The 133,725-nt window shown below is 44.2% G+C and overlaps 1 protein-coding gene across 5 annotated transcripts; it reads left to right on the top strand.

Annotated features, from left to right (window-relative positions):
* Nucleotides 1–39,339: 39,339 nt before the first annotated feature.
* LOC117361011 (ligand of Numb protein X 2-like) lies at nt 39,340–131,267 on the top strand. 5 transcript variants are annotated; one of them, XM_033945771.1, is made up of 11 exons: nt 39,343–39,507; nt 62,801–62,877; nt 92,676–93,145; nt 109,773–109,999; nt 111,371–111,570; nt 112,904–113,290; nt 114,316–114,504; nt 116,123–116,297; nt 119,436–119,661; nt 120,917–121,075; nt 127,887–131,267. In XM_033945771.1, exons 3-11 carry the CDS (start codon nt 92,757–92,759, stop codon nt 128,020–128,022), a joined length of 2,088 nt encoding a protein of 695 aa, XP_033801662.1. In that variant the 5' UTR covers nt 39,343–39,507; nt 62,801–62,877; nt 92,676–92,756; the 3' UTR covers nt 128,023–131,267. The 5 variants fall into 5 exon arrangements, with proteins under 5 accessions (XP_033801664.1, XP_033801662.1, XP_033801660.1 ...); XM_033945769.1 differs by lacking the exon at nt 62,801–62,877; XM_033945772.1 differs by lacking the exon at nt 62,801–62,877 and having other exon boundaries at nt 39,344–39,507; nt 111,374–111,570.
* The last annotated feature ends 2,458 nt before the right edge of the window (nt 131,268–133,725 follow it).

Below are 133,725 nucleotides of genomic sequence, written 5' to 3'. Positions count from 1 at the left end.
CTTGACTCACATAAGAACATAAGAGCTGCCACACTGGGACAGACTGAAGGTCCATCAAGCCTAGTATTAACATTCCAGAGCTGAGCTTGTGATGTCATAATGCCTCATTCCACCAATGCCTAAGAGCCAACCTCAGCAGTGATGTCATAATGGCTTGATTGTCCTATACTTGGCTCATATAAGAATATATTGGGACAGATTGAAGATCCATCAAGCTCAGTATCCTGTTTCCAAAAGTGGCCAACCAAGGTCCCAAGTACTCAGATAGTTTAAGTAGTGCATAGTTTGGTTCCAGTCTCTTCCCAAACAGGATTCCTTTGAATTACTCAAGAGAGGAGAAAAAAATGTGTTTCTATGTGCACGAGATTTTATCTCCCTTGGGCCAAATGTTTTCTGCATTTTTCCTGTAAATTTTAGCTACAACTAATAATGTAAAATTTGCGAGCATAATTCATTCCAGAAGCTTGCTCGTAATCGAAAGCACTCGCATATCCAAACAAATTTTCCCATAGGAAATAATGGAAACTCAGACGATTCGTTCCACAACCCAAAAACTTTAATACGAAATACAGTACTGTATGTACTTGTAGTGCAAGACGTCGCTCATTTTGAACAGTCATTACACTTTGGGTGAATTGGGCATGATGCTTTTATTACGTTCAGTTGCGCTCAGCGTGAGATGTGCCTATGGTGTGCGCGCTTGAACTGCGGGTGCTTGTATTACATTCAGCCGCGCTCAGTGAAGCGATGCGCGTATATTATGCGTACTTGACGTGATGCACGTATACGCGCTCATACTGCAAGACAATGCTCGTTTATCGAGTTAAAATTTAATAAAATGTTTTTGATCATCTCGCAAAACACTCGCAAACCATGTTCCTCGCTGTCTGTTGGACTGTACTTTCCACATTCTCTGAGCTCCTCAAAGTTAATGTTCTTTGTAGATTCTAAGATGTTTGACTTCATTGATATGATATGCATCAGGGTGATCTGGTTTGAAGCATGGGTGGGTCCTCTCTTATTAAAGATTTTTTTTTAACTTTATACTGCTTCTGAGATGATGGGGCACCTTAGAAGGTTATCTTTAATAACAGTGGACTTTTGTTGTCGGGTTTATTGCTATAATAATTAGTTGTTGTCTTGAAGTTTTTTGACTGTTTTCTGATATAAATTCATACTTGTAAACTAAACTAAACTAAACTAAATCTTGGGTTTATATACCGCACCATCTCCACGAATGCGGAGCTCGGCACGGTTTACAGGAAGAAAGATGAGAGAGGAACTACAGTGGAGAGATTAAAGAGTTAGGTGTAAAGGGGGAAGGTGAGAGGCCTAAGAGGGGGGGGAAGTGTTACAGTTTTGAGAATAGCCAGGTTTTTAGGTGTTTGCGGAAGAGTTGGAGGGAGCTTGAGGTTCGGAGAGGGGAGGGGAGGTTATTCCAGATCTCAGTGATTCTAAAGGGGAGGGATGACCCAAGTTTGCCTACATGGGAAATACCTTTTATGGAAGGGAAGGATAGTTTAAAAATTTGGGAGGATCTGGAGGAAGTAGGGGTTGGGGAGTTCCAGGATAGAGGGATAACGGCAGGAAGGATGCCATGTAGGATCTTGTAGGTCAGACACGCACATTTGAAGTGGATCCTGGGGATTACTGGGAGCCAATGGAGCTTAGACAGGAGTGGTGAGACGTGATCAAATTTGCTTTTCGCGAAAACAAGCTTAGCTGCGGCGTTCTGAATCCGCTGAAGTCTGTGGAGGCTTTTCTTGGTTAGGCTGAGGTAGATAGAATTGCAATAATCCAATCTGGAGAGGATGATGGATTGTACTAGGACTGCGAAGTGTTTTTGGTGAAAATAGGGTCTGACTTTCCTTAGCATGTGAAGGCTGAAGAAGCATTTCTTCACCAGGGATTGGAGATGTTCGTTGAAGTGTACAAGTGTAAAGAACATAAAAATAGCCTTACTGGGTCAGAACAATGGTCCATCAAGCCCAGTAGCCTGTTGTCACGGCGGCCAATCCAGATCACTATTACCTGGCCAAAACCCAAGGAGTAGCAACATTCCATGCTACCGATCCAGGGCAAGCAGTGGCTTCCCCCATGTCTTTCTCAATAACAGACTATGGACTTTTCCTCCAGGAACTTGTCTAAACCTTTCTTAAAACCAGCTACGCTATTTGCTCTTACCACAACCTCTGGCAATGCGATCCAGAGCTTAACTATTCTCTGAGTGAAAATTATTTCCTCCTATTGATTTTAAAAGTATTTCCCTGTAACTAATAATTTTTTAAAAAGCTTCCTTGGGAGGGACTTTCACCACTTGCTTTGCTTTAGCTTCTGCCTTTAGAGACCACTAGAGGGAGCTCCCTGTCCACCAGGTGTCGACCTGCTACAGAGGGATGTTATCAGTTCGTTTTCCTTGGTCATTTACAAGAATTGATTTTTAGCAATCATCATGGTGGCACATTACAAATTACAAAACAGAGGGAGGGCTGATTGTTAAACAGCTGCTCTTTCCCAAATCAGCCTCCCATGGGAAGTGATCCCAGGGTACCATTCCAGTCATCCTTCATCACAGCAGCTGCGTTAGCAGAAACAGTTTCAGATGCAAGTTTCAGCCCTGAACGATACTGACGTTCAGAATATTCAAAAAAATCAACCTGCTTCCACTCCCATCATTATTAACATAAGTTCATCAAGCACTCTGCTGTGCCGATCTGTTGTCAATCCCAGCGCAGGCCTCATACCATCATGCGCCTAGCGGCCATCTGGCGACTTTGGTTACCTCTTTGGCACTTAGACACTTTTAAAACAGGTCGAGTTCAACATCTAAGTTCTGTCCAGTATATCCTGCAAGAAGTTTGATGATTTTGCCGCAAGACAGCCCAGTCTAACCCACTTCAAAGCCCGCCCCTTACACGCCACATTTTTGTGCGATCGGAGGCAAAAGGTAAATGTTGTTAAGAACATAACAATTGCCGCTGCGGAGTCAGACCAGTGGTCCATCGTGCCCAGCAGTCCGCTCCTGCGGCAGCCCTTACGTCAAAGACCAGTGCCCTAACTAAGTCTAGGCTTACCTGCGTATGTTCTGGTTCCCCAAGAATCAGCCCTATCGGCAGTTTTATTCAATTTATATCTTCTCCCATTATGTAAATTGTGGCAGAATCTTGAAGTGTAATGTAATGTAATGTAATGTAATTTATTTCTTATATACCGCTACATCCGTTAGGTTCTAAGCGGTTTACAGAAAATATACATTAAGATTAGAAATAAGAAAGGTACTTGAAAAATTCCCTTACTGTCCCGAAGGCTCACAATCTAACTAAAGTACCTGGAGGGTAATAGAGAAGTGAAAAGTAGAGTTAGAGGAAAAATAAAAATAAAATAAACATTTTAACAAGACAGCATTGATCTAAATACTTTGGAAGGTAGAAGAGAGGAGAGAAAGGAATAGAAGCAGAAGGGGGAGCCATTGAACAGTAGAATTCTGGAGAAATTTAAATGATAGAAATAGAACAAAACAAAGACAAAAGGCAAAACAATAGATAAGATTAAAGATAAATCATAAGCTGGAAAGAAAAATAAAATAAAACTATATATAGTAGATGACGGCAGATAAAGACCCAAATGGTCCATCCAGTCTGCCCAACCTGATTCGATCTAAATTTTTTTTTTTTCTTAGCTATTTCTGGGCAAGAATCCAAAGCTCTGCCCAGTACTGTTCTTAGGTTCCATCTGCTGAAGTCTCCGTCAAAGCTCACTCCAGCCCATCTACACCCTCTCAGCCATTGAAGCCCTCCCCAGCCCATCCTCAACCAAACGGCCATAGACGGACACAGACCGTGCAAGTCTGCCCAGTACTGGCCTTAGTTCAATATTTAATATTATTTTCTGATTCTAGATCCTCTGTGTTCATCCCACGCGTTTTTGAACTCCGTCTCTAGGGGGTTAAAAATGGAAATGGGATACACATGTCTCTAGGGGGGTAAATTCAAGGGGGTGGGGTCGTTAGAGTGGGCAGACTTGATGGGCTATGGCCCTTTTCTGTCGTCATCTTCTATGTTTCTATGTTTCCTCTCCACCACCTCTCTCGGAAGCACATTCCAGGCATCCACCACCCTCTCCGTAAAGTAGAATTTCCTAACATTGCCTTTGAATCTACCACCCCTCAACCTCAAATTATGTCCTCTGGTTTTTACCATTTTCCTTTCTCAGGAAAAGATTTTGTTCTACGTTAATACCTTTCAAATACTTGAAAGTCTGAATCATATATATAGACTGTATGCAGACGATATACCAATTTTTCCCCCCAATTGAGAGTTGTTTAGTGCAATGCATCGCATGGTTGAGTGAGATCATGGCTAAGATTAAGGAATGGACGGTTGCTAATGATAAACAGAGGAAAGAGAAAAGTAATTAATCTAACTAAAAATTCTGCCACAGCCGTTCCAGCCTCTGTTAACATACTGGAAGGAATAAACCAGGGGAAACAAAACCACAAAATCAAATGCGCAATGAGTGGAATTGCCCTAAAAAGACTGGCAAATACAAGCTATTGCGAAAATGTCCTTTTTTTCATCCAATAACTCAGTGACTTGACATGTACATGTTTTGGCCAAACAGGCCTGCTTCAGGAGTCGGTACCTTTAGCTGCTTCTGGTTCTAGGAACTGGTCTGGTTTCCTCTCCAGCTTGGATTGGTTCAGTGACTGCCTCGACTGGACATCATCATGAAATTTTCAACTGAAATTAGATACTTGGGTGTTATTATCGATCCACAATTGCCTTTCAAGGGGCATTTACAAGCGATGATAAAGAAGATCTATTTCAGACTGTGGCTGTTAAGCAATCTCCGATCATATCTTTCTGGGAATGACTATAAGCAGGTTCTTCAGGCAGTCGTGCTACTTTTTAAACGTAATTCATTTTCCATCACGTTGTCCCCAAACAGCTCAGAACAGGTTACAGGTTAAACCAGAGGTCTCCAACTCCAACCCTTTGCAGGGCCACATTTTGGATTTGTAGGTACTTGGAGGGCCTCAGAAAAAATAGTTAATGTCTTATTAAAGAAATTACAATTTTGTATGAGGTCAAACTCTTTACAGTTTATAAATCTTTCCTTTTGGCTAAGTCTTAATAATAATATTGTCATTTATAGCTAAAGAGACATATGATCAAGAAACGGTTTTATTTTACTTTTGTGATTATGATAAACAGACCGAGGGCCTCAAAATAGACCTGGTGGGCCGCGAGTTTGAGAACACTGACCTTTGGTCTGTCCCACTATGGCAGCTCTTATGTTCTTATGTGAGCCAAGTATAGAAATAATCAACCTTTGTGACATCACTGCTGAGGTTGGCTCTTAGGCATTGGTGGAATGAGACATTATGACATCACAATCTCAGCTCCGGAATGTTGCTACTCTTTGGGTTTCTGCCAGGTACTTGGGACCTGGGTTGGTTACTGTTGGAAACAGGAGACTGGGCTTGATGGACCTTTGGCAATGGTCTAAAACTCAAACCCTCTGCAGGGCCACATTTTGGATTTGTCGGTACTTGAAAGGTCTCAGAAAAAATAGTTAATGTCTTATTTAAAAGAAATGACAATTTGGCATGAGGTAAAACGCTTTACAATTTATAAATCTTTCCTTTTGGCTAAATCTTAATAATAATATTGTAATTTATAGTTAAAGAGACATATGATCAAGAAACTGTTTTATTTTACTTTTGTGATTATGATAAACATGTACAAGTCTTTAATCAATGAACATAAATATGAACAAAAATCAGTTTGTATTCAACATATGGATAACAACTGGAAATGGCGGTTTTGTGAGCAACTAAGCGAGCTTCCTGACATAATTGCGTCGGGAAGGGGCATCCGTGCATGTGCGGCTGCTGTCTGGGGAGCGGGGCAAGACAGAGGCGGAACTAGGGTGTCCTGGGGGCGTGGCCATGGGTCCGGATTTTTCCCCAAAGGAAAATCTGGTAACCCTACCCGTGCCTATTTTTGCCGCGGCCGCGATTCTTGAAACGGTGCTGTTGTGCGACTGGCATGCAATCGGTGCCACTTTTATAGGCGGCCACCTCGAATGGCGCTGTTTTGAAAATCTGGCTCTTGGGGACCAGTTCTATAAAGTGCGCCTGAAACAATTGGTGCAAACTAGTGCTATGCAATGCGTGATTCTATAAATTTAGGCGTAATTTATAGAATTGTGCTTAGGCATTGCAAGATATGTGGTAGACAGTGCTCAAACGGAAAGGTCCAGAAGGCATTGAACCTGCTGAGTGGTCTTAGGGTTACCAGATTTTACATGAGTAAAATCTGGACACGCGGCCCCGCCCCTCAGCCCTGCCCCGCCCCGCCCTGTTCTGCCCTAGTCACGCCCCGTTCCGCTCCAGCCCCGCCCCCGAACCTCCTCTTCTCAAGCTCAGAGCCGCGTTTGGAGGGCCCCCGAGAATGCTCAGGTGTGACGTGGTGATGTCCAGATGCAGCCCCGAGATCAAAGCTTTGCAAAACTCGGACATAGTGCCGGGTTTTGAAAAGTCTGGACAGTCCTCTGAAAAGAGGACGTGTCCGGGTAAATCCGGACGTTTAGTAAACCCTAAGTGGTCTTATCCAGTCATGGAAAAGATTTTGGGTGCAGGGGAGAGAATGCTAACTTTAGTGGCTCTTTACCCTTAAAAATGCCCATGGGAGTCGGTAGCAGATCAACAGAGAAGAAAGGGGGCTACTCCTCCCTTTCTCCAGAAGCACAAAGATCTTCCAGCTGTGATCACAAAAGAGTAGCACCAAAGCCTTCCTTCCCCGCCCCTTACTCTGTATCTCAGCAGGGCCCAGGCTTCTCTTTCCTGCAGAGGGTGGCCTGTTTGCCTTTAGCTTGTGTCTGCCCTGCGGGGTGCCTTCTATCCACTGTGACCCGCCTCTCCACAGCTGCTCTAGGCAGAACCCAACTGGATTGGCACAATGGGAGACTGCAATTCTGATTTTTACGTAATCAGCTTTCCAGACCCATGCTCAAGGAATGACTTCAAATTCTGGCCCAGGTCTCTACTCCAAACAGGGCTTATGAATAATTAGTGTGACCATATGGCTCCAGAAAAAAGGGGACGGATTGAGACATCCGGGTTTTACTTCCATTGAACGCAACCAAGATGTCTCAATCTGTTCTCCTTACTTCCATTGCTTTCAATGGAAGTAAAACCCGGATGTCTCAATCCGTCCCCTTTTTTTCTGGAGCCATATGGTCACACTACTTATGATCCTCAGGGCATGATACAAAAAAGCCCTGTGTTTAGAACAGGGTTCTATGTTTCAGTACACGAGGTTCCCTTCTAATCTTTTGCTCCTAATACAGTAAGCCAATGGCATGCAAATTCAGGAAGTGGCCCCACAGCCCACCTACAGCTTTGGGGAGGCTGGGGATTCTTGCAGCATAGGGAGGGGGGCCCAGGGCACTTGCCCTGGTTGCCCTCCCCCTAATGGTGGCCCTGCTGCAGCATTAAAAAGTGCGTTCTGACAGGAAAAAAAAAAAAAAAAAAAACAACTAGCAGTGCACACCACCCTGGTAATCTCCAGAACATTGCTGCATCAGAAGTAAAATGTCTCCCTTCCTGTCAGGGTTTGAGCAAAGATTGGCTCACATACTGACAGGAAGAGAGACATTGAAAGAAAAGCTGGTAGGCCAAAATCCTACCCCCGCCCACAAAATTCCCAGACCCCCCAAAGACTGTGAGCCTCTGATGCAACTAGGCCATCCCCCTCAGATCAATTATATTTACCTGGTCTGGGAAGGTATAGCATTACCCAGCATCCTCCTCGACCAGTTACCATCATGTGAAATATAGAGCCTGACTAGGGTTACCATATGGCTCCAGAAGAAAAGAGGACGGATTGAGATATCTGGATTTTACTTCCAGACAGAGACATAATCTACCTGTTTACATTAGGACGGATATCAGTTACTTAAGGCTTCGTACATATTTGAAAACTTTTTTATATGACCTTGTTGTAATATTCATGTTGTGATGATATATTGATTGCTTTTGTAATTTCCCACAGATTTTACAGCCTCTTTGAATTTTACAGCAGGTCGTCTTGAACCTTTTTGGTATAGCGTGATTAATAAATTGTGGATTAGATTAGATTTATTTATTTAATTCAGTTTTCTATCCCGTTCTCAGCTCAGAATGGGTTACAGGTTAACAGACATAAGATACAGTTAATGGGTTACAATTTGCCATAAGGTTTTTAAATGCAAATTTTTATCCCAACGTGACACGTACTAGGGATCTAATGCCAATATACATGGAGGTCACCAGCTATCTTGCCATGTATAACTCCAAATGCAAAGAACTAAACTTTGATATATAGACACTGGGGATATCTCAGAACGCTACTCTGAAAGATATCAGCATAGCAGCACTCCTCACTGAGTTCACCCTGTGTATTCCATTCTGCGGCCGTTAGAACGGCCGCAGAATGGAATGGTGTAAGCCAACAGTTGCAGCACTAGCCCCGTCCTGAAGAAGAAGACGAAACGCGTTGGTGGGGAACAGTGCGGCCACACAGTTGATATATATAAGATAAGTGCATTATCCATTTGTGAATTTTTGAAAATGGAATGCTTTAATAATAAGATGAAGTTTTTATAAGCAAAAAAGATGAAGAAATATTTATAAAATTAATATGTTTAAAGAAAATTTTCATGACAAGTTACGAGTTGAACTATAAAATATAAAAATAAAAAAATAAAAAAATATTTGGTTTGATATACACAGGGTGAACTCAGTGAGGAGTGCTGCTCCGCTGATATCTTTCAGAGTAGCGTTCTGAGATATCCCCAGTGTCTATATATCAAAGTTTAGTTCTTTGCATTTGGAGTTATACATGGCAAGATAACTGGTTTGCTTTGGACTGTTATTTAATACTTGCCACAAAACCATTGATTTCTACTTAATATACATGGAGGGGCATAATCAAAAGATATATCTAAGTCCGATTTGGACACAGGGTGTTAGTCGCCCAAAGTCAGCAGCGGCAAAATGTACATTCTCAAAAAGTATGTCCAAAATTTATTAATTTTTTTGAAAATCGTCTATCTGTACATCCAGACATTTGATCTTCCAGACCGCCACTATGTCTATTTTTATACACATTCTCGACCAAAAATTTGTCCAAATCCTAAATGCCCAGAACAAGACCTTTGGACGTGGGAGGGGCCAGCTTTGTGATGGACTGGCCACCCAGACATGGCAACAGAGCAGTTGGGCACCTTACAGGGCACTACTGTGAATTTCACAAAAAGGGTGCCACATAAACATCCCACCAGAACTCCAAAACCCACTATACCCACCTGTCTACAACCCCAGTAGCCTTCATGTCTGTAGGTGACACCTATATGGCAATAGAGTAGGGTGTTTTGTGGGGGCTCACATTTTTCACCATGAATGTAGTGGTTAGAGTGGTTTATGGGCCTGAGTCCTCCTCTCTATGGTTCACTAGCCCACCCCCAGACTACTTAAGCCACCTCTGTGCAGCTCTACTAGGCTTTCCTATGCCAGGTACTGATGTTCCAGAGGCAGGAATATACGTTTGTATTCTGAACTTTGTGGGGGTGCAACGGGGTCAGTGAACATGGGGTGGAGTATGTGTGGGATCTTTACTTTGTCCCTACAGTGGTTATCTGATCACTTTGGAGATACCTTTTGGGCACTTACACCTGTCTTTATATCGTCTAACTCAGTGGTTCCCAACTCTGTCCTGGAGGACCACCTGGCCAATTGGATTTTCAGGCTAGCCCTAATGAATATGCATGGAGCAGATTTGCATGCCTATCACTTCCATTCTATGCAAATCTCTCTCATGCATATTCATTAGGGTTAGCCTGAAAACCCGATTGGCCTGTTGGTCCTCCAGGACAGGGTTGGGAACCACTGGTCTAACTCACAACATTTAAGTTTCGTCTAGGCCAGGGGTAGGCAATTCCGGTCCTCGAGAGCCGGAGCCAGGTCAGGTTTTCAGGATCTCCACCATGAATAGGTACGAGATGGATTTGCATGCACTGCCTCCTTGAGATGCAAATCTATCTCATGCATATTTATTGTGGAGATCCTGAAAACCTGACCTGGCTCCGGCTCTCGAGGACCGGAATTGCCTACCCCTGGTCTAGGCAGTCACATCAAACATTTGATTATTGATGCAGGATGACTAAGTTTAGGTTGGAGAGGAGAACCCTTTATGAAGACCGCGCCTGGGGCAGACCACCCCCCTTTACTACACCAGTGCACTAGGCTACTCCTCACCTGGCTCCGGCATTAATCTAATCCCCTTCCCGAAATGCATTTGTTCCACTCTACACTAGACTAGCACTAGAGTGAGAGTCAGATGTAGCTGCCTCCTTTTCCTGCAGTCTTTGGTGGGCAGCCTTAGTTTTGCCTGCAGGGTTCTCCCTTTTTCCCATGTAACTCCTTTACTTCAAAATGCGCATTGGCTTCCGGTCTCCCATCGTATTTTATACAAATTATCTTTACTTACATTTAAATTTCTATTATTTATAAAGCATTGCTACCTTATAATTCTCCCAAATTTCTGAGATCAAACGTCCAACTCTTGTTGGTCATCCCCTCTCTTAAAATTATCAATACTCGTAGGCAATTTATTTTTACTGTTACGGCGCCTCAGACTTGGAATTCACTCCCGCTATACTTAAGAGAGGAGAAGAATTTGGAAAAATTTAAGAGCCAACTTAAGAGCTTTCTTTTTAAAGATGCGTTCAATACTTAATTGAAATGTTAATTTGCTCTTTCGTTAATTGCTCTTTTGTTTACTTTTATCTTACCTATTTATTTGTCTTTCCACTCCTGTTGTGTTTAACCTTTAATTGTTGACTCTTTCCTTTCCAAGATTGTACTTCTATCCTACCTTCCCTATTGTATTCATGTCTTAACTTAATTAGTTTTTTTTTGTAACTTATCCCCTTGTTAATTATGTAGGTCTATTTTATGTATATTTTAGATAATGTATTTTACCAATTTGTACATCGCTTAGAATTTGGAATAGGCGATTAATCAAATAATAAATAAACTTGAAACTACCTGTTGGCAGCCATGTCCGGCATAATCAAGAAAAGTCACTTTTGTGTTTCAGCAGCTCGTATTAGGGAGGATGCTACAAGCATTCCTGGGAAATTTTGATGGAATGTTTGTACAGCAGGCATAAATTTCTTTCGGGGGTCAATTTAGAGATCTTTCCAGAAGGGGGCGGGGAAGTGAGTTTGGGCTTTATTGTAAGGGGGCTTGGTACACGGCGGAATGGCCCCAAACATGGGTAGCTGTGGGACATCCGAAATGAACGGTCCAATTTTCTAATTGGAGTTGACTACATTGGTCATGACATGGATAATTTGGCCAGGCATGTTATGCAATAGGAGTACTGTTTTTAGTGCCCTAGTAGTTAGAGCTACAGCCTCAGCACCCACGCTGCTCCTTGTGACCCTGGGCATGTTAATTAATTCCCCTATTGCTCCAGATACATTAGATAGATTGTGATCTCCCCTGGGAGAACAGTATAGAACATTGAATGAATAAATAGTGTGAAAAGTTTCAGCCTCTGATAACCAGAGCTGGTATTGTGACATCATAATGCCTCCTTCCACCAATAAGAGCCAGCCTTATCAGTGATGTCACAATGGCTGGATTGCCCTATACCTGGCTCACTTTTACTACACTTTGATTTCTAGAGTGGCGCAGTGGTTAGAGCTACAGCCTCAGCCCCTTGAGGTTGTGAGTTCAAACCCCACACTGCTCCTTCTGACCCTGGGTAAGTCACCTAATCCTCCATAGGGAAAATGCTAGAGTACCTGGTTTGTAACCCATTCTGAGCTCCTTTGGGAGGATAGGCTAAAAAAATTGAATAACTAAATAATAAGGCAGGGCACGGAAGGTGTCAATAGACAGTTTGCCAAACATTTGAGGGTTTTGGTGCTGTTGCAGAAATTTGTAGTACTGGTATATTGGTTGAAGCTGAACATTATAGCTAAAGCCAGGTACATCCACAGATGCAGTAATTGGATAGCTGATTGTCTTTTTAGTGGTCAGTTTTCCAGAGTCTGGCAGCTAGGGCGGAAGAGAATGGCGTCATGGTTCCTGGGATCTTTTGGAACTTGAGCATCCTGAAACCTGGATCTTGCTGTGGGGATTACTTGCTTCAGCCATATGGGCTACTTACAAAAGCAGTTTGGAAAAAGTGACTTCCTTCTTACAATGAAGGGTTTGGAGATCTGGAAGGATCACAGATGAGATGATTGCAGATTATATAAATGCTGCCAAGAATGCCAAATATTCCAAAGGAGTGGTAGCAGGAAATATTAGGGATCTTGTTTTGGTTTTTGCTTGAAGCAGCTTCTCCTGGGGCTGTTATTCTGACTAGGTGAGCAGGACGAAGGAGCTTCTCGTGCCAAATGCAGCTTGCAGGCCTTGTTTGAAATCTCTGAAGTAGATAGGCTGTAGCTATGCTTTTTTTTCAGGCTTTTCATAACACCCACCCTTACTAGAACTGTATATATAGGTGCCAGCTCTGTGGGTGCTTCAGCATCCCCAATATTGAGCAAGCTTCTTTGCTGTGACCAGGAAGCCTTCACTTGTGTTGAGTAGCAGTAGAGCACCCACTAAAAACCAAAGATAGCTGGTAGAAACCCAATAATGGCTGATAATGCATCCGAGACTTAAAGGTTCTAGATTTCAATCATAGAGACTCGACTCATGCGTAATGTAAATGCGCATGAGTCGAGTCTCTTTAATTTGAAAGGAAACTCTGCAATGTGAGGGAGCCTAGGATGAAGTTAAGAGGTGATACTTTTTTACGGAAAGGGTGGTAGATGCGTGGAATAGTCTCCCAGTAGAGGTGGTGGAGACAGAGACTGTGTCTGAAGTCAAGAGGGCCTGGGATAGGCATGTTACAATGTTTCTTTAACCATAAAGCTCTCTGACCTCACAATGCAGGTGCACAGAGCCTTAGCCTATAGGAAGAGGAGATGCAAATGTTAAGAGCCTTAGCCAATAGGGAGAGGAGGAGATGGATGCTGTGGATGGGCCATTTGGCCTTTATCTGCCATCATGTTACAATGTTTCTATAATCATAAAGCTCTCTGACCTCACAATGCAGGTGCACAGAGCCTTAGCCTATAGGAAGAGGAGATGCAAATGTTAAGAACCTTAGCCAATAGGGAGAGGAGGAGATAATGGTTACTGCGGATGGGCAGACTAAATGGGCCATTTGGCCTTCATCTGCCATCATGTTACAATGTTTCTTTAACCATAAAATTCTATGACATCACAATGCAGGTGTAAAGAGCCTTAGCCTATAGGAAGAGGGGATGCAAATGTTAAGAGTCTTAGCCAATAGGGAGAGGAAGAGATAATGGTTAATGCGGATGGGCAGACTGGATGGGCCATTTGGCCTTTATCTGCCGTCATGTTTCTATGAAATCTGGAACTTTTAAGTCTCGGATGCATTTCCTTGAACTATTAAATTCCGAGGAGGTTTCTGAGATTCTTTTTCTTCTCTTATATGAATATATTGTGGTTATTTAGGTTTGAACACATCCTAGGCACCAGAGGTTAATTTCTAGTTACCATGGTGACCTGGTGCCTGGGATTTGTTGAGCACCGATCTACAAATTGTTGACCTTAGATTTTGCATATCCAAATGGACTACGGGACAACTGACCTCTTGACTTTACTCCTTCAGAACAGAATTCTGAGGGTGGCATGTGGGCTGAGAAAGGGAAAGGGGTTTACCCCGAACATGAAACACATTTCCAGCTGACCCTCCCCTTCATACAAATCACAAAAGCTTGGCTGGCTTTTCTAATTCCTCTGTAGTAATTCACACATCCCTGTTACTAGATCCCACATAAAAGAGCCCTGGCTCTTCCTGAGTGAATCTGCGGTGGTGAAAGAAGAGAAATGCCGCTTGAGGAGGTGGGACCCATCCCCAGTGCCTCCCCTTCACTTCAAAGGCTCCTGGCCTGCCAGAGCTGGGTCCAGATTCTTGACAGCCAGCAGGGCAGCTCTTACCAAAGTGACTGGTGCAAAGAACAACAACAAAAAAAAGTAAGGGAGGGAACTTCCAGCAAATGTAGGAAGAGATATAAAATTGACTCTCCTGGCCTGGCACTTGTGCCAGCTCCACAGATCTCCCCTTCTGACTTTGAAGATTAAGATGACTACTTAGAGGCCTGCAAAAGGACGTGTCACACAGGCAAAGCAATACAAGAGCAATGATAGCATCTCTGGACCACATCAAAAAAACAGACAGGCTCTGTTTGATGTTCGCTTCTCTTTCTTGAATTGGGGAGCCTGTAAATGAGGCCTTGGAGCAACTTGGGCTTGTTTTTCCAGGTTTGGGAGTAGGGGGGTATAACTGGAGGGGATGAAGACAGGAGCCATGGCCGCAAGTATTGGTCCTCTGAGGAAAGCACCTGTCGCTCCTGCCCTCTGAAGATCAAAGGAGGGCTATCACGCAGCCCTTCTGAGAATGGCCCAGGGGGGTGTTGGCAGCTTCCTGTCCAAGCCTGTTTTACACAGATGGGAGGAGGTAGGGAATTGTTCCTCCTCCATGTATTCTCTGCGGTCAGCCAAAAATTCAGTTAGTCAGTTTTCCATTAACCAAAAAGATTCTGTTCAGCTATAACATAACCAGCTGTGACACCCTGACCCATCCCTCCATCCCCCCTCCCCCTCACATAAGAACATAAGCATTGCCATCCTGTTTCCAATTGTGGCCAATCCACGACACAAGTACCTGGCCAGATCCCAAAAGAGTAAGATAGATTTTATGCTGCTTATCCTAGAAATAAGCATTGGATTTTCTCAATTCTATCTTACTAATGCCTTACGGCAGGGGTGTCCAACCTTTTGGCTTCCCCGGGCCACATTGGCCCAAAAATTTTTTCTGGGGCCGCACAAACGCTGCAGCAAGAGAAAGGAGGAAGCTGGCAAGACAGTAAACACCCGGGGGCAGTAGAGGAAAACACTACATCGCCCTTGACCGGGGACACACAAAATACTTCACGGGGCTGCATGCAGCCCTTGGGCCGCAGCTTGAACACCCCTGCCTTATGGGTTTTTCTTTCAGAAAAGTAGCCAAACCTTTTTAAAACCCTGCTAAGGTAACTGCTTTCACCACATTCTTCCAGCGTTCCACTGAGTGAAGAACTATTTTCTCCAGTTTGTTTCAAATTTACTACTTAGCTTCATCTAATGCCCCTTAGTCCTAGTATTTTTGGAAAGGGTAAACAAGCAATTCACGTCTACCCATGCCACTCCACTCAGTATTTTATAGACCCCTGCTATATTCATATCTCTCCTCAGCCCTCTCTTCTCTGAACGGAAGAGCCCTAGCCATTTTAGCCTTTCCTCATAGGGAAGTCATCCCATCCCCTAATCATTTTTGTCACCTTCTTGGTACCTTTTCTAATTACACTATATCTTTCTTGAAATGTGACAAGAATTGCATACAGTATTCAAGGAGCAATACAAAGGCATTATAATATTTTCATGTTAGTTTCCATTCCTTTCCTAACAATTACTAGGAATCCATTTGCTTTCTTAGCTGTTACTGCACACTGAGCAGGTTTCAAGATATTACCATGTTTCTCCAAAAATAAGACCTATCTCGAAAATAAGCCCTAGCATGATTTTTAAAGATGCTCCTAATATAAGCCCTACCCCAAATATAAGCCCTAGTTAAGATCTAACCCCGAAGTCCCCTGACAGTCTCTGACTCCATCCCTGATATTAGTGCTGCCTAATTCGCCCCCCCAAAAATTAGACTTGTCATTTCAGCGACCCCCCCGGTGAGACCTGATATACCTCCGCTCTGAGGCCCCCTGAAGCAGCAGCAGCAGCAGCGGTAGCGCTCTGAACAGGCTGTTTCGCATCTTTCCCTGCCAGGGCCTTTCCTCTGCCGTTTCACTGATGATATCATTAGTGATGTGGCAGACAGAAGGCCCTAGCGGGGAAGGCCGCAAAGCAGCCCATTCAGAGCATTGCTGCCGCATCTGTTTTTGGAGGCCTCGGAGGTATGTCAGTCTCACGGTGGGAGGGTCAGTGGGGTTCTGCTGCACAGGGGGATGGGAGGGAGGGATAGAAAGATGCTGCACAAGGGGATAGGTGAGAGGAGAAGAAAGATTCTGAACATGGGGAGGGGGGGGAGAATTGGGGTAGAGAAGGGAAAGAGGATTGTTGTACATGGAAAAAAATAACATCCTCCAAAAATAAGACCGGGTCTTATATTAATTTTTGCTCCAAAAAACCGCATTAGGGCTTATTTTCGGGGAAACACGATATCAACAATGACACCTAGATCCTTTTCCTGGTCCAAATGTGGACCTTGTATCATGTTACTATAGTTCAGGCTCCTCTTTCCCCCCAGGTACCTCCTACTCTCGCTGCACCACTGCCCACATGCATCACTTCACACTTGCCCACATTAAACATCACTGCCATTTGATGCCCAGGCTTCCAGTCTCATAAGGTCCTCTTGCGACTTCAGCAAATTGAATTATCTCACTAGTTATTCCTGTCTTTAGATCATTTAAAAATATATTAAAAAGCAGCGGTTCTAGAACAGATCCCACTATCTACACAAACCAAAAACCCCTTCAAAAAAAGTTGCTATTCTCTCTCTCTGGAAAGACTGCCAACAATTTAACTAGTCTTTAATTGTTAAACTCCATGATTTGCTGGGAAGGAGGAAACAGCCTCAGACTCTGGCCTGTCCCGCAGTCACTTTCACTTTCACTTTCACATTTACCCTACTCTCTCTTTTCTATCTTTTAACCAGTTCTTAAACCACAATGGGACCTTACCTCCTCTTCCATGACTTTCTAATTTCCTTAGGAGCCTTTCATGAGGCATTTTGTCAAAAGACTTTTGAAAATCCAGATACGCAATATCAGCCGGCTCACCTTTATTTGCATGTATCTGTTTCAAAGAAGTCTGGGGCCTAGCTCCTTCCTACCTGCAAACACACTTCACTCTACACAACCCCACACGGACAACCAGAAACAAAAACATCTTTGCATACCCAAAGATCACAGGCTGCAAATACAAATCCTTCCTAGACAGAACCTTCATGTTCCAAACAAACAGACAGCAATCCTGGCTGGGAAACCACATAAATAAAGCCAGACAGACCTACAACACATTCCGAAAATCAATTAAAACCGCTCTATTTGACAAATTCCTTGCCTAATCAAATGACCTCTCCCCATTTAACCCCAATGTATTATGTAACATCTTTCTCCTCTCATGTATTCTTTCCCCAGGTTCTCCAATTTATTACGTAACTTCTTTCTTCATGCATTCTGTAATTCGCTGACTGTCCAGCCTTCTTTCTATGTGAACCGTCTAGAAGTCATTTTGACTATGGCGGTATAGAAAAATAAAATTATTATTATTATTATTTATCCACATGTTTATTCACCTCTTCAAAGAAATGTACCGGTAGTCGATTGGTGAGGCAAGATTTCCCTTGACTAAATCCATGTTGGCTCTGTCTCATTAATCCATGTTCATGCATTTGTTCTGTCATCTTGTTCTTTATAACAGTCTCTACCATTTTGCCTGGCAGCAATATCAGGTTCACAGGTCTATTATTTCCTAGATCACCTCTGGAACCCTTTTTTAAAAAGTTAATGTTACATTGGCCACCTTCCAGTTTATCTCATATGGCTGAATGCTGCCTGGGAGTGGGATTGGATAAGTGCCACTCTTTCTCATGGCTGCTGCAATGGGGTCACCAATCAAATAGGGGTTTAAACCCTAAGTGCAAAAATCTCCCTTTCTGCTGGGTGCAAAAATCTCCCTTTCTGCTGGGTGCACAGGCTGTGGTGGAAAAGTTCCCCATCCCCCCACCCCTGGGCGGACCAGGGTGCACAGTGCCATGCTGTTGGCAGTTCTAACCACCCGTGGACATTCCACCTTGCTATAAAGAGTCAGATTTGGCACGTTCAGAATGATTTTGGTCTCTGATTCCGAAGAACAGGAGCATAATACTGGGGAAACTCAAAGGTTCACTCAGATTCAGATAACTCTACAGTATTGTCATGACAATTTTACATGTGTAGCCAATGTAATATAATAATAATAAAGTGGAAAAAACAACAACCCAGGAGATAATTTTCAAATGGTGAGAATAGTAAAATAAAGTTATGAGTGCTGACTGAAAAGTAATCAGACTAGCTCTGTTTTTCTTTCCAAGAAAGTAGATGTTGTCCTGGTTCTTGTGAAGCTCATACATCGACATTTCTGAACCTGCAGTTGGACTGTTGTAGTCTAGAGAATGACACGGTGACAAAATTCATCACTGTTCCCGTCCCTGTAGATAACCGTGGGAAACCATCCCTCTGTGTCATTCTTTAAGGAGAGAGGGAAGAATCAGAGTATAAGTGGGCCCAGCCACTGACCCTCAAGACTTGCGTTGAAGAATGCTGGTGTAGAAGGACTGAGGTTGAGATAGACACTAAAGAATGACAGTCTCTGGTATCCAGAGCTGAGATTGTGATGTCATAATGCCTCATTCCACCATTGCCTAAGAGCCAACCTCATCAGTGATGCCACAATGGCTTCATTATTCTATACTTGGCTCACAAAAGAATCAGAGCATGAATGAGCCCAGCCATTGACCCTCAAGCCTTGCATTGAAGATTGCTGGTGTAGAAGGACTGAGGTTGAGATAGACTCTAAAGAATGACACGGGATGGTTTCCAGCCACTGATCTCAAGCCTTATGTTGAAGAATGCTGGTATAGAAGGACTGAGGTTGAGATAGACTCTAAAGAATGACACGGGATGGTTTCCAGCCACTGATCTCAAGCCTTGCATTGAAGAATGCTGGTATAGAAGGACTGAGGTTGAGATAGACACTAAAGAATGACAAGGGATGGTTTCCTGTGGTTATCCGTGGGGACAGGAACAGTGATGAATTTTGTTAGCTTGTCATTCTATATTGTAGTCTTCATTGTTGGGTCACAGCGAGAGGAAGAACTTCGTATGTTTCATCAGATGAGGAAGATGTGTTTGTGAGAGTGCGCCAGAGGTGAGTGATTGAATTTTGTATTACATTTGGAAAGAGCGGTAATGAAACTCTTGAAATATTACGGCAAGCATAAAGTGGTGGAACAGTTAGCCCTGCTGCAGAGGGTAACACCAAAGTGATGTTGTGAAACAATCTACTGCACCTCTTTGAATTGTTTTTGAAACACTGCATAACATGGATTGAATGTGAAGGACACTACAACGGAAAAGAAAAATGTTCAGAAGTCATCTGATTCTGAATAAAAAATACGGTCTCATTACTTTTCAGTCAGCCCTCGTATGCTATAGAGAAGTCAATAACGAAAATATTTTCCAGGTTTCGGTCCTGGTTTCTATTGTGTCTGATACACATTTCTTGTGGCAGGATCCAACATATTTTGCTGCTAGAGCTCTCTTTCTTCTCTTTCCTCGAGGAGTCTACCTCATTTTTCCTGCCCATTCTTTTCTAGGAAGGATCTGATTTTCTCTTTGTGTTGGAAAATGGGTATCTCTGATGTCTTTCTCCCCCTTTTACAAAACCGCTAAAGCGTTTTTTTTTTTTTTAGCACAGGCCGGCGTGCCGAATGCTTTGTGCTGCTCCCAATGCTTGGAGGAACTCTATGAGTGTCAGGAACAATGCAGAGCATTCGCCACGCTGGCCTGCGCTCAAAAACACTTGCGGTTTTGTAAAAGGGGTAAGGGGGAGATTTTTTTTTTTTTTACAGGACAATAGGAAATGCATTTCTGTTTCTCCAGTACTGTATGGAGTGACGATGTTCCTAAAAGGACTTTATTTGAAAGTGTCAAAGTTCCAAAGGTCCACTGAAATCATCCACATAAAATAATTCCATCCATATAAAAATAAATCATCCACATAAGAGCCTTAAAGGACCTAGTCCGCTAGGGATACAGGACCCAAGACGTTCCGCGTTTCGACAAAAAGTCTTCTTCAGGGGTCCCTGGGGGTCCTATAAAGGTGAGTACGTGAAGAAGACTTTTTGTCGAAACGCAGACCGTGTTGGGTCCTGTATCCCTAGCGGATTAGGTCCTTTAAGGCTCTTATGTGGATGGAATTATTTTATGTGGATGATTTCAGTGGACCTTTGGAACTTTGACATTTTCAAATAAAGTCCATTTAGGAACATCATCACTCCACAGAGTTTTTTTTTTGTTTTCTCTGGATTTTCTTCTTTGTGGATATTTTGGGGTCATTTCCTTTTGTTTTTTTTCTCCAGTACTGTATTACATGCAAAGTCTGGCTTCTGGGGGGTTTCCAGTTTAGTTTCTGTCTTCCTCCATTTCTAATCTGTGATCACTTATTCTATAGCTGATGAGAGTCTCTATAGATTTTGTGTGTAGACTGTGAAGAGTGCACTTGCACAGTCGTACACACTCACTGTGATTACAGAACAGATACGGCACACCCAGCCCCACCCCAGAAAGGTATTGCATGGACAATGATGGCAGATACAGGCCATAGGGCCCATCCAGTCTGCCCTCATTCACTATGCAAGCCTCATCCACCTTCTCTCTCTCCACTGCCCCTGGAGTGTGAATCCATCCGGTCGGGAGCCTGTGAAAGGTGTTAGCTTGTGTCATTTGTGCATTTGATCCCCTTTTGTTTGTTTCTTAAGTGTAGATGAAGAGCGGCAGGTGAAAGGTCATTTCAGACAGTAGGAAGAGGTCTGAATGGAAGAGTGATAGGCTGGGTGGAGAAGATCGATGTGCAAACCCTTCCTTCCATTGTTACTCTCCCTGCCTGAATTCTTTTTTCATGGTTGTTCTATTTCCCTTCCTTTCACGTCCTATATAATAAAGATTTGTCAATTGCGATCTAGGGTCGGAAAAGGGGCATGACCCCCACCGAAGTTTAATATGGTTATAACAATCTCTTCCACTTCCTCACCCCTGCTGGAAGTCAGCTCCGTTTTATTTGCCCTAGCTGCTTTTCCATTCAGTACCGCATTGCCAAGTAAAAGACCTTTGTTGAGCTGTTGGGCCTGTCTTCTGCTACCAGTGATTCCCAGAGCTGCGGATTAGAGAATGACCCGGGGACAGACTTTTCTCTGTCCCCTCCCCGTGAGTTTTGTCGCTGTCCCTTTCCTTGCCCCATTCCTGTAAACTCTGCTTTAACCACACAAGGCTCGAACACTTATGATGTTAAAGTGTTTGAGACTTGTGCAGGTCAGGACGGAGCTTAGGCATTGGTGGAATGAGGCATTATGACATCACAATCTGAGCTCTAGAATGTTGCTACTTAGGATTTTAAAGTGTCTGAGGCTTTTGCAGATGAGGACGGAGCTTAGGCATTGGTGGAATGAGGCATTATGACATCACAATCTGAGCTCTAGAATGTTGCTACTTAGGATTTGAAAGTGTTTGAGGCTTGTGCAGATGAGGACGGAGCTTAGGCATTGGTGGAATGAGGCATTATGACATCACGATCTGAGCTCTAGAATGTTGCTACTTAGGATTTTAAAGTGTCTGAGGTTTGTGCAGATGAGGACGGAGCTTAGGCATTGGTGGAATGAGGCATTATGACATCACAATCTCAGCTCTAGAATGTTGCTACTTAGGATTTTAGAGTGTTTGAGGCTTGTGCAGATGAGGACGAAGCTTGCAGTAATGGGGCAGGGGCAGGGGCAGGGACAGGATAAGAACTTGCTGGGACGGGATGGGAAAATGAGTTCCCGCGGGGATGGGGAAAAATTTGTCCCTGTGTCATTCTCTACTGCAGATCCCATATAGGCAGTGTTCACAGCAGATCGAGGGTTTCCTTGGGAGCCAGAGTCCAGGATATGGCCCACTGTACCAGCCACTTCTGGTTGACTGAGGGATGTTTCCCCACATGAGCTAGAAAATAAATAAGAACAAAAGAAGAAAAAATATAAGCTGATATATTTTTATTGAATTTAATACATTTCTGATTTGCTTTCAACAGTTCAAAATCCCAGTTCCTCAGGTAAGAACAGAATGAGCAAAGGAAGAGAATATTAGAATATCTAAGGAAATCCTAAAAGCATTCCTGAAGCACCAGATGGTAACCTGAAGGGGAGAAAGGTCGAGGGAAGGATGGGTGATCAGAAGGTGATGGGATAGGCTTTAACAAAGACCTGGGTTTCCTTTCTTGTCAGTTTGTGATGGCAAATAGTAGCCATGTGAGAAGTTAGAACTGCTGTCACTGTGGTAGCAGCCTCCCCCCTCCCCCCCAAGGTTTGTTCTGTCTCGGACAGTTACCTATGTTGCAGAATTCTTTAGTATTTATATACCACTTATATCCTATGTGGTTTACATTCAGGTACTCAAGCATTTCCCTATCAGCCCTGGTTGGCTCATAGTCTCTCGACTGTTTCTGGGACTTACCCAGGGTCACAAGGAGCAGTGGGGGTTTGAACCCACAACCTCAGAGTGCTGAGGCTGTAGCTTTAACCACTGCGCCACTCTAGGAATTATAATATAATAAAAGTGAGCCACATATAGGACAATCCAGCCATTGTGACATCACTAATGAGGTTGGCTCTTATTGGTGGAATGAGGCTTTATGACATCACAATACCAGCTCTGGTTATCAGAGGCTGGAGCTTTTCACACTATTTATTTGATCCAGTTTTCTAAACTGTTCTCCCAGGAGAGCTCAGAACAGTTTACATGAATCTATTCAGCTACCAAGCATTTTTCCCTCTCTGTCTCTATCTAATGTATCTGGGGCATAGGGGGATTAAATGACTTGCCCAGAGTCACAAGGAACAGTGTGGGTTTGAACCCACAACCTCTAACCACTGCACAACACAGCAGTCTATGGTAACCAGGTACTAGAAGGAAGCATGGCTTGTGTCCTCTGGCTTACGGCTGTCATAGCAAAGAATGAGTTGAGCTAGCAAACGCTGCACTGCTAGACAATGCAGGAATACAGCACTGACAGGTGACGAGCACACGCTCATCAGATCCCCATGCAGGGATTCCAGTGAAGCATACTGTCAGGAAAGGGACTTGGAGAAGAAGTGAACAAGGGGAGTGGGGGATTATCTTACTAATAAGGTGCCCTTTTCCACTGATTGACAAAAGAAATGGACTCTATTAGGTAAGGGAAAAAAAATTTGAAACTCAAACAGAAAAAAGACCAGAAAGGGACCAGATGATGTCCCGAAGTGTGTTTTAATTGTAGCATGGCGGCTTTTACATCTGAAGAGCAGCAAAAGGCCAGGGTTTGATATCCAAATGAAAGCATCAGGCTGAAGGGGAAAAGGGACTATTGTTTGTCTGCTCTTTTCCTGAATGATGGATAGGCCTTTGTCAGGATGATGTTCTGGGAGCCCCCTCGGCTGATAAACTGCCCTTTGATCTCTGTCAGGAACTGTGTCGAGTTTACAAAGTGGCACAATTAAAGGCATTAAATCCACAGAAACACTGGTAAGAAAACAACCCAGATCTGTCGCATTGAATCAACTCTCAGCTTGAAGAACAAGCCTGTGCTCTGATATGCTCCTGACCTCTTGCTGGTGGCCACAGAGTCCTAGACAACAGAAGCGGTGACCCAATAGAGAGTGGTCTGGGCTATCAAAAGCCTTCTGAGTGATCACTGTTTTCACTTTCTCAACCTGTGTAAGTCCTAAAAACAAAGAGCCCAAATGGACTCAGCACCATTGCTGACCAAATAAGATCGTTTTTGGTTTTTATATATATATACAGTAAGTGATACACATAATTACAACATAGCTTGTATGCATGAAAGTTATATTAACTAGAAAGTGGGGTTAAGGTTAGGCCAAAACGTTATAAAGTCACTCTCTGTACAACTTCGACGCATAAGTTAGGGCTGCTTTTTATGCAGGCCTAAGTTTTGCATAGATGGTTTGATGCAATCACCACAGAGTTAAATGCTAGAGCTAGTCTCAACTGTATGCATTACGTGGTCCAGCAGAATATGAGGCCTAGAATTTGTTGAAAAATATATTAAAGCCGGGGCTGATGCCTAGGTTGTCCAAGAGCCTTGCAAAGCTTCAGCCTTGCTCCCTTCCCTCCCCATTAACTTTCAGACCCCCCTTGCACTCCCTATCCCCAAGGTTTTGATCATTAAACTCAACTATTTGGATCACCACAATGCCTAACCTCGTAGAACAGCCCTTTGAAAGCACATAACTGGATGTCAGACTTCAACAGATCAAACATTATTGTATTACAAAAGCCAGAACTTAGCTGCCCAGTGCTGACCCTCCCTACAGGTAAAAGTTTAAGCTTATGGATCTTTGAGTTTGAGGAGCTGTCAGGCCTTATTGCTTTGCTTTGACTGCAGCTGTTCATTGTTGCCCCCCCCCCCTCCAAGAAGTATGACATCCAAGGCGACCATCTCGTCTAATAAATGTGTAACCAAGCACACCAGTCTCCCAATTGAAAAAGCAGGTATGGGACAAACCGAATCTTACAAGCAACTAAAAATGTGGAGGAAAGCAAAAGCCTTATGATAAGGATTTATAGATAAACACCTCATTGGCATTAAAAAAAAACCCCTTCTCTCCATACTGTATATCAGTGGTTCCCAACCCTGTCCTGGAGGACCACCAGGCCAATCGGGTTTTCAGGCTAGCCCTAATAAATATGCACCTCCTCATCCAAAGCTGCTCAAAGATTAGCATAAAGTATTTAGTTTTTGAGCATAAGAAAGGTATAAGATTTTTGGGAGGTGAAATCATCCTTTTTAGCTATGTGCAACTAGTGAAGATCTCAAATTTGTCTGTAGGGGGCAGCATTGTCTGGGACAAAGCTGTACTTGGTGCTTGCATGACATGGTCTGTACTAAAGCAGAAAAGCCTGATCCTGTTATTAATCATGGATATAATTCCACAAGATGTGCTCAGGGCTTTACAAGTACATATAAGAGACAGTCCCTGTCCCAAGAAGCCTATGCACAGACATAAGACACATTATAGAAATTTTGGTTACTCTATAGTTATAATCAAGAAAGTTGTGATCAGGCAGAACCAATCATTTTTTTTAATAGGAGGAATTTGAAAACAGCTAATTCAGGAACATGTCACAAACACTTGATGGAAAATACAGTCAGAAGGGGCTGTGGGAGGGGGAGGTATATAAGAATGAAGATTGTGAGGGTGTGTGAGAAGCAGCCTTACTAGGGTTACTAGACATCTGAGAAAACCCGACATGTCCTCTTTTTAGAGGACTGTCCAGGTGCCCAGACGGACTTTCCAATACCCGGCAGTTTGTCCAGGTTTTGGAAAGCCCCAACTAGGGTAACCAGACGTCTGGGAAAACCTGGACATGTCCCGGCTCCCGGACGGACTTTTCAAAACCTGGCATTTGTCCAGGTTTTGGAAAGTCCCAATAAATTCTGGCTGCATATGGAGGGCCTCTGAGCATGCGCGGATGATGTAACACACATTCGCGCATGCTCCAGGCCGGAGCTTGTCGGGGAAAACGAGAGGAGGATGTTCGTGGGAGCGTGACTGGGGAAGGGCTGGAGGTTGAACTGGGAGGGGCTGGGGCAGAGCTGAACACAGAACTGGGCGGCACCAGGGCAGAACAGGGTGGGGGCATGTGTCCGGGGTTTTGCGGCCCAAAATATGGTAACCCTAAGCCTTACCCCTGAACTGCACCTTGAAATTACTTTGAGAAAGAAAGAGTGCTTTCTCATCCAACCCCACATGCTCCCATCCATAAACTTCCCCAGAGATGGATTTACTAATAAGAAGGTGGAAGATTTGCCACTAGAAGCTGTCCTGGGGTAAGAATGGGGGCTGCTCTTTCTATTTGTAGGGCACAGGCTATCAGGTCATGGGCCCAATGCAATGAAGGTAAGTTGACTTAGAGGCTCATGTGGCCATGTCACTGGTTGAAATGCAGCTAACTTCAGTGATGTAGTAACAACAAGCTTCCCTGATGCAGCCAATGTTAGCGAAACATAGCGTTATGTTGGAGGCTGTTTGGCACTTTGTGGGTGGCTACATGCACTAAAGATATTGACGAAAAAAGCTTATAAAGTAAATCTAAAATTTATATTACAAATTTTTAAAGTTTGCATTAAAATTATTTGAATGTTAAGAGGACCAATGACAAACTGGTAAAACTGGTAATGGTCTGAAGTTATCATTACCCCTCTGACGGTCCTCTTTTGAAAATTATATATATATATATTGGGACATATATATATATATATATATGTCCCAATAACTTTTGATTACTGGAGGAGCTGGACACAACTTTGGAGGGGGATCCTCCCATGTCTGGTAGCAATCCACATGCCTAAGGACAGTATGACTACTACTATTTATTATTTCTATAGCGGTTCCTGCTTGTAAAAGCTTATGCTGTAATTATGACAGACACACAGGATAAAAAGGGTGAATCTATATATACTGCTCAGGCAGGGAGTTACAAGGGGATCATTGAGGCGAATAGGGCAGAGGACCATAGAGGGAATGACAACAGATGTGGGTTATGACTTAAATGCAGCTTCAAAAAAGTGACCTTTCAGCCTGAATTTAAATACCACTAGAGATGAAGCTCAACGTACCTAGTCAGGCAGGTTGTTCCAAGCATACTTTGCAGCAAGGTTGTAGGGATGGAGTTGGCAGTTGGCAGTTGGCAGTAGAGGAGAAAGGTACAGGCAAGAGAGATTTACCCGACAAACTTAGTTCCCGGGGCATATAGGGAGAGATAAGAGAGGAGAGATACTAAAGAGCTGGAGTGAATATACTTGCAGTTCAATAACAGGAGAAAATGGAGAGGGAGCCAGTGAAGCGACATGAGGAGAGGGATAACATGAGCTTAGCGACAATGGTGGAATACGAGGCAACCAGCAGAATTCAGAACAGATTGAAGGGGAGAGAGATGGCTTAGTGGAAGGCCTGCGAGAAGCAAGTTGAAGTAATCCAGGCGAAAGGTGATGAGAGCATGGATGAGGATCTTACTAAGAAAGGCTAGATTTTAGCAACGTTGTAGAGAAAGAAATGACAAGTTTTGGCGATCTGTTGGATTTGCAAGGAGAAAGAAAGAGATAAGTCAAAGAAGACCCTGAGGCTGCGAGCCAATGAGGCAGGGAAGATGAGAGCATTATCCACTGAAAGAGAGAATGGAGGAAGGGGAGAGGTGGTTTAAGGAGGAAAGATAAGAAGTTCAGGAGACATCCAGGTAGCAATGCTGGAGAGACAAGCTGAGGTTTGGGCCTGGATTTCCAAATAAATTTCAGGCATAGAGAGGTGGATTTTCAAGTCATCAGCATACAGGTGGTCCTGGAAGCTGTGGGAGGAAATTATAGCACCAAGGAAAGAAGCATAGATGGAGATAAGAAGAGGCCCCAGGACAGAGCCCTGAAGTACGCCGACCGCAGGGGCGACTCAAGGCAATCTGCTGCCTGAGGTGAGGGATGAACTGGTGGCCTTCCTCCTCCCAAGCATCCAAAATGGGGGTGGGCCAAGGACAGCCCCCAACTATTAGGCAAGATTGGCCAGCAGCTTATGGTAGCAGCTTCTTAGAGCAGGAGTGCCCAATACGTCGATCGCGATCGACTGGTAGATTGGGAAGGCAACGCGAGTCGATCGCAGAGCCCATCCCGGGCTCCGTGATAGACCCATGTTGCCGTCCCAATCTACCAGGCCGGTCAGCCTTCCTCTCCCCGACGTCCCTCACCACCCTCCCTGTAGAAGCGTTGGACCAACCAGCATTCCGCCCCCTGTCAATTCTGATGTCGGAGAGGAAGTTCTGGGCCAGCCAATCGCTGCCTGGCTGGCCCGGAACTCCTCTATGACCTCAGAATTGATGTCGGGGAGCGGAATGCTGGTCAGCGCTGACACTTCTGCAGGGAGAGCTTTGGGCAGCGGTGGCTTGGGGGCCTGTGCCCCGATGGCGGACGCGACAAACCTAGTGGCTTGAGGACCTGTTCCCCTAGTGACTTGGGGGAGGGCAGGGAGAAAGAAAGAAAGGGGGCAGGCAAGGAGATAGAAAGAAGGGGAGGGCAAGGAGACAAAGAAAGAAGGGAAACAGAAAGAAATGGGGAACAGGGAGTCAGAAAGAAAGGGGGCATGGAGAGAGAGAGAGAAAGAAAGGGAGGCAGGGAGACAGAAAGAAAGAAGGGGGCAGGGAGAAAGAAAGAAAAAGTTGGGGGAGAGAATAAGATCTGGAGGAGAGGAAGCATACAGGAGGCTGAAAGAAGGGAATAAATATTGGATGTGCAGTCAGAAGAAGAAAGTGCAACCAGAGACTCATGAAATCATCAGACAACAAAGGTAGGAAAAATGATTTTATTTTCAATTTAGTGATCAAAATGTGTCTATTTTGAGAATTTATATCTGCTGTCTATGGCTCCCTTTTACTAAACCGCAATAGGCAAGAGCCTATTAGCGTCAAGAGCAGCACGGGGCATTCAGCGCAGCTCCCTGCGCTAAAAACCACTATCGTGGTTTAGTAAAAAGGGAGGGGGTATATTTGTCTATATTTGTATAGTTGTTACTGAGGTGACATTGCAAAGAGTCATCTGCCTTGACTTCTTTGAAAATCCCCCAGAATATAAATGATAATTATCATTTTTGCTGCATACAGTGTGCTTTGTGGGTTTTTAAAAAATTTTATTGGTGGTAGATCATTTTGACTTGATCATTTTAAAAGTAGCTCGCATGCCCAAAAAGTGTGGGCACCCCTGTCTTAGAGGGTAGTAGCTTCAGTTACACAGTTAATGACAGCAGAGCCTCCTTTTAGGCCCAGGTCAGCCATGTTTAAAGCAAAGCAATAGATCCTGCTAGACAAACTCAAGAACCCTGTTTCTCGCCACAAAGGAGATAATATGATGCTGAAACAAGAAGGAGCAAAATGAGAAAGAAAGCAAAAGAAAAGCTCAGTTTAACACACCATAATACAATTAGTTATCATATATGAGAGTTGATATTCTACCTTCCCACAATATGCAGATCAGAACTAGAACATTTCTCCATGGAAGTCACCATACCAAAAAAAAAAAAAATCCTGATTTTCATGTTAACTGGGCAAATAGCAAGACAAAGCTCTCCACCACCAGGCACATTGTGAAATACAAAACCTGAAAAGGGGCTGAATAGAGTACAAAGACATCTGCAATTAATATTGCCCAAAGTGAACATATTTCAATTATTACATTCCCTTCCATCTATCTCTCCCTTCCCCTCCATGCTCTGGCATCTCCTCTTCCTTTCCCTCTCTTCCTTCCCCATAGACCGGCATCACTCTCCCCCACCCCCGTACCTTTTTTAAAAATTGGAAGCAGGAAGTCTGCTCTGAGGCTCCTGCTTCGGGCCACCAGTCCTAAATGACATGCCTTGCCCTCCCCTAACACATCTCACAAGGCCACCTTAAAAACATGCAGACATAATATGTGCTGAGTTTGCCAGTAGTTTTAATCTGGCCTTGTTCACAGCTGTCAGGGATTAGTTTGGGGTAGGGGCAATTTGTGGGGTGGTAAGGCAGTTGCAGGGGATTAGTTTTTGGGCTTGAGGGCAGTTCTGTAGGGTTTGGGGTCACTGCATATAGGGTTGTTTGGGGGAGTGAGATAGTTTGCAGGATGATGGGGCAGTTGTGAGGAGTGGGGCAGTTTGCAGGGGGTAATTTTAAGGGGTGGGGCAGTTTGGAGTTGGTCTAGCAATTGCAGGGAATTTTTTGGGTGTGGGGACAGTATGTGGGTGATGTGGCAGTTGCACAGGGAATGGGACAGTTTCCAGGATGGTGTGATGGGAAGCTTAGGAGTTTGGAACAGTAGGGAATTCCATCTTTTGAACTATTTTGCCTTGTTCTTTAACTGCTACATTTTACTCTAAGTTTCTATGCTACATGGGCTGGAACTCTTTTCATATCAGAAGTGTTGGGGGGGGGGTATTTTTCTAGTATTCCCAGTCCAATTTGGATTATGCTGAAACTCATTGTGTCTTTTGACTACTTTTCCTACATACATGTCAAGTTTCACCCCATTCTGTTAATCTTTCATTACTACAGAAGCTGGAGCGCCTTCTCTTGTGCATTAGGCTATTTGGGGGGGGGGGGGGGGTAGGGATGGGGAAATCCTAGTCCAGTCTGGGCCAGTTTTGAACTTGTGTTTTTACTGGCTTTCCTTCATGCCAAGTTTTATCCCATTCTGTTATTTTGCCCGAGACCAACATTCCCCACCCTTTTTGTATAATTCTTCCCAACTTCCTCTGGGTTAGAAGGACTAAAAAGAGATTTCCAGATTTGCTTAATACAGAGAGTTTTTACTCTACGGAACAAAGGCAGATGTGTTTAGACACAACCGTATTCAAAAAGCTCCCGTAAAACCTTCATTGAAATATGAGTGTTTTCATAATCCTTTTGCTCATTTTTGTAAACATATCTTAAGTCAAGAAATGTTGTTATTGCTGTAATAAAAGCCCTGTGACTTCCTCAATTGTGATGTGATTAAAATTACTTAAATAAGCTTCTGTCAAAATTCTGTAGGGTGCTGAATAGTGATCAATGCTGATGTAATCACAATTCAACAGCCCTGTCAAACCAGGCAACTTACTCCAAGTTCCAATCTTCTATGATCGACATTATGCATATATAGCAAAAGACCTTTTTTCTTCTTGGTCAAAGAATATTTATTGATTTATTTGTGTCATGAACAAGATCCAGTGTATTTTTAGGTCACTTTAGATAAGTACCCTCACTTAGAAGAAACACCTATCGAAGGGTAGTTCCATAGTTTATTAAAATTTGATAAAACGCGTGGAGGGGCGTAATCGAAAGGAACGTCTAAGTCCGTTTTTGTCCAAGTCGCAAGTCGTCCAAAGTAAAAAATAGCTTAGGACACATTTTTGAAAAATACGTCCAAAGTTTTTTTTCCTTTCGAAAATCGTCTGACTATACCAATCTGATTGTCCAAGCTGCTAAATCGTCCATCTTTATACCACATTTTCGTCCAACTTTTCATCCAAGTCAAAAACGCTTAGAACAAGCCCTGTTGGACGTGGGAGGGGTCTGCAAAGTGATGGACTGAACATCCAAACATCCCCTAAATAGTGGGGTACCTTACAGGGCACTGCTGTGAACTTCACATAAAGGGTGCCATGTCATCATCTCACTACAGCTCCCATAAAGGTCACGGTGAGCCCCCCAAACCACCTCCAGAATCCCCTAGACCCACTTATCTACCACCCTAATAGCCCTTATGGCTGCAGGAGCCACTTATATGCCAGTACAAAAGGGTTTTGGGGGTGTATAGGGGTATGCACATGTTTCAGTATCAATGCAGTGATTACAGGGGCTTATGGGCATGGGTCCTCCTCTCCATTAGAGAGTTGCACAGGGACAGAAATCCCACCCGTCCCCACCAAAATCCCACCCATCCCTCCCCATTCCCATTCCCGTGAGGAATCCCTCCGTCCCCACCCGTCCCCACAAGGAATCCCCTCCATCCCCGCCCGTCCCTATAAACTTCAGAAATAGTTATTTCATTTAATTATGCTACTGAATTACATTTACAAATAAACAAAGACACTTTATTAATTTGGAAATATTAATTGGGAAGAATACATACTTTGTAAACGGGTTTCTACCCAAGCCTATAATGTAAATATAAAATATAAATACTCAGCTGAGGACTTCCTTTGCAGTTGGCCGGGGTCCATTTTGCCAAGCTTGGCAGGCAGCAGTAGCGTCCCTGAGTCACAGATGCTGGCACCTCAGTGGCTCATGGATGTTGCCAGCGACTGCTGTGCTTGGTGGAGGGGAGTTCTGGCCATCTCTAGAGGAGGTCCTCTGCTGGCGGTGCTTGGGGATCCCCACCAGTCACAGCAAGGGTCAGCAAGTACTTCAACACTGTAGAAATAAAACCAGAAATGCATTCCCTTTTCTTTTGAACACAATACAAAGACATCTGCTATATACATTTCTCAAAGCTAACATATTTTAGTCAATAAATTCTGTTTTTTACCTTTGTTGTCTGGAGACTTATTTTTCCATAAAGTTGGTTCCAGTTTCTATTTTCTGCTTTCCCATCTTCTGTAAATTATTCTGTTGCTGTCCATTTGTTCTTCCTACCATGGTCCAGCATTTATCCCTTTCTCATCTTTCACCCCTGCCCACCAGCCCCATGCCCAACATTTCTCCTTCTAGCACCTCTCTCCAGCACCATGCCACATCTCTCCCTCCATTCCCTTCACCACTATGTCCAACATTCCTCCCTCTTGCATCCATTTCAATCTGTCCCACTGTTCCCTTTCCACGACAATATTTCTCCCTCTCATCTTTCTCTTTCCTCTCATCTGTACCGCCCTCCCTCCCTACGACCATCTCTCTTTCCCTCTCACTGACACACCCACATCCTATTCTCCCTTTCCATTCCCTCCCCCACCTCAATATCTCTTTCCCTCCCTTCTTCCATCCTCTCCCAAGTTCATGACTTGTGTTCAAAAATGCACTCCCTCCCCCCTTTTGTGTCCCGCGTTTGCCTCCAATGTTCGACCCCATTCTGTCCCGCATTTGCCTCCCACGTTCGACCCCCTTCTGTCCTGCGTTTGCCTCCCACGTTCATGTCCAGCCCTCATCTTCCAACAAATTATTTTTCAGCAACTTTCTCTGAGAGGTAGCTCGAGCCGCGAGGCTCGTCTTCTATTTCCTGCCTGCCCTGCAGCACGTAGCCGACCAGAGGTCTTCCCCCGTGGTCAGCGCTGATGTCGGATGGAAGGCTTTGCGTCAGTCACATGCAGCGTGCAGGGCTCGTTGCCCTACATGCTGGCACGTAACTGACGCAAAGCCCTCCCTCCGATGTCAGCGCTGACATCGGGGAAGACTTCTGGTCGGCTATGTGTGCTGCTGCAGAGCAGGTAGGAAAAGAAGAGGAGCCTCGCGGCTTGAGTTGCATCCAAGCTCCGGGATCCCCGAGACCACAAAGGGGGTCCTACGGGATCCCCACGACCCGAGGGGGTGAACCCACGAGATCCCCATGACCCAAAGGGGGAACCCACGTGATCCCCGCGGGTCCCACGTGATTCCTGTTGTCCCCTTTCCCGTGCAGCTCTCTACTCTCCATGAGTCCCTAACTCACCCCCAAAACGGCTTAAGCCGCCTCTATGCTGGACGACTAGGCTTTCCTATGCCAGGCTGCCAGGTGATGATGGTCTGGAGACTGAATTTTAAAGGTGTGATTACGATTTTTATGGGGTGGGGGGGGGGTCGATGATCACTGGGGTAGTGAGTGGGGGTCTGTTTTATGTGTTTGCAGTGCTTATCTGTTTTTGTGACTTAGACCATGTTTTAAATGGTCTAAGTCACAACGTCCAAGTTCCGTCGATCCTGGGCTGTATAACTTTCAGTTAAACATGCTGTATGACTAAGTCTAAGCCGGCCCAAGTCCCGCCCTCGACACTCCTCCTGAACCCGTTTAGTGATGGTCGTTTAGTGGCACTATGGAGGCCTAGGTCATTTAGAAATATGTCCAAAACCCGGTTTGTTTATTGGCACTTTGACGTCTTTTGTTTATGATTGTCCAAGTGCCAACTTAGGCCGGTTTTTGGACATTTTTCTCTTTCGATCATGAGCCCTTTAACATTTCAAAGCATTGCACAATAACAATCATAAATAAAATAAAAAATAAAAAAAACAATACAAAAACTGTGCTCAGAGTTGTCTGGAACAAACTATAGTGCATTCAAGAAGATCTTCAGAACAAATGCTCTGATGCCCTGTTATTCAATGGCAGAATACTTGTGCCATTCTGAGACTGCTACATTTCACGATGCAGATCATTTGTGATGTCCAGCCCCATCAGATCTTCATTGGAGTGCCACAGCAAATCTGGATCACAAAAACTCCAGATCTTCCACCTCATTGCAACATTTATGACTCCCCACTCCAAGACATCTGTTGTTAAGAAGGCCCAGACCTGACCATAGACAGTTTGTTGTGCAAGAGATTGTTGACCTGAACATCAACTCTGCACTTGAAACCAGGGTATCAACTTACTAAATCTTGTACAACCTCTCACATTGACTGTGGTCATTGTTCAACTTATTTAAGTCAGGCCAAGGCCAGTGCACATAGGACAACGGCAGTGGGGTTTCACAGGGGATCCACACTACCCAAGGGGGTCAACTGGACAATGGGACACATTGTCAGCACAAATTCATTTGAAAGTCTACTGTACTGCCATATAGGTGCCACCTGCAGTCATAAGGGCTATTGGGGTGGTAGACAGGTGGGTATAGTAGGTTTTGGGGAGCTCACCATGACTTGCAAGGGAGTTGTGGTGAGATATTTATGTGGCACCCTTTTTGTGAAGTTCACTGTGTGCCCTGTAAGGTGTCCCACTACTCTGTTGCCATGTCTGGGTGGCAGGTCCATCACTTTGCTGACCCCTCCCATATCCAAAAGGTCTTGTTCTAGGTATTTTGGACTTGAACAATGTTTTGTACAAGAATGCAGTAAAAAGATAGATGACTTGGCAGTCTGGATTATCAAACTGCTGGACGTATAATTAGACGATTCATGAACAAAAAATATTTTGGACGTATTTTTCAAGAATGGACTTTAGACGCTGCTGGTTTTGGGTGTCTAGTGTCCTAGGCCCCAAACAGACTTAAGATGTTTTTTTTTATTATGCCGCTCAGTGTTTACTGTCAATGTGCTATGGTTACCTGGATGGTAGTAAACCCAAGAAGCAAGAAGTCTTTTTTCTTATGTACCCAAACGGACTGTAATCCCATGCAGGTTATGAATGCAATCCAGGGCCCTTGCTCTGGTATATTGACAAGATGAAACATAAGATCAAGCAGCGTATAGCAGAGCATTTGAGCAACCTTTCCACTAATAGATTTGAGGCACCACTAGTTGAGCATTGGCAAGCAGTTGGCCATAAAATATCTAAATTGCATTCAAACTCTCCCTCCCTTCCAGAAAAGGGATTAAAGGAGTCAATAATTTTAGTAATTCTTTCAAATTCTCTCAATTATGGAATGAACTCCCTTTGAGAAGCTCTAGTTCTTTTCAATTCTTTCGCAAATCTTTAAAAACTTTCTTATTTGTTAAAATTAATTATTAGTAATTTTCTGTTGTTTTTTTAATATTCTTTTTTTAATTATTGTTAACCGAGTCGAGCTTCCTTTGGTTGATGACCTGGTATATAAAGCTAAGTTTTAGTTTATTTATTTATCTCTGAGGGTAGAAAGGAGGGGGGGGATGTGTCAAAATTTTTGTAACAAATGGTGCAGAAACTGTTATACGCTTGGAATACAGTTCAACCAAATGGTTTAAATACATACTTAGAATGGTTATACAGTATTTGAGTGACATGGACATGTCCCGGCCTACCACTAGACCACCAGACGGGGGACAGGGTACAAAGCCTGGCAGGGAGGGGGGACAGGATGCAGAGCCTGGCAGGGAGAATTTGGTTCAGAATGTTTTTTTTTCTTGTTTTCCTCCTCTAAATCTAGGGTGCGTCTTATGGTCAGGTGTGTCTTATGGAGTGAAAAATATGGTAATTAAAACAGTAGTACCATGAAGTCACTTGTAATATTAAAATGACCTCTCCTTGCAATTCTCACAAAGGAACATGTTTCCATTCATGAGGAATCAGGGCCGATATTTAACGGCCTTGGGCTTCTCTATTGCAGGAAATTTACTTCTCTGAAACTCTTTTCTTTTTCCCAAACCTTTATTGAGCCTTCCACAGCCTGTATTATACTTTTAAAAAACAAATAAATTTTTCTATCTTATGAAGTCCTCATTATGATGCATGCATCCTACTCACTTTTTCTTTATCTCCTATATGTTCTGAAGGGAGTAAATTACTCTATTGTCTTATGTCATGGTGAATCTTGCAATTTATCCAAGAGGGTGAAGGATGTAAATGTAACAGTGCCAGGGTGCCACAGAATTTTTCTTGTTTCCCTCTCCTTCCTGTGCCTAGTCATAGCCATGGAGTGTGACAAAATAAATTACAGTGCAGATGAGTATCATACAGTACTTCAGGACAGAGATTTTCATATAATTATTGGTATTATAGCAAGTCTTTTTTGTGAGAGGAAAATGCTATAATTAAGGGAGGAAATCCAGTTAAAACCTAAGAACAATCATTATATCTCAACTGCACAATCACTCCTTTTGCTACAAAAAGTACCCTTATAGATTTTCTGGCCACACAGAACGACATGCTTAATATTGGAGCATTATACATGTATTCTGAAATGTATATTTACCTTTTTTATGCCCTGTTTACAAAAACTGTGTGGTGTAACTCATAGACAAGATTATTCATAGATTTAAAAAGCATGACTTTCAGTGTTACCATTATAATACAGCCATTGTTCAACCCAACACACCATGGTTCTGTGCAGAAGTAAAAATAATCTATATAATTAAGTTTAATTAAAGACCGGTAAATGTTTTCTAATCTAATCTAATCTTTAGTCTTATATACCGGATCATTCCCAGAGGGACTTGAACAGGTTAACAAAATGTAATCTTAAAAACATTGATAAAACAATAATAGAACAGGGAGAATCAGTGAATGTCAACATACAGTTGTTGACTAGGGAGTTCTATCAGTTATCAGTAAGATATTTTGTAAACAGATACGTTTTTAAGGTTTTTCTAAAGCAAGTCAATGAAGAGAGAGAGTTCTAATAACTGAAGGAAGATCATTCCAGATTTTCACCATAGTAAATGCCAAAGAATCTGAAAGCCTACCTAAAGTTTGAATTCCTTTAATGGAAGGGAATATTAATTTAAATTTGTGTATATTCCTCATAGACTGAAGATGATAAGAATTAAAAGAAAGAGGAAATAGTGGGAAAAATTCCCATATAGAATCTTACAAATCACATTCACACACTTAAACTGAACCCTCCAATATATCGCAAGCCAATGCAATGCCCTCAGCTTTAGCTAAAATCATACCCCCCCCCCCTTTTACAAAACCGTGATAGCGGTTTTTAGCGCAAGCCAGTGTGCTTAATGCTCTGTGCTGCTCCCAACACTTATAGAGTTCCTATGAGAAGGGCTTCTTTGGGACTGATGTGCTTGTTATGTTGAGTGCGAGTTTTGTGTGAGGTGGGTTCCCTGAGGGTGTGCACACTGATTTGGGATATATGGCATGTAAGTTTTCGGTAATGTTTGATTACAGGTTTTTTGTGTTCTGTATTTCTATCTTTTTGTTGTGTTTCTGCTTTCCTTCTTTATTTGTAGGAGAGATTAACAAGTTTTTTTGAATTCTGATTTTTTTGTTCTGAACAGGCGAATTAACCAGACAGACAAATTAAGGTTTCCCAAATAGCTGGAATATAGCTCATGAAAAGATGGGCATGTCCAAGGTTAGTGCAAAATGGGTTCCAAGAATGCTGATGCCACGTCAGAAGGCCATGAGGCTCCAGTGCTGTCAGGAGAACTTGGAGACACGCCGTGAAGACCAACTGAATTTTTTTTCATAGTTTGATGGCTGGAGAAGAGACTTGGGTCTATCACAGAGATCCTCAGTTCTAAATGGAGTCAATATAATGGAAACACAAGTCATCCCCACCTCAAAAAAGTTCAAGACAGAAAAATATTTATTTTTAAAATTTCTGTTTTTTTCCAAAATGGTTTACAAGGAATTACATACATAAAATGTTAAAAATCTATACAAAATAAGAAAATAAAAGACATGTTCAGTCTTGCATCAACAAATAGTTGAGTCTTCAACATTTTTCTATATGAATTCCTCTCTCCACATTTTCGAATCTGGCCAACAAGACCATTCCATAGCTTGACTCCTGCACATGTGAAAGTCATGGCATTCGTATCTACATGTTTAGGGTTAGCCTTTGTTTTCAACAATGCGGTACCTTCAGAATGCAGGGATCTATGTGATTGATAACGAGACATCATATTCTTAAAAATTTTGGGCATCGTACCATATAGGAATTGATGGCATAACATAATTGCTTTTATTGAATTAGAAACACAACTGACAACCAGTGCAGTTGTCAAAGATATGGAGTAATATGCTCATATCTTGATGTTCCAGTTATCAATCTGGCCGCGGCGTTCTGGACCATCTGCAAAGTCATGGAAACTGTCTTTTGGAATGATGAAGGACTTTTGCTTCTGGAATTCATGCCACACAAGACAACCATAAACAGGAAAAGTTATGTCAACACAATGATTGCTTTGCGGCAGTCAATCAAGGAGAAAAGATGAGGAAAACTCACAGCAGGCCTGCTACTTCTTCATGACAATGCGCCGGTGCACATGCCATTTCAAACATAGGCTGCCATCTGAGAATTTGGGTTTCAGCAGATGAACTATCCACCCTACAGTCCTGACCCGGCTCCCTCGGATTATTTCCTGTTCCGAATTTTGAAGAAATCTTTCCATGGATAGCAGTTTTCAAATGATGACGACGTCAAAGGAAGCTATGATGTCCTGGTTTGAAGGTCAATCAGAATTCTTTTCAAAGGGGTTAAAGTCATTGCAGGAAAAGTGGATGAAGTGTATGGAGCTATATAGGGGACTATATTGACAAATAAAACATACATTTTTTGAAAAACTCTTTAGAGTAGATAAATTATTGAACGCTCTTTGTATATATATATATATATATATATATATATATATATATATATATATATATATATATATATATATATATATCTAAAAAAAAAAAATATATATATATATATATTAGATACAACCAGAATTGAAGTAATACTCAAGGTGAAGTTGCACCTTAGAGCGATACAAAGGTAGAATAACATTCTTGTTTACCATCCCTTTCCTAATCATTCCTAGCATCTGGTTTCGGTAGTGCATTCATTGCGAATTTCCACGCAATTGTTCTTTTGGACTGATTAGTTTTTCCACATATCTACTATCATAGGACCATAAGGGACCCCTGAAGAAGACTATCTTGTTAAAACACAGACCGTGTTGGGTCCTTAAGGTTTTTATGTGGATTATTTTACTTTTATGTGGATTGTTTAGTTGACTTTCAATAAAGTCCATTTCAGGAACATCGTCACTACACAGTGTTTTGTTTTTTTTTGGCTTTTCTTGTTTTTTTGTAGTTGCCTGCATACTGAACAAAAGATCTCAGTGTAGTGTCTGCATACAATGACACCCCAAGGTGGACCCTAATATCGGTTTATTGGGTTCCATTTGTACCAGATTTCTTCTGAGCATGGCTTTTTCAGCAGTTTTCGCGCGCTCGGCTTTAGCGACCGGAAGTAGCTCAACTGACATCTCGCGCGCGCGCCTCCCTCCCCAAACCCCCACCTTCCAGAGCTACCTTCGAGGTCGCGCGCGCCACAGAACCCACCGACGCTTCTTTCTCTGGCAGCCCCCGCCCTCTGACGCGTTTCCGCCCTTCCCGAGCGTCCCGCCCGCCCTCCTCTGACGCAACTTCCCGTAGCCGAGGGAGAGAGGTCGTGTCAGAGGAGATGGGGCAGGTGGCACCTACCTCAGGTATGAGCTCGCGGCGGCGGCGGCGGCGGCGGCGGCGGCGGCGGGGGTGGTGGGGGCGCGAGCCGAGAACTCCGAGCGCGCGTGACGCGCTCCCTGCCCTCCCGGTCGTTTTGCACCTCGGTGTCGCTCTTCTCTTCCGTTTACTGGAGTTCATGTTTGCCTGAGGACCAGGAGCTGAAATCAGCCAGAGGTGCCACTTGGGTAACCTGTAGTTCATTGGGGGAGGGGGGAGGGGTTTAAAGTTTGAGGCTGCCAAAGTGTCAATCCTTCGAGACTGTAGCATTCAGAACTTGTAAAAAAAAATAAAAAAAATCAACAAGATGGGCAGCCTGCCTTCCAATACATATACTCTCAGGAAAAGGGTCAGTTAAACTCCAATAATATTACCTCTAAATCAGAACCCCATATGGACAACAAACCTCCCCTCTGCAACACTAACAGGCTTTAATTTCACACACACACAAGCCAATCACACAACAGGTAGTAACAGGGAAGAAGAAAGGAAAGAAAGGTGGAGAAAAAGCCTCAGCTCAGCTTCATCTGGCAAAAAACTCCACCTTTCAAGGCTAATCCTGTACTCCAAAATATAGAACCAGTAGAAAAAGCTCTACGGTAGCCTGCAGGGAGATGTTACAAAACACACCGGGACACACAGCCCTCAGTTGTGGAAAAAATGGGTAAATCAGCACTGTAGCAAAGTAGTCCAGGATTCAGCATGGAACACAGCAAAAAAAAAGAGAACAATTTAGCTGCTTCGGCATCCAGGATCTGTCAGTCCTTCACCTCCTGGGCCCTGCAGCCACTGAACCCGACGGGGAACCCTCCGTTTCGCTCTGGTCGCTGCGTCAGGGGTTTCAACTTCACTGCTTCTCATACGCTCTATCCAGACCCACCAAGCTCTTCAGGCTCTCACACCACTTCACGGAACAATACCGGTGCCTGCCTTCCCCCACGTACTCGCCCAAGAGGCCCTGACTGCCTGATCACACTGGGCAAATCCCCACCCCCTCAAAAAAAATAAACACCCAAAATTTGGGGTCATTTTACTAAGGCACACTAGCACGCTAACGCATCTATTATATTCTATGGACGCGTTAGCGTGCAGTAAATCGGCTAGCGCGCCTTAGTAAAAGAGGGGGGTTTATGTATCGGTAAAACAAAGGCATTAACAAACTAGCAGCAAAAAAAGAAAAGAAAATCGGTCAAATCATTGGTACAGTTTAAAAAATGCTTCAAAATAGAATGACATAAGAAGTGTCTTTATAAAGCGAATGTCAATGTTAACGCATCCATTATATTCTATGGACGTGTTAGCGTGCACTAATATTTAGCATGCATTAAATCGGCTAGCGCGCCTTAGTAAAAGAGGGGGTTTATTATGTATCGGTAAAACTAAGGCATTAACAAACTAGCAGCACAAAAAAGAAAAGAAATTCGGACAGTGTAAAAAATGCTTCAAAATAGAATGACATAATTAAGAGGTGTCTTTAGAAAGCGGATGTCAGTGCTTCCTCCTTAATGTAGGATCCTCTTAGATCCGTGCTGGTGCTTTAGCAGTGTCTCTGGCTCCTTCTGGAAAATACAGCAAACAGAATAAACTTCCTCAAAATACCAAAGACCTGATAATGTACTAAAAATCCGCCGTACCGTGGCAAACTAGAGGTCTTTCAAACCTAGATCTGCCCCTTTTATGAAGCCGCATTAGCGGCTTTATCGCACGCACATTTTTAGCGCGCGCTAACCCTGTGCTAGCTGAAAAACTACTGCCTGCTCAGGAGGAGGCGGTAGCGGCTAGCGTGGCCGGCAAATTAGCCACGCTATTACATGCGTTAAACCGCTAACGCGGCTTCGTAAAAGGAGCCCCTAGTATCAGGTTTCTAATAATGGCCAATTCAATTCACAAGTACCTAACAGGATTCCAAAATAGTGTATACATTCCATGCTGCTTATCCCTAGGGACAAGTACTGGATCGCCCAGGTATATCTTAATAACACGGTATGGATTTTTCCTTCAGGAATTTGTCTAAACCCTTTAACCCAGCTATGCTAACTGCTTGTATCGCATCCTTTGACAATAAATTCCAGAGCTTTAATCATGCATTGAGTGAAAAAGGAAGTATTTTCTTTAATTTATTTTAAATATACCACTTGGTAACTTCATGGCATGCTGTCAAGTCATATTTTCCCATTCCACTCCACCCATTTTATAGACTACCTTCATATCTCTCCTTTGGTGTTTGTTTACAAACTTAAGAGCATCTTTAGCCTTTCTTCATCTCTTTAGCCTTTCTTCATCCCCTTTATCATGTTGGCCACCCATCTCTGTAGGTTGGATTCTTTAACACCTTTGGGGAAGGTACAAAGCAAGGAAAATATCCTACCAAAAGCTGAAACCTCATTTAAAAAATGTCAAGATGCTCTTCTGTGGCTGCTGGGAATATACAAAAGTTTGGTGTCTCTCACTGCCTGGTAAGTGAGTCAGGATGCACCATATTGGTCCCACATGCCTCCTGATGAAAAATGGCTTCTGGCAGCTCTCTCTCCCTGGCACCCTTTGTCTGAGAATTGGTAGGCTTCTGCTGTTTTCATTAGCCAGTTTTCTCTAGGTGTTTCACTCTAAACCAGAGGTCAAGTTTCAAGTTTATTATGTGATTTGATTAATCGCCTAATCTACATTCTAGGCGATGTACAAACAATAACGAATAAATAAAAACTTGGGGTAATTATTTAAAAACCAAATAATACATAGTTACAAAAACTTACAGTCATGAAACATTAGGAAAACTATATTTAAAGGGTTACATTCTGGTTCAAATTTTATATTTCAGGATTAAACAACAGGGAGGGAATAAAAGCACAAATATGAAAATGAGAGGATAGGAAGGAATATAAAATTATTTAATTAACTAAAAGCATCATTGAAAAAAAAACTTTTAAGCTTAATCTTAAAATTAACTAAATTCTTTTCTTCTCTAATATAAATAGGAAGATTATTCCAGGTTTGTGGAGCAGTCACTGAAAAAATAGTAAGCCGTCTAGTGTTGATGACTTTCAATGACGGGATAACCAATAGATGTTGATCCTGTGATCTAAGTGTTCTTGAAGTTATATACGGAATTAGAACTCTAAAAATAAAGGCTGGGGGCTGGATACGGCCTTACAAGGTCATTTATCCCCCCCCTCCCGGCTCGAGAGTTTACTGCTCGTCTTCCTTACCATTGCTGATCTGCTCCATTGTGGCTGTCTCACTATAGTGTTCTGCAGTTCTCGCTGCTCCTCACTGCGCGCTATCAGTAACTCCCTCACGTGAGCAAGATGGCCAGACACAGCACTGACGTCATTCTTCCATGCCACGTGATCCATCCGCTGAGCACAAGGGCTGGTTGTAAGGATTGTAGTGGCCCCCACAATATTAGGTTGTAGGGGTTATGTTAGGCGCCCTTACGAAACACCAGGTCCCAGGTTCAATACCCTCACAGAAGATTCACCAGGAGTAGAATCAAATAAGAAACACAGCCAGAGGTGATTGCATAAAGAATATATTATAGAAATAGGCTTACAGAAAAGCAATATTCATAAGCATTACAATTAAGCATTCGGGTTCCCGAGACAGAGAGAAATCGATAGATCCATGTGTGTTGCAGAGAGGAGGCTTTTATAGCTTGGAATCTTATTCTGAATATAGAAACTATGCTTATTGTATGTGAATTCTGTGCAGGAGCACAGAATTCTGCATCAACATTCCATAGTCAGATTGATATAATTTCCCATAGGCCTTTGCTGACATTGGTTAGGGCAACCAAAACTGCTGATTGCTAGCAATGCTAGGGCTGACACTGGTGTGCATAGCCCTGCTGCCGCTGGGAAAATTTCTTGGAAGTTTGGTACAGCTGGCGGGAAACTTTTGGCATTGGTTAGATGCTGGATATTTGGGCTACTTTATTGCAGCGGCTTGTTAGTACTTCACTGAACGATCCAAACTTCAGTATGCTGTTTCGGCTCTTTTTTGTGAATTCCAAACCTCATTTTGGCGCTCCGATAGCTTTTCTCAGTATATTTCAAGCCTCATGCTGGTGCTCCAGTAGCTTCTCTCTGTATATTTCAAGCCTCATGCTGTTGCTCCAATAGCTTCTCTCTGTGCGTTCCAAGACTCATTTTGGTGTTACCATTTATTTCTTTCTGCAGGTGTTTTAGAGTGCTTTATTATGATCCCCCATGACCATCTGTTAGTTTTTTGCTGTCCAGAGTCATTAGTGTCAGCCAGGGGGGATGCGGTGACTTGACGCACTGGGGCTGAGGATGTGTTGGTTAAAATTGTTCTTTATTTTAAATATTGTATTGTATTGCACTATGAATAAGATATGTGCAGTGTGCATGGGAATTCATTCATGTTTTATTTTTTCAAACTATAGTCCATCCCCAACAGTTGTGGCTTTGCTGTCTCGGTTGAGCATGGGGATTAGGTATACTGTAGAGGAAGCTTTTTGGGATACTCTTACATGTATAACATTTGAATATATGTGAACAAAATTTCTGGATGAATTTCCCAATGTGACTGCAATAGGGAGCTAAGACATATTTGCTAATACATAGAATAATAATATTCTTCTATGCATTTGGAGCATGGTACAACTCTTGAAACAATACATTGTTCAACCATATCACTTAATATTTCTTCAGTGACACGGCAGAGGGAAGGCCCTGAGAAGACCAACAGCAAAGTGGCATGGTTGAATTAGGGCTATATTTCTATAGCCATTCCTGCCAATATATGCTTTTAGCAGCAAGGTTTTTAAAAAATTTGTTTTACATTTAATAGTTTATATGGGAGTAGCCTAATGGTTAGTGCAGTAAGGTGTGATTCTGTGGAGCCGGGCTCAGTTCCCACTGCAGCTACTTGTGACTGGGCAAGTCATAAGCCTTGAACACTTTAAAATCATGTGTTCTAGGCATGTGCAGGTGAGGACAGAGCTTTGCAGGGATGGAGCAAGGACATAACTCGTGGGAGCAGGATAGGGAGGGAGATAGATCCTGTGGGGTCAGGGACAAATTTGTCCCCATGTCATTCTCTACTCAGGATCACATCCAGCGTTGCTCTGAAATTTTTCCCCTGATCCTCTCAGAACCAGGTCCTTCATGCAAATGGGGGATTTCCATTCTAGCACGGGTGATATACTTACGAATAGAGTTTTGTTTTTAGCCACTTATCTTTGATCTCTTAAGCCATCATTTATTATCTCTAGAGAGGCACTTCTATCAGCTGCTAATATTATCATCCTCATAAACTTAATATTCAGTTGTTTCATTAGATGTGTATTAAAGCTGAGGATAAAGAGGCTTGGGGATTGTCATAGAGAACCCCATGGCAATAAGATGAGACATTAACAAATTACCCCTCATAGTTTCCTACTTTCCCAAAATAAAAGTTTGTGTGACAATAGAATAGTTATTCTGGGGTGAACATATATGACTGGAATTTTTGAGTTTGTGCCAATGTTGCATATGAATGTTCAGAAAATGCCGAAAACAACGAAAAAAACTGCAGATTATGTACAAGAGCAGGCGTAGTTTATTAATAAATGCAGTAACATATACAACCTTATGGCCAACCAAGAGACCCTACATGAGCAGTGTATATCAATTCACTATTTTTGTCCAGTGTGTCTTTCATAATTAGATTGTAAGCTCTTTCAAGCAGGGACAGTCTCTTATGCGAGTCTGGTAGCAGTATAGAAATAATAGTTAATAGTAAATAATAGTAACTCAGTGAAAAAGACTTCTGGGAGCATTGGTTATCCAGGCATTAACTCAGATGTACTATGAATTTCATCTTCAAAGCTTTGATACACAATCCCTCCTCCCCACACACAAACTTGTATGAGCTGGAGTCCTGCCTCTCACACAGGTTAGTTATCCATAAGAGAATCTAAGGCAGGGGTTTCCAACCTTTTGGCTTCCCTGGGTCGCATTGGCCGAAAAAATGTTTCTGGGGCCGCACAAAAACGCTGCAGCAAGACAGAGGAGGGAGCTGGCAAGACGGTAAACAACCGGGGGCAGCAGAGGAAAACATTGCATCGCCCTGGACCGGGCTGCACAAAATACTTCACGGAGCCGCATGTGTCCCTTGGGCCGCAGGTTTGACACCCCTGATCTAAGGCTTTCTGTAAGGATACAGAGTACAGTGGCTTCCATTATGTGCTTTTCAGAATATTATCTATTATTTTGGTTTTTAAATGTTTGTTGCTAATTAGAAAATTACTGATTACTAAAACATTTTTTTTTTTAAATCTGAAAAAAGATATGAAGATGGTCAGCTCTTTTCCGATCACTTTTTGTGTTTCATTTCAGTTTGTTCAAGCTCAGAGCTGAGGAGACATGCTCCAACAGCAAATGCTAGGGAAGATCTAGTAGCCACAGCATTGTCATGAAGCCTTAAACAATTATAACTTTGCTGTTGCCAAAAAATCTGGGATTTCCCGATGTGGGAATTCCTGTGCTTATGTACAGCTGGCACTCACGTGATCTATGCCAGCAAATCAGAGAGGCAGTGTGGTTTGTGGCAATTCTGCAAAACATCTGAGCTATGGAACGGAGTATCTGTATTTTCCTGGTTATATTTTATCATATCTGAATTGAATCAGTGTTCTAAGCTTCCTTGAGCCTCATTTGGAAATTATCCTGTGCTTCAAGAAAGTTATTTGAGTCGGCACAGGGAATGTTAGGTTCTGTCCAGGTGTATTTACTCCAATATTGTTTTATTTGTTTTCAATCCAGCCTTCACAAATTCAAGGCTTTAGTGGTTTTTATCTATTTAATTAAGTAAACGACCAGTGGCGATTACCACAGTATCTTCTGTGTTACTTCTGGCAGAATTCTATACAAAAATCATAAATGTTTTACATATTAACTTTGTGATAATGCCATCCTCCCCCCCCCCCCACATACCATTCTTGCCCTTTCTACAGATTTGACTTTTGGCATCTCTCCTCCCCCCACCCCCCCATTTGAATTGGCTTGCCTCAGCAAAGGTCCAACCCCCCCAGTTCACTCTTCTCTCTGTCCTCTCCATTCTTAGCCTTCTCCCTCCATCACTGTCTCTTTCTACTCTCTTACCCCCAAAGGCTCTATTCTGCTGCACCTCTCTTTCATTTAAGAAAATAAAAACATAAGATTTGCCGCTGCTGGTTCAGACCAGTAGTCTATCATGCCCAGCAGTCTGCTCACGCGGCAGCCCTTAGGTCAAAGACCAGTGCACTATTTGAATCTAGCCTTACTTGCGTGTGTTCTGTTCCAGTAGGAACTTATTCAACCTTGTCTTGAATCCCTGAAGGGTGCTTTCCCATATAACAGCCTCCGGGAGAGCATTCCATATCTTCACCACTCTCTGGGTGAAGAACTTCCTTACGTTTGTACGGAATCTTTTCCCTTCTAAATTTAGCGAGTGCCCTCTCGTTCTCTTCACCTTTGAGAGGGTGAACAATCTCTCTGTCTCTACTAAGTCAATTCCCTTCAATATCTTGAATGTTTCGATCATGACCCCTCTGTCTTCTCCTTTCAAGAGAGAAGAGGCCTAGTTTCTCTAGCCTCTCGTTGTATGGCAACTCCCCCAATCCCTTACCATTTTTGTCGCTCTTCTCTGGACCCTTTCGAGTAGTACTATGTCATTTTTCATGTATGGTGACCAGTGTTGGACGCAGTATTCCAGGTGGGGGCGAACCATGGCCCGGTATAACGGCATGATAACTATTTCAGATCTGTTCGTGATCCTCTTCTTAATCATTCCTAGCATTCTGTTTGTGCTTTTCGCCGCCACCGTGCATTGTGCGGACTGTTTCATTGACTTGTCTACAAGTACTCCCAAGTCTCTTTCCTGGGGGCTTTCTCAAAGTATAGCACCGGACATCCTGTATTCGTGCATATGATTTTTGTTACCGACATGCATCACCTTACACTTATCCACGTTGAACCTCATTTGCCATTTCGTGGCCCATTCCTCGAGCGTATTTATGTCTTTTTGTAGGTCTTTGCAATCCGTCTGTGTCCTCACTACTCTGAACAACTTTGTATCATCCGCAAATTTAATCACCTCACTCATTGTGCCAATTTCTAGTTCGTTTATAAATATGTTGAAGAGCACAGGCCCGAGCACCGAACCCTGCGGCACTCCACTCGTGACGCTTTCCAGTCCGAGTATTGTCCATTCACTCCCACTCTCTGTTTCCTATCCGCCAAGCAGTTTTTAATCCACCTGTGCCCCTTCTTCCTGTCAAATAGATGAATGACTACTTGAACCTCCTGTCTTTCTGTGACCAGAACTCAGCTTTCTTCTTTCTGGCCATGTGGATCCTTGTCCCTACATGAAATTCTGTGGAAATAACACTTTGTATAGAAGTCCTAAGAATTATTGTGTCAAAATTGCTTTATAGCTCTACAGTATGGTAATGGAAAGTGCTGAGAGGTAAGCGGTACCTTCCGAGTTCCGAGATGACAGCCCTGTTACTCCACAGTAGGATGGTCATCTTAAGTAAAATGCTCCTGAACTGTTCTCTTGTTTGCTTTGACTGTATGATTTCAACAAATCTGCCCTTTCCAGTCGAACAAAAGGATATGTCAGAAGCATAAAAATACCTGGATGACATCCATAAAGTAAAAATGTTCCATCATTTTTATGATAATATCCATAACAGTGACGCAATCAGGCATGGAAACAGAGGGCAATGAATAAACAGCTCAGAAAGGATGTGAAGGGAGATTCAAGATTATGAGCTGCTGATAGTTTTTTTTTTTTTAAATCTTTCTGATAGCCGAGCAGGGTATACCCAGAGAGCTTGCTGATCTAGACTTTGTGTGCTAGAAGAGATTACTTGCTCAGTTGTTTGGGTTGGTTTTGCTTTGCTTTGCATGGATGACTCCTGTTGCTGTAGGATGTTTGTAGTAAAGACAAGCACCTGATCCAGTTGTTGTCATTTGCATACTATGTAATTATGCTGTATTGATCTTAGAATAGCTTCTGGTGTCAGATGAGGAGGTTTTATTAAGTCTAGTGTGGATTTCCTAAACTTATAAGGTTTTGGTCCCTTTGAGCAGTGGATTTATTCCATAGAAGCCCAGTGCACCTCCCACTTGTGCCTGGCACAGCTGCTAGGAGAGGTTCCACATAGAACCTCATATTGTGTGTCCTAGAACTTCCTTCCCCTTGAGATAGTTTTGCTTCTTGTGCGTTATTAATCTCTTTCAAATATTTGAATGTGCACCATCGTCTCACCTGTGTTTCTTCCCCTCTAGAAAAGGGATTCCAGTACAATGGGTGTAGAGATCCTGAACAACTGGATAATTGCCCTTAAAATCATGAGTTCCTGCAGAAGGCATCAATCATTTTCTTTGGCTCCGCCTTCTTCCTCAGTGAGCTGTGCTGTAGCTTCTCAGTTTTTCTCTTCTGCAAGTGTGTTCAGAAGGTATCTGATCTGCTCTGAATTTGTTTTGTTTTTTTACTGGATCTCGAGGCTTTTGATACTCCAGAAGTTCCCAGTACTCCTGGGATGACTTTTGACTGTGAGAAGACACAAACTCTCGTTAGAGGTCTGTTGCTAGCAGGCTTTTCTGTTTATGGAGTACCTGCCTAGCCAGCCTGCTCTAACAGTTGCGACTGCTTGGGGCCCATTTCCCTCATGGCAAGGCTCGCCCTGAATTTTGCCCAGGGCTTGCGCATAGCTGTGTGACTGAGTTAGTCCTGAGGGCCCCAGAGGATGTCGGCTATGTAATTTATTCCCTTTGTGTTTGAGGACCTGTGGGGGTCGAGACCTCAGCCTAACTCTTGAAGATCCAGCTGGTAGCTCGAAGAAGCAAGCATCTGTTTTTTTTTTTTTTAAGTTCAATGAGTTTTTATTAAGGTTTTACAACAAAACAGAAAATAATACAGATGTGTAACATCAAAACATTGCATTAAGACGTATATTGAATCATAGCAGATCCGTAATGTAATGCCCCAAACCAGGGGAACAATAATACAAAGGATTAGTATTTCCAGGAAGAGGGAAAAAGAAAAAGGGAGGAAAGAACAGATCAGGATATCTTGTACTTAAACACTGATGTAAAGTCTGTACACAATCAAATGATAAACATGTACCAACATAATAATCAATAACATTAAGATAATGAGGCATAGAGGAATTATGATTTCGATTATGCAAGCATCTGTTTTTGGTGCTTTCCTGAGATAGAAGTCTTCTCTCTGTTCCAGTTGCAGTTTTCAGCTCAACTAGTCCCAGCAGAAGCAGGCACATGTGAGAACTGGCTATTGCAACCTATGGGGAAAATCGGGTTGGGGGGGGAGTGTGTCTTTAAATCCTTGTTTTGAAGGTTTCTGAGGCCAGATTAGGGGTTTCCATTTCTAAAAATCCCTTTCCCCCAATTTTTGGTGTTTTCATATTGTTTCCCTGAGCCGTTTTTAGTGCTAAAATTGCTATCATGGTAGCCATCTTAGATTGGGGGGAGTTGTTGGGTATTTTTTTGTAAGACATGTACCTTCTTTGATATGTTTTTTCATTTCTAGTTTGAAAAATTGATTTCTAGTAAAAAGTCTTCATCTGCCTTAATATCCCTTGAATTTGCAATAAAACAGCATAGATGCACTCCTCAGGCTATGATACACTGGATTCATGCCTGATTTGCGCTGGATGGCTACCTGAGGAGTGCCCATGTTCCACATGCCATGGGGTACGCAAGGGAGAGGCGGGGACCTTGGGCTCAGCTCCATCTGATATCTTGAGGGTTTTAGGATTTCAGACAGGCAGCTCTAGAAGGGTTAAAATCTTTCCAGTGGCTTCTAAAGCTGTGTCTGTGGTGAAGAGGTACTGCACAGAGGATACTAAACCCTCAGAGAGACAGATGGAGCCCTCTCAAGGGGTCTCAGGTCCTCTAGTCCAGGTTTTTATGCCAGACTTTGTCAGCCTGTTTTATGATGCTTATCTGAATTATAAGCAGTGTGTCAGTTTGCATTGGCAGTGGAGCAGGGGAGGGGGGAATGGGGAGAGCCCTCCTGGAGCATCGCTCTCCTCTGTCGGAGAATGAGGCTTACCCTCACTTGGTGGTAGCAGGGGTAGATTATGAGGCAGATGTGCTGTATGATATTTTCTGGATCATAAGCAAGGTATCTGTACACAATTCTCCCTCTGAATTTGCGGGTTCAATACCTGCGAATTTGATTATTCGCAATTTTTCCCTACTACATTTTAAAGGCTGCCCGGACCTCCCCAGACCTTACCTGGTGGTCTAGCGGTGACGCGGGGCAGGAGCGATCTTCCTATGCGCCTGCCCTGTGCAGAGCCATCATCAGAAATGGCTGCCATGAGTTCCTGTTGTGGTCTCGTGAGACCACGGGAACTCATGGCAGCCATTTTTGATGACGACTCTGCACGAGACAAGAGCTAAGGCAGATTGCTTCTGTCCTGCGTCACTGCTAGACCACAGGTCCGAGAAGAAGGTAGGCAGGAGGGAGGCAGGGGTGGGTCAGAGTCAGCCCAAAAAATTATTCGCAAATTTTCCATATTCGTGGGTTGGCTCTGCCCCTAACCCTCGCAAATTCGGAGGCAGAAGTGTACTCCATTTCTGCCCGAAGAATGCTCTGGATCAGGCAGTGGGCTGGTGATTACTCCTCCAAGGCTACTTTGAGCAGACTGCCTTTTAAAGGGCAAATGCCCTTTGGCAAGGATTTGGACAATCTGATGGCCAGTGTAGTGGAACATTGTCATAAGACCTTGACGGACATTTGCCCCAGGACAGTTAAAGGTTCCAGACAGGGTGATGGTTGAGGATCTTGGCATTTTTGCCAGTATATAGGAGGATCCTGTGGACAAAGTTTACCAGGAGCCTAGGCAGTGGTTTGGAGGTGCAAGGCGTCCTCAATCCTCCAGTTCACACTCATCAGTAACCTCCAAGAAGCAGCAATGACTCCAGGTCAGTAACCTTCTCTCCATGAATAGTGGGGAGGCTATCAGAATTTTGGAAGGCTCGGGTGCTCAGATCAGTGGGTGTTAGACATAATTTGAGTAGGTTATAAGCGCAAGTTCTTTCGTCCCCTTCAAGATTTATTTTTTGATTCACCAGCCAGATGCCCGGAGAAGGCATTCAGGGTTCAAGCAAATCTTAAACATACTGGATGGAGAATTGGACTTAGGCAGATACTCCATATACTTTATTGTGCCCAAAAGACATTCAGAGGACTGGAGACCAATCCTGGACCTAAAGTCAGTCAACTCTGCTTTGAAAGTGTTGTGCTTCCACATGGAGACCATGTGATCGGTCATTGCTTCAGTAGCGCAGGGGAATGTCTAGCCTCATTGGATCTAACGGAGGCTTACTTGCACATTCCTATCTTTCCTCCTCACAGGCGATATTTGCGATTTCATGTATTGCAGAGACATTTTCAATTCTCAGCTCTCCTCTTCGGGTTTGCAACAGCACCTCGAACATTCACCAAGATGATGGTGATAGCGGCAGTGCACCTGCACAAGGCAGGATTTCAAATACACCTGTATATGGATGATTGGCTAATATGGGCCCCACCCAAGACCAAGGGAGATTGTAGTGGACCAAGTTATTCAGATGTTACAATGCCTGGGATTTCAGAAAGAGCCAACTGGAGCCAACCCAAACCCTAGAGTTCCTAGTAATTCAATTTGACATGGCAGCGGGCTGTGTGTGAGTTTTAGATTCATGTAGACAGAAGCTATGACAGACCATGGAAATCTTAGCAATGCAGGCATCAACAGCCTGTCATTATCTTCAGGTGCTAGGGTTGATAGTGGCGACCATAGAGGTGGTTCCTTGGGTGAAGGCACACTTAGCCCTCTTCAGGATACTCTGTTATCACAATGGTTGTTTCAGACAGACTCTTCACAGGTCATTAGCCTGGACTCCGGAGGTGTGTTGCAGCTTGCAATGGTGGCTCCAGCCAGAGTCTCTGGCAAGAGGAATGCTGCCTCGCATAGAGTCTTGGGTGATCCTGATGACGGATGCCAGCCTTTACAGCTGGGGGGGGGGGGTCATTGCGAGGGTCATCCAGTGCAGGGGAGATGGTTGCCCTAATGGCAAATCACCCCACTTCCGAGTGTCCAGTAGGGAAAGAGGTCTAAAGGGTCTCCAACACCCACTCAATTCCACACCGATTGTGTAGTTCAAACATTTAGTGGGAAATGATGTCCATCTTTGGCCCTTATTTACACCTCCTCCTTGATGGTCTTTTTTAAACACTTACTGTTGTTTCATAGTTAAATAAACTTATTCAAATAAATCATTACAACAGAAAGTGTTTTCACTTTTCTTTTAATGTGCAGAATCACTAGCCTGCCCCGACAGGACCCGTTTCGCCACATAAGGGCTTTCTCAGGGATTCTTAAGGAGCTCCACTCAAGCGTCCTTACTGTCTTAGGGCTAAAGATGGACATCCGCTAAATGTTTGAACTACACAATTGGTATGGAATTGAGTGGGTGTTGGAGACCCTTTAGACCTCTTTCCCTGCTGGACACTCGGAAGTGGGGTGACTTGCCATTGTGGATGTTTCCAGTTTACCTCACTTCATCATCTTCTGTACCTTGTTAGAGATGGTTGCCCTCTCAGAAGACGTGGTCCATAAATCAGTTAGAGCTGAGAGCCATTTGCATAGCATTTCAGACGCTGGAAAGCATCCTCGAAGGCAAGGTGGTCCGGGTATTCTCAGACAATGCATGGCAGTGGCGTATGTAGACAGGCAGGGAGGCACCAAAAGCACTCCTCTGAAGTTAAAAACTCACAAGTTGTTTTGTTGGGCAGAAGTTCACCTGTAGACTCTCAGCAGTTTAAGTGGGAATAGACAATGTCCAAGTCGACTATTTAAGTCGCTAGACACTGGATCTCAGGGAGTGGTCTCTATCCCAGAGAGCGTTCGACTGCATTGTGTGCCGCTGGGGGTAGCTGACATTCAGTCTCGTGGCAATAGCAGCCAACAAAAAGCCATAAGGTTCTTTAGTTGAAGTTATGAACCTGGAAACAAAGGCATGGACGCCTTGGTGCAAAGGTGGCCCAAGACAGGCCTCCTCTACGTTTTTCCTCCTTGGCTCAAGATAGGCAGGGTAATTTGAAGAACGGTGTTTCATCAGGGAATGGTAATCCTGGTAGCTCTGGATTGGCCAAGAAGGCCCTGGTATGCAGGTCTAGTATGACTGCAAAGGGGCAGGCGTTTCAAGCTACCAGTGCATCCCACATTGCTTTTGCATGTTCCAATTGCTTTGAAGGATCCTAAACACTTTGGGCTTAAGGGACAGCTCTTGAGCGCGAGACTCTAGAGCACAGAGGCTATGTTGCCTTAGCAGACATGAGGAACTATTTCAGGCGTCAGTTGCTTCAATCCTGGCTTTTCTCCAAAATGGTCTAGGGAGGGGCCTAGCAGTCAACTTGCTCAAGGTACAGATAGCAGGTATCTCATGCTTTAGGATGTGAGTGGATAGGGTTCCTCTAGCCACGTACCTGGATGTCTCCAGATTTTTGAAGGAAACTTTACGGTTGCATTCTCTGGTGAGACAGTTTTTTCCAACCTGGTTCTAGAGACCTGGGAGACGTGGGATTTCTCAGAGAGAGAAAGAGATAATGGTTACTGAGGATGAGCAGACTAGATGGCCATTTGGCCTTTATCTGCTGTCATGTTTCTATGTTTCCATATGAGCTCTTAAGGGAGTATTGCTTCTGGACCTTACTGTGAAGATGGTGTTTTTAGTGGCGATTACATCAGCAACGAGCGCCTCGGAGCTGCAAGCTTTGTCCTGCAAAGAGCTGTTCCTCAAGATTAATGACGATGGAGTGTTGATTCACAGAGCCATCCTTTTTGCTGAAGGAAGTCTCATCCTTCCATGTGATGTAATCCACCCTTCATACTTTCTCAGAGTTTTACAGGGTTGATGTCGTGGTTTGCCTGGACACAGCTTTTGGGTCCTCAGTGTTGGCAGCAGGCTCATTTGTCCCACCCAGGACTCTAGAGACTGCTTAGGTACATCCCAGTTGTTCAGGACCTACACCCATTGCATTGGAAAAAAAGATTAGATTCTTACCTCAATAATCTTTCCTGTAAATGGATATAGAGGTCCTGAAACCTGCCCATCAGCATTTCTTGCGCCTGCTTATGATGTCAAGAACGGGGCTACAGTATAGTAGACACTGCCTCAGTCAAGTACATCTTAACAGTTTGCAGTTTAACAGGTTGCAGAGTAAAGAGGCTCCTTCAATTCAAGAACTGACCAAAACTAATATAAAATTTCTCAATTGTTTGATCCACCTTAATTTTTCCGTTTTAATCTTTCTCATGCATTTTAAGCATGTTACTTTGAGAGCATTAGTTATCATTGGGAAGCTTCCCCGTATCTCCTACTTCAGTTTTGATGTTGTTAGGTTGGTTTGGTACAAATGAATGATGCTTTCCGAAGGAACATGTATTTTGAGGGTGGCTACACAGCTGTTCAGGACCTCTACACCCATCTAGAGGAAAGAAAATTATCGGCCTGCAGATAAAAACCTAAATAGTCCATTTGGCCTGCCCAACAGTCACACTCTGATCAGTTCTGAAACTCCCTATCCCTAACACACATGCACTAATAGATCTCATTTAATACCCCCTTCTGACACACCACCACCAGCCCCCTCTCCTCCTGGGGGGACATACATACCGTCATGGCTATCTCTTTTACCCTCTTCTGTTCCTTCCTCCGCCGCCGCCCCCCAACCTTAAAAGTCAACATTTTACTCATCTAGCAGTAGTGAAATCTACAAGTGTGGCCATAGCACTGGCAAAGGAGAAGGTACAGTGAAAGCAGTGTATTAAGCTGCCTAGCCAGCATTTCAGTGGGTCATTAGACTGCAGAGTCCCCTTTAAACCTCTGTCTTTGTTCCACTAGCTCAGGGTTCTGTGACCCAACAGAGCAGGAGTTCATACCCAAGTGAACGAGAAGGGATGTGAATATTTGCCTAGAATCTTTGTTAATGATTGTTACGGTAAAGCTGTTCTGATGTGCTGAGTTTTAACATTTTGACTCTGTTCTTTCTTGGGCAGTGTCTGTAGTGGGTGTTTTGAGTCTGAAGGAAACATTTTACTTAGCCTATTTTGTGAATAAAAGAGAGTTTATGAGATCACTACCAGTGTCCCTATAGTAACTCTTATTTTCAGGATATGAGGATTCTGACGTGTTTTTGACCGTGGATCCATGCATATGTATGAATCATGGATCTACACAGGAATGCATTCTGCGATCTGGGCTTTTTTTAGTTGTGGGTGTATCTTTGTTTCACTCATAATGTTCCCTGGTTAAAATAAATCTCCACCCTAGCCTCTCTTTATAAAGAGGGCAGGAATAGAAATGTTTATTTTAGCATGCATTTAATTCAGGTTTTTAACATAGTAGTTAATATAAATAAGGACTGTTGGCTTCTCTAGTTCCCTAGTACTTCGTATAAGTGAATAAATAAATAAAATATACAGTAAAACCTTGGATCGCGAGCAACTTGGTGTGCGAGTGTTTTGCAAGACGAGCAAAACATTTTATAAAATTTTAACTTGATCAACGAGCGTTGTCTTGCAATATGAGCACATCGATACGTACAAGTATGCACATCATACGTGTGTTGCATTGCTGAGTGCAACTGAACACAGCACAAGCATTGCAACTGAGAACAATATAAGCGTGACACAAGCACGCAAAACAGTACAGTATTTTGTATTAAAGTTTTTGGGTTGTGAAACGAATCGTCTGAGTTTCCATTATTTCCTACGGGAAATTTATCTTTGATATAAGAGTGCTTTGGATTACAAGCATTCTTCTGGAACGAATTATGCTCGTAAACCAAGGTTTTACTGTATTATACACACACACACACACACTCTTGTCCATACTTAAAGCAAAATCAATTCTCCCTTCATGTCTCTTTCTAAATGATTGGCTGAGCAATATTATCGCGTGTTCCTCATCCTACCTAAACTTCAGAAAATTATTCAAAACTAACCTATTTAACCTAAGACCTCTTATCCGACCCTTGTTCCCCAAGATCTCTTTTGTCATACCTCTGCTTCGTGCTCACCTTACATTTGACCCCTTATATTGTATCTGTTTCCTGCTTACATATATTATTGTATCTGTATTTGCTGATTGTACCCATTCGCTGATTGTCCAGCCCTTCTTTGTTGTAAACTGCCTCAAACTACTACAGCTTTGGCAGTATATAAGAAATAAAATTATTATTATTATTATTATTATTACTCAGCCTGTGAACCCTGTTTCTGCTATTGCTTTCTAGATCTCTGTCCCAAGCACATTTCAGTTAAGGTCATTCTCCATCTCCACTGGCAGCTTGTTCCAAGCTTTGGCTTATTCCTCTCTCACAACTCTCATACTTCATCCAACATCCAGGTGGCCGCCTAGAGGCAAGGGAACAACTTTTGGATTAGTAGTTCTGAATGCTCTGTGGGACAGAATATTGATTAGGGCCCTGGTGCTGTAGTCTTCTAGATCTTACCACCAGACTTTGATGGTAACCAAAACTAATGAGGCTGTTTGGAACATTTGGCTATTTATAGATTTGTAACCGTGACTGCTGTGTGCATGTCACTCCAGGCTCATTGGAGCCCATTGAAGTTACTGTATGTACTCGAATATAAGCCAACCCAAATATAAACAGAGGTGGTAACCCCCCCCTAAAAAAGAGAGAAAAAGGTTGACTCAAATATAAACCGGGGTGGGTGTGTTTAATATTCAAGTACCCTGCCCTGCCAGGCTCTGCACCCTGTCCCCTCTCCCTCCCGATGCCTTGCAGGCCTCCGCCAGGCCTGCCTAAGACCTGGTGGGCTAGCAGTGGGCCGGCACAGGAGGGATCCCGCCTCCTGTCCTGGCCAACTGTGCCTTCCTTTACCTCCCTTCCACCTCCTCTGCATACCTTTTGCAATCCCTGGTGGTCCAGCGGTGAACTGGAGCAGGAGCAGCCTTCCCACACACCTGCCCTGTGGAGAGCTGCTAGTGATTGGCTGCCACAAGTTCTCACAAGCCTCATGAGAACTCGCGGCAGCCAATCACTAGCGGTTCTCCATGGGGCAGGAGCGCGAGAAGGCTACTCCTGCTCCGGTTCAGTGCTAGACCACTGAGAATTATAAATGATACACGGGGGAGGTAAAGGAGAAGGTACAGTTGGTCAGGACAGGAGGTAGGAGGGATCCCTCCTGTCCCAGCCCACCGTTGGACTATCAGGTCTTACAGCAGGCCCGGAAAAGGGGGGGGGGGCTGACCCGAATTTAATCCAAGACCCCCCATTTTTGGACCATTTTTTTGACCCAAAAATCTCAGCTTATATTCGAGTACATATAGTAGTCTTCTTTGATTATCTAAATCTATGTATGAAGAAGCATACACTTTAAGTAGCTCCCACCCTCATTTTTCTACTTGTTACCCCTCACCTACTACTGCTACTACTTATCATTTCTATAGCGCTGACAGACACACCCAATGCTGTACATATAACACACAGGAGACAGTCCCTGCTCAAGAGAGTTTAAAATCTAATTGTGACAGATGAATAGGGCAGAAAGGGTGAGTCTATACATTTTTTTCAGGTAGGGGATTACAGAAGGAATGACAAGGCAGGGTAGTGAAATATAGAGGCAATGATAAACAGATTTGGGTACTTTACAAGTGGGTTGGAGTTAGGACTTAAAAGCAGCTTCAAAAAAGTGGGCTTTTTGCATGGATTTGAATACTGCCAGAGATAGAGCCTGACGTTCCTACCCTTACCTTCTACATCAGATCAAAGTTCCGCTAAGCCAAGCATCCTTTCTCCGAACATACTAGCAGATCCCAAGATATATTCATTTATTGCAGCTACCTCCCAGGGATAAGTATTAGTGCACTGTGATGCATGTGGAGAAAAAGGAACCTGAACTTATAGCTACATGTTGTAGGATTCCACGTTTAGGAGTTACTGCAAAAGGATCTAGGTGCCATCATTGGGGATGCATTGAAACCCTCAGCTCAGTGTGCAACGGTGGCTAAGAAAGCAACTAGCATATTAGGAATTATCAGGAAAGGAATGGAAAACAAAGATAAGAATGTTATAATGCCCTTGTGTTGCTCCGTGGTGCGGCTGCACCTTGAATACTGTGTGCAATTCTGGTCACCGCATTTCAAAAAAGATATAGCAAAATTAGAAGGGTGATGAAAATGATCAAAGGGATGGGACAACTTCTCTATGAGGAAAGGCTAAAGTAGCTAGGACTCTTCAGCCTGGAGAAGAGGTGGTACTGAGTGGAGTGTGAATTTCTTGTTTACTCTTTCAAAAAATATTGGGACTAGGGGGCATACAATGAAGTTAACCCTCCCCTTTCACAAAACCAGAGCACAGTTTTTAGCGCTGGCTGTGGCAGTAACAGCTTCGCCACTTGTAGGAATTTTATGAGCACCAGAGCTGTTACTGCTGTGGCCTGCGCTATAAAACCGCACTACGGTTTTGTAAAAAAAAAAAAAAAAAGGGGGGGAGGGGTAAATGGTAGTTTTAAAACACACTGGAAAAAAATATTTCTTCACTCAACGTGTAATTAAACTTTGGAATTCATTTCCAGAGAATGTGGTAAAAGCAGTTAGCTTGGCAGGGTTTAAAAAAGGTTAAGCTAACTTCCTAAAAGAAAAGTCCATAAGCCATTATTAAGATGGACTGGGGAAGTCCATTGCTTATTCTTAAAATAAGCATCATAAAATCTGTTATACTCTTGGGATCTTGAAAGGTACTTGTGGCCTGTGTTGGTCACTGTTGGAAACAGGATACTGGGCTTGATGGACCTTTGGTCTGTCCCATTATGGCAATTCTTATGTTCCCTAGTTGTCTTAGCCAATATTGTTAAAGGACCTTTCCTCTAAGAACTCATCCAACCAGCCCACCACCGCTTAATCCTGCAATTCAGGATGCCTCGATTGCAACAATTCCACATCTTAATTATTTGAGTGGAAAAAAAATAATTTTCCATTTTGTTTTAAATCTGCTACTTCATAGAGAACATAAGAACAACATAAGAACTGCCGCTGCTGGGTCAGACCAGTGGTCCATCATGCCAAGCAATCCGCTCACGCGGCGGCCCTTAGGTCAAAGACCAGTGCTCTGAGACTAGCTTTACCCAGCAGAACTTGTCTAACTTTGTCTTGAATCCTTGGACTAGAAATGGAATTGAGAGACTAAAAGATGCCAAGAACTGTTATGTGGAAAGTGATAAGGAAAAGGCAAATGTGCTAAACAAATACTTCTGTTCTGTGTTCACCCTGCATAGAACGGGATATAGCAGTATCATGGAAGCCCAGTACTGCCCACCAATCTTGCTCTCTTTTTCACTGCAGAAAAAATACAAAAAGAAAGCAGAGAGCACACACAGAACTCCAAGCTGAAGTCTTCTAAGAGTGAACTTGCAGAATATTGTCACTGACTAAAGAAAAGAAAGTTATCAGATAAGACACAAATTTTCCTCTCTTAGTGTCAACGACACCACTTTGCATGATTAGTTCTACTGGGAGGGACGACAAGGCCTCACCACCACCACCTCGAATGACAGCTCTGCCAAAGTCCAAGTGGGCTGTGGCCCATACATTTTCCTACGCTCTTGCCCCGTGCAGAGCCGCCAACAAAAATAGCTGCCATGAGTTTCTGCTTTAGTCTTGTGAGAGACCACGGGAACTTATAGCAGCCATCTCCGTTGACAGCTCTGCACGGGGCAGGAGCGTAGGAAGATCGCTCCTGCCCTATTTCATCGCTAGACCACCTTCCCTATTAATCTGTTTCTGCAGTTTGTTCTCCAAACTTCAAAGACCTAATCTCAGTCTGTACGTGAAATATTTTCTAGCCCACTTATCAGAAAGCTAAGCAGTTTACAAATAAAACATACAGAATCCAAAGCATAATAAACATAAAAGAATATAGTAAAACAAACTAAGAAAGCAGCATAGAATTTCCTTTCTTCATAAGGGAGCTGTTCCATCCCCTTGCATCATTTTTATTGCTCTTTAAATTGTCATGCTTGTCCCTTTCTGTCTCATTAGATTATTCTATTTCATCAATCAGCCGCACAGCTATTGTTCAACTGAGGCATAATCCAATCAAAGATCTCCTAATGTGAGCATACAATATAGAGTAGTATCACATTCATTACCTTATTCAATTGTACTTAACCACCCAGATACTCAGCAGCTCGAAACGTCTCATTAGGTGAACATATCCCTAAGCTAAGTACAGTCAAACCTTGGATAGCGAGTAACGTTGCAAGACGAGCAAAACATTTTCTTAACCTTTTCCTATCGTAATACATTTTATGTTATGCTGGTTCCAATCGTAATTATTTTAACAAAGTTTTGTATTATTCACCGTTATCATTTACGGCTATTGTAATCATAATGTAAATAAGTCATAAGTCTATAAATTCAAATATTTTGTGTTCCTGGCTCTTTATTAGTATGGGACATACGATGGCAATGACATTTTTGGAATGTCCCGTCATCTGGGACATACGATAGGAAAAGGTTAAATTTTAACTCGATAAAACGAGTGTTGTCTTGCAGTACGAGCACATATACATGTGTCACGTCAAATATGCACAATATATGCGCGTTGCATCACTGATCACGGCTGAACGTAATACATGCACCTGCAGTTCAAGTGCGCACAACATATGCACATTTCATGCTAAGCGTGGCTGAACGTAAAAAAGCATCACGCCCAGTTCACCTGCAGTGTAGTGACTGTTCAAAACGAGTGAGATCTTGCAATACAAGTACGTACAGTACTATATTTTCTATTAAAGTGTTTGGAATGTGGAACGAATTGTCCAAGTTTCCATTATTTCCTATGGGAAAATTTGCATTGATAAGAACATAAGAATAGCCTTACTGGGTCTGACCAATGGTCCATCAAGCCAGTAGCCTGTTCTCACGGTGGCCACTAGTATCTGGCCAAAACCCAAGGTGTAGCAATATTCCATACTACCGATACAGGTCAAGCAGTGGCTTCCCCCATGTCTTTCTCAATAGCAGACTATGGACTTTTCCTCCAGGAACTTGTCCCGGACTCCAAACCTTTCTTAAAACCAACTGCGTTAACGGCTCTTACCACAACCTCTGGCAAAGCGTTCCATAGCTTAACTAAATTCTCTAAGGGGAAAAAAAATTTCCTCCTATTGGTTTTAAAAGTATTTCCCTGTAAATTCATCGAGTGTCCCCTAGTCTTTGTAATTTTTGATGAAGTGAAAAATTGATCCACCTGTACCCATTCTGCTCCACTTAGGATTTTGTAGACTTCAATGATATCTCAGCCGTCTCTTTTCCAAGCTGAAGAGCTTTGGATTACGAGTATGCTTCTGGAGTGAATTATGCTCGCAAACCAAGGTACCACCATACTTGCTTTAAAGTTAATAAGCTATAAAACAGACATTATTGAAATAAGATTCATATCTAACTAGGAAGACTAAGATCCAGTGACGATATGACATGTAAAGCTTTGGGCAATGAGATGTTTCGAGCGTAAAGTGGTGCCGCTGAGGATCTGGGTGGTTAAATACAACTTAAATTGAATTAGGTTGGGCAGACTGGATGGACCATACGGGTCTTTATTTGCTGTCATCTACTATGTTACTATGAATGAGGTAATGAATGCGATACTACTTTATATTGTATGCTCACATTGGGAGAACTTTAATTAAATTATTCTATGCATCTGCCAACCTTTCAATTAAACTGAAATGTGACGCTGCGTGTTTCAAAGTTTCTGTTGTGTTTTCAGATTCCTTCATTAATCCCCCCCCCCATCCCTCTTTCCCTTCCTCCCCACAGGAATGAGATTCCTTACTATAAGCTAGAAATTCTTCAGTTCAGAGAGAGAAGCATACTATGGTCTACCACATGAAAAAAAAAAATTCTTGACAGAAGCTAATTATAAGTTAGCGAGGTAGGAGATTAATTGTTATAGAGATTCCCGTTTCCTCTTGCTGCGTGTTCATACTTAGCTGCAGGAGCTGTATGTCGGTGTCGGTAATTTTTGTTTTCTCTGGCAGCACTTTAGAAGAGAAAGAGAAGGAGCACCTGAGCTATAGGTATGTGGGCTGCAGTCTGTCCTGTAATTTAGAAAATCTGTCTCGGCTGCAGTATAGCTAAGAGGTGGTTATTTACCCAGTAGATGCGCGTTTGATGACTGTTTTGTTTGACAAAGAAAGTCTGTAGAAATACTAATGCTTAAGATTGCTGTTTTTCTTTTGGAAAGGGAAGCGTGGAAGGAAAAGGGAAGACATTGTTGCCTCTAGCTCTGCTGCGGTTTTGGAATTTGAAGTTTAAAGCATGGTAAGCGTCTGAAAAGCGGATCTGTTTAAAAGGCTTTCTGGCTGTGATATGTATTACAGCGATTTGCTTTTTTTCTGCTACTGTGTTTTTAAGTATTTCTTAGGCAGATGCATGTGTGTAAGCGAAGGTGGAACATATGGACAGGTAAGATAGAGGAACAGGAGTTCGACAGACTGAAGAGTAACTTAGTTAAGGAAAAATTGCACATGAAGTCAGAAAAGTATGTGAAAATGATTTCAGATAGGATAAGAGCGGATAAAGAAGTCCTTCTATAGTGTGTGCAGCTGGCGTGTGTGTGTGATTAGCTAGTTGGTTGCTCCTTCCATTAAAGAGCCAGACTTTTATCTGCTTCTTGAAGTAGAGAAAGCTTAGAAAAATGTAGCTGGGATCTGGTGACCATACTTGTTGAAAATGCTCTGAGGGTCATTCAAGGTGGAAGCATCCTTATGAAAGGAGGTAGTTTTGAAATAGTTTTTGTTCTCAGAGGTTGAAACTAAGAATTAAGTGGTGGCAAGTGCCTTAATGGTTTTTTTTCTTAAGCATAGCACTAGAAAAGGTGAGATGTGATTAAACTGTCCATTAACAGGGGAAAACGGGCAACCACTGGTTGACAGTAAAACTCTTTGTGTATAATATGGACAGCAGGGCTTTTGTAAACCGATTGGCATTGGAATGGTTTGGGTCCATCTGTTTTGACCTGGTTGTGCGGAACAGATTTTGTACATATTCCAGCTGACATAAATATGTGATTTGGCCCCTTTATCTGTTTGTTTTTTTTGTCAGAATTTATTTTCAGTTGTGTCATTTTTCTCAAAGTTTGATTTTAGCTTTTGATGGTATATAACTGATCTCTATCGTGTTTCCCTGAAAATAAGACACTGTCTTATATTAATTTTAGGCCAAAAAAACCCACTAGGTCTTATTTTCGGGGAAACAATGTCCAATCACAAACCCACAGTATAGATAGAGGGTGTGATAGGACAGAGTACGATATTGGGGTTCAAGAAGGGATTAGATGATTTCCTGAAGAAAAAGGGGCTAGAAGGGTATAGATTGAGAATTACTATACAGGTCCTGGACCTGATGGACCGCCGCGTGAGTGGACTGCTGGGCATGATGGACCTCTGGTCTAACCCAGCAGAGGCACTGCTTATGTTCTTTTGTTCTTATCTTTCTATCCTCCCCCCCCCCCGCCGCTGAACCCCCGCCAACCCTTCCAGCTCTCCCTCTCCACACCGACCACGAGACTGACATACCATTGCCTTCTTCCAAACGGCAGCATCGCGGCAGCATTCTAAACTCGCTGCTTCGGGCCTTCTACCGTCAGGGCATTACTGATGACATCATCAGTGATGCGGCAGAGAAATGCCCCGGCAGGAGAAGGCACAAAGATGCGCGTTTAGATTGCTGCCGTGACGCTACCGTTTGGAAGAAGGTAATGGTATATTGGTCTCGCGGTCGGCGTAGGAAGGGATAGATGGAAGGGGCAGCGGGGGGAAGCGCTGCTGCCTGCAAAATCTAGCGCTTCAACTAGGGCTTATTTTGGGGGTAGATCTTATTTTCGGGGAAACACGGTAGTACTGTGGATTTTTTCTGCTTCTCAGAGACTAACAGCTACTGCTGCTCAATTTTTGTTGTCTTGTCTCAGCAGGCCTTGTTGGCCACTGTAAGCCTTTATTTGTAGGCTGTGAGGATTTTGTGTTCTTTCTTGGGTCCTGTTTTCCCCCTGCTGATGGATGATGGTTCCTTCTGGGACTGTAGACTGGCCAGTAGACTCTCTCCAGGGTCTGCGAGTTCTGCTTCAGCAATGTCCCTTCCCTGGGCCACTATGGTCACATGCTGGCCATACCACATGGCAGCCCTAAAGAACAATACGTGCTGTCTGATTGACTTTATTTGGATTGTATTTTTTTTTTAGCTCACACCTTTTTAAGTGGTGGCTCAAAGTGAGTTGCATTCAGGTGTACCGTGCACTTTCCTTTCTTTATCTCTGGAGTGCTTGCAACTTTTAAGTTTGAAGTGAACCTGAGCCTGTGGCGGGTTAAGTGACTTGCCCAAGATCGCAATTGAGCAGCAAAAGGCTTTGAGCCAGATTTCCCTGAAAACTGCCTAGGTGGCATTGCTGAGAGACAAAGGATTAATAAAACCTGGAAGTTTGACTCTCAGCCCAGAACCCTGGTCCTCCTCATGCAAGGAACTTTTGTCCTCTGGTGCTAAAATATTCGAGGCTTGTGCAGATGAGGACAGAGCTTGCAGGAATGGGACAGGGACAGAGATAATGGGGTGGGGTCAGGGATATTGAGATCCCACGGGGATGGGGGAAATTTATCTCCATGTCATTCTCTAGAATTTCAAACACTTCTTTAGTGCTCTGGTACTGATTACGGTGGTTTTATTTTATTTTTTTGTGACCCAGCAGTTTCATCCTGTTCCTTTTGGGCTTCCAGTTCACTTGGAGCCAGGGCTGGGGAACAGGTGTCAGGAATCTTCATTCAGAACTGCCTGGGAATTCTTTCCCCGTTTTATATTACCTCCTGGTTAACTTTAGTTCAATTATTACAGTGATAGGCCTGGACCAGGGGCTGTGCATGGTAAATCGGGCTGTCGCCATTCCCCAGGGCTGTGAGTGGTACCTCCAGAGCATCCTCCAGTGACCCAGGGAAACAGAAAATTACAGCAGATGAAAGACCATATACCATCTGTTATCTCTTCCACTTTTCCTTTAGCAAAATGATGTAGTAGCCAGGTTAGAAGAGCATAAGAATAGCCTTACTGGGTCAGACAAATGGGCCATCTAGCCCAGTATCCCATCTTCACAGCGGCCAATCCGAGTCACAAGTACCTGGAGAAAACTCAAATAGCAGCAGCATTCCATGTATCCAATCCAGGGCAAGCAGTGGCTTCTCCCATGTCTGTCTCAACAGCAGTTTATGGACTTTTCCTCCAGGAACTTGTCCAAACCTTTTTTTAAAACCAGCTACATTAACCGCTCTTACCATATCCTCTGGCAATTCCAGAGCTTAACTATTCTGTGGGAAAAAATATTTCCTCCAATTGGTTTTAAAAGTATTACACTAACTTTGAGTGTCCCTAGTCTATGTAAATCTTGATGCAGTAAAAAATCGATCCACATGTACCCATTCTACAGCACTCAGGATTTTGTAGATTTCAATCATATCTCCCCTCAGTTGTCTCTTTTCCAAGCTGAAGAGCTCTAACCTCTTTAGTTTTTCCTCATAGGAGAGGAGTTACATCCCCTTTATCATCTTGGCCACTCTTCTTTGAACCTTTTCTAGTGAAATAAGGAGACCAGAACTGAACGCAGTACTCAAGATGAAATCACACCATTGAGCAATGCAGAGGCATTATAAGAGTCTTACTCTTGTTTACCATCTCTTTTAAAGGTAATAAATAGAAATAGTCTTGTTTTCATCTCTTTTAAAGGTAATAAATAGAAATATAAAGGAGATAAAGATTTTTAAAGGGAAAGTATGTAGATCAAAACAAAGGAGATAAAATTATATCTTTTTTATTGGACTAACTTAATGTATTATGTTAGTCCAATAAAAAAAGGTATCACTTTATCTCCTTTATGTTCTCTTTTATTTCTACATATTAACTTTCCCTTTAAAAATCCCTATGTGCTTGTCCCATGTTTTCTTCATCTCCTCTACATTACGTTTCTTAAATATAGTCATTGTTGAATGGATGTATGAATCAATATTGAGTGTCTGAATGGGGTATCAGCTTTTTGGCTGTAGACCACACACCATCCCTGTTCCAACTTGTCCACAGACAGGTGTGATCTGACTGTGTGCCCATGATTCAGGATTGTTTCCCTGAAGGCTGCAGACAGTTTGGAGAGTTCATAAAATAGATGTGATGCAAGGGGAAGCCCTGATCCTGTATAGGCTTCAGGCAGAAAAAAAAAACTTATTCTAAAGTGAGACGATGGAATACACAGCTGAAACTAAGGGGGGATCTGAGAGATTTCAGATAGCTGGAATTTCAGGTAACACTGAGGTTTACTCTTAAGCGATTGCAGAAAGTGAAAGGGACTTAGACTGTCAGACATGTTGCAAAAGGATGGATCATTGCAGTAAGGGCTGTGTTTTCGGAATCTCATATTATGAAAGACCAGAATGTTGAACCTGGAAAACCTGATTTGCTGTTCCTAGAATATCCATGGGTGGCATATGCTGAAGACAACATGAAATATTTTTGAATGCTAAAGATGGGTGGCATAATCTGACTATTAAAACGTTTTCATGTTTTAGCTTTGCTTTTTATATTACACATCCTCCTTCACTATGCCAGAAATGTTTTAAAAGAAATATAACATAAACTCATCCCTTTACATTACCCCAAGATTTGACTCCCTTATCAACCCCTCACTCTGTAAGCTTAAGCAGGTCAGTTGATCTCTCTATGCCCTGATTTAGGAACTAAGGTGAGGATAATATGCAAGTAGAGATTACAGCTTGTAGCATGAAGGGGATTACTGCTGTTAGTAGCAATGTGTATAAAGTCCTGTTCTCATTTCCTGACGGTGACTCTCATTACTGGTGTGGTAAGTTTAAGAGCAGCGTCGGAGCATTTAGCACCCCGGGCCGCGGTAGAAACCTCTACCACAGCTTAGTAAAAGAGGGCCAAAAGAAAGAAAAGAAAATAGGATACCTAAAACATTTTTTATTAGTCTTCAAAGACAATGCCACCTTCTTCAGATCAAAAATGAGCAAATAACGACAAATCAGAATGTATATGTATAGCATTAAAGCATTCTTATGGGGTGGGTGAGAAACAGGGAGAGATGGATGAGTGATCAGAGGGTGGCAAAGCATTAGAGCTTACATCCTCTAACTGGGGGGGGAAACGAAGATCAGGTGTGTGCTTCTCTTGTGTCTGTTGGCTGAGAAGGAAAAAAGATCAATTACATAACTGACCTTTTTTCCTTCTCTGCCAATAGACACAAGAGAAGAATACACCTGATCTTCATTTCCCCCCCCAGTTAGAGGATGTAAGCTCAAAAGACACCACCAATACCTCCTCTCCAACCAAGCAGCATTATGGGGTAAAGATCTAGAACAATTGCTCACGCCTTCCACTTATGGGGAATTTAGGACACGCCTAAAAACATATCTGTTCCTGATGTATCTAAACAACTGACCCGTACAACTCTATCTCTTCAATATCGGTTACCTTGAACTATTAACTCGATCTCTCTCCTCTTGTCAAGTTCATTCAACCTGTACCATCTTTTAATCTTTGTAAACCGCATAGAACTTCACGGTCCTGCGGTATATAAGCTGTTATTATTATTATTATAATTTTATGGTTTATAAAAGGAACCTGAGATCTTTAAGTCCTGTCTGGAGGGTGTCCGAATATTTCCTCATTACAGTTAAGCGATTTACATATTATATACAGTTGTTAATATTTAGTGTAATTTGTTTGAATTATGTAAGTTTTTACTGTACCTACTTAAAATGTGGATAATTGTGCGTTATTATTTTAATTAAGTAATAAAAGCATACTCTGTTTAGTTTAAAAAAAAAAACCAAAAACTTTTAAAATGCTGCAGTTTTATTTTCAATTGTTCTGCACAGAAAGGGTCCAAGCCTGAAATGCGCCCCCACCATTCTCAATCCCTCGACTCCCTGCAAGATCCCTAATTCTGTCTGTCCCAATGTGTCTCCCTCCTACACCGTTCTTCCCTCTGCCGCACACACATACTTCTTGCCCCACCATGCACAAACCTCCACGTGCCAAACCACATGCCTTCTTTCCCTGGCACATACCACATCTCACCAGCAAAATTTAAAGACACTTGTTCTGTATGATGAAATATAAGGTTGAGATTGGCTGAGGGAGGATGAGTGGTGAGTGTTGGGTTCAGTGTGCTGGTCACTAATGCATTCCATGGTCTGATCTGTTTTAGAAGATAGTTTAAATGTGACATGCAATTTTATATTTTGATGTACTTTACGATCTGGCCAGTTTTTTAGGCTACAATGATGTATGTGGTTGAAGCGACTTGCATGATTCATGTATTTTTATATCTTGTATGTATGGGTGAATTTGCTTTATGGTGATGTTTTTGTTGATGTTGTATTGAATGTAAACTGTACTATTGTATTTTGTATGTAAATGTGTAACTCGTCCTGAATAAGGGCAGGGGATAAATAAACAAACCACCTTGCTCCCCAAAACCCCATGCCATATCTTTGGGCATGCTGTGGCCCCACCTCTGTGGCATGCCTTCATACTTGCTCTGCCTCCTTACTCCCCCCTTACCCCAGCCTGGTCTGCTTTTCTCCATGCCCTGATTACACAGCAAAGAAGAGGTGAACAATTGCATATCAAGCCATGTTATTTTCTGCTATCCTGAGCCCAACTGCACATTTGAACCATGTGGTTGTTTGGAGGCCCACGTACTTTAATCTGTTAGGCCTAGGAGAGCAGTAGGGGATGGTGCAGTTAGATATGTACCATATGTAACCACTGCTTGCTGTCATATTGGGAGAGGGAGGAGGAAGGGAGGAGAGCCATTGGTGCAGAATATCCCCAGGAGTTAACACATGTAGGCGCTGTAAGGGAGCCATAGTCAGCCCTTTTGTCTGAGAGCCAGTGCTGCGGCGTCCTGGTAGTGGAGCAGGAGAAAGGAGTTAAGCAGATGATGATTATTTCTACCAAAGATATCCCTGCGGAATCCAACACATTTCAGACAAACGAAAACAACCTGGCAAGTTACTTCCAAGAAAAAAATCAGGAAAGTAGAGAGCTAGATAATGCAAATTCTAAAACACACGAAGGGATGCCGTCAGACACAGGTTAGCAGAAAAATACTGTTGCCTAGATCAGTGATTCCCAACCCTGTCCTGGAGGAACACCAGGCCAATCGGGTTTTCAGGCTAGCCCTAATGAATATGCATGAGAGAGATTTGCATATGATGGAAGTGATAGGCATGCAAATTTGCTTCATGCATATTCATTAGGGCTAGCCTGAAAACCCAATTGGCCTGGTGTTCCTCCAGGACAGGGTTGGGAACCACTGGCCTAGATGTTTGCCCAGCAAATATGCTTAAAAAAAAACCCCCACTCCTTTCGGTTTTCTGTCTTCATTAACAGATTTAGATGGGGATATCTATCCAAAAACACTATCGGTCATTGCCTTGACACCTATACCTAAAGCATCAGGGTCAGATTTGACTAAGTTCAAAAACTTTGGGCCTGTAGCAGGAATACCATGGGCCTGCTAAATTACTGGAATTCTGTGTTTAACACACAATTAACGAACTTCATAAGCCATACAGGCGGCTTTCATAGTTCACAACATGGCTTTAGAGCAGCGTCCCGCAAACTTTCCGGCCGGCGGTACACTAAATGTAGTGCCCCGGCTGGAAGGCACCCCGAAGTCAATGCGATGACATCACACGCATGCGTGACATCATTGCGTCAACATCTGTGCATGCACGGAGGCCCGTCTTGCCGCAACCCCACTGTTAGAGAGATCCAGGAGGTGCAGGAAGAAGAAGAGAGACGTTGGCCAGGAGGAGAGTTGTCCATGCCGGCTGATTTTCTACAGGACGTGCCTCTCACCGCGAGATGACTCTTCTCCTCGCCAGTGTGAAACGACTCTCCTCTTCGCCAGTGTGTCATGGCACACCAGAAATCTCAGGAGGCACACTGGTGTGCCATGGCACAGTTTGCGATACACTGCTTTAGAGCAATGCATAGCACCAAAACATTGCTACTAGAACTTACATCAGTAGCAAAGTTTTATCTAAGAACATAAAAATTGCCACTGCTGGGTCAGACCAGTGGTCCATCACGCCCAGCAGTTCGCTCATGTGGCAGCCCCCAGGTCAAAGACCTAGTGCTCTAAAATTAGTCCAGCCTCACCTGTATACATCCCAGTTTAGCAGGAAATTGTCCAGCTTAGTCTTGAAACCATAGAGGGTGTTTTCCCCTACAACAGACTCCGGAAGAGCGTTCCAGCTCTCCACTACTCTCTGGATGAAGAAGAACTTCCTTACATTTGTACGGAATCTATCCCCTTCCAACTTTAGAGAGTGACCTCTCGTTCTCCCTACCTTGGAGAAGGTGAACAGTCTGTCTTTATCTATTAAGTCTATTCTCTTCAGTATTTTGAATGTTTCGATCATGTCTCCTCTCAGTCTCCTCTATTCAAGGGAAAAGAGGCCCAGTTTATCCAATCTCTCACTGTACAGCAACTCCTCCAGCCCCTTGACCATTTTAGTTGCTCTTCTCTGGACCCTTTCGAGTAGTACCGTGTCTTTCTTCATGCATGGCGACCAGTGCTGGATGCAGTACTCCAGGTGAGGGCGCACTATGGCCCGGTACAGTAGCATGATAACCTTCTCCGATCTGTTCGTGATTCACTTCTTTATCATTCCTAGCATTCTGTTCGCCCTTTTTGCCACCGCAGTGCATTGTGCATAGGGCTTCATCGACTTGTCGATCAGAACTCTCAAGTCTCTTTCCTGGGAGGTCTCTCCAAGTACCGCCCCGGACATCCTGTATTCATTCGTACATGAGATTTTTGTTACCGACATGCATCACTTTGCACTTATCCACGTTGAACCTCAAAGGCATTCAGACAGTACTACTACAATTCAGCAATGCTATAATTCAACAGTACTGCTACAATTCAACATTTAAGCCGCGTTCGATGCAGTTGACCATTCCCTTCTACTTTTAAGACTGAGTGAACTAAGGGTACAAGGAGTAAGTACTAAAATGGTTTATAGAATTCCTAAAACACAGGACTTACAAAGTGTGTAGAGATAAGAGGTCCCACAAATGGAACACATTTTGTGGATTACCACAAAGATCCCCACTGTCTCACTCCCTATTTAACCTATACCTGGTGTCGGGACAAAAGCGCGCTGGGACAAAGGCGCGCCCAGACAATTGAGCACAGTGCGCGCCGCTCTAAATTACTGTTTTTAGTGCTCCGACGGGGGGGGGGGGGCGTGGGGGGGAACCCCCCCACTTTACTTAATAGACATCGCACCGAGTTGTGGGGGGTGTGGGGGTTGTAACCCCCCACATTTTACTGAAAACTTCACTTTTTCCCTGTTTTTAGGGAAAAAGTTCAGTTTACAGTAAAATGTGGAGGGTTACAACCCCCCAAACCCCCCATAACGCCGGCGCGATGTCTATTAAGTAAACTGGGGGGGTTCCCCAACAAAACCCCCTGTCGGAGCACCTAAAAACTGTAATTTAGAGTGGTGCGGCGGCACACACTGCGCTCAATTGTCGGCGCGCGCTTTTGTCTTTCGCGCCGTTGTCTATGAACCCCTATACCTGAGTGCCTTAGGAAGGAACTACCATCTACATGTTCAACTTTTTCCTGTTCAGATGGCATTTTCCTTCTCTGTTTAGTCAAAAACTATTTAAGACACATTACATCATCTAGCAAAGATCATAGAGGACCTGAATATGTGGATGCAGAAAAACTTCCTCAAACTCGACAAACTGAAGACTAAAGTACCCTTTTGAATCAGACCCTAACACTAGCCACAGGAGAGAGCTTAAGATTGAAAAAAACATCTAAATGTCTAGGTTTTATCCTTGACTCAAATCTAACCTTCAAGAACCAGATTGATTCCTTGGTTAAAAAGTTTTTTCAGACTAAGACAATTAAAAACCATAAGACCAGAATTAAGCAATAACAGCGTTATGACAATTGTGGAAGTGGTACCTCTCCCACACTTAGACTACTGCAATGCCATATACTCCAGTATCTCAGAGAAAATAAATGTTTGCAGCTACTCCAGAACACAGCAGCCAGGCTTCTTTTCCACAAAAGCCAATTTGGGAGGGTAGTCCGCTTCTGAGAGAACTACACTGACTACCAATAAAAGAAGAACTCAATTTAAAATAGCCTTCATGGGGATAACGCGAACGGACTCATTTAGGACATAACGGTCAACAGTTCATTCCAAACTTCCAGAACTGTATAACAGCACAAGTTAACTTTTCCAACCCCTCTAAAAGTTCACAGAAAAAAATTATTTGAGACTACCTTTGTGTTTCAAGGTCTACGAGAAGTTTCTTCCTACTATCACTTCAGGAAAATGCTGAAAACACACCTCTTCTCTCTGCAATCTAGAAACATAGAAAAATGACGGCAGAAAAGGGCCAAAGCCCATCAAGTCTGCCCACTCTAGTGACCCTTCGCCTTGATTTTGCTCACCACCCCCTGCCTTTAAATCATTAGAGATCCCACGTGAATATCCCATTTATTTTTAAAATCTGCCACGCTGTTGGCCTCAATCAACTGCAGTGGGAGTTCGTTCCAATGATCGACCACCCTTTCGGTGAAGAAATACTTTCTGGAGTCACCATGAAATTTCCCTCCCAGTAACCATTGATCAATTATAATCTAGACATTCCACTGTAACTTCCATGACTGGTACTTATCTTACTGTAGGGCAGCACCGAATCCTTTCTGTCTGTAATCTTCCGACTACTAACCAATTATAGCCACAAATTGCTATGTTTGTTACAAATCTTATTGTAAGCCACATTGAATACATGTAGAAGATTGGGGGATATAAGAAATTGCATGTTATGATATGGTATTATATTGGTGATTCTGTTTTAGCATCAGGATGTGTGTTAATACAAATCAGTACATATGTTTTGGTGCTACATTTGGTTGTCAAGATAATATCAAAATGGAAACACCCTCTGGGTTTCTTGCAACTTGTCCAGTTCTCCAGTTACAGGGAAACAGATATATTGCTCTTCCTGAGGACAAAGAGCTGATTTGCTAGTCAGGGCTCTGCTCAGGAGAAACCTCCCAGTAGATTTCTTGTTTTGTTTCCATAGCCTTTGTTTCTCTAAGCCTGCAGGCATGGCTGCTGAATTTGTATGTAGACAGTTGCATTATTTATTCTTAGGCTGTCGGGAAGTCTGGTTAGGGTACAGAGGCACACGCATAGAGATCTTTGTTTAGATCAGTGGTTCTTAACCTTGTTGGAGGTACTGAACCCCACCAGTTTCATATGCGTGTTCACCGAACCCCTTCTTTATTGGAAAAATAAAATATGATTTTTACAAATTCAAAACATAGGTATACAGTCAGGGAAAAAATAATATCAATTTTGAAAACAAAAAAGTTATCCTATATTTCGAATAATAATAACATAATAATGAAATTTACTGCAAATCAGTGTGACTTCTGCTGTTGCCTCTCAGAGACCAGTTCAGAAATGCGCGGCTTTACCTTGGCAAGTGCCACTCTCATGTCATTTTCACAACAAAGTCTGTTCCTTTTCTTCGTTTTTATGTCCAGCATCCTTGAAAAAGATTGAGTCGGAGGTGTGTTTTGACCTCCGCCGAACCCACGAGACTGACTCACCGAACCCCTGGGGTTCGGTCGAACCCAGGTTAAGAAGCACTGGTTTAGATCCACTGTCCACCCCTTGCAGCGCTGGTGGTGTGGCACCCTCTCTCTCAGAAAGAAGCAGGAGGATATCAATGGTGCTTCCCTCATCCCTCCCGGAGGGGGGGGAGGGAAGAGTCATTGAGGGGAGATGTATTACTGTGCTTCTGGTTTACATGCGCTAGGGCAGGTTGAATTGGTGGAAGGTTGTGCGGTGCTTCTGGTTTGCATCTGTGCTCAGGGCTCCCAGCAGTTCACATTGTCACGCAATAGCCGTGCTTGATTGCAAATTACTTAGCCTGTTCGTCAAAGATTGTTGCATTCTTATTGATTATCTCATACAGTGCCAAGGAAGGAAGACTGTGAGCTTTTAACATGGCAAATCATATCCTTACATATAAAATTCAACCTCAGATCTGAGAAGGAATGCTTGCAATTGGGTGCTCTGGAGGGTATTACTTGGATACAGTTGGTTCCTCCTCGGTCGCTGATATTTTGTGACTCCCATTTGTTCCTTTTCTCCTAATAAGAACATAAGAAGTTGCCTCCGCTGAGGCAGACCAGAGGTCCATCTCGCCCAGCGGTCCGCTCCCGCGGAGGCCCATCAGGCCTATTGACTGAGCAGTGGTCCCTGACTATTTCTATAACCTACCTCTACTCCTATCTGTACCCCTCAATCCCTTTGTCCTCTAGGAACCTATCCAAACCTTCTTTGAAGCCCTGTAATGTGCTCCTGCCTACCACAGCCTCCGGAAGCGCGTTCCATGTATCCACCACCCTCTGGGTGAAAAAGAACTTCCTAGCGTTTGTTCTAAACCTGTCCCCTTTCAATTTCTCTGAGTGCCTCCCTTGTACTTGTGGTTCCCCATAATTTGAAAAATCTGTCCCTGTCTACTTGAGGCTCCCTAAGAAGAGTTTCTCTGAGAATTTATTGTCTGTCTGAATTCAGCATATTGGGTGCTGCTGTTCCTCCCCCACTGAGGAGGACTGGCGCTGAAACTTTCCAGGACAGGAGATGGCTGCATTTGGTGTTTTATAGTAAGTCAGAAAATAAAATAATAGAAGGGTGGGCATGCCAGATCAAACTCAAAACAGGTGATACACAGGATCAGACAAGGCCCAATTTGACTTTGTATCAAGGATTCTTACCGCAGTGTGTTGTGTAGCTAAACGGATCTATTGCATCTCTTCAGATGACACTGGAACAGCTTGTGTTTTCAGACCACGCTCTCCTCGTTTACCTTGAGGTTCAGGCCCTTAAAATATACACAGTACGGTGCTAGAATGCCAAATGGTGTGCAAAGGAGAAACTCCAAAGCTGTTTTTCTCATGCATTTGTGTGGTTCCTGAGAGCTATAAACAGGATTACTCATTGGGATATCCGTGATGAATATTTAGTGGATACCAAACTTTTAGGAAGTCAATCAAAACTTATCTCTTTGACAAATTTATTGTGTAAACTATGTCTGAGGTTTTTTGGTTGCTGTTTGTTATTTTTGTTTTATTACTATGTTAAACTATACGTTACTTTTATATATTGTAACTCGCTTAGAAAAATTTTAATTAAGCGATTAATCAAATATAAATAAAACTTGAAAACTTGACTCCATTTCTACCATGCTGTACTTCTAAAACACTTCCAGGAAAAATGGGTTAATCTTACCATGTTAATGTAATTTTGAAAGTTTTGTCTGTATACAGTCTCTTCCTCTGTAAACTGCTCTGAACTGTTTGTGGCATTGGGGTATATAAAAATAAAGTTATTATTATTATATATGGATATATATTTGCATGCATTTAGTCTAAGAACCACTTTAGCAAACCTGTTAGAGAGTGTTAAGGCCCAGACTTTTAAAAAGAGTCACAGTTCTAAATATGTTTTTATTAAAAGAATATTGAACCAGTGACTTTTTCTTTAAATATACACACACTGTTTCTCTGTGTACAAGACAAACATTGAAAAGTCAACACAGAACCAGTAAACCATTCACAAGCCTCACAAGGCACTCCTTTCATGTTTGTGCTTTTCTCAGAGAAGCCACAACTGAAGTGAAAAGGAGCCATGAGACAGGAGGGTGGGAACAGTATTGATTGCAAACCAGAGGTAAGACCAGCCCTGTCACTGAGCGACTGTAGTTTTGCACAGAACTCTGCTTTTTCAGCCTGTCCTGAATCATTCCACATAGCCCTAGTTCCCCCCCCACCCCCCCTCCCGTCACCTCTGACCAGGAATTAGGGGAGAAGGTTCAGTGCTCAGCTGAGTGGAGCCTCGCATTAAGATATGGCATGTCTCCCTCCAGAAAATGCATCTTCAGACTGAACTTCAAGTTGGAATGAGAAAGGGGAGATGGGCTGATTAGATGCCATGATTTTTATTTTACTAAAGAACATGGTAAGTGACTTAAGAAAGGATTTGACAAATTCCTGGAGGAAAAGTCCATAGTCTGTTGTTAAGTTTTTCAAGTTTTATTTAAAATTTGATTTATCGCATAATCAAACTAGCGATGAACAATAATAAAAAATGACAACATTCTGGGGGGTACAATAAATAAGATATGGACATGACGTACAGGACTTACAGCACCAAAGGGGATGGGAAGAAGAAATACAATATCAGATAGGAAAGAAGACGACTAAAGGTAAAACCAAAAGGCAAGCTTATAGAAATGGAAAAGAAGAGAGAAAAAAAAAGACATGGTGGAAGCCACTGCTTGCCCTGGATCGGTCGCATGGAATGTTGCTACTCTTTGGGGTTCCGGAATCTTGCTATTCTTTAGGATTCTGAATGGAATGTTGCTACTCTTTGGGGTTCCAGAATGAAATGTTGCTACTCTTTGGGGTTCCGGAATCTTTTGTTACTCTTTGGGACTCTAGAATCTTGCTATTCTTTAGGATTCTGAATAGAATGTTGCTACTCTTTGGGGTTCCGGAATCTTTTGTTACTCTTTGGGATTCCAGAATCTTGCTATTCTTTAGGATTCTGAATGGAATGTTGCTACTCTTTGGGGTTCCGGAATCTTGCTATTCTTTAGGATTCTGAATGGAATGTTGCTACTCTTTGGGGTTCCAGAATGGAATGTTGCTACTCTTTGGGGTTCCGGAATCTTTTGTTACTCTTTGGGACTCCAGAATAGGATTCTGAATAGAATGTTGCTACTCTTTGGGGTTCCGGAATCTTTAGTTACTCTTTGGGATTCCAGAATCTTGCTATTCTTTAGGATTCTAAATGGAATGTGGCTACTCTTTGGGTTTTGGTCAGGTACTAGTGACCTGGATTGGCCACCGTGAGAACGGGCTACTGGGCTTGATGGACCATTGGTCTGACCCAGTAAGGCTAAACTAAACTAAACCTTAGGTTTGTATACCGTACCATCTCCGCAAGCGGAGCTCGGCACGGTTTACAGAGTTAAGAGGAAAGGAACTACAATGAAAGGATATAGGAGAGGGACTAAGAAGATAGAGAGGGACAGGATACTAGAGAATGGGAGGTGATTAGATTTTTGAAAAAAGCCAAGTTTTCAAGTGTTTGCGGAAGGATTGGAGGGAGCTTGAATTTCTGAGCGGGGATGTGAGGTTGTTCCAGAGTTCTGTGGTTCTAAAGGGGAGGATGTTCCAAGTTTTCCTGCGCGGGATATTCCTTTTGTAGAGGGAAATGATAGTTTCAGTTTTTGGGAGGGTCTGGTGGAGTTTGGGTTTGAGGAGTTCCAAAAGAGTGGGATGACGGGAGGAAACATAGTAACATACATAGTAGATGACAGCAGATAAAGACCCTTATCCCAGGACAAGCAGGCAGCATATTCTTGACTGATGGGTGACGGCACCGACGGAGCCCCGGTACGGACACTTTTAGAGTGATTGCACTCTAAGAACTTGGAAAGTTCTAGAGACCGCACCGCGCATGCGCGAGTGCCTTCCCGCCCGACCCCGACGCGCGGTCCCTCAGTTTCTTAGTTTCCGCGGAGCTAAGAAGTCGCATTTTCAACGGCTGTTGAAAAATTTTTTCATTCGCCTTCCCGCTCGCGTAAACTTTTTCGGGTTCTTTTTGCCCTTCCATTTTTCTTTCTTTAAAAAAAAAAAAAAAAAAAATTTTCTCTTGTTTTGTCCAGTTTTCTTGATTTGACCCGGCGGGGCCTACTGCCATTATCGAGGCCTCGGCCTTCGATTTGGCAGAAGCCGTTTTTCCGTTCATGCCCCCTCAGCCCGGGTTCAAGAAGTGCCAGCGGTGTGCACGGCCTATTTCCCTAACAGACCCGCACAACTGGTGCCTTCAGTGTCTGGGTCCGGAACATCAGGCCTCTACCTGCACCCGCTGTGCCACTTTGAAAAAGCGGACTCTCAAAAATCGAGAGATACAGCAGAGACTGCTTTTCGGCACCGACATGTCCGATCCCGCGTCTTCGGCGCCGGTCTCGGTACCTGTTTCGTCGGCACCCACCTCATCGACGCCACGCGATACCGCGTCGACGTCGCAGCATGCAGGTAAGCCGGCTAAGAAGCCTTCCCCGCTGGAACGTCCTCCGGTCTCCATTGCAGAGAGTCCAATCCTGCCGACCGTGAGGCGCCAGCGGAAGCGCTCCGCCCCTATTGAGGTGAGTCCCTCGACATCGGGCTCCTCATCTCCGGGGCGTCGAGCGGCACCGCAGGTACCGCAGAAGAAAAAAGCGGTACCGGTGCCCTCCCTTGATGATCGCATTGCGGCCATCTTGCAGGTACAGCTGAAGGAACAGCTCAAACAACTCCTTCCAGCTCTCCTGACACCGAGCCCTCCGGTATCGGTCCCCACTGAGCAACCGGTACCGATCGTGGAACAGTCTGTATTGTCACCATCCACTCCTTCGGTACCGGTACACTTGGCCTCATCGGCATCGATGCCTGTCCTCGCACCGGAGCCCAGGTCTCATCACCAATCGGTTCAGACATCGGCTCCGGTGCGACCGATAACATCGCCCGGTACCGCGTCGGTGAGGTCGGGTAAGTCGGTACAGAAGTCCCGACACCGAGAACCATCCACCCCTGAGTCTCGGGACCGTGGTCCCCATGTTCGAGACCCTGATCTGTGGGGCGACTCTGAAGAACCTCTTCAGTCAGAAGGTGAGTGTTCGTCAGAGGAAGACGAGCCTGTTCTGCAGGATATTTCCTCCAAACCTGATTCCACCTCTTTCTCTTCTTTTTTAAGAGATATGTGTGAATCTCTTTCCATTCCTTTGGAGGCTGAGTCTAAAAAGTCCAAAGCTTTTTTGGACGCTCTTGATTTTGACCAGCCTCCAAAGGAATTCTTGAAACTCCCTTTACATGACATCCTGAGGGAGACCTTTTACAAGAATCTGGAGACTCCTCTTACTATCCCGGGAGCTCCTCGCAAATTGGATTCCCTTTATAAAGTAATCCCCATTCCTGGTTTTGATAAACCACAGCTCTCTCATGAGTCTCTTCTTGTAGAATCCACCCTCAAGAAGTCCTTGGGAGCTAGTGTCTATGCCTCTGTCCCTCCTGGCAGAGAGGGTAAAGCCATGGACAAATTCGGTAAGCGACTTTACCAGAATGCGATGCTTGCTAATCGTTCTGGTAACTATGCTTTTCATTTTTCGTTTTATTTAAAGCATCTCCTTACCACCATGGCTTCCTTTGAGCAGTACCTTCCTGTGGGAAATCGTGAGGCTTTCCATCAGTGCTCTTCAGCTCTTTTCCAGCTCAGAAAATTCATGGTAAGGTCTATATATGACACTTTTGAGCTTACCTCTAGAGCAACAGCCATATCTGTAGCCATGCGCCGTTTGGCTTGGCTCAGAGTCTCTGAGCTTGATGTTAATCATCAAGACCGGTCGGCTAATGCCCCATGTTTAGGGGATGAGCTGTTCGGAGATTCTATGGACTCAACGACCCAGAAGCTCTCGGCTCATGAAACCCGCTGGGATACCCTTCTTAAGACTAAGAAGAAACCTCCACCTTCACGGCCATTCAGACAGCAAACGGCCTATCAGCGGCGTTTTGTGGCTCGCCCTTTGCAGCCTTCCACTCAGCAACCTAGGAGGCAGCGGCAACAGCAGCGGCAAACACCTAGGCCTCAGCAGCAACAACCAGCTAAGCAGCCTCCTCCACAAAAATCGACTCAGCCCTTTTGACTTGATACTCGAGGGCATAGCCAGCGTTCAACCATCTCCTCTCCTCCCTCAACCGATAGGAGGACGACTGTCTTTCTTTCTCAGCCGGTGGGAAGTTATCACTTCGGACCAGTGGGTCCTCAACATCATCCGCCACGGCTACTCTCTCAACTTTCACACCCTTCCGGGCCAAAGTCTACCAAAAGAGTCTGCTTTGCACACTCCTCAATCTGCCCTCCTTTGTCAGGAGGTTCAGTCCCTCCTGCTTCTGAACGCCATAGAGGAAGTTCCTCTGGACCAAAGAGAGCAAGGATTCTACTCCCGGTATTTTCTAGTACCCAAGAAAACAGGAGACCTCAGACCTATTCTAGATCTGCGAGATCTCAACAAATGTTTGGTCAAAGAAAAATTCAAGATGCTATCTCTAGCTACGCTTTATCCTCTCCTCGATCACAACGACTGGCTATGCTCTCTCGATCTCAAAGAGGCCTACACTCACATTCCAATTCATCCGGCCTCCAGACAGTACCTTCGTTTCATGATCAATCACTGTCATTTCCAATACAGAGTGCTCCCCTTCGGTCTTGCCTCCTCTCCAAGAGTGTTCACAAAATGTCTGGTAGTGGTGGCAGCGTTTCTACGCTCCCACCACCTTCAGGTTTTTCCCTACCTGGACGATTGGTTAATCAAGGCCATTTCATCTCAAACTGTTCTTCTGGCCACCAACCAGACCATCTTTTTTCTACAACTACTGGGGTTCGAAATCAATATACCCAAGTCTCACCTTCTGCCTACGCAGAGACTTCAATTCATTGGAGCGGTACTGGACACGGTCTAGATGAGAGCCTTCTTGCCGGACAACCGTCTTCACAACCTCCAATCGCTCTGTCAGCAGGTGCTGTCCCAGCATTCCATTTCTGCAAAGCAGATGATGATTCTCTTGGGTCACATGGCCTCCACAGTTCATGTCACACCCCTGGCACGGCTTCACCTGCGCACTCCTCAATGGACCCTGGCTCTCCAGTGGTCTCAAGCGACAGACTCTTGCTCACGACACATATCTGTGACATCGTCTCTTCGTCAGTCTCTGCAATGGTGGTTGATATCCTCAAATCTCTCCAGGGGCCTTCTGTTCCATCTGCCTCCTCATCATCTGGTCATCACCACCGACGCCTCCCCTTATGCATGGGGAGCTCATCTGAACGAGTTCCAAACTCAGGGCCTTTGGACTCCTCAGGAAAAGAAGCATCACATCAATTTCCTGGAACTCAGGGCAATGTTCTATGCCCTCAAGGCCTTCCAACACCTTCTATTTCCTCAAGTCCTTCTAATTTGCACAGACAACCAGGTGGCTATGTACTACATCAACAAGCAAGGGGGAACGGGCTCTCGCCTCTTATGCCAGGAAGCCCAGAGAATCTGGTCTTGGGCGTCCTCGCGCCACTTATTCCTGAAAGCGATTTATATTCAGGGAGAACAGAACTTCTTAGCGGACAAGCTCAGCAGAGTTCTCCAACCCCACGAATGGACTCTCGACCCATCGACTCTACAGTCCATCTTTGCACAATGGGGCACTCCTCAGGTGGACCTTTTTGCAGCTCCTCACAATCATCAGTTGCCCCAATTCTGCTCCAGACTTTACTCTCCTCACCGTCTGGCAGCGGATGCGTTTCTTCTGGATTGGTCCAATCTATTCCTTTATGCTTTCCCTCCTCTGCCTCTCATGCTTCGGACCTTGTTCAAACTAAAGAGGGAACGAGCCACCATGATCCTGATTGCTCCACGGTGGCCCAGACAGCATTGGTTCTCCCTTCTACTTCAACTCAGTTCCAGGGATCCATTTCTACTTCCACTGTTTCCATCTCTGCTTACACAGGATCAGGAAACCCTCCTCCATCCCAACCTGCAGTCTCTACACCTGACAGCTTGGTATCTCTCGGGCTGACTTCAGCTGATCTTTTGTTATCTCAGCCTGTTCGCTCCATCCTGGACGCCTCCAGGAAACCAGCCACTCTACAATGTTACCATCAAAAGTGGACGAGGTTTTCTTCTTGGTGCCTCCTACATCATCATGACCCCAAGTCTCTTGCAGTGGAACCTCTATTGGATTATCTGCTTTCTCTGTCTACTTCTGGTCTCAAGTCTACTTCCATCAGAGTTCATCTCAGTGCCATTACGGCTTTTCATGAGCCGGTCCAGGGGAAACTCCTTTCAGCTCATCCCCTGGTCTCCAGATTCATGCGAGGTCTTTTCAATCTGAAACCACCTCTCAAAGCACCTCCGGTGATCTGGGATCTGAACGTGGTTCTTTCCGTCTTGATGAAGCCTCCATTTGAACCCTTGGCTACTGCCTCTTTCAAGTTTCTCACTTGGAAGGTACTTTTTCTTATTGCTCTCACCTCTGCCAGGAGGGTCAGTGAGCTCCATGCACTAGTTTCTGATCCACCTTTCACTGTCTTTCATCACGACAAGGTGGTTCTACGTACACATCCAAAGTTTCTCCCTAAGGTTGTTTCTGAGTTCCATCTCAACCAATCTATTGTACTACCTGTTTTTTTCCCTAAACCTCACTCTCATTCCGGGGAACAGGCTCTTCATACTTTGGACTGTAAGCGGGCTTTAGCTTACTATTTAGACCGTACTAAGCCCCACAGATCATCCCCCCAACTTTTTCTGTCCTTTGATCCTAATAAGTTGGGACGTCCTGTTTCTAAGCGTACGCTATCTAATTGGCTTGCTGCGTGCATTTCATTCTGCTATGCTCAGTCCGGACTGACACTGGAAGGTTCTGTCACGGCACATAGAATTAGAGCTATGGCAGCATCTGTAGCTTTCCTCCGTTCCACACCCATTGAGGAAATCTGCAAAGCTGCTACGTGGTCCTCAGTCCATACTTTTACATCTCATTATTGTCTGGATACTTTCTCCAGACGGGATGGACATTTCGGCCAATCTGTTTTGCAAAATTTGTTTTCCTAATGGCCAACCTTCCCTCCATCCCTCTTTTTGTTAGCTTAGAGGTCACCCATCAGTCAAGAATATGCTGCCTGCTTGTCCTGGGATAAAGCACAGTTACTTACCGTAACAGGTGTTATCCAGGGACAGCAGGCAGATATTCTTGCGTCCCACCCACCTCCCCGGGTTGGCTTCTTAGCTGGCTTATCTTAACTGAGGGACCGCGCGTCGGGGTCGGGCGGGAAGGCACTCGCGCATGCGCGGTGCGGTCTCTAGAACTTTCCAAGTTCTTAGAGTGCAATCACTCTAAAAGTGTCCGTACCGGGGCTCCGTCGGTGCCGTCACCCATCAGTCAAGAATATCTGCCTGCTGTCCCTGGATAACACCTGTTACGGTAAGTAACTGTGCTGAATGGTCCATCCAGTCTGCCCAACCTGATTCAATTTAAAAATTTATTTTTTTTTTTTTCTTCTTAGCTATTTCTGGGCAAGAATCCAAAGCTTTACCCGGTACTATGCTTGGGTTCCAACTGCCGAAATCTCTGTTAAGACTTACTCCAGCCCATCTACACCCTCCCAGCCATTGAAGCCCTCCCCTGCCCATCCTCCACCAAACGGCCATACACAGACACAGACCGTGCAAGTCTGCCCAGTAACTGGCCTAGTTCAATATTTAATATTATTTTCTGATTCTAAATCTTCTGTGTTCATCCCACGCTTCTTTGAACTCAGTCACAGTTTTACTCTCCTCCACCTATCTCGGGAGCGCATTCCAGGCATCCACCACCCTCTCCGTAAAGTAGAATTTCCTAACATTGCCCCTGAATCTACCACCCCTCAACCTCAAATTATGTCCTCTGGTTTTACCATTTTCCTTTCTCTGGAAAAGATTTTGTTCTACATTAATACCCTTTAAGTATTTGAACGTCTGAATCATATCTCCCCTGTCTCTCCTTTCCTCTAGAGTATACATATTCAGGGCTTCCAGTCTCTCCTCATACGTCTTCTGGCGCAAGCCTCCTATCATTTTCGTCGCCCTCCTCTGGACCGCCTCAAATCTTCTTACGTCTTTCGCCAGATACGGTCTCCAAAACTGAACACAATACTCCAAGTGGGGCCTCACCAGTGACCTGTACAGGGGCATCAACACCTTCTTCCTTCTACTGACTACGCCTCTCTTTATACAGCCCAGAATCCTTCTGGCAGCAGCCACTGCCTTGTCACACTGTTTTTTCGCCTTTAAATCTTCGGACACTATCACCCCAAGGTCCCTCTCCCCGTCCGTGCATATCAGCTTCTCTCCTCCCAGCATATACGGTTCCTTCCTATTATTAATGCCCAAATGCATTACTCTGCATTTCTTTGCATTGAATTTTAGTTGCCAGGCATTAGACCATTCCTCTAACTTTTGCAGATCCTTTTTCATATTCTCCACTCCCTCTTCGGTGTCTACTCTGTTACAAATCTTGGTATCATCTGCAAAAAGGCACACTTTTCCTTCTAACCCTTCAGTAATGTCACTTACATACATATTGAACAGGATTGGCCCCAGCACCGAACCCTGAGGGACTCCACTAGTCACCTTTTCTTCCTTCGAGCAACTTCCATTAACCACCACCCTCTGGCGTCTGTCCGACAGCCAGTTTCTGACCCAGTTCACCACTTTAGGTCCTAACTTCAGCCCTTCAAGTTTGTTCAACAGCCTCCTATGAGGAACTGTATCAAAGGCTTTGCTGAAATGGATCTTGAAGGCTAAGCAGACACATTTAAAGAGGACTCTGGAGTATACTGGGAGCCAGTGAAGCTTGGAGAGGAGTGGGGAGATGTGATCGAACTTGCCTTTTGCAAAAATAAGCTTAGCCGCAGCGTTCTGAATTAGCTGAAGTCTATGGAGGTTTTTCTTAGTTAGACTTATATAGATGGAATTGCAGTAGTCCAGTCTAGAGAGGATGGTGGATTGAACGAGGACGGCGAAGTGGGAATGATGAAAGCAGGGTCTCGCTTTCCTCAACATATGAAGGCTAAAGAAGCATTTTTTTTACCAAAGAGTTGAGGTGATCATTGAAGGAGAGAGAGGAGGCTGACGATGCCTAGGATTTTGCTTGAAAACTCAAGCTGAAGAGTGGGGCTGGAAGGTAGTGGGATGGAGGTGGGTAAATGATCTAATGTTGGGCCGAGCCAAAGTAGTTTTGTTTTGGACTCATTCAGTTTCATTTGTACAGATTGGGCCCAGTCTAGTACATAAGGCTAGTCTTATGTTCTTATGTAACATGTACTCATGCAGAATACTAGTGCTTTTGTGGGTCAGGAGCTACTGCCGTTTATGTGTGTAGCTTACCGAATACTGTTGGTTACACCCCCTTCCCCCCATCGCATTTATGTGATCGCAGTTACACCAAGTTATAATTGTATGCTATAATGAATTTTATTTATTTATTAATTTAATTTATTAATTTACTTTGTTTTCTAGCCCGTTGTCTCCAAAGAGCTCAGAATGGGTAATTTCACTTGGGAGCCTATCTGGATTCCTTACCTCCTAGAGGTCGTAGCTGCCTTTTGAATTCTCTTGCCTAGCTTTGCTAGTGTTGCATGCGCTTACTCCTGTGGTCAGTCACTGCCTACTCTCCTTTGTTTTTTTGGGGGGATGGGGGATCCCCCCTGATGTAGCCCGAGGGCCACAAGAGTACGGGCCTTTGGATCTGGGAGACTTTTTGGTTGTCTTTTGTATATTTTCTGGAGGGAGACTCCCCCGGGAGGGGGGGGATGTTGTTTTGGGAGTTTGGGGGGTTGGGAAGGGTGGGGGGTGTCAGGGGGATGGGTTTGCTTCATTGGATGTTTCTGAAAATTGTGTATTGTTGGATGTTGGATGTCCTTTGCTCTTGTATCTTTTTTGATCTTTTGTATTTTTCAAATTCACAATAAAAAAGATTTGAACATAATATACATAATTTCTGTACAAGTTTATGATACAAGCTTTTATCCTAACTTGATACATGCTAGGGGCTAATTATGATACAGTTTACTGGTTACAATTTGCTACGATTGTCCTTACGATGCAAGGCTTCCAGTACAAGTTATACCCAATTTGACACACGGAAAGTTTCACTGTACGATACACGTTATTCTTAGGCGACAGATACTGGTTCTGGTACCAATATACATTTCTTTGTACTCCATCGGTCAAGGGCAGGGGTTTAGGTGAAGAGGTATGTTTTTATTGCTTTTCTAAAGCTGAGGAGTCCTTCAAGGGATCTGATCTTCGGGGGCAGTTGATTCCAGTGACTCGGTATGAAGTGGGAGTAGGACCGTTGCTTTGCGGTTTGCAGTTGAGGCGTATTTCATCCCGGGTGCGGAGGGACTATGCTTTGTCATCGCATAGGCTAGCTCCATGTCATGCAAGGATTTGAACGCTAGCATCAGGCCCTTGAAGACACAACGTTTGGCTACGGGCAGCCAGTGAGCTGTGAGTGGGCATCCAGGTGCCATTATAGCATGAGGTAAGATTTGCATGCAATTGAGGCAGTGCATGAAGATCTATCTTACGCTTATTCATTGTGGTTATCCTGAAAACCTGATGGGACTAGGTGTCCCTGAGGACTGGATTGGAAATGGCTGCATTATAGAATGAGCTGTTAGCATGCAGTGCCACTTATAGAATTGCCCCTTGGTGCTTATCTGAGACTCTTCTCTCCCTGCCATTATAGCATGAGGTAAGCACATATGCACAAGTGTGCATATGTGCATGACCACCCTGCTGGTGGCTGCACAGAGATGGAGTTAAATTTTAACCTTCTGGGAAAGAGTCGGGTTTTTAAGTATTGTCTTTCACCTTCACTTTGCCGCTGTCCTGTTGTCCTCAGCATATCCTGCTGGAATTTGAGCCTCGAGGCACATGACTTAGTGAAATACACCGGAACTATTGCTAGATTGATTTATTTATATGTACTACCTTTCTGAATCCAAAGTTATTCCCAAGGTGATGTATAGAATAAAACATATGCTTTATTTCTTTGGGTAATGTTTTGTAAATATGGATCACTGCTCTCCTACCGCATCGCCTCCTTAAACTACAGCAACCTTGAGGAATAAGAAAGTGTTCAGCCTTTTCCCCAAAGTCAAATGGTTCTGTTCTCTCCGCTGTGCTTTTCAACAAATGCTGGCTGTGGAGACGCCCCAGTGTTCAAAGTCTGCCCGCATCGCCCTGTGACACCTGTGAACTTTGCAGGGGTTTGTTTGAACATTCGGTAGCTTACATCAGCGTCTTTCTCTGTAATTTGTTTCCTTGGCGTCCGGTGACTTGTTTCATTCATCTTTCTACATATTTGCAATAGTGACAGCAAAGTGACAGCAAAGCTTAGACCTAGACCTTGTTACCAAAGACACCCAAGATCTGCTTCCTCCCTCCACAAGCTTCATGAATCAGCTGACTTAATTGTGCCTAAGTAATAATAACAACTTTATTCTTTTATACCGCCATAACCAAAAGTCCTAGGCGGTTTATACTAAAAAGAACTGAACAATCAACGAAATACAATAATACAGTAAAAAAAAAAAACTTATCAAACAAAGTGGTCTTAATTTCTGAAAACAGCTATAGGATAACATAGCTTGCTGGATAGATTGTTGCCTACCAGCTTGAAATGCTAGGTCTTATATCGATACCCATTAATTTTTGGATAAGCAAATAAGTAGAAGTTTCTAGTTTCTCTTGATGGTCTATGCCAGTGTTCTTCAACCACCGGTCCATGGACCAGTGCCGGTCCACAGAAATTTCCTGCCGGTCCACAGGGCCAGCACGTGCATCAGGCCCAAAACAGTGTTCTTCAACCGCCAGTCCACAGTGCGATCGATGTGGCATTATCTTCGAGCCAGCTCCCTCTTCCTAACTGATTCAGTGCACAAAACCATGGGCAGTGGCTCCTACGGGCATCCTGCACCTGAACCAGAAGCCTTCTCTCTGACGTTGCAACGTCAGAGGGAAGGCTTCCAGATGAGGCACGGGACGTGCAAGATGCAATTAGTACTATTATGGGGGTGAGGTCTGGGGTGGAGATTGGGTAGAGATGGGCGGGGTCTGGCCCACGACTTAGCCCAGTGTTCTTCAACCGCCGATCCACGGACCGATGCCGGTCCACAGAATAATTCTTTTATTTCTGCCGGTCCATAGGTGTAAAAAGGTTGAAAAACACTGGTCTATGCAACACAAAATGAGGAAAAAAGTAGAATAAGTTCAAACAATTTTTTATTGATGATAGAACAATACAACCATATAAGCAGATGAAAAATACAGAGCAGAAACTAGTACGGGAACCAAGATCTTCAGAGTGACAAAAAGCCATATCATCAAATTGCATAACATAATCATCCCAATAGTTCCCATCCCCCAAGAGCAAAAAGAAAACCCCATCCTAGACTACTCCCTTACCTCTCCCCCACAGCAACCAATAAAACGATGACAAAAGAGAAGTAGCCAAGGCCCTGGTTCCATAAAGACCCCCAGCCTTAGAAGAGAGGAAAAGAACACCAGACTAAGAAAAAGAAAAAAAAGGGAAGGAAATTGCCACCTCTTCCATGGCAACAGGCCAGAACAGTGGTCTCAAACTCAAACCCTTTGCAGGGCCATATTTTGGATCTGTGTAGGTACTTGGAGGGCCTTAGAAAAAATAATGAATGTCTTATTAAAGAAATGACAATTTTGCAAGAGGCAAAACTCTTTATAAATCTTTTTTTTCGGCTAAGTCTTAATAATAATATTGTCATTTATAGCTAAAGAGACATATGATCAAGAAACTTTTATTTTACTTTTATGATTATGATAAACATACCGAGGGCCTCAAACTAGTACCTGGTGGGCCGCATGTGGCCCCCGGGCCGCGAGTTTGAGACCACTGGGCCAGAAAGACCGTTCACCCCCGGGGCAAAGGGACACTGATCAACCGTCAGATCCTCAAGTATCAAAAAGAATTAAGCTTTATGGGGCAGAGAATAGTTATATGGCCCCCAGAGTAAAAAAAAAAAAATAATATTTCTGTTTAAAGGAAGTCCACATCTGTTCCCTTTCCATTAACATGAGAGCATGCAGACGATTCCGCCAAGCCCAAAAGGAAGGAGGGGGGAGGGGGGGTTCACGCCTGTAAGATTGTCTTCTTAGCCAATACCCTGCCTAAGTAGAATAAAATGAGCGAAGTGCCTTTCAATTTGTGTTCATGATGATGAAATGGGGTCGAGGAGGAATGCCGCAGGCTAGTTTTGGGCTACTATCGCATGACATTTGCATTTTTACCTATTTAGGATAAAGGGGGTGGGACTCATTGTTTATAGTAGCGTAGGGAAAGGGGAGACATGATTGAGACATTTAAGTACATCACGGGATGTGTCGAGGTGGAAGATGATATCTTTCTTCTCAAAGGACCCTCGACCACAAGGGGACATCCGCTCAAACTCAGGGGAGGGAAGTTTCGTGGAGACGCCAGGAAGTACTTCTTCACGGAAAGAGTGATTGAGCATTGGAACAAGCTTCCAGTGCAGGTGATTGAGGCCAGCAGCATTCCAGACTTTAAGAATAAATGGGATACCTATGTGGGTTCCCTACAAGGGTCAAGTCAAGGAATAGGGTTGCTAGGGTATAGACTTGAAGGAGCGGGTCAGTAGAGTGGCTGTATGATTAAGGGGGTCAGTAGACTTAAAGGGGTGGGTCAATAGAGTGGGCAGACTTGATGGGCTATAGCCCTTATCTGCCGTCTATGTTTCTAAAAAAAAATCTCACAATAAAATAATACAGTATAATCCCATTATAACAGACTCGCTTATAACAGAATATCGTCTATAGCAGACTAGGTGCGCTGGTCCCGGCCATATGCCTTTATGAACATGCAGAAAATCACAGCATATAACGGACTTTTGCATATAATGGACAACCAATTTGGTCCCCAGAGCCGCTTTTAGCTTTAGTTTTATTTGGCTATAATGGACATGCAGACTCCGCCTACAAAGTGTGTGGCGTGCCGGTGATATAGTATCAAAATGCAGCCCAGAAGAAAATGACAGATTATTTTTCTTTCCAATACAGTACGACATAATGCTTTAGAACATCTTTTAGTGTTCTGATTTTGCAATCATTTCGTGCCATACCAATATTTTGCTGAGTTTTGTTATTGATGTTGCTGATATGATTGTGCAGGGACTGTTGTTCATTGATTGCACATTGTTTAAAGTTGACCTATACAAAGTTTTTTTTAAAAAAATGCAACTTTGGATATAACAGACTGTTTTTCCAGGTCCTTTGAAGTCTGTTATAACAGGATTATAATGTAAACTTAATATACTGCTTTTTCTGTGTGGTTACATATTTTAGACAGGTACTTATTTTGTAATGTGATGTTAAGTGACTTGCCCTGAGAGTTTCAAGGAGCTATAGTGGGAATTGAACTCACAACCTCAGGGTGCTGAGACAGTTCTTCTAACTATTAGGCCACTCCTCCATGACTGAGCTACTCCGAATATTGTTTCATAGCTCATTATGTGGTTATGATTGTAATTTAGATAAAGCTGAAATCCTCATTGAGCCTCTTTCTTGCTATAATGGAGGCGATGCTTAGATTTTGAATATCCAGTTCTTTAGTGATCAAGAAAGAGAAGATAAGTACCAGTTTTTGGGAGCCAGCAAACAACTATTACTCTGCCCAACATGCAAAACAGTTCCACTACAGCACTATACAGTAGTATGCCCTAAATTCAGCTTCTTTTAAGATATATCTTAGAAATCCTTCCGTCTAAAGTTACCGTATTTTCTCGCATATAACGCGCGCGTTATACGTGGTTTTTACGTACCACGCACACCCTTGCGCGGTATACACGTGAGCGCGTTGTACAAAATTTTTTTTACATAGTTCCCCCCCACGTCTGATTCACACAAACACACCCCCGCAGGACCGCTCGCACCCCCACCCCAAAGGACCGCTCGCACGCACCCGCGCCCCCACCCTGAGGCACATGGGCTCAACCCGACCATGTGCCCAAGGCCCCGCCCCCAGGAGGGACCTAAGGCTCCCGTGCCTATTCTGATTGGCCCAGGCGCCTTAGGCCCCACCAGTAGGCGGAGCTTTGGAACGGATGGGCCAATCCGGCCTCATTCCGTCGTTGGCTGCCTGCCGGACAGGCGGGTTTGGCTCCCGTCTGTCCGGCCAACTATACAAAGGTACGGGGAAGGGGGGTGGGGGTTTCGTGGGGGTCAGACAGGGGGGTCGCGGGTCGGCTGGGGGGGCGGTCGTTGGGGGGAGGGGGGTTTGCGTCGAGGGCAGGAGGGCCTGGGATCCCTCCTGCCCGTAATGTAGTGCGGGGTGGGGGTAGGGGGTCGCCGTGGCCAGGAGGGTTTGGGCTCCCTCCTGGCCCGAACAACTAGCCGGGGGGGGGGGGGGGGGGGGTCGCAAGAGCCAGGAGGACTTGGGCTCCCTACTGGCCCGATATTGTCGGGGAGTTGGGGAGTCGGCGGGGCAAGAGGGCTTGGGCTCCCTTTTGCCCCGATCGTGTCGGGGAGTCGGGGGGGGCAAGAGGGCTTGAGCTCCCTCTTGCCCCGATCGTGTCGGGGGTGCCGCTGTTGGCTGGGGCAAGAGGGCTTGAGCTCCCTCTTGCCCCGATCGTGTCAGGGGTGCCGCGGTTGGCTGGGGCAAGAGGGCTTGAGCTCCCTCTTGCCCCGATCGTGTCGGGGAGTCGGGACCGCTAAGAGGAAGCAGCAGGACACCGGTAGGAGCTTCTACATGATGGGGGGGTCGAGAGGCTTTGGGGGTGCGAGCGGTCCTTCAGGGTGGGGGTGCGGGTGGGAGTGCGTGCGAGCGGTCCTTCGGGGTGGGGGTGCAGGTGCGTGCGAGCGGTCCTTCGGGGTGGGGGTGCGAGCGGTCCTGGGGGGGGGTGAATCGGACGTCGGGGGGGGGGCATCAGGCTTTCAGGGTGGGGACAGGACTTCAAGGGGGAGAGGAGAGTCGGGCGGGCGAAAGGAGAGTCGGGGTGGCCAGAGGAGAGTCGGGGCGGGCGAAAGGAGAGTCAGGCGGCGACGGGAGAGTCGGGCAGCATGCGCGGTATACGGGTGTGCGCGGTATATAAAAATTTCTGTACATAAATTTGTGTTTTTTGCGCGCTATACCCGTGTGCGCGTTTTACACGGGTGCGCGTTATCTATGTGAAAATACGGTAATTTCGACTCTAACAGGCAGGTTTTTACGTATTTCATTCTCACTTTTGGGATAGAGGACCCTGCATTGACTTTAACTTTGTGATGTAATTCTGGAGTATTAAAGATCATGCGGTATATATTTTATTTTTTTCTTGCAGGACAGCACCATGCTGGTGATATCCCAACTGCAAACTAAAAATTTGTATTCCCTGACCTGAAACCCACAGACCTGGCTTATAATGGCAGACACAGAGCCACAAGAGCAAGAAGTTAAAATGCATGAACTTTGTCCGGAGTGTGGCCAGCCTCACTTGGTGCTCGAGAACCACATTTACGATTTTCAGGATGAGGTGGACGATGAGCTCGTATGCCACATCTGTCTTCAGCCTTTGCTGCAGCCTATGGACACCCCTTGTGGGCACACGTACTGTTACAAGTGCCTGGAGAACTTTCTACAGGAGCGGGACTTCTGTCCTATGGACCGGAAAAAGCTCTGCTTTCAGCACTGCAGGAAGTCAAGCCTCTTGGTGAGGAACCTGCTGGATAAGCTAGCAGTGGATTGTCCGTTCCAGCCGGAATGCCAGCAGAGCATGCAGAGGTGTGAGCTGGAGGCTCACCTACGCCACAGGTGCAAGCTTTTTTTTGTAAACTCTGGGAATGATAAGTAGATATAGGGGCTCATTTTCAAAGCACTTAGACCAGTGTCCAGCAAACTTTCTCTAGTCGCGGCACACTAAAGGTAGTGTCCGTGGCTTGAGGCACCCAGAAGTGTGCGGACGTTGCCTTGATGATGTCATACACATGCGTGATATCATCACATCAATGTCCGCACAACATCACATTGACATGCCCTTCAGATGGGCCCTTGGGGGGGAGTGGCCAGCAGGGAAGGGACTGGAGAGAAGGAGAGGCACTGGCCCCGGCTGATTGCATACAGGATGTGCCTCTCACCATAAGAGACATGTCGTGTAGGCAGTCAGCCGGCGCCTCTCCTCCTCCCCAGTGTGCCGCGGCACACCTGAAATCTCAGGAGACGCACAGTTTGCGATGCACTGACTTAGACACACAAAAGTACCATTGGTTTCTGTGGTACTTTGTTTTTCTGAGTGCTTTGTAAATGAGCCCCACAATCCCTATGCATTTCTGTGAGGAAAACATATATATGTCCAGCCCTGTATTATAAATTTTGTCTGAAAACATTTTTTAGCTAAGCATGCATAGTAGCACATTTGAGAGAGGCCAAGGTATTCGTGAGATGACAGGCATGTTATGTCTCCTGCAGGAAAGTATCTCCATTTAATTAATAGTATTAGAGTCTGTCTCAGGATAAGAGTAAGGCCTGGATATTGGCATACAGGCTTCACATCTTTCCAGTGGCTGCACAAACATTTATTTATTTATTGTAATAAGTACTATCAAAGAATTTTGAAGTAAGTAATATGGGAAATTCATCTAGATCGATATTTTCTTGAAACCCAGTGGAACCTCCAACCCCTCCAGCATCCCCATTGTTAAGGTTGACCAAGTTTAACAATATATGTGGGTGGGCTCACTGGTAGAGCGGCTGCCTCTGCACCCAGAGTTTGTGAGATCAAATCCCAGTGCTGATGCTTGTGACCCTGGGCAAGTCTCTTAATCCTCCAGTGCCCACCGCTTTGAATGTCAGCTTTGAAATGCCAAAGCAACAAAAAGGTGGTATACAAGCCCTCATTCCCCCATAAGCCTAAGGAGAGTGTGGCGTAGTGGTTAGAGCAAGGGTAGGGAACTCCGGTCCTCGAGAGCCGTATTCCAGTCGGGTTTTCAGGATTTCCCCAATGAATATGCATGAGATCTGTTTGCATGCACTGCTTTCAATGCATATTCATTGGGGAAATCCTGAAAACCCGACTGGAATACGGCTCTCGAGGACTGGAGTTCCCTACCCCTGGGTTAGAGCTATATCCTCAGCACCCCTGAGGTTGTGGGTTCAAACCCCAGCGCTGCTCCTTGTGACCCTGGGCAAGTCATTTAATCCTCCACTGCCCCAGGTATATTAGATTGTGAGCCAAGCAGGTCAGACAAGGAAAATGCTTGAAGTACCTGTATGTAAAAAGTACAAAACGATGGTATACAAGTCCTAATTAGGTCTAAAATATTAGCATTATTTTTTTTACTTAATTGTTGGGGGTGGTGCATCTCTAAGAGGTGGTAAGGGCCCTTGGAGAGGGTGATGGCTTCCTGTTTACAGTACCTGGGCTTCTTGTCAATTTACCGAAGGCAGCTGGGTTACGTTGTGTGAAACAGGAAGGTGAGTTGGGTATAAGATAATAGGTTGTTGTGTTGGTGAATAAACTCCATTGTATGTAAAATTTCCACAGCAGCATTTTTTTGAATAACCTTTGTCCCTGGTTAATGACCACTATGCCGCATAGCATACAGAAAGCATTATCATAGCAGGCAATAGAACATTTGTCCCTTGTGCACTAAAATTTGACATTTTGCAGCCTTGGAATTCTGTCAAGTGTGGGTGCGGTCACTGGCTCCAGATCTCGCTCTGGCTCTGGCTCTTGTACTGCCCAGTTTTTCTCGATTCTCACAGCTATAGAGTGTCACAGCGCTGTAGCTGCCCAAGCTCGTAAGAGGCCAAACTTCAGCTCAGGACTTCACTTATGCCGGCCTTTTTGGGGGAAGTTAACCGCGACCCAGGGATGTTTTCCAGCAGATCCTGTGTCACACAAGCATGTGTCTCATGAGATTGTAAATGTCCCTCTCCTCCCTGCAAAGCACTTTTTTCTTCATTTCACAATGGCTGGTAGGAGAGGCAGATGAGAATGGTTTATTCAGAAGTTTCTGAGATTATTAACAAATAATAAATAAATGCAAAGTTAATGAAACAATAGACCAGTGGTTCTTAACCTTGTTGGAGGTACTGAACCCCACCAGTTTCATATGTGTGTTCACCGAACCCTTCTTTATTGGAAAAATAAAATATGATTTTTACAAATTCAAAACATAGGTATACAGTCAGGGAAAAAATAATATCAATTTTGAAAACAAAAAAGTTCTCCTATATTTTGAATAATAATAACATAATAATTAAATTTACTGCAAATCAGTGTGACTTCTGCTGTTGCCTCTCATAGACCAGTTCAGAAATGCGCGGCTTTACCTTGGCAAGTGCCACTCTCATGTCATTTTCACAACAAAGTCTGTTCCTTTTCTTCGTTTTTATGTCCAGCATCCTCGAAAAAGATTGAGTCGGAGGTGTGTTTTGACCTCCGCCGAACCCGCGAGACTGACTCACCGAACCCCTGGGGTTCGGTCGAACCCAGGTTAAGAACCACTGCAATAGACCAACCCCCCCCCCCCCAACCCATTAAAGAAATTACCCACTAATCGCTTGAACGGGGAAGATAGAAATAAGAATATAAACTGCAAAAAAATAGTCTTTGTAATACAAAGCAGGTGTTCAGACTCTCCAAGTACACGGGGTCAGTACATGTGAATTATATAGAACAGATGAGAGAATTTAAGGAAAAGGTTGCCCCAACTGCAAGAACATGGGATTTTAACCAACATTTTTTCCTTCAAAACTAGATGCTCTTAACGCTAGGAAAACTTGTAACTTTTACTCCAAAAAAGAGATATAGTTTAAAAATAATGAGTTTTGCATACATATCTTTTTTTATTTATTTATTTAAAGTATTTTTATACCGCTTACAGCCTAAGTTGTTTTGCATTAATGTACTTGAGCATTTTCCCAATCTGTCCTGGCAGGCTCACAGTCTGTCTCATGCAGCGTTTCTCAACTCGGTCCTGGAGTACCCCCTTGCCAGTCAGGCTTTCAGGATATCCACAATGAATATGCATAAACTTGATTTGCATACACTGCCTCTATTATATGCAAATTTCTTTCATGCATATTCATTGTCCTGAAAACCTGACTGGCAAGGGGGGTACTCCAGGACCGAGTTGAGAAACACTGGTCTAATGTACCTGGGGCAGTGGAGCATTAAGTGACTTGTCCAGGTTACAAGGAGTAGTGCAGGGTTTGAACCCACAACCTCAGGGTGCTGAGGCTGTAGTTCTAACCACTGCGCCACACTCGCCTTCCGGGTGTTACTGATAGCAACGACCAACAGGACGTTTTAACATTCAACCTGAAGCTGCATAAAGTTGCAGACTGACTAGGGGACCATAGGCTGAAACTTAACCCAGATAAATCTAAAGACCTCTTGCTCATCTGTAGGCACTTCCTGTCCTTGTGTATCCCTGTCACTACAGCTGCCTTTTCTGTGTCCTTCCATGATTCCATAAAGCTACTGGGGTGGTCCAATGCCTGGACTTTCGCCATCAGGTTTTGGGTATATTTAAATCCTGCTTCTACAAGTTAAGAACAATTTTCTCAGTCAGGACCGTAACCCGGATGCACTAAAATCATTGTTAAAATCCTATGGGTCACTGTGAGTCTGACCAGTTGTCTAATTTGACAATGGCAATAGGTGGTCATCGCATGCAAATGAGAATTGCAGAGTTCTGCTGTAATCCCATCCAATCAGTTGTTGGAAAAGTGACTGATGCATGCGCAGAGCCAGCAGGGGAAACCTATGTCCAACATTTTCCCTCCCTTCCACCATATGCAGGATTTCTCTCTTTAACTCTTCTCTCCCTTCCCTTCCTCCACTCTTAACAATTCTTCCTCTCTCCCCCCATGTGCACCATCTTTCTTCCCCTCCTCCTTGTGCAACAGCACCCCACCTACTTTCCCACCATGAGACCTGACATACCTCCAAGGCCTCCTAAAGCACCAGCGGTGGTGGACAGTTTAGCAGCAGCATCACTCTGAACAGGATACTTGTGGCCTGCCCTGCTAGGGCTTCCCTGTGCCATGTCATCAGTGACAGAGCAGCCTGTTCAGAGCGATGCCACTACTGACCGGCCACCGCTTCTGCAACACTCTGAAAACGAAATCCAACCTTACACAAAACTAAAGATAAGAGAGTCTATCTCGTGGTTTCTTTGCAGAGACTGAAAGAACCCAACAAAAACAAGTCAATATCCAACCCCTCCAGCCCCTCCCACCCTCCCAAGCACTCCAGTGTCAAAAATTCAAAAGAGCACTTTGGGCTCCTTAGGACAAGCTATCCCAAACAGGAGCCCAAATAGCCTGGAATTTTCTCCAACGACCAGAGCCACAATGCTTAACATCCAAATATTCATATTTTAACAAGGTTAAAGAGTTCATTTTTCTACATAGTAACAGTAGGTACCTCTGCCTGCCGCCATAGTAAAAGTATGCATTTCTTAGTCAACAATGAAGCTTTTTGCAGTAACAAAGAATTACCCTTAGACAATCCCAAAGAAGAGATTTGTGAAAAAAGCGGGACATTCGCCCATAAAGGAACTTTTCTCCGCATGATCATCTGTAGATGAAGACCAACAAAATTGTCAACTCTTTAATATATGCAGTACCTGTAGCTTGCAAGGGAGGTGCCTGTGTTTGTAATATGACCAAATGAGCTTGCAGGTTGTTCACCCTCTCCAAGGTAGAGAGAACGAGAGGGCACTCTAAAGTTAAAAGGGGATAGATTCTGTACAAACGTAAGGAAGTTCTTCTTCACCCAGAGAGTGGTAGGAATCTGGAATGCTTTTCCGGAGGCTGTTATAGGGGAAAATACCCTCCAGGGATTCTAGACAAGGTTAGACAAGTTCCTGCTGAACCGGAACCTACGCACGTAAGGCTAGTCTCAGTTAGGGCGCTGGTCTTTGACCTAAGGGCCGCCACGTGAGCAGACTGTTGGGCACAATGGACCACTGGTCTGACCCAGCAGCGGCAATTACTATGTTCCCTCTTCCATCTTATTTTCCTGATCCTCTGATTTGATTACTGTGAAGCAGAGAGTAGTGACGTTCTAGGAAGTGGGACTACTGCACAGATGCAGTCTGAACCTCATAATTCTCAGTGGTGGCAAACTGGATGTCTTGAGATGTCTCAGATTTACTGTTTGCTGCTCATAAAATGCAGTCCTTAAGACATCCACTCCCTGCTCTGGATTAATTGCTGAAGCTCAGTGAAATCCCCTATTCTACTGAAGGGCTTGGTCTAAGAGGCAGGGCAAGTCCAGAAGGGGGATGAACTTGCAAATGTTGGTCTGTAGCTCTTCTTGAGGCTCGGAGCTATCTTAGTCCCTCCAGACCTTGTGTTGGCTTTCCTTTTCCCCATTTCTCAGGAGATCTTTAGTAGGAGCGCTCAATGTTTTCATCCCCTTTTAAGGGTCTGCAAAAGGGGGGGTTCCCCCTTGGTCATGCCTTTTCTTCCTCTTTATCACACCTGTAGCATTGTCAGGTGGTGTTAACAGATGGACAGGATTCTCTTGAGCCAGTTTTCTCATCATTCACTCATAGCTCAAGGCAGCCCTGGGAAAGAGTAAAGAGAAGTCGTCACTCTTCTCCTATTTCAGAACTAGGGTAAAATATATCCAACCTTGGCACTGAACGACTGCCGGGATCTTGTTAAAATCCCCATCAAGGACAAATTGGAATTATTTTGCATTTTCCATTCATTTGCATATGGTTATATGGCTAGACCTGATGGTGGTCTTTCAACTTGACCAATTGTGTAATATGTGTAGGTAGACCACATTAATTTGCAAATGCTGGTCATCTCTTTGCTACAAATATGTTGTTGTATTTTGAAGTATTGCATATGTACATCACCCAGACAGCAAAATAAAACTCATTTGACCTCAGTCAGATGTGACTTAGAGCAAAAAGCAGTCAGAAACCACAGACACTGAACTGTGGTGAATTTTATATTGAGATTTCAAAATGCTCCGAAGGCGTGCTTGCAAGTGTCAATTAAAACAAGATCCCGTGGGCTGTGAGTAAAAGGCACTTTCTCTCTGTCTCGTTCAGATCATTGGGAAGGATGGCATCTTGCTGCCAAACTCCCTGAGCAACCAGTTTTCTCTGTCTGTGAAACTGATGCCTAAGAATGAAATCAAACGAACTTTAGGTCTGGATTATAGTTGCAGCTGAGTTAGCCATAACTAGGACATGGATTAGTGTCAGTCACACAGGCTTACCTCCTAAGCCAGGGCTATCTAGTGTGCTGGAGGGTTTACCGAATTAAATTTGCTGGAAAGTTGCCGATTTTTGTGGGTGTGCTGGTGTTACCTGCTGCTTGACTCTCCAGATCTTTGAAACCGCCCTGTTCATAGAAACATAGAAAAATGACGGCAGAAAAGGGCCATAGCCCATCAAGTCTGCCCACACTAAAGACCCACCCCCTAACTTTACCCTCTTAGATATCCCTTAGCCCATCAAGTCTGCCCACTCTGATGACCCTCCCCCCAACTTTACCCTCTTAGAGATCCCACATGCGCATCCCATTTACTCTTAAAATCTGGCACGCTGCTGGCATTAATCACCTGCACTGGAAGTTTATTCCAATGATCGACCACTCGGTGAAGAAATACTTCCTGGTGTCGCCATGAAATTTCCCGCCCCTGATTTTTAGCGGATGCCCTCTTGTGGCCGTGGGACCTTTAAGAAAGAAAATATCATCTTCCTCCTCGATACGACCGGTGATAATTTAAACGTCTCAATCATGTCTTCCCTCTCCCTACGTTCTTCGAGAGAGTACAGCCTCTCCTCGTATGAGAGATCCTTGAGCCCTGAGACCACCCTGGTGGCCATTCGTTGAACCGACTCAATTCTCAGCACATCTTTTCGGTAATGTGGCCTCCAGAATTGTACACAGTATTCCAGATGAGGTCTCACCATGGATCTGTACAACGGCATTATGACCTTGGGCTTCCGGCTGACGAAACTTTTACGGATACACTCCAACATTTGTCTAACCTTGGATGAAGCCTTCTCCACTTGATTGGCAGCTTTCATGTCTTCACTAATGATTACTCCTAAATCACGCTCTGCTGCAGTCCTAGCTAAGGTCTCACCATTTAGGGTGTCATTTCTGCACGGATTTCTGCTGCCAAGGTGCTTGACCTTACATTTCTTAGTGTTGAAACTAAGTTGCCAAGTCGAGGACCAATGTTCCAACAAGAGTAGGTCCTATGTCATATTGTTGGGTAAATTGCTATTACTTACTATGTTACATAGTTTGGCGTCATGGGCGAATAATGTTATTTTACCTTGAAGCCAGGCTGAGTCAGGTCTCCTACGAATATGTTGAAAAGGATTGGGCCCAAGACTGAGCCCTGCGGCACTCCACTGGTTACTTCCGACGTTTTGGAGAGGGTACCGTTAACCACCACCCTCTGAAGTCTACCATTTAGCCAATCATTGACCCATGTAGTTAGTGTTTCTCTTTTTTTTTTTTTGTATAATCATCTTTATTGGGTAAAGGAAGATGACAGCATAAACAGCAAACAACAATTGCAGTACAGAAGTGTCATGCATGTCAAACAAGTAGCAATATATGGAAAAGAAAACAATAATCTCGTAAGTGGCCGGAATGTCGTCATCTCAAATACCCATTGTTTTATAAAATAAACCTAAAACCTTGACGCAGAGAAAACAACCCCCAGACACCCCCCCCATACACACCGTCACAATCCACACAGCACACGGCTAAACAGCAAGCATTCCCCTCCCCCCCATACATACCCTCCCCAAACAGACTCACATTCACCAAACAGATTACTAGGGATACCATGCATGACGACTAAAGCAGGGTGGATAAGAGAACCCCCAGAAATCAGAACCAAGTGTGATATATATTATTGAAAGAAAACAAATTCATCTATCAAGACAAAGGTAACATTAAAGTCACAGGCAGAGGCAAAACCAGATTCAAAATCAAATGCAATGGCAAATAAGGAGGCAAGTCCATTAAACACCAGAGAGACAACAGTTATGAAGAAGATAATACAGAGCACTGCTTCAAAAAGGTATCCCAAAGTGCACAATATTCCTTCCAGTGAGCTTGCGAGCGCTGAGAGTAAGTTTGCAGCTCAAATGAAGCCAAAGTGTCCATGCGACTGGACCATACAGAAAAGGAGGGCACCTCTGGGGAAGCCCAATGTTGCAAAATGAGCTTCTTTCCCACCAAGATGGCATGGAGAACAAATTTCTGTAAGGACACGTTGAGGTTCTGTTGAGACAAGTCCTGCACATCGCCCATCAGTAGGGCAGGTGGATTCCAGTGGATAGTACAGCCAAGGACATCCTCTAAGCACCTATGCACCTGGGCCCAGAAGGTAAGCTTCGGGCAAAGAAAAAAGGAGTGTAGATAGGTGCCTGGGGAGAGATGACACTTAACACAAAGATTATCAGGCCATAGCCCCATGTGAAAACCTCTGGCTCTGGTAAGATACGCTCTGTGCAGTATTCAAAATTGGGTTTCTTGTAAAGAAACAGATTTAACAAATAAGTATATATTCTGGAAAAAAAACAAGTATATCATTAAGGGACACTGTCAAACCCAGGTCCTTAGTCCAGTCCAGCACTATGGGATGAAGACACAACGTTCCCTGACCCTCCCTACTCTCCGCGTACCAGGTAGCAATCTTGTTCTTGTGGGGTGGCACATCGAGAGCCCTTTCATCCAAAGAGCCACAATCCCAAGTGGCAGTAGGGATGGTAGTTAGTGAGTCATAATAATGTTTAATTTGGATATAGAGATAAAACTGGGTGGTGGGGAGCCCCCAATGAGTACAAAGTAAGGAAAAAGAGGGGAAACAGCCGCCCCCCAAATATAATAAGTCGCGTATGGTAGACTCACGCTCTCCACGACCCCTCAAACCGGGCAAACCCCGAAAACCAGGCACAAAATTAGGGTTGCCAATCAGAGATATAAAGGGGGACGGGTGAGGCACTCTGTGCTGAAGTTTCCGCCACCACGCCCAAGCTCTCTGAAAGGCACGTAAGTAATGTAACGAGGGGTACCTCAGAGAGACTGGCGAACCCTGAATCCCATGCATGAACGAAACAAAAGATACTGGAGAGCAGCAAGTAGTGAGAAGATCTAAAGGAGAATAGCGCCTATGCAGTGTCAAATGTTCATGGATCCATCGAAAGAGAGAGGCGACATTGTAGAGGCGGATGTCTGGAAGGCCAAGCCCCCCCTGCTCCTTAACCCGAGACAATTTGAGGAATCCAATGCGCGCCTGTTTGGAATTCCAAATAAATTTGCGGACAATAAAGTTATAGTGGCGTTCATCCTCACGACTAACCCAGAAGGGCACCGACTGCACCGCGTACAAAAGTTTCGGAAAGAGGACCATCTTCACCAGGGCCACCCGGCCCATCAGGGATAAGGGAAGGGATCTCAATTTAGTACATAGGGATTGGATCCTGCCAATCGCCGCCGTTATATTGGCTTCATATAGCTTTTTCGGATCCCGGTAAAGATAAATCCCTAAATATTTCAATTTCCCAGGGGCAATGCCCACTCCTAGCTTCTCGAACCACAGATCACCCAGGGAATCATGCAACAATAGGGCTTCGGTTTTTTCATAATTGACCTTCAAACCAGTAAAGAGTCCGAACGAATTAATAATATTCATCAAGCGTGGAAGGTTGACATCGGCGTGCCGAACGTAAAGCAGCATATCATCAGCGAACATACTAATACGAAATTCGTGTCCCCCGATGCCCAAGCCCTGAAGATCCTGTTCCTGACGGATTCGGAGGGCCAGGGGTTCAAGAGAGAGAAGAAAGAGCAGAGGAGACAATGGGCAGCCCTGCCGCGTGCCCCGACCCAAAGAAAAAGGCTCAGATATCCCCCCGTTGATCATCAGCTGAGATTTAGGGTTAGAATATAACGCTGCCACCCAGGCGACAAAATCCCCGGAGATGCCATAGCGGTCAAGGATCCAAAAGAGGTGTCGCCAGGAAACCATATCGAACGCCTTCTCTACGTCGAGACTGGTTATTAAGGCCCTATCGGAGGTATGATAAGGGAGCTGCAATACCGTAAGCACTTTAAGTAAATTCATGGATGCATGCCTCCCTGGAACAAAGCCTACCTGATCCTCATGGATCAGGTTCGGTAGAATCGTATTAAGGCGGGACGCCAACATCCCGGCAAGGATCTTGACATCCTGATTCAGAAGTGAAATGGGACGATATGAACCCAGTTGGTCCGTGGGTCTCCCCGGTTTCAGCAAGATGATAATATGAGCACTATTATGAGTGTTACCGGGAGGCGTTTCCGATTGAAGTCCCATAAAGTAAGCTTGCAGAGAGCACAAGGCCGGGGGGGGGGGGGGTAGAAGCTTATAAAACTCTGGGCCAAAACCGTCCGGCCCAGGAATTTTAGCCAGCTTGAGTTTACGAATAGCCAATTGTAACTCTTCCACGCTAATCGGTTGGTTAAGCGCAGTCTGCTGTTGTTCAGAGACCGTGGGCATGGACAAATTGCGGAAAAAGGCATCTCTCGCGCTGTCATCAGGCGGCTGTTCGGCATAAAGCCGTTGGTAAAATTGAAGAAATTGGTTTATAATTGCCTGTTGCTGAGTATGCACCCTCCCCGCCCCATCCTTGATATGAGTAATGACATGGCGGGTTCTAGGAGGTCGGATCAAATTAGCAAGTAAGCGACCAGTTTTGTTGCCCCAAGCATGCAGCTTGTACTTATAAAAGTATATATTGCGAGAGGCCCGCTGGGAAAGAATCTCATTAACCCGATGTTTAACTTCCAAAAGCCTGTCCCGCAAGTCTCTGGTAAGACTCGAGATGTGGGAGCGCCGTAAGCTTTGTAACTCTGCAGTCAAGGATAACAATTCCCCATCCGGTTTTTTTTAGCAGCAGCAGAGTAAGCTAGCACGTGACCTCGCAAAACGGCCTTAGCCGCCTCCCAGTATGTAACCGGGCTCACATCCTCCGCGCCGTTCGTATGAAGGAAATCCTCCCACCGCTTCTCCAAATAAGTACGAAAAGAAGGGTCCGAGTATAAGTGAGGAGACATCCGCCAAACCCTACCAGGAGAGGCAGGAGAAAATTGCAGAGTGACACCCAAGAGAGCATGGTCCGACACCAAAGGAGCGGCCATAACTGCTTTGGTCAATTTAGAAAACAGGCCATCAGAGATTAGAATGTAATCAATGTGAGAGTATACGTTATGAGGGTGTGAATAGAAGGAAAAATCACTATCAAGTGGATTCAGGGTTCGCCAGGCATCCAACAAGCCCAGTTCCTGTAAAAGAAAAGGTATCCCCTTGTTATAATGTCCCCAAGGGGCAGTTTTAGCCGGTTTACAATCCAAAAGGGGCTCCACCACCACATTGAAATCTCCCCCAATTATCATCTGGTGGGAGGAGTGGGCAGCCAGAATCCCCACCAGGGAAGAAAAAAATTCATGGGAGTAAACGTTCGGAGCATAGACCGTACCCAATACCAGAGGGGAACCCCACAAATCTCCAATCAAAAATAGGTACCTGCCCTCCGTATCCTTAATCTCCTTATGGACATGAAAGGGAATGTTCTTGTGAATCAAGATTGCCACCCCACGCTTACGGGAAGAGTAGGCAGAGAAACCCACCTGTCCCACCCAATCCCTCCGGAGTTTGAGATGTTCTGTGGCGGACAGGTGGGTCTCCTGAAGAAAAGCTATGTCACAACGCTCCCTCTTCAGGTATGATAAAATTTTTGTACGTTTCACAGGAGAATGGAAACCATCAACGTTTAAAGAGTTAACATTCAAGTTAGCCATTGTGGAAAACAAGGATAGGAAATGCAATGAAATGAACCAAAAACCAGAGAGGAGAGAGGGATCGTCCCAGCCAAATCCCCCTCTTCCCCAGGTCATGGAGAATGCCATCCACCCTTCGCAGCATCCGTCGCAGCCATACACCAGACAAATCACAGTGCCCCAGAATCCCAGACAAAACACCAACATTCCAACCAATCATACACATACGCACACACACACATACCAGCAACTCTATCCCTCCACCCCACCCCCCACCAGTCCCCCTCCCCACCCTTCCCAAACCATACAGTCTACCCCAATACAACAGAACAGCATAGATACAGCAGCTCCGGGCCACCCCTACCCCACCAATGGTAGGTATAAAATAAAATAATAGAGGATAACCCAAAAGTCATAAAAGGCATAGCAGTCAAATGCATATAAAACACCAAGAGCTGAAACACAAATACCAGCGGAACAGCCAAGGAAAGGTATGCACCCTAGAAACAGGTATAGTAAGGAACATTTTTAAAGTATAACATGGGAGAGGCGCCCCACCAAGGGAGCGCCCGGTGCCAGAACACAGGCAGCAAACAACGGTCAGCAGAGTGGGGGTAAAGCAAAATTCACCCCCTCATGCTCCTGAAGGAACAGAAACGGGAGATAAAGACAGGAATCTGATGTAATCCCCTAACATAGGAAAAGTGCCAAACCAGGAGCATGAACAGTCAGGGCTACAAAATGTAGAAGGGAACAGAACCAGGCCCACAGATCCCAGCAGCATCCAGGCCTCAGGGCTGTATTAGCAATCACAATGCAGGGAAAAGCAAAGCCCTCAGTCACCCGCCCGAGGGAGTTCGATCACAGGAGGAAGCTTTTGAATGAATTGCTCCATAGCCTGCGGAGTATCCAAAAAGGTGACTTTATTGTTGTAGAATATGCGGGCCCGAGCTGGATACAGAAGGTTAACCCAGTTGTGCCGTTTGAAGAGCTCATTGCAGAAAGGAGCCATAGCACGTCGTTGATAGGAAACATGTGGGGAAAAATCCTGAAAGATGAGAATTTTCTGACCCTCAAACTGTAGCTCCTTCCCCTGTCGGTACAGGAACAAGATCCTCTCCTTCGCAGCAAAGTTGAGAAAGCGTGCGATGACGGGTCACGGACGTTGCTCTCCCTCATTGCGGATCCCCACTCTATGCGCCCGCTCAATCAACAGCGGGGCCAAAGGGGCCTGTATATCAAAGGCCTCTGGCAGCCACGCCTCAAGGCGAGAGCGGAGATCCACGTCGCGCACAGAGGCAGGGATTCCGATGAATCGCAGGTTATTCCGGCGACCGCGGTTCTCCTGGTCTTCCGCTCGCTCCGTGAGGGTTTTAGCTGATGTTTCCAAGGTGCGGAGACGCTCCTCAAAGCTGTCCGTACGGACTTCCTGTTGGGCAATACGATCCTCGGCGCGTTGCAGGCGATTCGTCTGGGATTCTAAATGCTCCCGCATCTCCTCCATAAAAGATTGAATTTTGGTGAGCTTATCTTCCATAACCAATGTTAGGGAGCGCATAAGTTCTTGCACCGCCGCATCCTGCAGGGTGAACATCGGCACCGCGTGCTGCTCCGCCATCTTAGGGCCCTTCACAGAGTATTTAGCCTTTGTTCCTTTCTGAAATTTAGTCGGCATAACCGGCGTGATATGCCCAAAAAAGAACAACGCGGAGGCGCACCCCGCCTGCCGGTCTGCAGAATAGGGAAAAGCGCGATGCACCTCCCAAATCCGCGGGTTTAAAGCAGGATTTATGGCGGAGTGGCCCGGAGCTGCAGAGAGGCACGTCCGATCAGGTCTCCAGCATCACGTGACCCCCCCAGTGTTTCTCTTAATCCCATCGATTTCACCTTGCTCAATAACCTACGGTTTGGAACGCTATCAAAAGCTTTACTGAAGTTCAAGTACACGACGTCCAAGGACTCTCCCAAATCCAGTTTTCTTGTGACCCAGTCAAAAAAGCTAATTAGATTGGATTGGCAGGACCTACCCTTGGTAAATCCATGTTGGTGGGGATCCCGTAGATTCTCTTCGCTCAGGACTGTATCTAATTCATGTTTAATTAGTGTTTCCATGAGTTTACTCACTATCGATGTGAGACTCACCGGTCTGTAATTCGCAGCCTCTGTCCTGCAACCATTTTTGTGCAGTGGAGTGACGTTAGCTGTTTTCCAGTCCAAGGGGACTCTTCCCGTGCTCAGGGAAAGATTGAAGAGCACGGATAATGGTACCGCTAGGACATCACACAACTCTGAGCACCCTGAGGTGTAGATTGTCCGGTCCCATGGCCTTGTTCACCTTGAGTCTTGATAGTTCGCGGTAGACATCGCTGGGTGTAAACTCGAAATTCCGAAACGGGTCTTTGAGTTTTGCCTTGCCTGCAACTGTGGACCGGACCCCGGCGCCTCGCAAGATAAGACTGAGCAGAAGTATTCATTTAGAAGTTCTGCTTTATCGGAATCTGATTCTACATAATCCCGTCTGGTTTTCTAAGGCGTATTATCCCGTCTGTGTTTCTTTTTCTGTCACTAATATACCTGAAGAAAGATTTGTCCCCCTTCTTAATGTTCTTCGCTAGATTTTCCTCTATTCGAAGCTTGGCCTCTCTGACTGCCATTTTGACTGCTTTAGACCTGGCTATATAGTCTGTTTTAACCTCCCTTTTCCCAGATTGTTTGTAGGAAATAAATGCTCTTTTCTTTTCTTTAACGAGGTCCGAGATCTCCGCAATGAACCATTGAGGTCTATTGTTTCTTCGTCGTTTGCTCACTGTTTTTATATAGCGGTTTGATGTTTCGTGTAGGCTATATTTCAGAGTTGACCACATCGCCTCCACATTATCGGTTTCGGCTTGGTTTTGTAGTGCCCGATGTTCCTCCACAGCTAAAACAGCCTGAGCCTCGGGATGCCGTACTGTTCTCTCTAATTTTCTTATTTGAATGGGAAATGGATAAAAGGGTCATGGACTTGATATACCACCTTTCTGTGGGTACAATCAAAGCAGTTTACCTAGGGTTACCATATGGCTCCAGAAAAAGGAGGATGGATTGAGACATCCGGGTTTTACTTCCAATGGAAGCTAGGAGGCCAGATTGAGATATCTGGGTTTTATGTCCATTGAAAGCAATGGAAGTAAAACCGGATATCTCGATCCATCCTCCTTTTTCTGGAGCCATATTGTGTAACCCGGGATTTGCATATACTACATGCAGGTACTTTTTTCGGTGCCTAGTGGGCTCATTATCTAAGTTCTATGCCTGGGGCAATGGAGGGTTAAGGTCAAGGTCACAAGGAGCAGCTCTAAAAAAACATCTGGTACCTGTGCACCCTGAACGCTACCTGTGCCCCTTCAACCACACACAAGGAATGACTGCAGTTCCTTCCCTGAGGCTTTGTGAAAGTTGCTTTTGAAGTTTTCTCAGTTCTTTTTAGCGCAGTGAGCAAAAGCCAGGTCCAGAGCCAAATCCGCATCTCTAATATACTGTACTTAATTTGAGTATTTTTGTATTGAGCAGGAGGACATAGCCACACAATGAAGCCAGCCAACTTCACTGTTAAATGTTAAAAAAAAAAAAAAAAAAATAGGTGAGGCCAATGCTATTATGTTCTTTTGTTTCACGGGAGGTAGTGATGGTACTTTAAATAAATATTTATTTAATTTTAGTATTTATATACCACTTAATACCTAAGTGGTTTACATTCAGGTACTCAAGCATTTTTCCCTATCTGTTCCTGTGGGCTGGGCAATGGATCAAGTGGATCGATTTTTCAGTCCATCAAAAATGACAAAGACTAGGGGACACTCCATGAAGTTATAGGGAAATGCTTTTAAAACCAATAGGATGAGATACTTTTTCACTCGGAGAATAGTTAAGCTCTGGAACGCGTTGCCAGAGGATGTGGTAAGAGCGGATAGCGTAGCTGGTTTTAAGAAAGGTTTGGACAAGTTCCTGGAGGAAAAGTCCATTGTTATTGAGAAAGACATGAGGAAAGCCACTGCTTACCCTGTATTGATAGCATGGAATATTGCTACACCTTGGCTTTTGGCCAGGTACTAGTGACCTGGATTGGCCACCTTGAGAACGGGCTACTGGGCTTGATGGACCATTGGTCTGACCCAGTAAGGCTATTCTTATGTTCTTGATGAGTGATTAAGTGACTTGCCCAGGGTCACAAGGAGTAGCACAAGGTTTGAACCCACAGCCTCAGGTTGCTGAGGCTGTAGCTGTAACCACTGACTTGAGAGGCAGAGCAAAAATCTTTTCCTATTTGTGAATTGTATTTCACCCTTTTTAGGTGTGTTGCAACTTTCTTTCCATTGCAGACTGTCTTGATGGTAATATGATATGTCAAATAAATATGAACTTGGGGAGATGCAGGACAGTTCCTTCTTATAATCTGACACAACTCAAATTTGCAGTATCCTGTGGGTGGGAGCAGTGGGACTCATCCTGGCTTTTATCATCCTTTGTGTCACTGTGGTATGTCAAGTTACCAGTCATTATAAGGTGCACCACTGCTGCTAGTTGTCCACTATCTCTCACCTTTTATTTTTTATTTCTCTCCTACTTTTGCCATTAGATGTCCTGGCTTTAAGGAGCACAGAGCTGAACTGGAAAGGAGAAAGACTCATCATTGCAGAGAAGGGAGAGAGAGCATAACCAAGGTGGAAGTTAATGGGCCTGCAGACTCCAGCCTCCCACTCAGGATCTCTGCACTGGTGGCAGAAAGCTCGCTAGCCGCAGTGGTGGCTCTGAGTACACCAGAGCCAGGACTTGTTAATCCTGCCTTTGATGAGGGTGAAGATGGTGAGACTTAACCTGCTTGTGCATATCATGTGATCTTACATTTCAGTTCTGTCTTATTGTTCTTTGTTGAATGCATGAGCTAACTCCTATATTTGGAAGGCTTTCAAACCTTGTTCTGGGGATCCCACAGCCAGTCAGATTTTCAGGATAGTCACAGTTTGCATATACAGACAGTCCCCCGGTTAAGAAGGAGTTACGTTTTTAAAGCTGTTCTTAAGTTGGATTTGTATGTAACTCAGAACTTGAAGATTTTAAGATTCTGCTCCCAGCTGACAAAAGGGAGAACTGTCCCTACCAGTGTTCCCTCTAAAGTACAGCATGCACAACCACACACTGTTCTTAATGTGGCCCTGCATCAGTCCTGAATCTGCTACAGGAGAAGTGTAGGAGAGTATGCCATTGGAAATACTGCTCAGTGAAATCAAATGAAGCCGCAACCACGTTTTTAAGTATGAGTCGCACGTAAATCAGGCTCTGTAACTCAGGGATTGCCTGTACTGAGTTAACACTGAAGGAGTAGCCTAAAGGTTAGAGGATTGAGCTGCCTTCTGTTTAACTAATTCCCATGAGACTAACTTCAGATATCTTGGTCCAGCCCTCTTGAACTTTCTTATATCTGTGTGGAACCTTTCTATCCAAAGATCAAAACACTTCTTGATCAAAACACTACAAGATCTCTTGATCTTGAACTCCTTGTATATTAATTACTGGAAATAAAGTATAGAGCCTTTGAGCCCATGGCATCTGCTGAAGACCCACTGCATCCTCCTTTCTCCACTGACTTATTTGTTTAGGACCAGGATGTGGCAGGGCCTTCAGTGCACATGGTTTCAAAGGCTCCACATGTATTGTCTTAATGCCACTGCCTCAGGGCCTATAGGGCGAAGAGGGCTAGAAAGGAGATGCAGGACATCAGGAGAAAGGTTATAGGAAGAATCGGTGAAAAACTAAAATAAAAAGCTGGGGAAGGAAAGAGGACAGGAAGGCTGTAGAAGGTGCAGTAATAAAAAGGGAGATTTGGAAAGGAATAAGTGTGAAATGTTAGTGGATAGAGAAGTAGAAAAACAATAGAAGAAAACAAAGTTGAAAGTTGGTGTTTGGAGAGGAGGAGAGGGAAGAAATAGCACGTGGACATGGAAAAAAGAAGACAGAACAAAGTAGAAACCAGAGACGGGGAACAAAACAGCACACTAAAATAGAAAAAAAATGTTACTGTCAGGTTTTGGAATGCATATTTGTTGTCTTGTTATATTTTGCCCAGTATGGGAGAAATGCATCAGTGTTTCTATTTCTCTGATAAAATCAATACTGCAGGTATGAAATAGATTCCTTTGGTATCTCCTTCTCCTGATTGGGTTTTTGTTTCACCAGTAGACCAGCCTCGTAGATCTAGCCTTGTGGCAGAAACAAACATGATGGAAATTCATCGAGAGGACCCTGAGGAAGAACTAGGACTCCGGATTGTAGGAGGGAAGGACTCCCCTCTGGGCAACATTGTTGTTCAGGATGTCCTTCGGGATTCTGTTGTTGCTATAGATGGAAAAATAGCACCGGGAGATCATATAATGGAGGTACAGTGTTCCATAGGTGACGTGCTCAGTCCTTGCCTACTTTGGCCATTTGGAAGGCAATAAGTCACATAAACAAATCTGTAGCATGCTTTGTTAGCTTGGGCAGGAAGTTGGTTGCTTTTGACTATCGCGACTTGGAAAATAGCCCTGAACTTGTAAAAATTTCTTAATAAAACAAGTGAGCTAGAAATACAGAACATGAAAGCTGATAAAGACCATGCAACCTCTCCATTCTGACTGGGTTGCACAACACTGGCTCCCTATAAACATCCTACTTTGCTGACTCAGCCATTCTAAAACTTTGCCCCTCTGGGTTGAAAGGTGACCGCTGTACTTATTTTGGAGCAGGGTGTGGAGGGAGAAAAGAAAGGTAAGGGGCCTTGCTCCTTTGGGCTTCCAGCATAGTTGGAACCAGTGCTTGGGTCTCTTATCATGAGATTGCAGTGATGGTCTTCACCTTCCAGAACTATATAACTGTGGGCTTTAAATGCAGCTGTTAGGCTTGCCATTGCGACTGGAATTTCATGCCTCTCGGGGGATGAGAATGCGCCTCTCTCCTCTATTTTATAAGGGGAAAGGGGGACAGATTTTAAAGGTGTACTAGTTCTCTTCTTGTTATGCAGTTTTTCTTAAAAATTTGGGTGGCATGGGAGCCGAGGAGTACCGTAGACAGTCTTCAAAAAAGTGAGAATCGCAACATAAGAATAGCCTTACTGGGTCAGGCCAATGCTCCATCAAGCCCAGTAGCCCGTTCTCACGGTGGCCAATCCAGGTCATTAGTACCTGGCCAAAACCCAAAGAATAGCAATATTCCATGATCTCAGAGTAAGCAAGATTCTGCAACCCCAAAGAGTAGCAACATTCCATGCGGAATCCCCAAAGAGCAACATTCCATACCACCGATCGAGGGCAACCATAGAGAATTTGTAGGAGGAAAAGATGTTTGCTTGTCTAAGGCTAATGCATGGTCATTGCAGCCTGAACGAGGACTGTCACCAGCCTTCCTGGGTGGAGGGTGGGGGATAGATCCCTTCCAGTGATATACCAGGGACCGATATCTGTCTAATGGGTCTAGCTGGTCCCAAGCACAGGGAAGGCTGCACTGTTAGAGAAGGAATGGTTGACTCTAGCGTTAAAGTTCTTCCACAGCTGGCAATGGTGGTAGCATTAGGAGGAGAGCCCTGGCCTGAACTGTTTCATTAGTAAAACAGACAAGCAGCTGAGATGGTTGCTTTTTTAGGAGGACTGAAACCATTCTGCAACCTGGCTTTATAATTCTGATATGCCATATATTATAATTTTGATGTGGCATATTGTGTGTTCTCTCTTCTAGATAAATGGAATTAATGTCAGCAACGTTACCCATAGCCATGCTGTTTCCCTGCTGCGTCACCCATGCTCTGTGTTGCGCCTCACGGTACTGCAGGAGAAGGGTTTCTCCAGCAGAGCTGCTCGGAGAGATACCACAAACGGCAGCACTACTAATGCCAGCCCCTGCAAAGAAGTCATCCACGTTGCCCTGCTGAAGAGAGACCGTTCAGAGCCCTTGGGCATCAAACTGATCCGAAAGACGGAGGAGGCTGGCATCTTTGTTCTGGACCTGCTGGATGGCGGGTTGGCTTCCAAGGATGGGAAGCTGAAATGCAACGATAAGGTTCTCTCCATCAATGGGCAGGATGTGCGCCAGGGCACACCCGAGACTGCTGCCCATATAATTCAGGTAAGAGTATGTCATGATCTGAAGTTCACGTGGTTTCATTATGAGCAAAAGCAAAAAAGCGCAACTGTGGAACTGATGATCTGGATGAAGTCTTTTATTCAAGTCATATATTTAGCCAATCTTAGCATATATGGTACAGTCCAGAAGAACCAACATAGGAATGAATACACAGTAGATGGATTGTGGTATAGACCCGACACGGGCTGTGTTTCAGTTAAAAAAGACCTTCTTCCAGGGTCTGGTGCTTCTATAAACCACAAGCAATGAATTGCAAATATGCAAAACAGAATACTGTGTTCTGAAAAATTGTGGCCAATCGATCATATTTGCAATTCATTGCTTGTGGTTTATAGAAGCACCGGACCCCGGAAGGAGGTCTTTTTTAACCGAAACATGGCCCGTATTGGGTCTACACCACAATCCATCTATTGTGTATTCATTCCTATGTTGGTTCTTCTGGACTGTACCATGTATGCTAAGATTGGCTAAATGTAAGGCTTGAATTAAAGACTTCATCCAGATCATCAGTTCCACAGTTGCTCGTTTTTGCGTTTGCTTATCCTGCTTTGGTGGATTTTTTGTTGGTTTCATTGTGAGCAGTCATTTTGGCTAATGGCAAGATAAATTGCACATGGCCAAGAAAGTGTGTGCACCGTAACACGTCAAGCATTCTTTTACCACGCACAAGCTTGAAATTACATAGAACAGTTTCAGTTGAAAAAAAAAATCCCCTCCTACTTCCTGCTTTACCAACAAAAGTTTCCAAAAAGGAAGACCTTTCATGCCCACATAAATCTCTTGTTCAGTCGCTTAAAAGGATCTCCTTGCTATGTCCTGCTTTCACTCACATAGCTCAATCTTGAGATACAGTAATTTTCTGAAATGTTTTCTAAGTGGTCTGACTTTATGCACAGTTGGTATTATTGACAACTTTACATTTGCCAAACAAAGGGGCACGGCTATATTTTTAGCTTGTTTCTTACTCTGAAATGTTTTCCCACAAGCTTTCGACCTTTTGGTTTCAGTCCAGCGAGGCCAGAGTTAACTTTGTGGTGATGAGACAGGCTGGAATTCAGCTGCCAGAAACGTCCGAGGATGGGAGTACATCTAATAACAGTAGCAACAGCAGCAGCAGCAGCAACAGCGGAAGCCCTGTACATCAGCGGAAGAGGCCCATCCAGCATCATTGTCGACAGAAAGCAGCCTTCCACAGGGTAAGTGTTCTGGCCGCACTGCTCTTGATGAGCCAGTTAACTGATCGTGGGTTGGAAGAGTCGGAAGCCCCACTGTATGACTGGCTCTACAGTCTGTCCTCCCCATTTTGCCCCTGTGACCACCTCTATCTCGGTAGGAAGCAGGGCACAGTTTTGAGTGGGTTTTTCCTGCTCATCGAGGAGGCAGCATGTGTTATGACTATTGTGTCAATAATCAAAAAAAGAAACGTGCTGTATAATAGTTCACCAAAGAGACCACACTCGCACTTAATCTGAGATTAACAAACACAGAAGTTAAATCATAAAAGTGAGTTGGAAAAAAGACGGAGAAAAACGGGCCTCATCCACATTTGGCCGGGACTGAACAGTACCCTAAGCCTCACATTTCATCACTGGTCCGAAAAAACTCCGTACAAATATATGAAGATTTACTCGCACTCAATCTTTCATTATATAAATAGTTTTCAAAAAAATCTTCTTTTTCTTCTGTTAATATTTATATGACTGTACCCGATTTTTAGTAGTTATGACTATTGTGTCTCCATTTTCCTTCCTCTTTAATACTGGCAGCTCGAGAATTTAAGCTTCTGATACTAGGGTTCTCAACAGTTTGAAGAAATTGGAGCATTTGTTGTTTGTGCGTAATTGTATGTGCCTGTATTTTATGACTGTACCTTGTAAACCACCTAGAAATAGGCGGGTAAGAAAATGTTTAAATAAAAATCAATAGTAATTCTCCTAGAAGCTAAGAATAAACACCATGTGTTTTGAATATATGGATAGAGAAGCTGAAAGCGAGGGACATTGGGTCAAGGGGCATTGAGTAAGGCTTCTGCATTGTCCCGCAATAAGCTTATGGTCTGCTGGTATTTGAACACAAAAGCACTAGGACTAATGGGAAAAGTAAGGAGAGAATGTGATTTTTCTAAAAACAGCTGGGTTTGGGTGAAAAAGCTGTGAAGAAGATGCTAGTTTCTACCACATGTACTTTGTGCTGGGAAGGATTCCTTCCGCCCTCCCTCCCAATCCTCCATGTCACAAGCCTGGAACAGATGAGTAACCTAAGGCTAAGAACAAAAGGCTAAGAATCGGGGCAACCAGGGTTCAAGTCCTGCCACTCCCTCTGCCATTCATTACGACCTTGGATAAGAACATAAGAATAGCCTTACTGGATCAAACCAATGGTCCATCTACCCAATATCCCATCTTCACAGAGGCCAGTCCAAGTCACAAGTACCTGGCAAAAATCCAAAGAGTAGCAACATTCCAGAGCTGGTATTGTGATGTCATAATGCCTCATTCCACCAGTGCCTAAGAGCCAACCTCATCAGTGATGTCACAATGGCTTGATTGTCCTATACTTGGCTCACATAAGAACACAAGAATAGCCAGACTGGATCAGTCTTCATGGAGGCCAATCCAAGTCACAAGTACCTGGCGAAAGCCCAAATAGTAGCAGCATTCCACAAGCCACTTCACTCCGCATTACTTAGATTGTAATCTCTAAGAGGAAGGGAAATACTTGTACCTGATTAACCCGCTTTGAGTTTAGATTTGAAAAGGTCAGTAAATATCAGTTTTATATAGCTTTGATTTAGATTTTTATATTTCTTTCTAGGAACTGTCGGTGGGGCCCTTGTGCCAAGAAAAGATTGTGACCATAAAAAAGGAGCCCCGTGAGTCCTTGGGAATAACTATCGGAGGAGGAAGGGACAGTAGAAGCAAGCTCCCCATTTATGTGTCCAGTGTGCAGCCCATTGGATGCCTTCTTCGGGATGGCCGGATCAAGAAAGGTGAGTGCGGGTGAATAGCAAGGCACTTAAAGAATTGTTTTCATGTGTTGCACTAAATGTCTCACAATATAGTTGCAGGTTACTGTAAATGAGACAATGCTGAAATTTTTACATTTCAAGACGTTCTATTTTATCACTCTTGCAAAAAGGCTGCTGCTTTAGCGCCTTTCTAGACCGGTACAGTTCACTGATGGGTAATAGCTCACCATGACCAGCAGGTGGAGACTCAGACAAAAACTTTTGGCTTCTCCCTAATATAACCAGTTTGTTCTCGGTCTCCAGCAAGTGTGGTAAGCTGTTGCAATCTTCCCTTGGTTAGTGTAGGGCTGTTGGAAGTTGTTTAGTGGCCTTCTTGTCCCCATCTGGTGCCAGACTGAGCTTGGAGGGGACCCTTTTGGGAGTGCGTCCAACCTCGAGGGATATCACACTTGACGGGTCACAAATTGAGTCCCTGCCCCTCATTTCCTCCACCTCCCCAAAATTTTTATAGAGGTGCCTCAGCTGTAAGCTTTTATTGTACTTATTTTTTTTTTTTTTTTAATTTGCAGATATTGCTTTTATTCATATTCTCTTCTGAATATGTTGAGAGCAGAGAGCGGTCCAATTAAATATCTTGTGTTACGTTTCTATTCTGTACTCTTAAGCATAAGAATGAAACTGCCCCAATATTCAGCCGTTTTTAAGCCTCTGCAGATATTCAATGTTGAGCTCTGTCCAGGCTCTGGCATTGAATATCTAGGTCAGTGTGATCACCCAGAGGTTAACAGGGCACCAGCCCTGGTTAACTGTCCTAATGTTATGCACTTACTTAACCAGTTAGCAGACTGAATCTCACTTCTAACCGGTTAAGTGCCAGAACTGCTCCCAGATCACCCTGGCCTAACTGCAAGTCCCAGGTAATATACAGCAGTATATCCCATTTAGGAGTATATTATGATTGCAAACCGCCTTGAAGGTTTTCCTTAGGTGGTATACTAAGTCAAAAATAAACCTAGAAACTTGGCTTAATGCAGCAGGAGCCTCCCCTGCCCAATTAACCTTTTTGAATATTGAACCCAAAGAAATTTGAAGTTAGAAGCCATAAATAAAATGATAGCATGAAGTATTGCAGAAGGAAAAGATCTTCTATGGGAAGTTCACATTAGAATCCACATGCTCAGCCATCAGCATGCGACTTCCTGCATCAGCTCTTCAGTTAGCACTCTCAGTGATCCAAATGGGAAAAAAATCCTCCTTCTTCAGAAAAAAACCCAGACAAACTTTCACCCTATGCCCGCAACTCATAACCTCGTGTGTAAAATCTCAAACATCAGTTACTGCCTGGCTGTAGTAAACAGTGAGCATGCAGATTACTGCTGCATTAAAAAGTGTGCACTGTCAGAAAAAAAAATCCAGTGCACGCTGTAAGATATTCTGGAGCTCCTCACTACAGCGTCCTCCTCATGTACTGATGGGAAGGGGGACATAAACTCATCAGATCTGCATTGTTTTCATCTCTCCCTCCCCCAAACACACACAACCCCCCCTCCCCCAAATCCAAGGTAATCTAGTGGGCATACTTCCTTCCCCAAACACACCTCAGGAAATGTAATGGCAGGAGTAATGCCTATCGGTTCTTGTCTCTGGCACCGCTGTCATTTAAAATTGCAGCTTCTGACACCTAGCAGTTCATCCTAAAGTACCTGCAGGGGCCAGTTGGCCAAATAAGGCAAAAAAGTGGGTGACAAGGGTCTGGGCGGGGGAGAGGCAAGGTACTAGAGTACCAGGGCTTTTTGTGTTTTGGGAGGAGGGAGATAGGGAAGGGGGGAGAGAAGTCCACTAGAGCAGTGTTTCTCAACTCGGTTCGGGAGTAACCCCTTGCCAGTCAGGTTTTCAAGATATCCACAATGAATATGCAATGAATAATGGAGGAAGTATATGCAAATCAAGTTTCTGTAGATTTAATGTGGATATCCTGAAAATCTGACTGGCAAGGGGGGTGGTACTCCAGGACCGTGTTGAGAAACACTGCCGTAGAGTACCAGGGACAAAGAGTTGGGACAAGGAGGGGGATTTTCAGGATAACCCTAATGAATATACAAGGAGCATATTTGCATGCCTATCACATCCATTAAATGCAAATCTCTCGCATACATATTCATTAGGGCTAGCCTGAAAACCCGATTGGCCTGGTGGTCCCCCAGGACAGGGTTAGAGACCACTGCACTATACAACTAGGGATCTTGGGTCATTTTCAGATGAAGTGTGACACTTCACCTCAGATGACTCTCAATGTATGCCACCTCAACCTTGGCATTACAGCTCCACCATTGCGCGCAGCCTGTCAGTCTCCTCATTGGTGCAGTTTAGTGCATAATCTGCATGTTCATGCATGCACCGTGCTCTAAGGCAGCTCATTGTGCAGAGTTAGCAGCTATGCAAAACCTCAGGTGTCTGCAAAATTGTGCCAACCCTGCAAAAGCTTTGTTCTCTTTTCTGTGTTAAGCCCTGAATATATCAGGAGTTCAGGCTTCTTACAAACAAATTTAACAAAAGTTGGGAGAAAATCCATTGTTAGCCGAAAGGTTGGCATGCTGTTAGTTTACTTTACATATATATTTAAACACACACACACACATTGTACCCTCTGTTAGAGGCTTCAGGACAGCTTACGGTTACAAATGAATATAGAGAAAAGGCATGGTGGTTTTTTTAGTCCACTCTTCAAGGTAATATGTAGAAATAAAACAAGAGCACAAAAGGAAGAAAATAATACCTTTTAATGTAGTTTATGATTAGCTTTTGAAGGTAACCCCTTCTTCCTCAGATCAGAAATAAGCAAATGTTGGCAACATGAAAGACAAAGAGGTGACAAAACAGTTTGAATTCCTTTGTAGTGAGAAAGAAAACCAAGGTCCTTGTTGAGTCTTGTCTGGTGGGTATCAAAATATTTTGTCATTTTGATTTCAAAAGTCTTATGAAAGCTAATCATTATAAACTACATTGTTAGTCCAATAAAAAGGGTATTAAATGAATATAGGAAAAGAAAACGAATGACAAAGTATTACATAGAACGAACAAAGAAGAAGCTGGGCCAGGTCTTCTAGCAGAAGTTTCTGGGCTCTCACTGGTAAGCGCTCTCTCCCTTGTGATCTCCAGGAGACGTGCTCTTGAGCATTAATGGGGTTGATCTGACCCATCTCGCTTACGCGGAGGCAGTTTCGGCACTGAAGTCTAATGCAGCCTCTCATGCGGTGGTGCTAAAAGCACTGGAGCTTCTTGCAGCAGATGGTCCCCTGGATCCCCCAGAAGCTCCCCCTGACACGGCCAGAGAGCATGACTTGGTGTGGTCACCACTCTGGGTTATGTGGCTTGCACTCCCCAGGTAAGTTGTTTGATTATACGTTAGAGACGAGAAAGCTCCACTGTCTGACCATCACTAAACCAGCCAGCAGCTTCGTGGAGGCGGGAAACAATACGATTAAAAGGGCTGGATTATTAGTTGTTTATTTTAGTATTTATATACCACTTCTAGCCTAAGTTGTTTACATTCAGGTACTTAGGCATTTTTCCCTGTCTGTCCCAGTGTGCTCACAATCTGTCTAATGTACCTGGGGCAATGGGGAGATTAAGTGACTTGCCAGGGTTACAAGGAGCAGTGTGGGGGTTTAAACCCACAACCTCAGGGTGCTGAGGCTGTACCTTTAACCACTGCACCAAACATCTCTGCTCTGACCGCTCTAGTCAGCCTTTCTTTCCTATGTTCCCTGTATGCCTCAGCCTGGGAAGGGAAGGCTGGAGCAGGAAACTTTCTTGGTAATAAGCATATTTAAATACCATATATACTCGAATATAGGATGAGATTTTTGGGTCCAAAAAAGTCCCAAAAATGGGAGTCTTGTCCTATATTCGGGTCTTCACTCGACCCCCCCCCCCCTCCCAGACTTGATGCAGGCTCTAGTAGGCCAGGACAGGAGGGATTCCTCCTTCCCAGCCAATACAAGCTTTTTTCTTCCCCCCCCCCCCCGTGTACCCTTTCTCGTATCCCTGGTGGTCCAGCGGTGTATGGGCAGGAGTAAAATTTCTACCCTCCTGCCCTGTGCCGCTCCTTCCGATCTCACAGCCAGCGGTGCACAGGCACGCAGGAGCGAGCTTCTCAAGCTCCCGTCCGGCCCTGCGCCACTCTCTGAATGGCTGCTGCCAGCAAGTTCTTTTCCTGTCCTTGCCCTATTCCGGCAAGCTCTGTCCTCATCTGCACAAGCCTCAAACACTTTAAAATCATAAGTGTTCGAGGCTTGTGCTGATAAGGCAGAGCTTACAGGAATGGGACAGGAAAATTGAGTTCCTGTGTGGATGGGGACAAATTTATTCTCTATTTCTCACCTCTGATGGTCCTCTGAGATGAATGAAGAATATTTTAGGATGTGTGTGGTTTTGTATGACTGTTAAAGTTAATAAACATTCTTGAGTTATTTAAAATAGGGTGCACTACTGCTAGTTTATCATCTCTGCCAGTATGTTGAAGTGTGTTAATGATTGTCGTAACATCCTGCATGTTGACAGAAGTAGTTATGATCTCCAAGAAAAGTACAGATGTGTTGGAAGAACTGGCCACTTTATCACGTCATCTTCCCTTTCAGCTCCCTGCACTACTGCCGAGACATTACCTTGCAGAAAAGCAGCCGGGAAAGCTGGGGCTTCAGCATCGTGGGAGGCTTTGAGGAAAGCAAAGGGCATCAGCCCTTCTTCATTAAAACTGTCGTACCCGCAACACCTGCATTCTTTGACGGAAGGCTGAAGTATGACACTTAGTATGCCTCTATGCTTCTCTCTTCTTGCTTTTCTCCAATGAAGTACTGAGTTCTTGTTTTCCTGGGGCTTGAGGAAAAGGTGGGTGGGAGGTGGTTATAGCAGTGGCATGTTTCAGACATTTGCTGTCATCTCTAGTGACAAAGTGCATTAGTTCTGAAATACGTCTCACTGACCTCACAGCCAGGTGAATATCCAAAATGAACACGGATGAGAGAAATTTGCATGTTCTGGATTTGGGTTCCCAGTGTACTCAAATGCACTTCGTGCATGTTTTTTTGACTGTGGATATTTAGGTCCTCTGGAAACCCAGAATATGTAAATATTTTCATGTATACCCCTTGTGGATATCCTGGAAACTGAGCCTGGCTGAGGGATTAATAGGGCAGATCCAGGAACAAATGACCAAGATTTAATGATTAACTTAGGAGATATTTTTACATAGGGTTTCAGGCTTTCTACTCACAGCAGGAAAATTCTTATGTGCACTAATATTTCCTTATTTTAACAAAAGGTGACATGCACACAATAAGCTTACAGATTCAGGTGTAGAGCAGAAATGGTAAGATTATCACCTGCATTATTTTTAATTTCTAATATTCACTATTTTGCGTGTCTCAATTATTACACTTCTTGTTAAATAAACTTTGTGGTGGACATGTCATAAATTATACAGACATCAGTCTTCAGAATCCCTTATGATATATACCAATCCAAGTTCCTGTCTTGTATATTATTATAATCATTTATGTCCACCACCTACTACCAATCTATAAAATACCTACTTAAATCTTTATTTTTTGTAAGCCTTATTACTTATAATTATTCAATTTAATTTAATTTTTAATATAAATATTTTCTTTAAAAAGCATTGTGAGCATTATGGAACATATGGGAAATTTCTAATACTAATTCTAATTGAAAGGCAACACTTAGTGTGAGATTCAGTGGATCCCACTACCATGAACGTTGGTATTGAAATTTGTTATCACAATTTGTCCTTTTGATCATCTGAAAGGCTTCTTTCTGTAAGATTATCACCTGCGGCAGTTGTAAGCAAAATCATGATAGCTGATAATGACAACACATGGGATCATGATATTTCCAATCAGTAGGTACATAAAATACAAAAAAAAATAAACACAACAACCCCTCAGCACAATCACTTTCTAAAGATCACAGTCAAGAGTGAATTTACTGTGTAAAGAATAAGGCACTGAAAAGCGACCTGATGAATACTTGCAGTTAAAGGTAGCCCATCACTTGGCAGTTATCACGGGATATCTGTAGCCTTAAAGCAGCATTGAATAGCCATGTGGTATGCAGAGGGATGTTCTTACTGATTCTGTCTTTCTCTTTGCTTTCCATTGTGGATTTTGGTAGTTCTCTGTGTTGCAGTGGGATTTTATTTTTTACTTTACTAGAGGTATATGTAGCCCCCTTCTGGGTTAACAACGCTGGATCAAGGGCTCATATATTGCCTGAAATTTTGGTATGGCAATGAGAGCAAAAAGTCAAATTTCTTCAAATAATAACAAATTATTACTTATAATGACCGGAGTTGCCATTCAACAAATTACGTACAATTGGAAAAACTGGAGTAGACTAAACTATAATTTTTGGTGGAATTCCCTATGTCATATATATAAAAGCCTGCTGTGAACTCTCTGATAAAGAGTGACACAGTGACAAAATTCATCACCTTTCCCACAGATAACTGTGGGAAACCATCTCCATGTCATTCTTTAAGGAGAGAGGGAAGAATCAGAGTATGAGTGGACCCAGCCACTGACCCTCATTGCAAAATGCTGGTGTAGAAGGACTGAGGTTGAGATACATACGAAAGAATGACAGTCTTTGATATCCAGAGCTGAGATTGTGATGTCATAATGCCTCATTCCACCAATGCCTAAGAGCCAACCTCATCAGCGATGTCACAATGGCTTGATTGTCCTATACTTGGCTCACACAAAGAGTCTGAATGGGCCCAGCCCTGAACCTCGAGTCTTGCATTGAAGAATGCTGTGTAGAAGGACTGAGGTTGAGATAGACACTAAAGAATGACATGGGATTGTTTCCCTGTGGTTATCTGCGGGGTTGAATTTTGTCACCGTGTCATTCTCTACTTTCTGATAGGGCAAGAGATTCTTCACTTCAGGATCTAAGACATACTAATTCTAGTTCAGAGTCACTTCAGACAAAGTAGTTGTAAATAAGCCCTTATGCAGTGTCACAGCATATGATTGGAAAAAACACCACACACTTCTGGGCTTCCTGACTCTTTGGTACCTGATACTTCCTGTTCCTGAATCTCTCCTCTGCATTTCTTTTCATACCACCTCATGGACTCCCACAGGTTCCTTTATTAAGCACCTGTTGGACAGCTCTCTACACCTTTTTCATGCTCCCCATTGCAAGAAACACTGCTTCACCGGATACTAGAAACACTACGAGATGCTAGGCATGGGAACGAGGCTTCTTTCTTCTCCAGATTCACAAGCATTCAGGGAGAGAACACCAGCTTCTCCTTCCCTGTTGTCTTCCAGGCAGAGAGGACAGGAGTGGCAGTGCTCCCTCCTCCCTCTGAAACAGGAGACAGACCTCCTCCTTCACGCACTTCAAGTCAACTTCCTTCTACTCCTTTTGAACATGAAGTGACCCATCCCTGGGCTGTACCACTGTGGCCACTCTGGGAAGGGCATACCTTAGCAAAATGGTTCAGTTCCACCTACATAGTCCATATGCTCCCTGTTAGGAGGATCATAGACTAAATCATAGGTTCAATCCTACTTTGTTTTTGCCTGTGAGGATGTCTCTAGTGGGTCATGGTAGGTTGTATCTCTGGTATTTAGAGGCTCAGAATACAGCCATCCTACTCTCTGTATTCTCAGGAGTGAGCTCTACTCTGTCAAAAAAGTCAAAGACTAGGGGATACTTGACGAAGTTACAGGGAAATACTTTCAAAACCAATAGGAGGAAATATTTTTTCACTTGGAGAATAGTTAAGCTCTGGAACGCATTGCCAGAGGTTGTGGTAAGAGCAGATAGCGTAGCTGGTTTTAAGAAAGGTTTGGACAAATTCCTGGAGGAAAAGTCCATAGTGTTATTGAGAAAGACATGGGGGAAGCCACTGCTTGTCCTGGATCGGTAGCATGGAATGTTGCTACTCTTTGAGGATTCTGCATGGAATATTGCTCCTATTTGGGGTTCCAGAATCTTGCTAATCTTTGAGATTCTGGAATGCTGCTATTCTTTGGATTTTGGCCAGGTACTAGCGACCTGGATTGGCCACCGTGAAAACGGGCTACTGGGCTTGATGGACCATTGGTCTGACCCAGTAAAGCTATTCTTATGGTCTTATATACTTAATCAGTTTTGTTTTATTACTGACTTATGACTTATCGGGGAAGGGGGTTAGGCTTTCTACCTTTCTTGCATCAACCTTTTCAGCCCCTCTCCTTTTAAGTTTTGTAACCCTGTAGGAAGAGTGGTTCACATTTCCATGGGGTTTTCTGAAGCCTTTGCTGTAGGATGCTCTGGGTGCCACTTACGGCGATTCTGGCAGAATAGTTTTGCAGGTAGTTTTAGCTTATAATGGTGCACTTCCATTTACATCACCTGAAGAAAGGTATTTTGATTCTAAGGTAATCCAGAATTGGTAGCAGGTTGTTAAGGAAAAGTAGTGTGATTGATGTGTTTGCCCTGTGGAATTTGAAGGAATAAAGTCCAAGAAGTTGTGGGTGAGACCTCGTTTATTGGCCAGCTTTTGCTATCTTTTGGACCAGCTTTCAAGTTTCACATTTGTTTATTTGAGACTTACTATCCCGCCCTGCAGACAAACCATCTGAGCAGCTCAAACGCTAAAAAACTGCACTTCTTTCGTCAGGTTATCACAGACCTTTGTGGACCTGAAGAAGTACCGTATTTGCCGGCGTATAGGACGACTGGGCGTATAAGACGACCCCCCAACTTTTAGTTAAAAAATAGAGTTTTGTGTTATACTCGCCGTATAAGACGACCCCTTCTTCCGCACACCTTCTCTACCGCCCCGGGTGCAGCACAGCCGGCCAGGTTCCCTTACTTTTGTGGCACTTCCCCGACTGACCGACAACAGCCCCGGTCCGACAAACCTCCCTGCCCTTAACCGCGAATCTAAATTACCTTCTTACAGCTGCTGTAAGAAGGTATTTAGATTCGCGGCTACAGGGCAGGGAGGATTGTCGGACCCGGGCTGTTATCGGTCAGTCGGGGAAGTGCCACAAAAGTAAGGGAACCTGGCCGGCTGTGCTGCAACCGGGGCGGGGCGGCCGCCCCTCTCTCTTGGTAGCCACTAGAACCGCGAGGCTACTCTCCTTCTCCTTACCTGCCATGCCTGCAGCACAGAGCCGAACGGAAGTCTTCCCGACATCAGCGCTGACGTCGGAGGGAGGGAGGGCTTTGTTTAAGCCCTCCCTCCCCTCCGACGTCAGCGCTGACGTCGGGAAGACTTCCGTTCGGCTCTGTACTGCAAGCAGAGAAGGTAGGGAGAAGAAGAGCCGCGCGACTGAGTATATCCAGCCCCGCAAGTAAGGGCATGTAAACTGTACCCGGCGTATAAGACGACCCCCGACTTTTGGGAAGATTTTAAGGTACTAAAAAGTCGTCTTATACGCCGGCAAATACGGTAATTAAAGTCTTTGAAAGCTAGCCATAAATGTAGAAAGTTAGGTTGCAGGGGAATCCTTTGTTTAATTGTTAAGAGAAAGGAACATAATCCTAAAGTAATAAGAGCTCTAATGTCTTCCCAGTTTTCAAGATAGTGCCAAACAATCTGTTTCCTCTAATTCAGGGGTGTCAAATGTCAGTCTTCGAGAGCCGCAATCCAGTTGGGTTTTCAGGATTTCCCCAATGAATCCAACCCCTGCGGAGTTCCTCAGGATCACTTCTTTCTCCCACACTATTCAATATATACATAGCCTCCCTCAGCTCCTACCTAGACAAACATGGCATAACCTCATACAGCTATGCAGATGCATCACCATTCTCCTCCCCTTCGACCACCCAGAATCCACCATGACAGGCACAATACACAGAACTCTCGAAACACTAGCAACATGGATGACAAATTGCAAACTAAAACTTAACTGACAAAACAAAATTCCTCCTCTTAGAAAACAGTAAAACTCCAACCTTAACAAACCTAGTAATAAACTCGATATCATACCCCATTCAACCCACACTAAAACTTCTTGGAGTACTAATTGACAGAGGCTGTACCATGCAACCAGAAATCAACAAAGTAATAAAAAAATCATTCATGACCATGAGAAACCTAAGACAAATCCGAAAATTCTTCGACAGGAAACAATTCCAACTTTTGGTACAATCTCTTATCCTTGGACTAATAGACTACTGCAACATACTATACCTCCCCTGCCCAGCAACCATGATAAAGCAATTACAAACAATACAAAATACAGCCCTAAGACTCATCTACTCATTGAAAAAATATGATCACAACCCAGAAGCATACCACAACTCATACTGACTTCCAATACAAGCAAGAATACACTTCAAATTCTACTGCCTACTATACAAAGCTATTAATGGAGAAAGCCCAACCTACTGGAACAACCGACTAACCCAATCCACCTCAACCAGGCACAGGAGAGCCCACGCACTATTCACACACCCACCAACCAAAAATGTCAAAAGAGGAAAACTCTAATGGCTAATGGCCACCAAAGCAGCTAAACTAGACAGACAAATCGCCGATCTGCTATCTACGACCACAGACTACAAAATCTTCAAAAAAGAAACTAAAACCCTACTCTTCAAAAAACACATAAAACCTGTTTAACATGACCAGTTCCTTCCCTAACTCCACCTACCACACACTCCTCCCATATCTAATCTAAAATGTTTCTAATTACCCAACATGTTGCTCCTTAAGTTTTCGACAATTCTTATGTAATGTTACAACTCTTGTAACCTCCTGACAACTCTTGTGTAATCCGTCTTGAACCGCAAGGTAATGGCGGAATAGAAATCACTAATGTAATGAATATGCATGAGATCTATTTGCATGCACTGCTTTCATTGTATGCTAATAAATCTCATGCATATTCATTGGGGAAATCCTGAAAACCAGACTGGATTTCGGCCCTCGAGGAGGGACTTTGACACCCGTGCTCTAAGCAGTGGCAGAGGCAGCAGCTTCATAGAGAAAACTGAGCAGGGCTGACCTGGAAGTCGCAGAGCAGCGATGCCCATAGGAAGGACAAGCAATTGACCTTTATGTGCTGTACTCATGCTTTAAATCTATTTTTTCTATCTATTGTGAGCTGGCCTGTGCAGGGGCTCTCCTCAAGCAGTGAGCAGACTGAAAGGTGGTGTTCATGAGCAGAATACTCCCATTTTGCCATGTTAGCTACCACCGCTATGAGAGAACATTCACTTGAGCTGCAAGATCTGCAGTACAGAATGACACGGGGACACATTTTTTCCCCATCCCCGCGGGAACTCATTTTCCCGTCCAAGTGAGTTCTTTTCCGGTCCCTGCCCCATTCCTGCAAGCTCCGTCCTCATCGGCACAAGCCTCAAACACTTTCAGATCATAAGTGTTTGAGGCTTGTGTGGTTAAGGCAGAGCTGACAGGGATGGGGAAAAAATTGTCCCCGTGTCATTCTCTAATCTACAAGTCACACCTAACATATCTCCCATAATTGGTGCTAATTGCCTTGAAGACGTTACTGTGCAACTTCAGACACACTTATGTAAAGACTGTGTACTGATGGCATTCACATTCCTTCTAACAAACAGGTGCGGAGATGAAATAGTAGCTGTGAATGGTGTATCTGCTACTGGCATGAGCAACGCAGAGCTAATTCCTATGCTGAAGGAACAAAGAAACAGAGTCACTCTAGTGGTGGTCTCGTGGCCTGGAAGCCTCGTGTAATGCCAAAGACTACATCAGGAAGCCTGCAGAGACTGTCGTAGTGCATGCATATCGACCCGATTGTATGGCCAGACCAAAGGAGTGAACTGAGACAAACTGCTCTTCATTCTCAATCTTATACTGTGTGCAAGTCTGTAACTCATTCCAGGGACCATCAACAAAGTTGTCGTGTGTGTGTTGTAATACATATGTAATGTCTAATTTGAGAATGAATGAAAGGCAAATTGCACATTTTTATGAGGACGTCCGGACCTATAGTGACAGGATGTCCAGTGGATCACACAGTCATCACATTGATAGCTGGTGGTCCTCATTAACACAAGAAAATAAGTCTGAAAGTTGAGGACGGCAAATAAAAATTTGGCTGAATGAATTAGAAGGGTCCTACTCCAAATCTCGTATTCATTTCTTTCAAGAACTGTAATGAATTGGAAGTGAAGAATCCATAAAATTGAAAGGTGGTGATTCTGAGGAGTGATGGTGAACTGAACAAGTACCATCTGTGAAATATTCGCTAGGGAGAAATTTCAGTCCTATGTAGCTCCACTGTAGTGTTTCCAAGATACATGATTCCCTTTAGAGACGTCTTGCATGCTAAAGGTTTATTCAGTGTAGTTGGAATGGTATGCTGAACCGTAGGGTTATCCATACGTGCTGGCGAGTATTCTGCAGAAGATGTTAATCACAACTTTTCAGCTCCTTCACCTTCTGCCCTTTCCAGTTCTTCCTTCTGTAGGCGAGCATGAAGGTGTCATTCTGACCTGTTCCCTTTATTTCTTTATTTTTTTTCCAATGGTTTTTTTTGGTCTTTTTCTGGAAGTTGACTTCCTGCTGCCTGAATGGCATGAAGTGTGCAGCTAGGAAGAGGCACCCCTCCCCTCTAACCCTTATGGGGTTCCCTGAGCTAGTTTGGAGTACAATATTGCAGATTAGAATTCTAGTCTCACATATGTTTTCCTCTTCTCGCAAGCTCCCACCTCCAAAAGAGTGTCTGCAACTCCTGGGTTGCACTTGGGCGTCTGTTAGCAGCAAAGGATAGAAGAGTGTGGGTGTTGTTTTTTAAATGTCTGCAGCCGGCCACGGATCCTGGAGGCCAGAGTGATCTTTCTCAGGGATTTTTCAGACTACTGTAGGGGCTCTCGCAAAAGAACAGCTTAGCATCTGCTAATCTATTCTAGACATTTGAAGTAGTTGAGACGATTGAATTGTAGCAATACATTGAAATAATTTAAGAATTGTGAGATAGGTTCCTTAGCAGCTCTTCAAGTTGATCATTGGAGGAGCAGTTTGATGTTGAAAGTGATCATTTGTTAAGGATGATTAATCACATATTTGTTTTTCTCCTTTTATTACAAGAGGCATTAGAATAAATGTCTAAACATCTATGATACCTTGGGAACTGGGAAGCAGTTACTTTTTTCAGACATTGCCTTCAAACAGCAAGCTGACCATACCATAGAGTGCATGAAGAATTAGGCTGGGTATTATCCTAGTACTGGATTGATCTTTATCATGATACAGAGAGGTAAATTCACAATCTTGACATGTTTGTATATACTCGAATATAAACTGAGGTAACTTTTTTTTCTCCCCCAAAAAAGGAGGAAAAAAGGTAGACTCAAATATAAACCAGGGGTTTTATATTCAAGTGCCCTGTCTTGTACCCATCCCTCCTTCCTTCTCTTCCTATGCAGCCCCCGATGCCCAGTACAGGGCTGCCTGAAGCTCTGGTAGTCCAGCGATAGGACAGGAGCGATCCTTTCCACATCCTGTCCCAGCTGACTGAACCACCCCACTTCCGAACCACCTCCCTGATCCTTGCACACCTTACCTTTAAAGCGCTGGTGGTTTAGCAGGGCAGGGGCGATCTTCCTATGCTCCTGCCCCATGAGAGCTGCAATCAAAACATGTCTGCTGCAAGTTCCTGTTGCAGTCTCGAGACCGTGGGAGCTCGTGAGACTGCAGCGAGAAGTCGCAGCAGGCATTTTTGATTGCGGCTCTCAAAGGCAAGAGCATAGAAAGATCGCTCCTTCCCCGCTTCACTGCTAGACCACCATGGCCTGTAAAGGTAAGGTCTGCAGGGAGGTGGGGTGGTTTTGAGTCACCCAGGGTAGGATCACTCCTGTCCTGGCTCACCGCTGGACCGTCAGGCCTTCAGGCAGGCCCAATAGAAACCTGCAACAGGTCTGGACCATTTTCTTGACCCTAAAATCTCGGTTTATATTTGAGTATATATACCGTTATACCCTGCAATTGTCTGCTGTAGCTTACATAAGATTAATAAAGGTTTAAAGCAGGAACATCAAGAGTCATACAGTGTGGAATTTAAGTCCCGAGTTATTTGTTCAGCTCTGAATTTTGGTGAAGTTGTGTTTAAATGCTGTCTTAGACAGAAATGCCATTTGTCTTTCTCCATTCCTGAGTGTCGTTCTGTCCCCTTTAAAATAAATAAATTCAACTGCTTATGTGGAGAACTATTGCCAGAACAGCAACATTGTACCTTTGTAAATTTCTGTTCTAGCTACTCAATCAGAATCCCAGGTGTTTAGTGGTTACTTGCGACACTAGTTTTCAGCTGATTTTATAATTTATTATCCTGTAGCACCAGATGTTTTCAAACTGCTGCCGTTAGTGAAAGAGTGTCCATTTTATTTGCTTTGACTAGTCAGTGGCATTTTACAGGTTCACCGGGTGCTTTAACCTGCTATACAACGATCTCTTAGTGGCCGCACCAACTCTTTGCACTACAGTTGATCCCCAAATCATCCTAGCTATAGACTTGAAATTCTGTATGAATATTTTATATAAATTATTTGTTGTAATATTAAGCAATAATGTGTCAGGACTATTTTTAATCTATGTTGTGATTTTTGAAGCTTAGTACTTGATTAAGGGATGTTGGGTTTTATAAAAAAGGCGATTTTCCTACTCTGGGCTGATTTGCAAAATGTAGATATACTGTTTTATTTTTGCATCACTTTAATGAGCAAGAATTGTAAATATCAAAGTTAACAACAGTGCCTGTGGTGAGGAGGGAAACTTACCACCTCCAACAGCCATGTAGAATTGTAAAAGTGTGTATCCACCGTTGACAGCTTTGGTGTGAAAAGTCAGATTATTCTTAACCCAGAACCTGTAGTTTTATCAAGTTGGAGGTCCTAATTCACAGACCTGCCCTGTTGAAGGCCAGTAGTGAAAGCTTGGATGTATTTTGAATAATAAATAAAAATTTTCTTTTAATAATAGCACTGCCTTCTTTTATTTTTGTTCTGTCATGCCCTCTCCCAGCCTACATTTCCCTCCCTTAATTTTGTGCTGTTTGCTAGGTTCGTGACAAAGCAACAAAACCCAAAGGAAAAAAGGGAGGGTCCAACATTGTCTGCAGTGAAAAAACCAACAAGGAGCAAACAAACCAAAACTGCAGATATGTACAACGATGTAGGCAAACTTTATTGTGACAACAAAAATGTAATTAAAAACCTTTTTACCAAACAGGGGACCCAGCACGGTCCATGTTTCGGACAACCTTCATCAGGGGTCCATGGTAGAAAAGGGAAAAAACATATGTCACAAAAAATACAGTGAAACATACAATAGAAACAAACAGATAAGATGTAACGCCGAAGGTCACTAGATATTGTAAAATCTCGGCATTACATCTTATCTGTTTGTTTCTATTGTATGTTTCACTGTATTTTTTGTGACTTATGTTTTTTCCCTTTTATACCATGGACCCCTGATGAAGGTTGTCCGAAACATGGACCGTGTTGGGTCCCCTGTTTGGTAAAAAGGTTTTTAATTACATTTTTGTTGTCACAATAAAGTTTGCCTACATCGTTGTACATATCTGCAGTTATCCCAGGACAAGCAGGCAGGTATTCTCACTAGTGGGTGATGTCATCCGACAGAGCCCCGATACGGACATCTTGCAAGCATGTCTTGCTTGAAGAAACTCAGAAGTTTCGAGATGCCCGCACCGCGCATGCGCCAGTGCCTTCCCGCCCGATGGTCCGGGCGTGTCTCCTCAGTTCTTTTTCTTCCGCGGAGCTGAGAAGTCTATCTTCAATTTGCGCCCATTGAATCTCTTTTTTTTGCCTTCTATTTTGCCACGGGTTGAGATCTTTTGGCTCTCCTGTGCATTTATTTCTTTCTTTGATTTCTTTTTTCAAAAAAAAAAAAATTTTTCCTTCCGATACCGGGTCGGCCGCGTGGCTGGGGCCCTGCGCCTTCGACCTTGCGGTGGAGCTTTTCCGGCCTATGTCCCGGCCGATTACCGGTTTCAAAAAGTGTAGCAAGTGCCAGCGCGCGATTTCGCTCATGGACCCTCATCGACGCTGCTTACAGTGTCTGGGACCGGGTCACTTCCCGAAATCGTGCCGGCCTTGCTCCACTCTGATGGCGAGAGCGTTTAAGCGTCGCTGTCTGCTGTGGGAGTCCATGTTCAAGATGGAAGCTTCATCGGATCCTGCAGCTTCGACATCGACATCGACGGGTGCTTCGACTCCTTCAGCGAAGCCCTCTGCCTCCCCGGCTGCTTCGGGCCTCCTGAAACCGGCATCGTTCACACCGGTTTCGGCCCCGGCGCCAGTGCCTTCCTCCGTCTCCTCGGAGCAGGTATCGACCCTTACAGTTCCACCGGTGGTGCTCAAGGTGCCGAAGACTGGCAAGCAGAAGCACGCAGCACCGAAGGACCGCGGAGACCGTGCGGAAGGGCCCCCTTTTGGTGCGGATCCCTCCATATCGGCTTCGTTGCGGTCTCTTCTGGAGGCTCAGTTCGTGGAGCTCATGCAGACCATGGGGCCTCGACTGATTGCCACCATCCAGGGTGACCTCCCAGCTTCGGCTTCGAGGGGCGGACCGCCCCCTCCTCCTCCTCCTCGCCGCACGACCTCGTTGCTCGGCGAGGAGGAGCGGCGAGCGGTGTCCGGGTCCTCAAGGAGGTCCTCCGTTAGTGCTGTGCCTCCTTTGGAACCGATTCCCTCGAGGAGGGCCTCTCTTAGTGATATGCCTCCCTTGGAGCCCATCCCCTCGAGGAAAGCCTCGTTTAGTGACCTGCCTCCCTTGGAACCGATTACTCCGCCCCATGACTCAGTGTGGCGTCCACCTTCGGGGCCACCCAGTCCTGGGCATAGCAGGAAGCAGGACGAGTTCTTCCAAACCCCCTATCAAGCCTGGGCGGCGTCAAGGGAGGCACCGACTCTTCCGCCTCTGCGATCGACGGCATCGAGTCCGATCTGCTCCTTGGAGGCGTCTGACCCAGTTTCTCACAGACGGGCTCGATCCCCTTCCAGGCATCGATCCAGACATTCTTTGAAGCATTCCTCTCGGCACTCGACCGTCTCGCCTCAGAAGAAATTGCCTCGGTTGGGGTATGCTGCTTCGACTGGGTCTCCTCCTCCGGGCCCGGAGTTCAAGGACCCTGAGGTTTTCTACTCGTCCTGTTGCTCGCAGGCCTCTCTGGAGCCTGAAGCCTCTTCTTCTTCTAGTCCGTCTCGCAGACCGGCGACGGCGGACCAACTGTCCTTTTCATCGTTCCTCAGGCAGATGGCAGATGACATGGACATTACTCTCGATGCTGGGTCTCGATATTCCAAGGAGTACCTCGATACCATGCACTTGCCTCGTCCTCCGGCAGAGTCCTTGCGGCTTCCCCTGCACAAGCTCCTCGACCAGACCTTCATGCGATGCTTCGAGTCTCCTTAC

Source organism: Geotrypetes seraphini, chromosome 5, assembly GCF_902459505.1.
Source record: "Geotrypetes seraphini chromosome 5, aGeoSer1.1, whole genome shotgun sequence".
Taxonomy (NCBI): Eukaryota; Metazoa; Chordata; class Amphibia; order Gymnophiona; family Dermophiidae; genus Geotrypetes; species Geotrypetes seraphini.
This window is presented reverse-complemented; position numbering and strand designations above follow the sequence as displayed.

Coding starts and splice junctions, on each gene's coding strand:
- LOC117361011 (XM_033945769.1), top strand. CDS start 92,757: ATGGCAGACACAGAGCCACAAGAGCAAGAAGTTAAAATGCATGAACTT. Junction 110,000..111,370: donor CTTTGATGAGGGTGAAGATG/GTGAGACTTAAC, acceptor TTGTTTCACCAG/TAGACCAGCCTCGTAGATCT. Junction 121,076..127,886: donor TTCTTTGACGGAAGGCTGAA/GTATGACACTTA, acceptor TCTAACAAACAG/GTGCGGAGATGAAATAGTAG.